The following is a 121,896-nucleotide window of genomic DNA, read 5'->3' on the forward strand; positions in this document are numbered from 1 at the left end:
TGACAATTACTGTAACGAAACTTTAGTCATTTCTTTTCAGCAAATATTCACTAAGCTCTATGGTGTCTGAGCCCCTCTCCAGCCCTGCAGCTACAGAGAAGATGAGCCCCTGAGTCCCCAGCCTCAGGTCTGGTGGAGAGGCACACCAAGTGACAGGAAGGACATGAGGCCAGCGCCTGCCCTGCAGCGGGAAGCCCTCAGGTAGGCCTCGTCTCCAGGCGGTAGGATGGCACACTGTCACCCCACCCCAGAGGGACCAGGACAAGAGGGAGGTGTCCATATCACCCTGCCTGAGTAAATGCAGGCCAAAGCCCCATGTGCAGGGTGCAGGGGCAGTGGCCGCCTACCTGAGCCGGTGTGCTCACAACCCACTGCCCCAGGTGTGGCGAGCTTGAGGTGCTGGTGAGCTGGGGTTTGGTTTCCACAGCTGCTACCGCCTGTCACACAAAGGCACAGAGTTCCACATGCCACTTTGGTTTAGATTGAATTAAGATGAAGATGAGTCCGAGGCTTTCTTTTCTCTTCCAGCCAGATGGTCTTTCTAAACAGGTGTGTTTATGTCTCAAAAACAGTCACCAATGGGAAGGGGCCAGGACCAAAAATGCTGGAAACAGTGTCCAGAGCTGCTGCTGTTGCCTTGTGCAGCAGCAGGTAACTTTAAGTTTCTGCCCAGAACCTATGTTTCTGATAGGCATGAAGGCCAGCAGGAACAGAGAGGAGGGGGTCGCAATTTTTTCACTACCGCTAGTTGGCCTTTGTGGGACTGACACCCCCACATATAAAGCACTACCCCTCCCTGCAACCCCTGGCCAGCACCACCATGTCCCCTCCCAGTTTCCCCCCGAGACCCTGCTGCTCTGCTCCCCACCTGGCCCAGCCTACCAACCCAGACCTTCCTGGGTCCAGTGATCGTGACAGTCAGGAGGTGTGAGCACTACATCTAGGTCTCCTCCTCCAGCTCAGACCCCACTTCCCACACTGTGCTGAAAGAGGCCGAGGGACTTGAGTCAGAGGCAGGAACAGCCTCAAAGAGGCAGGCTGAGACAAGCAGCCAGGTATAGAAGGGGACCCAGCCCATAGACAGACAGCAGGGCAGGAAGGGATGGAAGCATGGAGCCAGCAGGAAGCTGTCACACCCACCTTCCCTCCGCCGCTCACCTGTGGGGCTCAGCAAAGGCGGTGTCTATGCAGACCCCAGTGCTCACCCTTCTCACGTGGGCAGAAACAAGGGGTGGTCAGTCTTCCTCCCCTGCCTACTGGTTTACGTGGAACAAGTCTCACCACACACTCAGCAACGCCAAGATGAGGTGTGGGCGCTTGCAACGACAGGGCTGACCCCAGACACCTGTTGAGAAAAAGACACCAGACACAAAAGAGTTGATATGGTATGAGGCCATTCCGGTGTGCTTCCGAGTGGGAAAACCAACCCATAGTTAGAAAGCCAGATTTATAGTCATCTGAGGGGCAGTGGGGCAGGTGGGTTGCTGCAAATGAGTCTCAGGAACTTTCTGGGGTGCTGGAAATGTTCTTTGTTGTGATTATGGAGGAGGTTCCATGAGTATTGGAGTCCCTGGGAAGTGCAAACCGTTAACATACTCAGCTGCTAACCTAAAGGTTGGTGGTTTGAATCCACTCGGAGGGACAGGGAAAGAAAGGCCTGGCTATCTGCTTCTGGAAAATCAGCCGTTGAAACCCCTACGGAGCACAGTTCTACTCTGAGGTGCATGGGGCACCGGGAGTCAGGGCCGACCCCATGGCAACTGGTTTGGCTTTTTTTGTTTTTTCGTGAGCATATATACATTTCTGGAAACTCAGCAAACTGCACACTTGAACTGTGTGCATCTTATTGTGGCAAATTATAGCCTCAAGAGAGCTGATTAAAAAATAAAGACAGGAAGTACACCCGCCCGTAAAACCCGTACTCACAGGGGCAGCTCTCAGTGGGCCACAGGGGTACTTCTAACGGGCAACTGGCCGCTGCACCAGAGCCTTCCTTCAGCCAGAAACCAGCACACCCACTCCCAGGCACCCCGAGCTGCACTAACACAAACACCATAGTGGGTGGCTTCAAATGACAGAAACTCATTGCCTGACAATTCTGGAGGCTCGAAGTCCAAATTGGGGTCTTAGAGTACCGAGTCCTTCCTCGTCAGTGCCCCAGGTGCTCCTGGTCTCCTTGTCCATCCTCACGCGGTGTCTCTCTTCTCCTCTGTGTGTGTCTGTGTCTACTCTGGTCTTTGTGTAACTCAAAAGAGATTAGATTTAAGACCCACCCCATGCTGGTATGACCTCATTAATGTAATACAAAAATCCTATTTCCAATCGGGGTCGAATCCACAGGAACAAGGGCCAAGACTTCAGCATATATTTTGGGGAACACAATTCAATCCATAACACCCTGTCAGACAGGAAGCAAGCAGCTGAACCAGCAGGAAGGAGCCTGGGCCTTCAATGAGGAGCTGGCCTTCCTGTGCCTCAGTAAAAAGGTGATCGCCCTCACCAGGTGAGCTGGCAGCCTACGTTACACAATGGGTCTAAAACAACTGACTCTAGTGGGTCCCTTGCGTTGGGTGATGGGGCGCTCTGGAGCAAGGGGAAGAGTGTGACCCCAAACACATGGAAACAAGTCTTTAACACTCTTTAATCACACAGATTGAAATTAAAATAACTGTGATATACTATTTTCACTTAAATAGGCAAAAGGAATTTTTTAATGATAATATAGTGTTGGTGAAGAATAGCTGGTAGGATCGTAGACTGGCACAAATTTTCTAGAGAGAAATTTATAGACACACATTAAGAGTCTTTAAAAAGCTTATTCCCTTTGAAATAATAGTTCCACTTCTAGAGATTTATCACAGTGAAAAAATGAGAAAAAAATCACAACGATTCATGTAACTGAAAGCTGTTGCCATCGAGTCAGTTCCAACTCAAAGCGACCCTACAGGACCGAGTAGAACTGTCCCATAGAGTTTCCAAGCAGCGCCTGGTGAATTTGAACTGCCAACCTTTTGATTAGCAGCCATAGCTCTTAACCATTACACCACCAGGGTTTCCAATTCATGTACAAGGGCATTCAATAAAGTATCACTTAGGTGGGCAACACCTGAAGACAATGGAAATGCCCCAAGGTAGAGGAAATGCGGAAATATGAGGGTGGTACTGAAGACAAGAATAGAGCAGGGACCTCTGCCAGCTGCATTTCAAATCGGGGGCAGCTTTGTGTGTTCATTGGCTAGTTGGTTTGAATGGCATGTGCTTAAAGTGAAGTTCTTTCACCAGGTTCAGTCAGCCTCCAGAGACAGAGATCACAAAAGGCTTCCGGGTCTCCAAGACAGAGAGGAGGGCTGAAGAGCCTGTCCCCAATACCTTAGCGCTTCAGCCAGAAACCCACCATATTCCTTCTACTCACAGCCCACTGGCCAGAGCCGTCCTGGATCATGCTGACATCCAGGGAAGCAGTGCGGCCCCCAGTGCCCCCAGGAGAGAAGAAGGGAGAAGAGGAGAAGGCTCACTCTATACCCACCAGTGATCCATGAACCCCCAGAGGGCAGGCATTTGTCTCCATTGCCCAGACAGTGCCTGGCTCAGAGCAACTTCTCCATGAATACGTGTTAGATGATCAGTGAGCTGCACCTGAAAGAAGTACTTTTCCAGAGAATAAATAGAAGGAACACCAAGCAAAGGAAGCCCTAAGTTTCCAAGATGTTTGTTCAAAATGTCCATTTCACTTTACCTAGGGCTTTGCTGTCTAATTATCCCAATCATCAAGAGGCATTTTGTTGCCCAAACTCGTGGACTCTTCAAGGAGAAGGGAAAGAAATACTGGAGAGTAGAAATGGTACAGGGCCTGTCTAGGCACCTCCACCACCAGCACCACCAACATGCACACTCACTGATATACACACATGCTCATACTGACATACACACACATGCACTCAGCATGCTCTCACACACACACACACAGTCTCACACATGCTCTCACACAGATGCTCTCACATACACTCACACATGCTCAGACACATGCACACACACATGCTCTCACACACACTCATTTGCACACTAACACACTCATACGTGTACACACACTCACACACACTGACATACACACATGCTCACACACTAACATATGCTCACACATGCACACACTCTCACACATACACTCACATGCTCACACATGTGTGCACACACATGCTCTCACACACTCTCACACATCCACATGCATGCTCTCACACCCACATGTGCACTCACACATGCTCTCACACACTCATGCTCACACACTAAACACACTCATACATGCACACATGCTCACACTCACACTAACACACTTACACTCACACATGCACACATGTTCTCACACATGCTCACGTGCTCACACACTAACACACTCATACATGCACACATGCTCACACTCACATGCTCACACACTAACATACACTCACACATGCACACATGCTCTCACACACACTCATATGCTCACACACACTCACACATGCACACATGCTCACACTCACATGCTCACACACTAACATACACTCACACATGCACACATGTTCTCACACATGCTCACGTGCTCACACAGTAACATATGCTCACACATGTGCACACACATGCTCTCTCACACAGTCTTAAGACACCTACCCCATGTGCCACGAAACCACCAGGCATCCCCTAGAAGAACCTGGGAAAGCTCCTGTGGAGACTTAGTCCACACACTTCCTTTACAGTGCAGCCAGGTCCGGAAGCCACGCTCCTGGCCCCACGCCAGAGTCTTTCCCCTACAGCCCTTGGTTGTCCCCATTATAATCTTAATTCTACTCTTGGAATCCAAATAAGCCTTACAGAAATGGGGGAAAGAATCCCTCCTTCCACCCCACAGCTTCCAGTTTCCAAAGGGCTGTGCTCAGAGGCAGGAAGAGGCAGATGCTTCAGAGAGCCATCCTTCCAGCTTCAGAGAAGCAGACCAGCCCTTCGACCCCACTCTCACCCCATGCCCACCCAGTGGTTGAGGTCACCCTCGAGGTTGAAGCTCCTCATGCAACCCTGGACGGGAAAAAGGACAAGACTTCACACCCAGCAAATTTTGAGGCTGTTTTTCTGTGTCGAGCTCCATGCAAGCTTATTCCAAAGGGAGCTGGCATGCGTGTGGAAGGGCCCAATGGAAGCTTGCCCATGGGGTCATTTCTCAGGCTAGAGAGGGACAACGGCACAGACCAGGTGAAGCAGCAGACAAAGTAAAAATGCTGCTCTTCACTCCCCAGAAGAACTGTGTGGCAGGAAGGCAGCAAGGGGATTGCGACATAGGAACCCTCCAAATTCCGTTTGGGTCAGATTGTGCTCCTTGGGGACTAGCCAAATGGAGTGTCCAAGTGGCAGGGTTCCAGGGAAAATTCATGTTGCCATGGCTAATTCACAAAATAGCCCCCACCACCACCACCTGTGAGCACTGAGCTAAGTCCATCTCCTTTCTTCAACCACTGAGAACAGGCATGTGCTCTGCAGGATCCTTTTACAGCATTTTGAAATGGGAGGCAAGCCTATACCACTGGAATAGGGTGGGACGTCCCCAGAGGCATTCAAAAAACTGAAACCAGAGTAAACTCCCTGCCTGAGAGAGAGAAATGATCAAGAGCAGAAGAGGTCCCCGGATGACCGTTCCCATTCCCTCTCCCTTTGCTGATCAGATCCTGTCTTGTTACTGCTGTTCATTGCCGTTGAATCGGCTCTGACCCATGGCCACCTTACACCCAGGAGAAGGAAACATTGCCTGATCCTCTGCTACCCTCATGATCATTAGTATGTTTTAGTGCATTGTTGAGCCTATTGTATCAATCCGTCTCACAGAGGGTCTTCATCATTTTTGCTGACCCTTCACTTTACCACCCATGCTGTCCTTTTCTAGCCATTGGTTTTTATCATGATGCATCCAAAGTAAATTAGCTGAAGTCTCACCACCCTCACTCCTAAGGAGCATGCCGTTTATACTTCTTATAAGAGAAATTTGTTCGTTCTTCTGGCAGTCCGGGGTATATTCAATATTTTTTGCCAACACCATAATTCAAATGCATCAATTCTTCTTCGGTATTGCCTTTTCATTGTCCAACTTTCATATGCATATGAGGTGATTGAAAATACCACGGCTTGGACTGGGCACATCTTAGTCATGCACCTTTAAGATAAGTCAAATGGGTTTGTCTAAAATGGAATATTCACAAATTCAAGCAAATGAATGCAAATCAAGGTTGCTCTGAGAGAAAACATGGATACCTTGCACTAGCACATGTCGCCTTTAAAAAATTATGTGAGATGGCATCAGTGGAGAATTCTACCAAGCATTCAGAAAAGAGCTTACAGCAGTACTACTCAAACTATTTCCAAATCTCTAGCCATTAGAGAAATGTAAATCAAAACCACAGTGAGATACCATCTCACCCCCCGGCATTACTGGCATGAATCAAAAAAACAGGGAATAACAAATGTTGGAGAGGCTGCAGGAAGATCGGAACTTTCATGCACTGCTGGTGGGAATGCAAAATGATACAGCCATTTTGGAAAACAACATGGTGCTTCCTTAGAAAGCTAGAAATAGAAATACCATATGATCCAGCAATCCCACTCCTAGAAATATATCCTACAGAAATAAGAGTTGTCACACGAATAGACATATGTACACCCACACTCATTGTGGCATAGTTCATGATAACAAAAAGATGGAAACAGCTTAAATGCCCATCAATAGATGAATGGATAAAGGAACTGTGGCACATACACACAATGGAGTATTATGCAATGATGAACAACAATGAATCTGTGAGACACCTCATAACATGGATGAATTTGGAGGGCATTATGCTGAGTGAAATATGTCAATCACAAAAGGACAAATATTGTATGAGACCATTACTGTAAAAATTCCTGAAAAGGTTTACACAAAAAATGAAACAATTTTTGATGGTTAGGAGGGAGGGGAGGGGTGGGGATGGAAAAACACTAACTAGACAATACGTAAGTGGTAACTTTGGTGAAGGGTAAGACAGTACACAATACTGGAGAAGCCAGCACAACTTACAAGGCAAGGTCATGGAAGTTCCATAGATACATCCAAACTCTCTGAGGGACCGAATTGCTGGGCTGAGGGCTGTGGGGACCATCGTCCTGGGAAACATCTAGCACAAATGGCATAACATAGTTTATAAAGAAAGTGTTCTACATTCTACTTTGGTGAGTAGCATCTAGGGTCTTAAAAGCCTGTGAACAGCCATCTAGGATACTCCACTGTTCTCACCCTTTCGGGAGCAAGGAAGAATGAAGAAAACTAAAGATACAAGGGAAAGATTTATCCAAAGGACTAATGGACCACATCTACTATGGCCTCCACCAGACTGAGTCCAGTAGAACTAGATGGTGCCCAGCTACCACCACTGACTACTCTGACAGGGATCACAATAGAAGGTCCCGGATAGAGCTGGAGAAAAATGTAGAACAAAATTCTAACTCACAAAGAAAGACCAGACTTGCTGGCCTAACAGAGACTGGAGAAACCCTAAGAGTATGGTCCCTGGACACTCAGCTCAGTAACGAAGCCACCCCTGAGGTTTAACCTTCAGCCAAGAACTGGACAGCCCATAAAACAAAACGAGACTAAAGGGGCACACCAGCCCTGCGGCAAGGACTAGAAAGCAGGAGGGTACAGGAAAGCTGGTAATAGGGAACCAAAGGGTAAGAAGGGAGAATGTTGATATGTTGTGGGGTTGTTAAACAACGTCATAAAACAATATGTGTACTAACTGTTTTATGAGAAACTAGTTTGTTCTGTAAACCTTCATCTAAAGTACAATTTAAAAAAACTAAAAAACAAACAAACAAAAATTATCTGTGAATCACCTACACATGGCGAGTGCCTGAGGTTCTCAAAGTCATCTCAGATGTCTTGTGGTTGTAGCATGAGACACCACCTTCAACAACATACATTGCGCTCTTCCTGCACGCTGGCACATCACACTCATGTTTGCATTGAAATCATGACTTTTCATCTCGACTTTTCTAGACACCCAGCTGCTATTTAGAAAGCTCACAAACTCCCCATACCCTTCCTATGAAATTCATATACTGAGAAATTACTAACCGTGTCTTAGTTTGCTGGATACTACCACATACTCCCACAGTGTTCTCTGGCTATGTCTAACCAGTTGCTGTCCAGTCAACTAAGGCTCGTTGTGACCCCATGTATGTAGAGTAGAACTGCTCCAGATGGTTTTCATGGCTGTGACTTTTTGGAAGCAGATCACCAGGCCTTTCTTCCCAGGCTTGTCTGGGTGGCTTCAATCTGTCAACCTTTTGGTTAGTAGCCAAATACCTAACCTTCTGTACCACCCAGGGATACCTATGTCAAGAAACTGGTTATTAGAGTAATAACAAAATAATGTGGCCGTCCACGCAGATAATCACTACTTTGGCTTTACTCTATGGTTCAAAACTACTACTGACATCGGTAAGCGTGAGCACCAAAGTCAAACTTCTTTCACGATCAAATGTCTTTGATACTTTCAAAAGGCATTTTTTCCACTCTGTGTGTGTGTCTTCAAACTACAGCTCACACTTTTGAGAAGCATTTGGGGGTCTTGAAGCATTAAACTGGGGTCACGTTCTGCTGGGACTCACAGACATTAAGAAAATCATTGCACAAATTAATAATGCCACAAGATTAGTTGCTATACAGTATTTGACCAGGGGTAGATACCTGGTCTGGGAGGTCTGAAGAAGGCTTCCTTGATGGATGGCAGGTTAGAACCTCAAGGCAGCAGAGCACTTAGCTGGAGAAGAAGATTTCAGGTGGGTGGAAGATGAAGTAACAGGATTGGGGAGGAGCAGAGCCCACGCATTTGAAAAAGGCTGTTGGGGTTGGAGCACAGAGTAAAAGGGAGAAGTGGGCAAAAAGAACATTAAATAAGGCAAAAGGGGAGTCAGGGGGCCAGACCACAAGGCCTGAGAGACCAGGCACGGGTTTGGAGCTTGATGCTCAGAGCAGATGTGTATCAGGAAAAGCACACGCTGGTGGCAACGTAGAGAGAGAAAAATGGGGTGTCTGATGCCAAATGAGACTTCGTTCTAGTCCCTTAAAAAAAAAAAAACAAGGCTCAAAAGGCAAGTGACCTGCTCCCAGGTCACATTTTTCAGTGCCTGAGAAGACCCCATGTGCTAAGTCGCTGCGCTGCTCACAGGTCAGTTGCTGGCAGCAACGGAGCTGGTATTGCTAAATTACCTCAATGGCACCATCACAGGAAGGGTCTGAAGGGGGTACAGGAGTGAGGAACATTGTTCTTAATCAATGCAGGGAAGCCAGACAAACACTTAAAGAAGAAAAGCCAAGGTCATTTCTGCTCCTGGGGTCTCATATAAGGAGTGGACAAAGGCAGTCCCACTTAGGAGAACCAAAACCAGTTGACATTTGAGTTGACTTTGACTCATGGCGACCCCATGTGTGTCAGAGTAAAACTGTGCTCCGCCGGGTTTTCAGTGCCTGATTTTCAGAAGTAGATCGCCAGGCCTTAGTCTGGAAGCTCTGCTGAAACTTGTCCAGCATCACAGCAACATACAGGCCTCCACTGACTGACGGTGGCCAAACTTGGGGTACACTGGCCAGGAATTGAACCTTGGTCTCCCCCATGGAAGGCAAAAATTCTAACACAGGACCACCAATGCCTCAAACACCCACCCACTGCCATCGAGTCGATTCTGACTCATAGTGCCCTGTAGGACACAATAGAACTGCCCCATAGAGTTTCCAAGGGTGGCTGGTGGATTCGAAGTGCTGACCTTTTGGTTAGTAGCCATAGCACTTAATCACTAAGCCACCAGGGTTTCATTCCTCAAACAAGCAATTAAAAAAAAAAAAAAATAGTTGACTCCAACTCCTTGCGACTCCATGTGTGTTAGAGTAGCAATGCTCCATAAGGTTTTCAATGGCTGATTTTTGGGAATTACACTGCCAGGACTTTCTTCTAAGGTTCTTCTGGGTGGACTTGAACCTCCAACTATTTGGTTAAAAAAGTGAATTACAGCTCTGTTAACCATTTGCATCACCCAGGGACTCCTGAACTTGGGAGAAGGGATGAGTAAAGACATCCTTGGTTGTCATTCATAATATTTATTTTGGAAAAATATTTTTAAAAGGAATTTCTTCATTAACAAAACAGTAAAAAACTCAAATAACATTTGCACAATATTCCATAAATACATTTATATACAAAAAATATAGTCACATAGACCCGAAGTGCCTTTGTACATATTTACCAAAAAATTTAAATTATAAAAAATGAACATCACAAAATACTCAAGCTTTACAGATATCATGAAAATATTTTTACAAATTCAAAAAATAACACACATTTTTTTTCCACCTAGAAAAAACACATTTCAGTATCAAAAAAGGACAACAAAGGCAGTGTTTGTGTTTCTAATTCAAGAAAAGACTGGCTCATAATAATCCAAAATATACACTTCAGGCAGTGCGTGCTTCTATGTCGTCAGTCAGTCCATCCCTTAAATATAAATCTTTTAAAAGCAACTGTCCATAGTGCAACGGAAAGTAGGAGGCAGTGCAACAGGCGTCCATGGGTGCCCGCCTGGCGCGGGCTGTTTGCAGGCGCTTGCTAACTTCAGGAAGAGAACCAGCTCAGTCTGAATCCAGTTTCTCAGCAGCAGTCCGAGGCCTCCCTCTCCTCTTACAGCAGCATCCGTTGGGGCACATATCCTTGGAATTCTATGTATTTTAAGAGAAACGGGGATTTGCCATATCGCTTCCATTTTACACCTAGAGAGGCAGCACAACAGAAGGAAGGTGCATTAAGGATGGAGACAGATGGTTCTCTGCCTTCTCCGTCCCCCTCACCTCTGAGCATCCTAGAGAGCAGCCTCGAGTCAGACACTGTGTCCTGACGCCCCAACACTGAGCTCTGACATCCCACTGCCCCCACCGAGCCATGCACTGAGCCCTATCGCTGAGACCCACACCTCAACACCCCAGCACCGAGTCCTGTGCTGAGCCCCACACCTCGACACCCCAGCACTGAGCCCTGACACCCCAATGCCCCCACATCCAACCCCATGCTGAGCCCCACACCTTGACACCTCAGCACTGAGCCCTGACACGCCAGTGCCCCCACACCAAGCCCTACTGCTGAGCCCCACACCTCGACACCCTGGCACCAAGCCCTGACACCCCAATGCCCGCATATCGACACCTGTGTGGAGTCTCATACCAAGCCCCACTGCCAAGCCCTCGCCAAGCCCCACACCAAGCCTTGCACAGAATCCCACTGCCAAGCCCTGACACCAAGCCTTGCACAGAATCCCACTGCCAAGCCCTGACACCCTGACACTGAGCCCTGATACCCCAGTGCCCCCACATCAAGCCCCATGCTAAGCACCACAGCGAGCCCCACACCAAGCCCCAAATGAGCCCCACCACCGAGCCCCACATGAAGCCCTGATGCCCTGACACCAAATCCCAATGCCCCAGTGCAGACCCCCCAATGCCCTAACATGAGCCCCAACACTCACACCAAGCCCTGATGGCCCAACACTGAGCCATAGCACCCCAACAAGAGCCCCAAAGCTCCATACCAAGTCCTGATGCCCCCCAGCCAAGCCCCAACATCCCACATGGAGCCCTGATACCCCAACATGAGCCCTGCACTGAGCTCCAATACCCCACACTGAGTTCCAGTACCCCACACCAAGCCCCGATACCCCACACTGAGCCGTAATGGCCCACACCAAGCCCCAATGCCCCAATGCCCTGAGGCCCCAACATCCCTACAAGAGCTCCACACTGAACCCCACCCCGGGGCCCAACACCCCGAAACCAAGCCTCAATGACCGATGCCCTGACTCGCCAACACCCTGACAAGCCCCACAGCGAGCCCGATGCCCCAACAGAAGCCCCACACCAACCTCAGTAGCAATGACACACTCATCCTTCTCTGAGACGACGTACACCGACTGGTACTTGGTGTCTTTCGACAAGGAGTACGTGGAATCCGGCCTTTTCCGTTCTGATGCTTCCCCACTAAAGAGGAGACAGGAGGACCACTGTGAGCTTGGAGGAACACCCAGCCCCCTGAACCATCCGTGCCTCCATCCCACCTGCACCCCAACCCTGCCTGGTGCCCCACGCACCCCTTCAGCGTTGCAGGTCCCTTCTCCATGCCCATGCAGCTGTGGGGCTCGGGCCTGGTCTCACGCTTGCTGTGGGTATCCCTGGCAGGGTCCTCATTCTTGAGGTCCTGCACTAGGTTGTAGTCCACAGCAGGGTAGCGGGCCTTGAAGCCACCCTTGTCGGTGCCATGGTCACCGTGCACATCCGCCTTCTTGTTGGTGTTCTTGACTTGGGGGGACCCGATGACACTGACCGACACGTCCTTCTCACGATGGCAGCTGGCCAGGTTGTTCATGGTCTCCGCCTCTGCCCGGCACGCATCCCCCAGCAGCTGCCGCTTCTGTACCTTCAGCCGCACGCAGACGCCCACGGCCGCACAGCCCAGCAACAGCAGCAGCACCAGCACAACACCGGCACAGACGGCAATCCATGGGAACTGCCCACCCGGGGCCTCCAGGTAGCGCTCAGTGAGGTCCACCACCACAGGCCCCGGCTCGGGCAGCAGGAACTGACAGTTAGGGCCGCCGTAGCCACGAGCGCACTCACAGACATAGCGCCGGCCCCTCTCGTGGCAGGTGGCCCCATTGTGGCAGGGCCCGTGCTCGCACCTGCTGACCGGGGCACTGCAGTTCTTGCCCGTGTACCCTGGGGGGCAGGTGCAGGAGTAGTCGTTGACACCGTCCTGACAGGTGCCGCCGTTGACACAGGGTAGGGACGCACAGTCGTCCACGTTGCCGTTGCAGTGCTGCCCCGAGAAGCCAGCCGGGCACCGGCACAGGTAGGAGCTGCCCAGGTCCACACACTGCGCCCCTGGAACACAGCAGGGACGGCATCACTCACCTCCTCGGCACCTGCTCACACGTCTACCACGTGTCTGGCACCGGGTGGACCTCAGAGACACAAAGACAAATGAAAGACAGCCTTTGGCCTCAGTGAATTCACAGTTGAAAGCAATATGCCCTATCTCCCCAATTATTAACCCACTGGGAAGAGTCCCAAGTTCAGCTGACAAAGTGAAACTAATCGTCAGAGCTGTGTCTGGAGCAGCTGAGTGCTGACAGGTGCTGCGCAAATCACTTTACCTGCACCACTGCATTCAGCCTTTACAGAACCCAGAAAGAGGCAGAGGCTCACTAGACCCAGCATACAGATAAGGAAACTGAGGCTTCCAGAGGGCCAGGCTCCCGCCCACAGCTACACAGTCAGACAGAAGAAGAGCAGGAATTGAAATCAGAAGGGAGGATGCAAAGAGAAGGGAGGGAGGCAGGGCAGAGAGGTCTTGTCATTTCAGCCAAGTTTCCTAACCCTCCTACCCTGCCTCTAAAAATAAAGCATCTAATGCCTTAACTGGTTTAGGGAGTGAAAACAAACCAGAGACACAACTTGACCCACAGGCCCTGCCGTGTGGCACACAGAAAGCAAAGTCAAATGCTTTTTCCACTGACAGGCCCCTCTGACCACTGTGCCTAAACAGGGGGCCTCAGCAGAGTCAGGGCCAGGCCCGTCCAGCATTTCCATGCTGCGCTTGCTCTGGGGTTTTGTTCTGCTCCAGCAGTAGCAGGAGGCGCCCTGTCAGCAAACCACACTTCCTTCCGTGTTCCCACGCCCCGGCACCAGACTGCTGTGTATAGAAACGACGGGCCAGAGCCGGGCTTCCCTCCACACAAAGGGCACTGGTGCCATGTGAGCAAGGCCGAGGAGTTAGGGGCCAGTCGGGCATCAGGCACCAAAGAGCAGTGTCAGCTCAAGCGCTCACTTCAGCCCTGCTTTAGGTTTTCCCTACTTAACACGAGGGTGAAAGCCCTGCCTGCTTATCCCTGCTAGGTGTTGAGGACGCAAGGATAAGGTTTCTACAGAGTTCTTGACCACTCAGAGAAAAGCACACTGTGAAGTCTCTCAAAAGTGATGATACTCAGAAAAACAAACGAGTTGCCGTCGAGTCAACTGTGATTCATGGCAACCCCACATGTCAGAATAGAACTCTGCTCCGTGAGGTTTTCAATGGCTAATTTTCGGAAGTAGATTATCTGGCCTTTCTTCCAAGGCACCTCTGGGTAGACTTGAACCACCCACCTTCCAGTTAGTAGATGAGCGTGTTAACCATTGGTGCCACCCAACATGACAGCAGCTGGGTGAGATGGAATGTGTCTTGGCTACCTGCTGCAGCTCTCTGCAGCCTGTGAGCCGCGGGCGGCTTCTCTTACCATTGGAGCAAGGTGAAGAGCTGCAGTAGTCGATCTTCTTCTCGCAGTTAAAGCCAGAGTAGCCCACCGGGCAGTGGCAGGTGTAACCCCCATCAGGGTTGTCTGAGCACCGCCCCCCGTTGAAACAAGGGCCGTCAGCACAGGTCATTGCACTCAGCTCACAGTGCTTGCCGTAGAAGCCAGGTGGGCAGGTGCATGAGTAGCTGTTTTCAAGATCCTACGTAACAAAGATTAAAAACACTTTCTGAAGTCACTCCCAGAGATGCTCTTTCTAACAGGGATCCGAGGTCAGGCCCCCCCGCGTGCGAGCCAGCCCTGCCACTACGTACCGTGCAGCTTCCTCCATTCTTACACGGGCCAGCATCGCACTCATCGATCTCGCTCTCACAGTTGGCGCCCGTGTACCCGGGCCGGCAGGAGCAGGTGTAGCTGCCCTGGCCCGTGTTGGTGCAGGTGGCTCCGTTCTCACAGGGCTTGTGGTGGGTGCAGTAGTTCAGATCTGCGGGTGGGTGGGATGCATGTCAAGTCAGGAAGACTGGCTGCAGTGGCCACCGTGCAAGGGAGGCTCTCGGGGAGGAGGGCAGGAAGGCTCAGGCAGGATGCTCACCCTGGTTGCAGAAGAGGCCACCCCAGCCCTCCTGGCAATTGCATTGCCACGGCTGCTGGCAGGTGCCGTGGAGGCAGCCAGGGTACCGAATGCACTGGTCACAGTACCGACCCTGCCAGCCGACCCTGCACCTGGAGGACAGGAAGCACTGTCAGAGGGTGGTCCTCACAGCTTCCAGCGGCACCCACAAGGTTCTATGATGGCTTTGGAGCTTTCGCACATGCCAGGCCTACCCTCCCCTACCCCCGGGTTCTGAGTCCACTGCCACATGGCGCAGCCTGAGGGCCAGTGTTTAAACGCTCCCCACATGATCCTGGTGTGCTGCCAAGTTGGAGAACCCCAGAGCTAAACGCCCTCATTTTCTATGCCAACCTTTTTAAACAGCTACCTGTATCTCCCGTGGCCATGAGAAGCTCAGTGACCCCACGCCCACACGTTTATCCAGTACAAACACCAGACTAGGACTCCCTCCTCCTGCCCCCCAGCTGGGGACGCGTCACACACACTGGGTGGAAGGCACCCAGGAGGCAGAGAAGAGGAAAGCCTCGCAAACTCACTTGCACTCCCCTGGCCGGTCGCAGAAGCCATGCTGCTCGTCACACCCAGGCAGGCAGATCGCTGAGGGAAACAAGAGGCGGGAGGCACCCTGTGGCCGTAGGGTCTCCTCTACTTGCCCGCCCCGCCCAAGTCCCAGCCGAGTTAATCTCCACAATCTGGTGGGGTATTGATCCATCCTGCCTGCTAACTGCGGACCGCACTTAGCCCTCTCAACAGCATTCTTCCTACCACAGTTGCACACGGACAAAAGAGGGCTCAAAAGCCCCCACCCTCACCCACCCCCTTTTCTTCTCAGAGGGTCAGAAGTCCTTTCCCCCTCCAACCCCTCCCCCACTTCCCAATTCTAAGCACAAAGCTCCACCTCTTAATATCCAGAAAGTGTGTGTACAGATAAGAGTGGACAGCTGGTATGCAGGGTGCCAGGGCAGGACAGCTGCTCTATTGTCTACGCTCTCCCAGCAGCTGCCCCAGGGCAACAATACAGCCTCCCTTCCCCTGGCCCCCCTCCGTGCATCCTGCGTGCACACACGCGCACACACGCACACACGTGTGCCCATCACGGACCCGCCCGTGCTGGCCAGAGAGAGCTAATCTATGGCACGCGCAGCGGGGCAGGGAGTGGCCAAGTATCTGAATAAGAAGGAAAAGTTGAAGTTTATGGCTGCCCAGCGGGGGAGGAAGAAGGCGAGGGTGGGCGCAGCAGGTGGCCTGGGAGGGTTTGGGGCGAGCCGCTGGGCAAGACGAGCTGGTTCACTTGCCTGGTTATGAAACGCATTAAGCAACGGGCCCCAAGTGTTTAAAACGACAAAGCCAGCCCTGGACCATGCTTGGCTTAAACGGGGCTTGCAGAGCCAGGCCTGAGGCCTAGTGACTGAGGACATGAGAAAGGTGCTTGCCAAGTGGATAAGCCACCCCTCCCCAGACACAGAGACAGACCAGGCCCTGCACCTCCCAGGCTGTGGCTCCAAGCCTAAGAGCCAGCTTGAGGCTCACCTATTCCCCCTGACTGGGATTTCTGGAGAGTTCTAGGACTCACTGGCTACTGACCACAGGGAGAATCTGAGCCCTCTGGGACAGGCGGCCCAAGGGCCAAGAGAGACCTGCCCGGAATCTAACCAGCCCCACCCCCATCCCTGGCGACTTTGTTTCCTGCAAAGTTCTGCCCCGCACTGCCCAGTTGTGACGTTTCAGCACCTAGTAAGCCCGCAGAGAAAGCTGGATTCACTGCTACAGCACCATAACACCTCTTTTCAGGCTGGGTGCTGCGTGAGCCTTTGAACAAGCACAGGACACACCAAAGCCACAATGCAGATGGGGGACACTGTGCCCCCCTCCAGGCTTTGGCTGTGACTGTCCTTGTGGACAAGTGCTTCAAAACCACATTGTCCACAGATGACACCAGTAACACTGGCTCCGGGTGCCCCTGCACCTTCAACTCCAGTGTCTGTTTCTGTGTTTGCATTGAACAAGGGGAATACACACAGAGAGCGACTTGCAGAATGTGCCTAACAGACAGGGAGTGTGTGTCACCTGGGAGATTTGGAAATACAGCTATGGGGGCGGTGGGGGCACCAGCACTCGATAGAAAACGATGCAATTCCAGATGAGAGGCTGTCACAGCAGAAACTCTGGTTTAGAGCCTGCCCCTACAGTAAGTACTCTGTTCCTTCCTTCCTTCCTCTCCTCCCACCCTACTACACACCCTGGGGCAGTACAGGCTTATTTCCTGACCCCTAGCCCCATGTCGAAACCATCCCTGATTAAGAAGGGCAGCTTCCGATGGTGGCTAAGCACTCTTGGAGGCTGTGACATCCCAGAAACTGGGGAGAACGCAGGGCGCTCTGCCCTCAACTATCTCCCCACCTCAGAAGGAAGGCCCCAACACCACCGCCCCCCCCCGCGCCCCCCCGCCCCGGCTGAGAACCGTGGGAGGCCGCCAGCCCTGGGGCAGAGACTCACGCTCGGTGCAGTACTGGCCCTTCCAGCCGGGGTTGCAGACTTTCTCTCCTCTCTCCCCGCAGGTGAAGTGGCCGAACGCGTCGTCCCGGGGGCGGCAGAAGACAGAACAGCCCTCCCCGTAGTAGTGCTCGTCACACACGAAGCGGTAGGCGTACTTGAGGTCCGTGCGGCCGCTGCTGTGCAGGTCCTGGGACCACTCCTCGCCCACCGTCAGGTGCCGCTGCGTGGCCAGGCGGCTGATGAGCCGCTCCGGGTTTTCTGTGGGGTGGGAAATGGAGGTGAGGGGCAGCAGGGTGGGGCGCGGGGTCATCACCAGGAGACCAGAGACGCTGGGGAACGCGCTCTTCCGTCCTAAACTTTCTGAATGGACGTGCAGAATGAGAGGGTTTGCTTCTGGAACACCAAATGACAAAGGTGCAAAGTCCTGGAGTTTTTCTGGAATTTGTTTACCTGTTGTGAGGTCATCCGGAGAATCCGTGTGGAGAGCTTCAATGATCAGAGAGAAGGTGCCCTGGAAGAGAGAAGGAGGTGTAAGGTAAAGGACAAATATTCAAAAACACAGCCTAGCCATAGAGGCAGCCTGGTAACGGTAGCCGGAGCCTGTGCCCCGGGGAGGGAGATCCCCTGCATATCTTTTGCTTATTTTGCTTGTTTTCACTTTCCTTAAGGAAATCGAAAAACTTTTTAAAGAACGGTTTCCTGCCATGTTTTTTCAGTCTGTTATACGGGATATTATGTTTTAAAAAAAGATTGTGCGCAGGAGGGGCGGTGGGTGGGAAGGGCTGGATGGCAGTTGTCCTCAGTATCCTGGGTATAAAACCACGATGTGGGGGCGGGGGGGGAGGGAGGCCCGAAGGGAAACCCCGGGCCTGTCACCTGGGCTGTCCCTGTTCCAGCAGCCCCAGGCCAAGGAGCAGGGCCGAGGAGTCCCCGCACGAGGCTCCCTTCCGTGTGGGAGTCGGGCCGTGCGGACGTGCCCATGGTTTGCTGGGTTTGGGCCCTCAGCCTCTCCGCCTGCCCCTTCCGGCCGCCCTCGGCCCCCTCGACCTCCCAGCGTCTGGCCCATCCCGGGCGGCGTTACTCACCGGCCAGGTGAAGCCGAAGGGGAAGCGGATGGGATTGCTGAAGGCCGCGTGGCCGCCACCCGCGCCGTCAGGCAGGCTGAAGGAGTCAACGCCCAGCACGGGCGTGACGGCGCTGCCGTAGGTGCAGGGCGGCTCCGGGGACACACTGGCCTGATAATGCTTGAGGCACACGCGGAAGAAGGTCCTGCACTCGCATTGCGGTGGCCCCGCGCCCCCCGCCGCGCTGCGGCAGCAATTGCGGTTCCCCAGAGGCCCCTTCTTGTTGACGAACTCCTGCAGCTTCAGCTCGAAAACCCCTGAGCTCCAGACCTGTGCCGGGGAAGGGCAGTGAGCGCCGGGCCAAGCGCACCCATCGCCCCGGCACCCACTCGCTGGCTCTCCTCTCCCGGATTCACTTTCCCACCAACAGTTTGCTTGGCCTGTCGGGCTCCCGCCCTCTCCGCCTCTGCGCTCAGGGCCAGTCTGTGTGCGCCCGCGCCCCGGGTACCCTCGCCTGGCACAACAGGCTCTGGGGCGACCCACCTGAACTGCAGGGCTCAGGTACCCCCCCCCACCTGAAACAGCACTGCCCAGGTACCCCACCTGACACAGCATGCCCTGCGGTGACCCCCCCCCCGACGCAGCATTATCTTGGGTAACCCCGCCTGACACAGCAGGACCCAGTTATCCCCACCAGAACAGCTGGCCCCGGGTATTCCCATCTGAATACAGCCCTGGGTGACCCACCTGGCACAGTAGGGCCGAGACCACGGCGAGGGCCAGTGTGCACGGACGGCCCATGGCGTGCACGGGCTCAGCTCGCTTACTTTCCGGGTTTCCTCCCCACCCCACCACTTCCCCCCTCCCCTTCTTAAAATGTCGGGCAATTAAAAGAGGATGAAGGTGTTTCCAAAAGCGCAGACAAACGAAACGCCGGTGTTTTGCCCGAGGCAGGGGTAAGAAGGACTGGCTCTCCCCGACTCGCCCCCTGCCCTGTCCAGCTGGAGTCGCCTCCCGGCGGCCGACAGCGCAGGGTGGCCGCTCTCAGGGGGAGGGGGGCGCGCTCGCAGGGCGCAACTTTCGGTTTTCCTCCCTCTCTTCTAGCCCGCGGGAGGCTCGCCGTCCTCTTCCTGGTTTTGTCTCTGGTTTCTTCACAGGGAGAATGAACAAGGAGCGAGAAAGCACGCAGATACTGAGCTTAATTCCCAAGCGTTGCAAGCGGCCTCCCAGGCCGATTAGAACGCGGCGACCTGGAAATCCCTGCCAGTCAGGCGATAATCCCGGCGCCCGAGGAGCGGAGCGGTCGGCTGCTGGCGCCGTGGCGGGGTGCGCGGGCCGACGGAGGCGCGATCCTTTTCCGGGTGCACCGGCCGGCGGCGGCGGCGGGCGCTGTTTCGGGGTGCGCGGGCGGGTGCGCCCTGTAGATAGCAACCCCGGCGCCACTCGGCCGCGCGGCAGTCCTGGGAGCACTTGGCGCCGCCTCTCCCGGGCCGCAGTGAGGACACGAGTCTTTCCCACGAATCCACCCAAAGGCTCGCAGGGTCGGCGAGCAGCCGTGTCGCGGGGGAGGGCTGTGCTGGCGCGTCCTCCGGCGGTCCCTGCGCGGCCGGCCTGGTCTTCGAGAGCGAGCGCCGCGGAACTGCGTCCCGCCGGCGCCCGCCGCCCTTATATACAGCCGGCCCTCCGCATGGCTAATGAGATGCAAATGAGCAGCCCCCCAATCTGGCGAGAGCTGTCACAAAGGAGCCACTTTTTCCAAACCCTCCTCTCAATGGCTCGCCAAATGGTCAGTGAGCTGTAAAATGTGCAATCCCCGCCCCGCCCCCACCGCTCCCACCTCCGCCCCGCCCCCGCCCTCCCCGCACCGCGCGCTCATTTACATTCCTGCGAACCCGCGCGCTCAGGCCGCCCGGCCCCTCCGCTCCCGCCGGTCCCCCGCCGCCGGTGCTGGTCCCCACGCGCCCGCGCCGCCCCCTCCGCGCGTGCCCGGCGCAAACACGCGGACACACACACACAGGAAAGCGCGGGCGCCTTGTCTCCGCAGCCGCACAGCGTCCAACTTCTGCCAGCCGGACGCGGCGTCTCGCAAAGCGCCGGGACGCGGCGCGCTGCCGAGGGACACACTCCTTGCTCCGCCTGGGGGAGGGGGCGGGGCCGGGACCATGTCTCGGAGGCCCTGAGTCCCGGCGGCGCCGATCCCCTGCCCAGTGAGGCCTTCCCGGGAGGAGCCGCCAGCTGGCGGAAGGGCAGGGGGCACTGCCGGAGAGGTGTAGGCGGCGGGCCGGAGGCCGAGTGGGGCGCGCGCCACGGCCGGGGCTGGAAGCTCAGGAAGGCTGGCACCGACACACCTCCTGGCGGAGCAGGCGACCCTGCGTCGGGAAGGGCAGCCGGCGGGGGGGGAGCGGGGCGGGAGCGCGCGGCGCCTGGGGTCCCCGCGCCTGTCGACGGGCGCTCCGGGCTTGAGAGCTGGAGCTTGGAACGGCCCCCGCCCCTCCACACAGCCTCCCCGGCGCCGTCCCCGCACTGCCCGGCCGTCCCTCTCAGGTTTCGGCCTCCCTCTCTCCGGGCACTTTCCCCCCTCGGCCTCCGTCGGTTTGGTAAAAAGTGAGTTTGGTGTGTGTCGTTCGCGTGGCTGTCATTAGGCAGTTTGTTATTGTGCGCGGGCTGAATCAGTGGGCCTTTGTGCGCTCAGCTGTATGGTAATGCGGCCAGCACCTGCTCCCGCACAATGCGCGCGGAGAAAGAGCTCCCCTCGGCGCACGCCGCGGCCGCTGCCACAATGTGCAGCCCGCGCCCGGCCCGCCCAGCCCCCACCCACCCCAGCACCGCACGGTGTTATTTTTGTGCCTGTCTATCGGACGCTGGAAATTTTTTTTTTTTTTTAAGGGAAATGAAGTTTATTGGGAGGGCCGAGCACACACGCATCACAATGAGTTACCCATATTGCTCCTGTGCTTCCAGGGCGGCGGTGGCAGCAGGAAGGTTGGGGTAGGCACTCCTAACTCAGCAGAGGCTTGTGCTAGAGTGGGCTTGGGGGTTTCTTTCCCACCCCTCCTCCCTCAACCGCATCTCGCTCCCAACCCCCGCGGCAGCTTCACTGGGAAGCCAGGTGTGAGCGTGCGAGTACAGGTCGCTCCGATCTTAGCGGATCACTCAGCCCCGGCTAAGCCGCGAGTGCGGTGGGCCACCAGGCCTTGCTGTAGGGTGGGCCGCGCTAGACGCCGCGTCTTAGCCTCTTTAGGATGCAAACGTGCATTTCACTGAAAAAGCTATCCTGATCACAAATTGTCAGAATGCACAGAAAGGGAAGGCGATCCTCCAACGCCAAGAAAAATTGCGGGAAACGGCCACTTAAAGCGCCACTCGGTGACGTGGCGGTCCCTCGAGGCACTGGGGCAACTGGGGCCGAAATTGTATAGCTCTCCTTCAGCGGCCCCGCTGGGCCCTGCCGCCCTTCTCCAGATACCTGCGAAGTTCCAACAGGGTCAGCAGAGTCGTAAACGTCAGGTTCCCCCCAGCGGCCCCCTAGCGAGGCAGCGTGCAGGGTGCGAGGCCCGCGTCCCACTGGGAACCCCCGCTCGGCTCAGAACAGACGGAGGCTTCGAGAGGTGCCGCTGCCGCTTTAGTGCCTCTGGGATCCCCTCTAGGCCGCGCTTCGCGGCTCTGTGGGGCTTGCTACACCACCACAGCCTGGGCCGGAGCGAATCCTAATTTACTCTTGCCACCTAGTGTCAGCATCCTTTTTCACTCGCTCGATGTTTCCGCTGAAGCTAATTTCCGAGAACTCTGCTTCCTCCAGTAGGGAGGGTGTTCCGTGTGCCGGGGTGTGTGGGGGCGGGGTGGGGTCAGGAAGCCAAGGAGATGCTCGGGACGAAATGAAATATCAGGAATCTTTTAATTACAAAATGGAAGTGGGGCGCAAGCTCATTTAAATGCCTGTTTAGAAAACTGGAAATAAAAAGTTCCACGCGCAAGGGCTTAAACCTTGGAGAGAGAGAGAAAAAAAGACTTGTCCGAAATCTTTAACAAACCCCTTCAGTATCAAGTATTTGTTAAACTGACGTGGCACAGATTTCTCGATTACCGCGGCAAAGCGGAACTGAAAGGCATCGTAAAATCCATCAGAATCCTGCCCAAAGCGCTCATTCTCTTCCAACTTAATTTATGCCACGCGATTCTGTATTGGGGAAATCAAGCAGAAAGCCCTTTTCTTCTTCTTGTTCTTCTTGTCGTTCTTCTCCTCTTCTCTCTCTCTCTCTCTTTCTCTCTCCTCCCGAGTCTGTTCCTCTCCCCGTCTCTCTTTCAAAAGCTGAGCTAACCAGGAGACTGTTTAACTTCAGCGTTTCTATAGGAGCCTGTCGTAGTTTAACTCCTGCGCACCAGTAGCTGGGATGAACAAAGGAGAGACTCGAGGTCCAGCTATTCATCCTTTCTTTGCACTTTAATTTTCATTGATTGGGAAGACAAGGGGAGCCCTTAGGGACTCAAGCTGAAGGGGGATGACACGCCTTTAGACGCCATCAGCCCCCTAGCCAGCCATCTGCTCAGAACCAAATGGCGTTTTTTCACTCCCTAACTGCATGTCTCTATACTCTGAGCCCCAAATGCAGGGAGCTTGAGTTAGAGTAGGTTCAATGGACTCTCCTCCGTGCTGGCTCCAGCAGCCAGATTCCCTCCTCCCCACACACCATAAATCCTCACCTTGCTCATTAGAAAAAAGTAGGAAACTTTCTTTTAAATACTTTTTGATGTCTTGGCAAATTTACTGTACAAAGTGAGCTCATTAAGGTTTAGAAGGCTCCCAATACATCAGAGGCAGAAATGGAAGGAGGAATTTGCTGCTTGGTGGTGGCGTTTCCTTTTGCCCCAGTGACCCTGAGCGGGGTGAGCTCAGGCTGTGCGATGATCAGGCCTGTGCCCACAGCAGCACCTGCCCGTACCTGGCATCTGGGCTTCTCTGCATGCTGGCGGCCCTGACTAGTTCCTCCACCCTTTCATTAGGCCACTTGGGAATAAAAGCAGTGCTCACAGCCATTTTCTTATCACACTGAATTTTCCCATCCTCAGCAGTATCCTTGACCCAAAACTGCGGTCACCCAATCCTATTCCAACCCTCTCCATCCAAAGAAAGGTTCTGTTCTCAAGGTATGTCTGTTCGCGGTGGTGGTTGGGGCGGGGTGGGGGCAAGGGAAGGAGATCTGAGCAGATTGCGGTAAACAATACCCCCCAACAGGCTGCAGACGCTAAGCCAGCCACAGGTTCAGCTTTCTGTGTAAACAAGTCTGGAGGCTTGAGTGGGTTTTTGTGTTTTCTCAGGCCCACTGAATACTGTATACCCAACAGAGAGGTTCTCTTATTCTTAGGAAGAATTAGGGTCCTTGTTCAGAACAACAAAATAAAAAACTTCCAGGCAGCAAATCTGGTGTTGATCAAACATGCCAGCTTACTTGAGAGAAAAAAAAGAACATAAAGCATGTTTATTAATTAGTATTAGTATCACATCTCCCAAGAGCATCCTCTCTGCCCATTCTTCATTAGTCTCAGTTTTGAAATATTAAGGCGGTTAAAACCCCAGAAGAACCGGCCTGCTTGCCGTGACTATTGGAAGCATCCGTGGGTAATACCTCTCTGTGTGTAACTGTTGTGGGTACTTCCGCAGTTATTTCTAAAGGCTGCCTTTGGAGGCTTGAACTCCGGAGACATGAACATAGGACTTACTGACCTTCCTGCCCTTACCTGTCCCACCTCCCTTGGCCATCTCGGTTAACAAGCCTGTGCTGGCCTAACGCTTACACTATGGATGTGTTTCCATTGATTGCAGTTATACGTGGATGTCTCTAGTTAAAAGGACATCCTAACATAAGCCACCCCTTCAGCCACACTCGGAAAAAGGACGGGTGTCCGGCCTAACTTGTATTCGGATCCTCGTGGCTTCCATTTTGCTGGAGTCGGTGGGAAAGGTGGGTTAAGGCAGCAACCCACACCCAGCGAGGCCCCTTCGAGCCAGCGCAGCCCATTCCCCCCGCCCGTCCCTGGGCCCCGCGGTGACGGGGCCTGTGCACAAGTGTGAATGGGGACCAGCAGTGCCCCGCAGGCACCCCCAGACGCGATCTGGTGGTGCCTGACGGGTTTCTTGCGCGGGTAGAGGAGGCAGGGAGGCAGAAGCCCGAGGAAGACGGAATCAAGGCCTGATGCTTCTCCCGCTGCAAGCTGGGCCACTGGGCACCCGGGGAGCTAGACGACCGCCCTAACTACTCCTGTGGGGCAGGGTCACCGGCGTGTAACATAATCTTTTGTTTCTATTTTATTTTTTTTAATGGGACAGGAGGTCGTGGCGAGGAAAGCAATACTTCAGTCCCACGTGGTGGTTGTTTTGCTTTGTCGGGTGTTCTGGGGGAGGAGGAGTCTGAGTCATGGTGTCCAGCGTGTGAGGGACGCCGCGCACCTTTTCCTGTGCGTGGAGACGTGAAGGCGCAGCGCCGAAGGTTTGCAGAAAGTTGCAAAGGCATGTGCTGATTTGAATGAGAAAGGGCGAGTCGCGTGGCTCAGCTGGCCGGCCCGGGGCGCAGATGATGGATGCGCTGCAGCCGGGCCCTCCGCCCGTCTCCTTCCTCCGCGGCGCAGCGCCCCTCGCCAGCGCGGGTCGTCTGCTCCTGCGCCGCCGCAGCGCCTCATCTCCATGACAAAGCCCGTGTGTTTACCTGTGATCCCGAGGCCGCGCCGGCCGCCTTTGTCTGCAGATCAGATTACTGCGGCCAGCTGCTCCGCGGCCCTTTCCTGTGCAAATCTGACCGCGGCCCCTCCGCAAGTCTCCTGATGGACTGCGCAGGGCGGAGGGTGGGGGGCGCGTAGGTGCAGCCTATTGTCGCCGCGGGCGGATTGGTTTTCAGCGTGCAGGGGCGGGGCCCGGGACCCGAGTTGGTGCGGACGTTCCGGAGGGCATCCTGGCGGTGGTGGCGCCAGCGCTAGGCGGGTGGACCATCGCGGGGCCTGAGCGCAAGACAGGCGTACGCTGCGGGTCCCGCCTCCGGGCCACTCGGGGGGGTGCAGGACGAGGGGACAGCGCGAGGTCTCCCGCCCGCCACCGCTTTCCCCCGTGGATCTCGCGCGCTCTCCCGCTCCTGACCAACGTCGCGACAAGTTCCAGGCAGCCCAGAGAGGGCGGGATTCTTCGAGACAAGGGGCCCTCTTTCACCGCCCTCACGTGCAGCCGGGCAGGGGCCGGGGAGAAGTGGGATCTCACGGGTGACTCGGTAGAGTGGGGCCGAGAGACTGCCTCCCAGACGCGGGCGGGACCCGGGAGTCTCCGGCTGAAGGGAGGGTGACTGTACCGACCGTCCGCGCACCGGAGACCGGAAGGAGGGACTCCGTGGTTCTGTCTACGCGGAAGCTGGGGTTTTCTCTCTAGAAGTGAAAGCGTGAGAGAGGCACTGAGATTACTTGGGTCCTTCCCCTGGTCTGGGAGGAGGGGACTGGAGAGCTCCGCTCAGACCCCGCGTCGCCGCCGGGCCCGCGCTTAGTGCCCGCAGAGCTCAGGGACGAGTGCACCTCCGCGGCGGGAGCGAGATGCCGAGAACACTGGCTCAACAGCCCCCAAGGTGCCTAAAATCCAAGCCTGCGCCCTTGCCCTTGCCCGCAGCCCCCGACGGGGCCTGAACCGCCCCCCTTCTCCACTGGGGAGACGCTGTCGTCTGAGTGAGGGGGAACCCGCGACGTGCAGGGAGCGAGGAGTCGTGGGCTGTCTCCACGAGGGACTGCCGCGAGCCCCCTGAACCCGCTGCTTTCCGCTGGGCCGGCACACGGGTCTCACGCTCGGGTCCAAGGCACAGTCTGAGCCCCTGTCACCGTCGTGTCCAGGGAACCAGCCACTGTGGGCGCAACTGGCAGGAGCTGGTGCACGCGGAGAAGGGAGATGCCAACCCGGGGTCCCCCGGAAAAGTCTCGAAAACACTTCCAAGCCCTAAACAGCATCTTGGAGCGGCCTTTGGGTCGCTCCTCTAAAGCGTCACCGGGCATGAGCACTTAGGGTCCCCTGAGGGCCCTGGCGCGGAATCTCTCGCCAGGTCGGTGCATCCGCCCAGCGGCCCCAGGCAAGTTGAGCGAAGCTTTGGCCGTGCGGTCCGCCCCGCCCCCACTACCCCTTTCTGCGAGCATCTGCCGGGAGCACAGATGTGAGCACCTGCGGGGCAGGCTGCATGTGTTCCATCCCATTCACAGGCGCTCAGACGTGGCACAATGAGGGGCCTTTGTGTGCGCAGAGTCACTAAAGATATTAATCTGTGCTCCCCAGAGCACCGGGCTGTTTAATTTTTCACGAGCAATAACATCTGATCTAATCCTTAAATCGGCTCCCAAAAGCCTTCCCCCGCCCTCCTTTTTTCTCTCTCTCTTCCTCCCCACCCCCCTCCTGAAAAACGTGTGAAGTTATTCAACCTTCCACCTGTTGTCTGCGGCATCGGGCCTGGGTGATTGCAGTGTCTCCCGTGGGCTCGGGCAGGGGGCGGGCTGGGGGGGGGCTGTGCTCAGGATGCTGTTGGGCCACATGGGCGTAGCTGGGGTATGTTTATCGGAAGGAAAATAAACACAAGCAGCGTGCGAGTGTGGCTCCCCAAATGTTGTGCAAACAAAGCACAATAATTATTAAACAGCTTCCAAAGCAGGCCAGGATGCCCACCCTTTCTGTGCGAGTGCCTTTAAAAATGTACATAAAGTTCCCATTTATCTTTTTGTGTATTAAACTCTAGTGGTTATTATAAACACCGGTCAATAGGCCACACAGCCAAAAGGTAACATAAATCTCCCATGTAAGGCTGAGATTTTTTTTAGCAATTTTGTTGCATGACTCTTTTATCTTAGCATCTCCCATTCTATTTTGATTTGTTTTCGGCCACAATGAGCCCTTTAGTGCCATTGTGGGTGTCACAATGCGCATAGACATCAGGCTGTGAATGAAGACAGAAGCAGTTTAAACAAACCACACTCTTTCTTTCCTTTCTGTCCATTGTACTATGAATGGGCCTTCTGCATTCTGCTGCTAGGAAACGGCTTTGAAAGCCCTGCTCCAATCAATGGGTTGGAGAGAAAGGGATCCCAAAAAACAGGCCAAGTATTGGAGAAAAAAAAAAGAGGGGACAAAATTAGGCAAGTTATTTTTCACCTTCATATCAACACGCCTCTTAATCCCAGAATGTAAGACATACTTTCTAGGGTGGCATTCCTTGCTTCTCAACGTCTTCCTTCTTGTCATTATAATTCTTACTCCCTCCCCTCCACCACCTCCCACCAGGGCACACAGAATGAGGACAGTGTTGTACACGGGTCACCATCAAGGCTGGTTCACAAAATGCAATATCCTCCTTTTTTCTTCCTGGGAAGATGAGAGCTAGGGAGGGGGCATGTTTATCAACCATCAGCACCAATAGCTAAGTAGAGCGCTTTCAGAATGTACACATTAGGCCCATGCTAGACCAACAGAAGCATGACTGGCAAGTCTGGATTTTTTTTCCCTTTTTATGACCATCCATAAGGCCATAGTAGTTTAATTAGCTTCATTTTTGCCACCCAGTAGATTTTTCAGGAACAATCACGAACTGTAATTTTCTTAGTGGTGGTGGGAACGGTTCTCAGCAGATGGATCATGGCAAGAAATGGAGCTGTTTTCAGGCTGTTAAACCCCTCTCTCCCCACCCACCAGCAGAACCTCTGACCTCCACACAGCCCAGTGGCAATCTAGAGCCTCCAGAATTCACAGGTGGGTCCAGGGTTAGCCCCATCTGCCCCAAAGCCTAGGGCGGTAGGAAGAATGCTCCTGTATTCACAGGGTCGGTCGTTTACTGGTCTACTTGCTGATCACAGGGAGCCCACAGTGAAATAAAACTGAGCCTCTGCCATCCTATAAAGTATCAACAGGTTGGGAATTTTCCCTTCCTCTTACATTTTCTGAATGAGTTTGTATAGGATTAATATTAAGTCTTATCATTTGGTAGAAGTTACCAGTGAGGCCATACGGACCTGGAGTTTTCTTTGTGTGAGGTTTTTACTTACAAATTCAATTCCTTTGATACATATAAGGCTATTCAGATTTCCTCATTCTTCTTTAGTCAGGTTTGATAATTTGAGATTTCATTTCATCCGAAGGTGTTCATGATATTCTCCATTTAACCCTTTTGTGTAATAAAATGTGTTGTGAGGCCTGCCTTTTGTTGCTGATGAGGGTGGTTTGTCCTCTTTTTATCACGATCACTATAGCGACAGGTTCATCAGTTTTACTGACCTTACCAAAGAACCAGCTTTCTGTTTCACCTGTTTTCTCATTGATTGTCTATTTTCTATCTTATCAATTTCTATTCTTGTCTTCATTTCTTTCTTTCTACTTACTTGGGCTTCCTTTGCTCTAATTTTTCTAGCTTTCAAAGATTTGAATCACTGGTTTTGGACTTTTCTAAGATAAGCATTTAAGGCTCCAAATTTCACTCTAAGTACTGCTTTACTTGTATCCCACAAATTTTGGTGTGCTGTATTTTCATTACAAGTCTATCCAAAATATATTTTAAATTCCCTTGTGATTTCACCCTTGACCTATGTGTTATTTAGATGTGTGTTTCCTAATACCCAAATATTTAGGGATTTTCCTGATTTTGTTCTGTTGCTGATATCTAATTTGATTCTAATTTAACCCCATTGTGGTCAAAGAACATATTCCATGTGGTTTGGATTTTTTTAAATGTATTTAGACTTGGTTGATGGCCCAGCACATGGTTTACCCAGGTAAATGTCCCATGTGCTCTTGGAAAGGATGTATATTCTGCTGCTTCTGGGTAAATTGTTTTATACCATTTTTTATTTTCTGTCTACTTGTTCTATCAATTACTGGCAGAGTGTCAAAATCTCCTCATGGGTCTGTCAGATTTAATTTTTAAAATTAAACTTTTTATTTTGAAAAAATTACAGATTTGCATGCAGTTGTAAGAAACAATACAGAGAAACACTATGTACTCTTTACCCCATTTACTCCAGTGGTAATATCTTGCAACACTGTAGCACAATATCACAACCGAGATATTGACAGTGATACAGTCAAGATACAGACCATTCCATCACCACAAAGATCCCAATGTTGCTCCTTTATAGCAATGCCCATTTCCCCTTGTTCCCACCCCCCGCCCCCGTAACTCCTGACATTCACCAATCTGTCCTTCATTTCTACAGTTTTTTCATTGGAAGAATGTTACATAAATGAAATCATGAAGTATATAATCTTTTGAGACTGGCTTTTTTCACTCAGCATCATCCTCTGGAGATTCACCCAGGTTGTTGCTGTTATCAGTCATTCCTTTTTATTGCTGAGTAGCAGTCCATGATACGGACGTACCACAGTTTAGCCATTCACTTACTGAAGGACATCTGGGCTGTTTCCAGCTTTTGTCTATTACAAATAAAGCTTCTATAAACATTTGTGTACAGGTTTTTGAGTGGGTCACCTGGTAGTTGCATGTTCAGTTTTTAAACACACTGCCAAACTCTTGCCCAGAGAGACTGTGCCGTTTTACATTCCCACCAGGATTGCATAAATGATCCAGTTTCTCCGCATCTTCACCAGCATTTGGTGCTCTCACTATTTTTTTTAAGCCATTCTGATAGGTATGCAGTAGTATCTCACTGTGGTTTTAATTTGCATTTTATAAAGTTGAACATCTTTTCATGTGCTTATTTGCCATCTGTATATCTTTTCAGTCAGATATCCATTCATATACTTTACCTATGTTCTAATTGAATTTTTTTGTTGTTAAATTTTGAGAATTCTTTATACATTCTAGTTACTAGTTGTTGTTGTTGTTTTCAGATATGTGGTTTGCAAATATTTTCTCCCCCTTTATAGCTTGGAAACCCTGGCGGCATAGTGGTTAAGTACTACGGCTGTTAACCAAGAGGTCGGCAGTTTGAATCCACCAGGCGCTCCTTGGAAACCCTATCGGGCAGTTCTACTGTGTCCCATAGGGTTGCTATGAGTCGGAATCAACTCGACAGCAGTGGGTTTCGTTTTGGCTTTTTTATAGCTTATCTTTTCACAGAGCAACCATTTTTATTTTTGATGAAGTCCAATTTATCAAAATTTCTCTTATGAATTATGCTTTTAGTGTCAAGTCTAAGAACTCTTTGTCTAGCCCTAGATCCTGAAGATTTTCCCCTATGTTTCTTTTTAAATGCTTTGTTACAATTTACATTTAAGCTCTTGGTCCATTTTGAGTTAATTTTTGTGTAACTTGTGAGACTTGCATTGAGGTTTGTTTGCTTGTTTTTGTTTTTAATCCAATTGTTCCAGCATCATTTCTTGAAAACACACTCTTTCATCATTAAATTGTTTTTGCACTTTTGTCAAAAATCAATTGGGCATATTTGTGTGGGCCTATTACTGGGTTCTCTATTCTATTCCATTGATCTATTTGTCTGTCTCTTTGCCAATATAACACAGTCTTGAAATTGGGTAGATTAATTTCTCCCTCTGGTTTCGTCAGTTTTTGCTTCATGTGTTTTGAAGCTCTGTTATTACATGCATATGCACTTAGGATTGTTACATCCTCTTAATTGAAACGTTTATAAATGTGAAGTGTACTTTCCTGGCTCTGTTAACGTCCTTGTTCTGAGGGCTACTTTGACCGATGTTAATGTAACCACCACAGATTTCGTATGAATAGTGCTTGCATGTGTTATGGATTGAATTGAGTCTCAAAAAAAAAAAAAAGATATCTTGAAGTTCTAACCCCTGTGCTGTGAATGTGGCCCTGTTTGGAAACAGGATCTCTGAAGATGTTTTCAGTTAAGTTAACATTAGGTCATACTGGAGTAGGGTGGGGTCCTAATCCTCTATGACTGATGTCTTTATAAAAGAGAAGAAGAGACACAGAGACAAGGAGACAGAAGAAGGATGACGTGTGATGCTGAGCTTCAATATGAGGAAGGCCTGGAGCTATCAGAAGCTGGGAAAGAGGCATAAACAGATTCTCAGAGCCTCCAAAGTAAATCAACATGGCCATCAGCTTACAGAACTATAAAATAATAAATTTCTGTTCTTATAAACCATCTAGTTTGCAGTATTTTGTTACAGTAGCCCTAGGAAGCAAATACATTATGGTGTATGTATTTTCCATGCTTATGCCCTGTATGTGTCTTTATATTTAAAGTATGTTTTCTTTCTGTTGTTGTTGGTTCGTGTGTTTGTTTGCAGACAGCATATAGTTTTAGTTTGGTCTTGCTTTTTTTTTTAAAACTAATCTGCTAATCTCTGACTTTTAATTGGAAAGTTTAGACCATTTATATTTAATGTAATTATTGATATGGTTAGACTTAAATCTTCCATCCTACTCTTTGGTTTCTGCTTGTCCCTTTGTTCTTTACTCCTCTTCGCCTGTCCCCCAAGATAGGCAGAATAAAGGTCTTCCAAAGATGTACAGATCCTAATCCTCAAACCTGTGGATATGTGACCTCATATGGCAAAAGAGACTCTGGAGATGTGATTAAGCTAAGGATCTTGAGGTAGGTAGGTTATTCTGGATTATCAGAATGGACCCAATGTCCTTATATGAGGGAGGCAGGAGGGCCAGGGTCATACAGGACATGTGAGCAGAGGTTGGAGTGACATGCTTTAAGGATGGAGAAAGGGACCATGAACCAAGGAATGCAGGCAGCTTCTAGAAGCTGGAAAAGCAAGAAAACAGATTCTCCCACTAGAACTTCTAGAAGGAAGCAGTCCTACAGATATCTTAGCATTACCCCAGTGAAACTGGTTTTGGAGTTCTGAGCTCTAGAACCATGTTTTCATCACTGTTGTTAGCTGTCATTAAGTTGGCCCCCAACTCATGGCCATGCTGCCTTGTCCTGAGCCATCCCCATGAATGGTTGCAGATTGGACTGTTTTCAGAATAATAAGATATTAAATTTGCATTATTTTAAGCCACTACACTTGCAATAATTTGTTAAACATCAATAGGAAACTAATATATCTCTTTCCCTGCTTGTTTTTGCCTTGAGTGTTCTTTATGATTTCATATTTATCTCCACTATTAGCTTAACTGTTTCTTTCCATTTTGAGTCATGCCACATCAGCAAAGGAAAGTCCCAAAAACTTAACTACACTCGTGTCATTAAGATTGACTCTACCTTGAGGAGGCAGCTCTTTTCCGGTCATCTTTTGAGTGCCTTCCAACCTGAGGGGCTCATCTTCCAGCACTATATCAGACAGTGTTCTGCTGCTATTTGTAAGGTTTTAACTGGCTAATTCTTCTCAGAAGTAGACTGCCAGGTCTTTCTCCCTAGTCTGTCTTACTCTGGAGGCTCCACTGAAACTGGTCCACCAAGGGTGACCCTGTTGGTATTTGAAATACAGGTGGCAAAGCTTCCAGTGTCACAGCAAGATGCAGACCACCACAGTACAACAAACTGATGGACATATAGTAGAAAAGAAACAGCTGCAAACATCCATTAATAATAGGAATGTGGAATGTATGAAGTATGAATCTAGAAAATTGGAAGTCATCAAAAATGAAATGGAACACATAAATATCATTATCCTAGGCATTACTGAGCTGAAATGGACTAGTATCGGCCATTTTGAATCAGGCAACCATATGGTCTACTGTGCCGGAAATGACAAACAAGAGGAACGGCATAGCATTCATCCTCAAAAAGAACATTTCAAGATCTATTCCAAAGTACATCACTGTCAGTGACAGGATAATATCCATATACCTAAAGAAAGACTAGTTAGTATGAGTATTATTCAAATTTATGCACCAACCGCTAAGGCCAAATATGAATTACAAATTAAAGATTTTTACCAACTTCTGCAGTTTGAAATTGATCAAACATGCAATCAAGATGCATTAATAATTACCGGTGATTGGAATGCAAAAGTTGGAAACAAAGAAGAAGGACCGGTAATTGGAAAACATGGCCTCGGTGATGCAAAAAAAGCCAGAGGTGACATGATAGAGTTTTGCAAGACCAATGACTTACTTATTCATTACAAATACCTTTTTCAACATCATAAATGGTGACTATACACATGGACCTCACCAGATGGAATACACAGGAATCAAATCAACTACATCTGGGGAAAGAGTCAATGGAAAAAAGCTCCAAATCATCAGTAAGAACAAGCCAGGGGCGACCGTAGAATAGACTATAAATTGATCATATGCAACTATGAGTTGAGTTGAAGAAAATTAGAACCAGTCCACAAGAGTCCAAGTACAACCTTGAGTATATCCCACCTGAATTTAGAGACCATCTCAAGAATAGATTTGATGTGTTGAACATTAATGATTAAAGAGACATGAATTGTGAAATGACATTGAGGACATCATGCATGAAGAATACAAGCAGTCATTAAAAAGACAGGAAAGGAAGAAAAGACAAAAATGGATGTCAGAAAACACTCTGAAACTTGCTCTTTAACATCAAGTAGTTAAAGCAAAAGGAAGAAATAATGAAGTAAAAAAGATGAGCAGAAGATTTCAAATGGTTGCTGGAGAAGAGGAAGTAAAGTGTTAAAATGAAATGTGAAAAGAACTGGAAATAGAAAACCAAAAGGAAGAACATGCGTGGCATTTCTCAAGCTGAAAGAACTGAAGAAAAAATTAAAGTCTCGAGTTCCAGTAGTGAAGGATTCTACAGGGAAAATATTTAACAATGCAGGAAGCACCAAAAGAAAATGGAAGAAATACAGAGAGTCATTGTACCAAAAAGAATTTGTTCACATTCAACCATTTGAGGAAGTAGCATATGATCAAGAACCGATGGTACTGAACGAAGAAGTGTGAGATGAACTGAAAGATTGTTGAAAAACAAGGCTCTAGGAATTAACGAAAACCAATTGAGATGCTTCAATAAACAGATGCAGCTCTGGAAGTGCTCACTTATCTATGCCAAGAAATTTGGAAGACAGCTACCTGGCCAAACAACTGAAAGAGATCCATATCTGTACCCAATCCAAAGAAAGGTGATCCAACAGAAAGCTGAAATTACCAAACAATATCATTAATATCACACACACGCAAAATTCTGAAGATCATTCAAAGTTGGTTGCAGCAGTAGATCCATAGGGAACTGCCAGAAATTCAAGCCGGATTCAGAAGAGGACACAGAACCAGGGATATCATTGCTGATGTCAGATGGATCTTGGCTGAAAGCAGAGAATACCAGAAAGATGTTTACCTATGTTTTATTGACTATGCAAAAGCATTCGACTCTGTGTACCATAACAAACAATGGATAACATTGTGAAGAATGGGAATTCCAGAACACGGAATTGTGCTCATGAGGAACCTGTACAGAGGTCAAGACGCAGTTGTTCAAACAGAACAAGGGGATACTGAGTGGTTTAAAGTCAGAAAAGGTGTGCATCAGGGTTGTGTCCTTTCACCATATTCATTCAATCCGTACGCTGATAATCTGAGAAGCTGGACTATATGAAGAACTCGGCATCAGGACTGGAGGAAGACTCATTAACAACCTGTGATATGCAGATGACAGCCTTGATTGCTGAAAGGGAAGAGGACTTGAAGCACTTACTGATGATGATCAAAGACCACAGCCTCCAGTATGGATTATGCCTCAGCATAAAGAAAACAAAAATCCTCACAACTGGGCCAATAAGTAACATCATGATAATAAAAGATCGAAGTTGTTAAGAATTTCGTATTACTTGGATCCACAAACAACGCCCATAGAAACAACAGTCAAGAAATCAAACAATGCATTGCATCAGGCAAAACTGCTGCAAAAGATATCTTTAAAGTGTTAAAAAGCAAAGATGTTACTTTAAGGATTAAAGTGAGTCTGTTCTCTGCTGTGGTGTTTTCAATCGCCTCATATGCATGTGAAAGCTGGACAGTAAATATGCAAGACTGAAGAATTGATGCCTTTGAATTATGGTGTTGGTGAAGAATACTGAATATAACAGGGACTGCCGAAAGAACGAACAAATCTGTCTTGGAAGAAGTACAGACAGAATGCTCATTAGATGCAAGGATGGTGAGACTTCATCTTACATACTTTGGACATGTTATCAGGAGGGACCAGTCTATGGAGAAAGACATCATGCTTGGTGAAGTAGAAGGTCAGTGAAATAGAAGAAGACCCTTGATGAGATGGACCGACATAGTGGCTACAACAATGGGCCCCAGTATAACAACCATTATGAGGATGGTGCAGGACCAGGCCGTGTTTCATTCTGTTATACATGTGGTCACAATGAGTCAGAATGACTCAATGGCACCTAACAACTTTCACTTAGCTATGTCCATCTTCTAGGTCTCCATTTACTTGTTAAAACGTTTGATAGTGCTCCACAAGTTGCCGAGGTTCACAAGCATATAAATTACTTGTAGATAAGCTTAAACATTTGCGGAGCTCGATTTGTTTTTAAAAGATGGGTCTGCAGCAGTGGTTCTCCACTGAAGGCAATTTTTCCCTCCAAGGAAAATTTGGTAATGTCTGAAGACATTTTTGATTATCATGACTTGAGGGGGGAACAGTAACAGACAATAGGCATTTAGTGTGTAGAGGTCAGGAACACTGCTGAACATCCTACAATGCACAGGAAGACGCCTCACAACAAAGAATGCCTGGCCAAAAATGTCACAAGCACCAAAGCAGAGAAACTCTGTTCTAGAGTACCATTTTTCAGGACTAATTTAGCCCCACTACTAACACATGTATTTGCAATGAAGAAGTCGTTGGTCTTGCAAAATTCTATCATGTGATCTCTGGCATCATTTCTATCACCAAGGCCGTATTTTCCAACTACCAATCCTTCTTCTTTGTTTCCAACTTTTTCATTCCAATCACCAGTAATTATCAATGCATCCTGATTGCACATTGTATTTCAGGACAGATCCTGAAGTGTTCTTTTTGACAATGAATGCAAAGCCCTTCCTCTTCAAGTTGTCATTCCAGGCATAGTAGACCATATGATTGTCCAACTCAAGATACAAATACCAGTCCATTTCAGCTCTCTAATGTCTAGGATATCGATGCTTATGTGTTCCATTTCATTTTTGACATTTTCAATTTTCCTAGATTTATACTTTGCACATTCTACTTTCCAATTATTAATAGATGTTTGCAGCTGTTTCTTCTCATTTTGAGTCATGCCACATCATCAAATGAAGGTCTGAAAGCTTGAGCCCATCCACATCATTAAGGTTGACTCTACTTTGAGAAGGCAGCTCTTCCCCAGTCATCTTTTGAGTGCCTTCCAACCTGAGGGGCTCATCTTCCAACACTATATCAAACAATACTCCTCTGTTATTCATAAGGTTTTCACTAGGTAATTCTTCTCAGAAATAGACTGCCAGGTCCTTCCTAGTATGTCTTAGTCTGGAAGCTCAGCTGAAACCTTTTGCAGCAGGTGACCCTGTTGGTATTTGAATACTGGTGGCATAGCTTCCAGCATCACAGCAACATGAAAGTCCCCACACCCCCACAGTATGACAAACTGACAGGCATATAGTGGATTCTATCGTGCCAGAGATCACATGATAGAATTTTGCAAGACCAACTGCTTCTTCACTGGAAATACCTTTTTCAACAACATAAACACTGACTATAGATGTGGACCTGGCCAGATGAAATACACAGGTATCAAATTGACTATATCTGTGTAAAGAGACAATGGAAAAGCTCAATATCATCAGTCAGAACAAAGTCAGGGGCCAACTGTGAAACAGACCATCAATTTTTCATATGAAAGTTCAAGTTGAAACTGAAGAAAATTAGAACAAGTCCACGAAAGCCAAATGACATGTGCAAAGACCTGGAGATAGAAAACCAAAAGGGAAGAACATGCTCAGCATTTCTGAAGCTGAAAGAACTAAAGAAAAAATTCAAGCCTCAAGTTGCAATATTGAAAGGTTTTACTGGGAAAATATTAAATGATGCAGTGAGTATCAAAAGAAGATGGAGATAATACACAGAGTCACTATACCAAAAAGAATTGGTCAACACTGAATCATTTGAGGAGGTAGCATATGATCAGAACCGATGGTACTGAAGGAAGAAGTCCAAGCTGCACTGAAGGCATTGGTGAAAAACAAGGCTCCAAGAATTGATGAAGTACCTATTGAGATACTTCGACAAATGTGCTGGAGATGCTTACTTGTCTATGCCAGGAAATTTGGAAGATAGCTACCTGGCCAACCAACTGGACGAGATCCACATTTATGCCTATTCCTATCCAACCGAATGCAGAAATTACCAAACAATATCATTATCACACGCAAGTAAAATTTTGTTGAAGATTATTCAAAACCAGCTGCAGCAGTATATTGACATAGAACTGTCAGAAATTTGAGTCCAATTCAGAAGAGGACATGGAACCAGGGATGTCATTGCTGATGTCAGAGAGATCTTGGCTGAAAGCAGAGAATACGAGAAAGATGTTTACCTGTGTTTTATCGACTATGCAAAGGCATTTGACTGTGTGGATCATAACAAATTACGGATAACATCGAGAAGAATGGGAATCCCAGAACAATGAATTGTGCTCATGAGGAACCTGTACATAGATCGAAGGTAGTTCATTGAACAGAAGAAGGGGATACTGTGTGGTTTAAAGTCAGGAAATGTGTGCATCAGGGTTGTATCTTTTCACTGTACTCATTCAATCTGTATGCTGAGCCAATAATCTGAGAAGATGGACTATATGAAGAATGGGGCATCAGAACTGGAGAAAGACTCATTAACAAACTTCATTATGCAGATGTACAACCTTGCTTGCTGAAAGTGAAGAGGGCTTGAAGCACTTACTAGTGAAGATCAAAGACCACAGTCTTCAGTGTGGATTATACCTCAACATAAAGAAAACAAAAATCCTCACAACTGGACCAATAATCAACATCATGATAAACGAAGAAAAGATACCAAGTTGTCAAGGATTTCATTTTACTTGGCTCCTCATTCAACACCCATGTAAGCAGCAGTCAAGAAATCAGAAGATGCATTGCATTGGGAAAATCTGCTGCAAAAGACCTCTTGAAAGTATTAAAAAGCAAAGATGTCACCTTGAAGACTACGGTGTGCCATGGTATATTTTCAATTGCCTCATATGCATGCAAAAGGTGGACAATGAATAAGGAAGATGGAAGGATTGATGCCTTTCAATTGTGTTGTTGGCCAAGAATATTGAATTACCATGGACTGCCAAAAGAACAAACAAATCTGTCTTGGAAGAAGTACAACCGGAATGCTCCTTAGAAGCAAGGTTGGTGAAACAATGTCTCACATACTTTGGACATGCAATCATGAGGGATCAGTCCCTGGAAAAAGATATGCTTGGTAAAGTAGAGGGTCATCAAAAAAGAGGAAGACCCTCAATGAGATGGACTGACACAGTAGCTGCAACAGTAGGCTAAAGCATACCAAGGACTGTGAGGATACTGCAGGACGGGGCAGTGTTTTCTTCTGTTGAACATAGGGAACTATGAGTTGGAACCCACTTGACCTAACCTAACAACAACGACTAACACATGGGGTCACCATGAGTGGGAATTGACTCCATGGCAACTGATTTGGTTTTATTTATTTATTTACTAAGTCTTGACCCACCTAGTGTCTACTGACTGGCCTAAATATTCAATGAGGTCTCTTCACTTTGGTTGGTGGAGACTTGAGCAAACCCCATCCCTGTATGGGTTCTAGAAATTGTGTGGCTTATAATTTTTTTATAACTCCCAGTAACTTCTTTCCCTGGCAATTGTACTCTGCCTGGCTGCACAGAGCTTCACTCTGGAAAGTGTAGATGAATATTCAGCAAGACGGGTGGCTTGGCTTGGGTTTTCCTCCTTGTGCTCTGGTTCTGGAATGGACTCTTAGCGGAAAGTTGGGGCAGTCAATGGGCTCAGCTCTTTTATTTTCCTTCTTTCAAGAATCTCAACCCTTCTTGTTGTCTACTGTCTGAAAATAGTTGTTTCATTTATTTTGTCTAGTTTCCTAGTTTTTAAAGGGGAAGGGCTAGTTCTGTAGAAATCATGCCTTCATGGTGGAAGCTGAAATCTCATGTTAATTACATTCTAGATTATTGTAACACTACTTACTGCAAGAAGCCAAAAGAGATCTACATAAATGGAAAACATATCATGCTCATGGATACGTAGACTCAACATTGTGAAAATGACGGTTCTACCCAAAGTGATTTACAAATGCAGTGAAATACTGATCCAAATACCAAGGACATTCTTTAAAAAGATGAAAAAACTTATCAACAACTTTATATGGAAAGAGAAAAAGCCCCGGATAAGTAAAGCACTACCGAAGAAGAAGAGTAAAATAGGAGGACTCGTACTACCTGGCCTCAGAACCTACTATCCAGCTATGGTAGTCAAAACAGCCTGGTACTGGTACAATGACAGGTACACTGACCAGTGGAACAGAATTGAGAACCCAGATGTAAATCCATCCACCTATGGTCACCTGATCTTACACAAGGGCCCAAGGTCCATCAAATGGGGAAAAGACAGACTTTTTAACAAATGGTGCTGGCAAAATGGATGACCATATGCAAAATAATGAAACAGGACCCATACATCACACCATATACAAAAACTAACCCAAAATGGATAAAAGACCTAAAGATAAAGCCAAAAACTATGCAACTCATAGAAGAAAACATATGATCAATGCTAAAAACCGAAACCAAACCTAGTGCCGTTGAGTTGATTCTGACTCATAGCAACCCTATAGGACAGAGCAGATCTGCCCCATAGAGTTTCCAAAGAGCACCTGGTGGATTTGAACTGCCAACCCTTTGGTTAGCAGCCGTAGCACTTAACCACTATGCCACCGGGGTTTCCTGATCAATGCTAGAGGCCCTAAATGAGGGCATTAGCAAGATACAAACCACAACCAACAATACACAAGCTCCAGAGGATAAGCTAGATAACTGAGATCTTCCAAAAATTAAACAGTCATGCTCATCAAAAGACTTCACCAAAAGAGTAAAAAGAGAACCTACAGACTGGGAAAAACTTTTCGGCTATTACAAATCAGATAAATGTCTAATCTCTAAAATCTACAAGAAAATCCAACACCTCTACAACAAAAAGACAAATAATCCAATTAAGAAATGAGCAAAGGAAATGAACAGACACTTCACCAAAGAAGACATTCAAGCAGCCAAGAGAAGCATGAGGAAATGCTCACAATCTCTAGCCATTAAAAAAAAAAAATAAAAAAATACAAATCCAAACCACAAGGAGATACCATCTCACCCCAGCATTACTGGTACAAATCAATAAAACAGGAAATAACAAATACTGGAGAGGCTGTGGGGAGATCAGAACTGCTGGTGGGAATGCAAAATGATACAACCATTTTGGAAAATGATATGGCACTCCCTTAGAAAGCTAGAAATTTTTTAGAAAGCTAGAAATAGAAATACCATGTGGTCCAGCAATTCCACCCCAGGAATATATCCTAGAGAAATAAGAGCCGTCAGACAAATAGACATATGCAAATCCATGTTCATTGCAGCACTGTTCACAATAGCAAAAAGATGGAAACGACCTAGACGCCCTTCAACAGATGAATGGATAAACAAACTGTGGCACATACACACAATGGAGTATTACGCAATGGTAAAGAACAATGATCAATCTGTGAATCATCTCATAACGTAGATGAATCTGGAGGACATTATGCTGAGTGAAATAAGTCAATCACAAAAGGACAAATATTGTATGAGACCACTACTATAAAAACTCATGAAAAGGTTTACATACAAAAAGAAACAGTCTTTGATGGTTACGGGGAGGGGGAATGGAAAACGCTTAATAGACAATAGACAAGTGGTAACTTTGGTGAAGGGTAAGACAGTACACAATACTGGGGAAGCCAGCACAGCCTGTACAAGGAAAGGTCATGATAGCTCCATAGACACATCCAAACTCCCTGAGGGACTGAATTGTTGGGCTGAAGGCTGTGGGGACCATGGTCTCAGGGAACATCTAGCTCAATTGGCATAACATAGTTTATAAAGAATATGTTCTACATTCTACTTTGGTGAGTAGTGTCTGGGGTCTTAAAAGCCTGTGAGCAGCCATCTAGGATACTCCACTGGTCTCATCCCTTCGGGAGCAAGGAAAAATTAATCTACCACGGCCTCCACCAGACGGAGTCCAGTACAACGAGATGGTTCCTAGCTACCACTAGTGACTGCTCTGACAGGGATCACGATAGAGAGCCCCGCACAGAGCTGGAAGAAAATGTAGAACAAAATTCTAACTCAAAAAGAAAGACCAGACTTGTGGGCCTGACAGAGACTGGAGAAACCCTGAGAGTACGCCCCCGGACACCCTTTCAGTTCAGAAATGATGTCACTCCTGAGGTTCACCCTTCAGCCAAAGACTATGGAACAAAACAAGACTAAAAGGGGCACACCAGCCCTGGGGCAGGGACTGGAAGGCAGGTGGAACAGGAAAGCTGGTAATAGGGAACCCAAGGGTGAGAAGGGAGAGTGTTGACATGTCCTGGGGTTGTTAACCAATGTCATAGAACAATGTGTGTACTAACTGTTTGATGAGAAACTAGTTTGTCCTGTAAGCCTTCATCTAAAGTACAATTGAAAAAAAAAAAAGAAAAGAAAAAGAAACAAGAGCCAAGAGAATAGCAAGTCCTTTAGATTGATGGCAAGGACCTTCCCCCAGAGCTGACAGAGAGAAGAACCCTTTTCCTGGAGCTGGCACCCTGAATTCAGACATCTAGCCTCCTAGACTGTGAGAGAATGAATTTCTCTTTGTTAAAGTCATCCACTTGTGGTATTTCTGTTATGGCAGCACTAGATAACTAAGACAGTAGATAATATTTTTGAGATATTGCATATTTGAAAATATTTTTATTCCACCCTCAAACTTATCTAACATTTTGTTTGAGGATCAAATTCCATATTGGAATTACTTAGAATTTTGAAGTTAATACTCCATTATACCTAAGCTTCCTAAGGTGCTATGTAGACTTTCTATGCCTTTCTGATTTTAACCTCTTAAATGTGACCTAATTTTCTCCCCTTTCTGGCAACTTTTAGGATCTTCTCGTTATCTCTGGTGAAATTTCATGATGATGTGCCTTGGTGTGGATATTTTTAGACTTATTGTGTTGGGCACTTGGTGGGTGCTTTCAGTGTGGAAACATGTCTTTTGCATCTGGGAATTTTTCTTGCATTATTTCTTTAACAATTTCCTCCTGTTTTTGCAGTTCTCTTTGTTGTAATTCCTGTTAGTCAGATGTTAGACTTCTTAATCTTCTAATGTTCTTGCTTTCATCTTTTTCTTTTTCTTCCATCGTCTGAGAGATATCAAGTTTATCTCCTAACTTTTTTATTAGCTTTAAAATTTTTAGTTATTGCTTTTTTAATTTTCAAGAGCTCTTTCTTATTCCCTGAATGTTCTTATATATATATATATATATCTCTTCTTTCATGGATGTAATGTTATCTTCAGAGACTGCACATAATAAAGTTTTTATAACATTTTTTCTCCTTCTCGCATTTTTTTTCTTTCTTCTTAGTATCTTTATTTGTTTTTTTCCTGCCAGTCATCCTTAAATGTTTGTTGGTCTTTGGTTATCTTTGTATATTTAGGTATGACATAACAATGTTTATTGGAAGTTCTGTGGGGGCAGACAGGGGTGTCAACTAGTGGGAGTCCCTGCAAGTTCTCTTCTGGTGGAGCAGCTCCCTGAGTGTTAGCATTTGGCAGGATCTTCTCCCAGACTAGTCAAATGTACCAGACAGGAACCCTCCCACCTCCAGCTGGAGAAAAGCCTTAGAGTCCACGTGCTGCAGCTGAGGGAAAGTGGGGTGGAGGGTACCCGTTGCTGCATAAATCCTCACTTCCCCTGTTCCTGGAGCCTTATTTCAACGCTTGAACATGCTAGGTCTTACCATGTCCACAGCCTGTCCGGTTCAACGTCTTCAGGGACATGTGGGTTTTTTTAAAGGCTCCCAGCCAGTCTCCTATTTGAGCTGTCCCTACCCCCCTAGCTTTCCTCCCCATCCCCCATGGGGGCGGTGGCAGTTCAGTGGTAGACTTCTCACCTGCCATGTGGGAGACCTAGGTTCCATTCCTGTCCAATGTACCTGATGCACAGCCACCACCCGTCTGTCAGTGGAGGCTTGTATGTTACCATGATGCTGAACAGGTTTCAGCAGAGCTTCCAGGCTAAGAAGGACTAGGGGAATGACCTGGTGATCTACGTCCAAAAATCAGCCAGTGAAAACCGTGTGGCTCACCACAGTCCATCCAATCCCCAACCAATCACGGGGATGGCACAGGGCTGGGCAGTGTTTCATCCCGTTGTGCATGGGGTCTCCAGGAGTTGTGGCTGACTTGACGGTAGCTAAGAACAACAGCTGTCCCCCGACAAAACCTGTGCATTCAGGAGTGCCTGCTGCCTAATTCCTGAAATTGTCCAAAATTCTGCTACAGAATAGGTGGTGTCTTGTGGGTTTCTTGTGCATCAGGATTAGGCCTCAGCTCCTTCCACTTGGTTAACCTGGTTCCTGTTTACCCCTATTTTCCAAGTCCAAAGTGTCATCTTCTTTTATGTGCTGTCGTCTTTCCCCATTGTCTTGTTGACCTTGTGGGTTTATGCTGGCTTAATACTCTTGTTGTCATGTGACTTGTTTTAGGGGAGGGAGCAAAGGTAATATTTATGTTTAAGCAGTCTCTTTCTCTCTGTAAGTCTTAGTTCCCTCACCTCTAAAAGGTAGACACAGGATTCATAGATGAAATCTCCATCTGAAGACTGTAGCCCAGTGCCTGTCAGGTAGTATGCTCTCGATCAGTGCCAGCTGCGATGCTTCTGCCTTTACCTGACTTGTCACCACATCCACTCTTGCAAGGCCTTCCTCACCACATGTCCACACCACCCCAACAGCCCTCTTGATGACCACCTTGGATTCAAGATCAACCTGCTCCAGTCCCTGTGCATCTCCACCAGGTCAGCTCCTAGCACAACATTCAACAGGCTTCCGCTTCCTGCTTGAGAACATGCCTTATCGCCTATCAGCTCCGTGGCCTCCCCTGGTCCTCCACCGTCTGATCCCACATACCTCTTGTTCTGCTCCTAAGCGTCTGTTCTTCTCTTACACACCTCAGCATCTGCCTCCACCTCTCTCCTTGCTGTGTTCCTTCTGCCTGGAAGCCCTTCCTTTCCTCATCCAGGCCCCCATCCTTCCCCTCCTCTAGCCTGCTTACATATTGTCTACTTGAAGCCTTCTTCATCTGACACATCATAAACCATATTCTAGTTTTCATGTCTTTCCTAATAAGTAATGTATGTTATTTTGTCTCCCCAACCACACTGGGAGCTCCTTAAGACTATAAACTACTTCACACACTTCTTGGTATAACCTATACATGACACTCAGTCAGCAATAGGTGCGGTGCGTGTGTTGCAATGAGTTCCTTTATGTGGTCTTTTGCCTTGGTTCTTTGAAAAGAACAGCCTGGGAGATTTTTTTCCCCTAAGCCCTGAGGTTTTTACTGGCCAATGTTTTTAGAAGTAGATCACCAGGCCCTTCTTCCTAGTTGAAGTGGTACATCGACAGAGAATTGCCAAATATTCAAGCCAGATTCAGAAGAGGACATGAAATGAGGGATATCATTGCTGATGTCAGATGGATCTTGGCTGAAAGCAGAGAATATCAGAAAGATGCTTACCTGTGTTTTACTGACTATGCAAAGATATTCAACTGTGTGGATCATAACAAATTATGGAAAACATTGCAAAAAATGGGAATTCCAGAACACTTAACTGTATAGGTAGACAAAGAAGCAGTTGTTTGAACAGAACAAGGGGATACTGTCTGGTTTAAAATCAGGAAAGGTATGCATCAGGGTTGTATCTTTTTCACTATACTTATTCAATCTATATGTTGAGCAAATAATCTGAGAAGCTGGACTATATGAAGAACAGGACATCAGGATTGGAAGAAGACTTATTAGCAAACTGCGATATGCAGATACACAACTTCGCTTGCTGAAAGGGAAGAGGACTTGAAGCACTTACTGATGAAGATCAAGGACCACAGCCTTCAGCATGGATTACACATCAACACAAAGAAAACAAAAATCCTCACAACTGGACCTATAAGCAACATCGTGATAAAGGAAGAAAGTATTGAAGCTGTCAAGGATTTCATTTTACTTGGATCCACAATCAATGCCCACGGAAGCGGCAGTCGAGGAATCAAACAACATATTGCACTGGGAAAATCTGCCACAAAAAAACCTCTTTAAAGTGTTACAACAAATGAAAGATGTAACCTTGAGGACTAAGTGCACCTGATCCAAGTTGTATTTTCAATCACCTCATATGCATGCAAAAGCTAGACAATGAATAAGGAAGACTGAAGAAAAATTGATGCCTTTGAGTTATGGTATCGGGGAAGAATATTGAATATAGCATGGACTATCAGAAGAATGAACAATCTGTCTTGGAAGAAGCACAACCAGAATGCTCCTTAGAAGCAAGGATGGCAAGACTTCATCTCACATACTCTGCACGTTAACAAGAGGGACCAGTCCCTGGAGAAGGACATCATGCCTGGCAAAGTAGCGGGTCAGCAAAAAAGAGGAAGACCCTGGAGGAGATGGATTCACACAGTGGCTGCAACAACGGGCTCCAGCCTAACATTTGTGAGGATAGTGCAGGACCAGGCAGTGTTTCATTTTGTTGTGCATAGGGTCAGGTTGCACAGTGGTTAATGACTGGGCTGCTAACAAAAAGGTTGGTGGTTGGAACCCACCAGCCGCTCCATGGGAGAAGAGACCTGGTGGTCTGCTCCCTCAAATATTACAGCCAGGAAAACCCGATGGCTCAGTTCTACTCTGTCACGTGGGGTCAGTATGAGTAGGAATCGACTTAATGACAACTTTTTTTTTGGATGGGCCAACCACTCTGTCTTCTGTCAGCCCTTTCTTGTGTTTCATAAAGCCTCAACAATGGCAATGCCATTATTATCCGAACTTTAAAGATAAGGCGACTGAGGGTACAGCGGTACCACGACTGGCACAGCTCTTCACCACCAAGAAGCCCACGTCCCACCATCCCACTTCCCCGTTTTTATTCCCCGCCCCAAGCTTCTCATGGAAAGACGCAGCGGCTCGTTCAACTGGTCTTAAACCTTTCGTCTAGCCACGGCCTTCCACTTCCGGTTAGAAAAAGTTTTTATTTACGAGCCAGACTGCGGGTGGTCACGAGGAATTCTTTGCAAAACCGTGGTATCCCATTCATTCACCCCAAACTTCTGCCGCGGGGCACCGAGCAGTTGCTGGGGCAACGCGACCAGCGCGCCTCCGCCCATCATGCCCCCTTGCCTCTGGGGCCCTCCCGCGCCTGCGCAAGTCGGTCTTCCTGCGCCTCCGGTCTTTCCCGCGCCTGCGCACGGCGAGGCTGCCCGAGCCGCCGTTCCTTCCCGCGCCTGCGCACGGCGAGGCTGCCCGAGCGGAAGCGGAAGCGTAGGGGGCTACGCAGGCGGGGGAGACGGGGACGAGGACGAGGACGAGGACGACGACGGCTGCGGCGGCGGCGGGTCCCAGCTGTGGCTACGTCTCTAGGTAGGGCTGGCCAAGCAGACCCTCCTGTCATTGTCTCCGCGCTGCCCTTTCCATCGCATATGGCTGTCACATCACCCGCGGTGGGACCCGCTCACCTGGCTCGGTGCTGGCTCTTCGGGCCGCGCCGTCCCGGCTCACCCCTAGCCAAGGTCCCATCGCCACGTCGTTTCTGCCTTTCCCTGCAGCTGCGACGCCACATCTTCATCCTGACCGCTATCCCGGCTGTGACGTCATATCAGCTTGGAGCTGACCCCAGCTGTGACGTCACATCTCCAGCCTGACCCCAGCTGTGACGCCTCGTAATTTCCACCCTGCTTTCCATCCCTATTTCAGCTGTGATGTCACATCACTGTCCCAACCCCCTGCACTGCCGTCGCTTCTCACCAGTGTCTCCCCTGACCCCGTCAATGCCATGAACACTGGTCTAGTGTTAGTGGGTCCCACCCTTCCCGAAGAGGTGTGCTTCTTGCCTGTGTGTGTGCTTTAGACCCGTGGTCACTTAAGGGTGCCGAGCTACATGACTTCTGTGATTGTCCCCAGAGCTGTTCCTTTGGCCTCTGCGTGTGCATCTCAGAACTGGTGTGTGTGTGTCTGTCTGTGTCTCACCTTGTCTGGGCTGTCCCTGAATCAGTCCCAGCACCTAGCAAATTGTGGGCCTTCGGGATACAGAGGTGGAAGACAGGGTTCCTTGCCAGGGAAGAGCCTATAGACAGGCAAAAGGCAACTTAAGAGACAAAGCTACGTGCCAGGGCAGAGTTGTTGGCTGAGTTAGCTAGGTGTCCCCAGAGGTGGAGTGTGGGCTGTTTTGAAAGGTAGGAGTTGGAGGTAAGACCATCAAGAGCCCCTTCCTGGCAGAGGAGCAGAGAGTTTCATTCAGGAGGGCTTGAGGCAGTTGGCTAATTGGGAGCTAGGAGCCGCTGGGCGTCACTGAGACAAGATGGTTAGGGACGGGGAATGTCAGGAACCTGAAGAGGACTTGGAGCAAAGAGGTGATGGGATCCTATTGTGGTGGAATAAAAGGAGCTGGACAGGTGTGGGGTGATGTTGGTATGGTTTGACACCACAGAGGACATAGGAGGGCTCTTGGGGTAGTCCAGGCAGAAGTTTCAGAGCTGGAAACCTGGGCATAGCAATGGCGAGGAAGTTCATGGGAGTTAAGGAGGTGAGATGGTGGAGTCCAGTGACAGCCAGGGCTTGGCGTGAGCACCAGAGTAGATGGTTCAGAGAGTGAGAGACGCAGATCAGGGTAAGTGTGGTGCGCTCGACTTCTCGCCCCTCACCTCCCAGTGGATTCAGGTGTCCGGCTGTCACCTGTCATGCATTCCACCACCCACCCTGACTTGTGCCTTCTTCTGTTTGGACCACCCTGTGTCACTCCTGGGCCATGCTCTTCTCCCTGTCACTGACACTGCTGCTAGGACCCGCCCCACCCACCTTCACTCTTTCTCTGTGTGTTTCTTCAGCACCCCATCTCTGCCGTTGCAGTCTGAACTCCCTCCAGGACGAGTTTCTCAGCCCTGCCCATCTTGCAGTCTCTGAATCCTAATTCTGCCTTCCTTCTTGGTGTGCTCTTGACGAGCACTGACAGCACCATAGCTGGGCTAGGCCCTCACTATTCATCTCTGACAGATGAACTTTCCTGACTATCCTGCCTCAGCTTCCTCAGTTAATTTATAGCTGCCTTGTCTTCTGTACACACTGAGGTGTCCACTAGCCTCAGGTCCACTGTTTTCTCATCCAGACATGGAGTGGTGGCACTTGGAGGGCACTGCTGGTTTTAGCACGCCAAGATCCTTCCCGATGCCTGAACCTGAGCCCGGTACCACTTGTGGGGGCAGATTTACCTCAAAGCTCCAGGGTCCTCACTTCCATGGGCCCTTCCAAGGCCCTGGGAAGGACCTTTTTAAAAAGAGGGAGCCCACATTGTATAAGTTCCAGGGCTACAAATACTGAATCCCTACAAACCAGCCACTTGCATCCTGCTATCTTGGGGTTTGTGGTGTTCTTCAGGATGCTCCCCAACACCTTTGCCCCTTCCTCATCTGTGTGCATGGGCTCTTGAGCCTGGGGGAGAGAGTACCAACGCATGGAACTGACCAAGGCCAGCCTTTCCTTCACCTTCACTTTGCTGTAGTGTCGAGGAGGAGGGAGGCACCAGATTCCACACACTGCATGTTGGGAGACCCTCTATGACTCCTTTGTTGGAAGGTTAAATGGGGGCCGTTAGATTTACTTCACTGCCGGGTGCCACCTCCTGTAAGAAAAGGCAATGGTGAGAGGAAAGTCTGCCTAATTGAGACCATAAAAGGAACTCTTATCTCCATGGAAACCAGGGTTAGCCACTGGAAACCCCTCAGAGGAATTCACTGGACCATTTCTCTCATTACTCTGAAAATGAGGCCACTCTAATGCTGTCAATTATTTTTATATAGCCTTATAAGAAGTATAAAACAACCTTTTATTTTAATTTACTTTTAGACATCTGTTTCTTTGTGAGGTGTTCCGTTGGAAATTCAGATATTTAAAGCAGGTTATTTAAAGTTTAAACTACACAAACACGATAAGGCATTTCTAAAGGACTTTATGGTAGTTGTTTAAAACCCACCAAATTTGAGAGGTAAACCATTATCTTATTTTTACAGATAGGGAAATCTTTGACGTACAAGGAGGTTAAATGACTTGTCTTCAGTCACGCAGTAAATCCGGGCCATTGCTGGCCCAGAAAGCCAGTCCCTTAGCCTCCCTTCCTCGTAAACAAATTTTACTCAGTAAAGAAGAATATTTAGGTTAGTCTTTATGATGTTGTTGTCAGTTGCCCTTGAATCAATTCCGACTCATAGCAACCCTGTGTACAACAGAACAAAACACTGCCCGGTCCTGCCCCATCCTCGCAATTGGTGTTATGCTCGAGCCCGCTGTTGCAGCCACTGTGTTAATCCATCTCACTGAGGGTCTTCCTCTTTTTCTCTGACCTTCTGCTTTACCAAGCATGATGTTGCAGCCACTGTGTTAATCCATCTCACTGAGGGTCTTCCTCTTTTTCGCTGACCTTCTGCTTTACCAAGCATGATGTCCTTTTTCAGGGACTCATCCCTCCTGATAACATGTCCAAAGTATGTGAGACGTAGTCTGGCTATCCTTGCTTCTAAGGAGCATTCTGGCTGTACATCTTCCAAGACAGATTTGTTTGTTGTTTCGGCAGCCCGTGGTATATTCAGTATTCTTCACCAACACTATAATTCGAAGAAGTCAATTCATCTTTGGTCTTCCTTATTCATTGTCCAGCTTTCACGTGCATATGAGGCGTTTGAAAATACCATGGCTTGGGTCAGGCATACCTTAGCCCTTAAAGTGACATCTTTGCTTTTTAACACTTTGAAGAGGTCTTTTGCAGCAGATTTGCCCAATGCAGCGCGTCATTTGATTTTTTGACTGCTGCTTTCATCAGCGTTGACTGTGGATCCGAGTAAGATGAAATCCTTCCTTTACAACTTCAATATTTTATCCATTTATCATAGTATCATACAGTTAGGTGGTTTATTATAGAACACTTAATATAACACAGACTAAATTATATCCTTCAGCATACCTGGCAGCACACACCATGGGTTCATGTATGTTGTTCACAGAACCATTTATGATAAATGCAGGGTTCACCAAACAGCAGGAAAGCAGCTGAACATCCGTGTTTTCTGGATATCCTCTGGTTTTGCCCATTTAATCACCAAAACATCCCTTTTAGGGTGGGGATTTTTCTAAAATAAATTATTTTCTTGCTTTCTTAAATGGAATGTGCTGAACGTGATATAAACTTTCTCTGATGATCTTGAGTAAACATTTTAAATGTGATTTCTTACGTGGTGATGTAAACAGTGATGTTCTTCAGGCTTGTTGAGGCATATACAGCTGTTTCCCGTGTTTGGAGTTTTATTTTTCAGCTTTTTTTAGTTTTTCTGTCTCCCACTCCCCAGTGTCAGCTGTCAGCCCTCTGTACCGTGTACGCCTGCCTAAAGCTGCCCTTTATGTAATCTCTGTTGTGGGCCTGGGAGCCGACTGTCAGACTGAATAGAAAAACAGTGCATAGGCCTGGAAATCTCTTATGAACAATGTGTTTAAGCTTTAATTCGCTAACTTTATTTACACCGCATTTGTTTACTCTGAATTCTGAGTGAGTGAAGCATCACAGGCGTTTTCACAAGTATGCACATGTTTTCCTCGCTTTTCTGTCAAGTGAGGGTGGCTTCATCGTGTGCTTCATCTGTCTCTAGGGATTTCCAGAGCTGCAGTGGGCCAGGGAGAGGCCAAGAATATAGAGTCTTGGCTGCTCACAAAAGCCAGAGCACCTCTTCCATCCCAGCCGTTGTATTTGGTGCAAGCAATTAAAGTGGTCAGTTGCTAACCAAAAAATTAGAGGTTCGAGCTCACCCAGAAGAACCTCAGAAGAAAGGCCTGGTGATGTGCCTCCAAAAGATCAGCCACTGAAAACCCACAGTTCTACTCTGACACACGCAGCAGAGTCAGCTGAATGGGGAGGTTGCGGAGGGCATCATCTGTCTCCTGGTGCTCATGCCACCAGGAGCAGCGGTGGCCACTGGCTGCACCCAGCCTCAGTGGTGTCAGGTAGGGCCGGGACCTGGTGCACAGAGCCTGGAGTAGTGGCTCAGATCTGGGCCTTACCAGACTGCTGTGAACCTCTGGCAGGCTGCATCCTGTAGGTCACTTGTGGTTCCCTCCCACAGTGGAGCCTGAACAGAGCCAGTACTCACTTCCCCATTGTCTTTACACATGGACTTGGGCCAGTGATCCAGTCCCAGCCAGCAGGACCAGGGTGCAGTTGGCCATCGGGCTTCTGGAATGCAGTGTGCTATTTGATAAGTTCTGACACGTGGGAACACTAGTGAACCACCCTCCTTCATCTTCCAGTAACCACTGATCTGCTTTCTTCTTCTCTAACTGACCCTGAGCCTCTCTAACTGACCCTGAGCCTTCACCTCCCTCTCTCAAGATAAGTATCACAGTCACGGTCTTTGCCTTGGCACGAATCTGAGGACAGTGCGCAGTGGATAGACGTCTGCTGGATGGTATGCGAGCTTGGTTGGGCTTAGACCATATGCCCTTAGGGTGTTACTGGGGCCCAGCAGTGGGAGGTGGCCTCTGCATCCCTCCAGTTCTGGATTCTTCCAGGTAGGAAGGGTTTTGGATATTGGGCAGCCAGAATGACCCATGTCCACCACAGCCTCTCTTTTGTCTTCAGTATTGCTTGTCTCCATTCGACCTTCACACTGTGGCTTCTAGGATGCAAACCTGCTCATGTTACCTGTGCAGGAGCCTCAAGAGCTTTGCAGAGACCTTCACGATCTGGTCCCGTCCACTCCAGTCTCGCCTTTTCTCTTCTGACTTTACTCTGAAGTGTATGACTTGACTAATTCATGAGGGATAAGAATCAGGATCATCACAAAGCTAGACCCTGTGAAGCATGTGTCTGTCAGTTTATTGTGCTCTGGGGGCTTGCGTGTTGCTGTGATGCTGGAATCCATGCCACCAGTATTCAGGTACCAGCAGGGTCTCCCATTGCGTACAGGTTTCAGCTGAGGTTCCAGAGTCAGACAGACCAGGGAGAATGGCCCGGCAGTCTACTTCTGAAAAGCATTAGCCAGTGAAAACTTTATGAATAGCAGTGGAACATTGTCTGATATACTGCTGGAAGATGAGCCCCCCAGGTTGGAAGGCACTCAAAAGATGACTGGGGAAGAGCTGCCTCCTCAAAGTAGAGTCAACCTTAATGACTTGGAAGGAGTAAAGCTTTCGGGACGTTCATTTGCTGATGTGGCACGACTCAGAAGAAACAGCTGCAAACATCCATTAATAATTGGAAACTGGAATGTACGAAGTGTGAATCTAGGAAAATTGGAAATCGTCAAAAATGAAATGGAATGCATAAACATCAATATCCTAGGCATTAGTGAGCTGAAATGGGCTGGTGTTGGCAATTCTGAATCAGACAATCATATGGTCTACTATGCCGAGAATGACAACTTGAAGAGGAATGGTGTTGCGTTCATTGTCAAACAGAACATTTCAAGATCTGTCCTGAAATACAACGCTGTCAGTGATAGGATAGTATCCATATGCCTTCAAGGAAGGCCAGTTAATGTGACTATTATTCAAATTTACACACCAACCACTAAGGCCAAAGATGAAGACACTGAAGGTTTTTATCAGCTTCTGCAGTCTGAAATTGATCGAACATATAATCGGGATGCATTGATAATAACTGGTGGTTGGAATGCAAAACTTGGAAACGAAGATGGATCCATAGTTGGAAAATTTGGCGTTGGTGATAGAAACTATGCTGGAGATCACATGATAGAATTTTGCAAGACCAACGACTTCATTGCAACTACCTTTTTTCACCAACATAAACAGTGACTATATGCATGGACCTCGCCAGATGGAATACACAGGAATCAAATCGACTACACCTGTGGAAGGAGACGATGGAAAAGCTCAATATCAGTCAGAACGAGGCCAGGGGCCGACTGTGGAACAGACCGTCAGTTGCTCATATGCACGTTTAAGTTGAAACTGAAGAAAATTACAACAAGTCCACAAGACCCAAAGTATGACCTTGAGTATATTCCACCTGAATTTACAGGCCATCTCAAGAACAGATTTGGCGCATTGAACACTAATGACCGAAGGCCAGATGAGTTCTGGAATGACTTCAAAGGCATCATACATGAAGAAAGTTAAGAGGTCATTTAAAAGACAGGACAGAAAGAAAAGACCCAAAATGGATGTCAGAAGAGACTCTGAAACTTGTTCTTGAACATAGAGCAGCTACAGCAAAAGAAATGATGTAAAAGAGGTGAACAGAAGATTTCAAAGGGCAGCTCGAGAAGACAAAGTAAAATATTATAATGACATGCACAAAGAGCTGGAGATAGAAAACCAAAAAGGAAGAACGTGCTCGGCATTTCTCAAGCTGAAGGAACTAAAGAAAAAATTCAAGCCTTGAGCCACAATAGTGAAGGATTCTATGGGGAAAATATTAAATGATGCAGGAAGCATCAAAGAAGATACCAGAAAGAATTGGTTGGTGTTCAGCCATTTCAAGAGGTAGCGTATGATCAGGAACCGATGGTACTGAAGGAAGAAATCTAAGGTGCACTGAAGGCATTTGGTGAAAAACAAGGCTCCTGGAATTGACGGAATAGCATTGAGATGTTTCAGCAAACGGATTCAGCACTGGAAGTGCTCACTTGTCTATGCTAAAAACTTTGGAAGACAGCTGTCTGGCCAGCCAACTGGAAAAGATCCATATTTATAACTATTTCAAGAAAGTTGATCCAGTCGAACGCGGAAATTATCAAACAATATCATTAATATTACACGCAAGCATAATTTTGCTGAAGGTCATTCAAAAGCGGCTGCAGCAGTACATCAACAGGGAACTGCCAGAAATTCAGGCCGGATTCAGAAGGGGATGTGGAACCAGGGATATCATTGCTGATGTCAGATGGGTCTTGGGTGAAAGCTGAGAATGCCAGAGGGATGTTTACTTTTGTTTTATTGACTGTGCAAAGGCATTCTACTGTGTGGATCATAACAAATTATGGGTAACATTGCAAAGAATGGGAATTCCAGAACACGTAATTGTGCTTATGAGGAACCTGTAACATAGATGAAGAGGCAGTTGTTCAGACAGAAGACGGGCATACTGGATGAAGTTGGGAAAGGTGCTGTGTTAGGGTTGTATCTTTTCACCATACCTGTTCAGTGTGTATGCTGAACAAATAATCCAAGAAGCTGAACTATACGAAGACGGGGCATCAGGATTGGAGGAAGACTCATGCAGATGACACAACCTTGCTTGCTGAAAGTGAAGAGGACTTGAAGCATTTACTGGGGAAGATCAAAGACCACAGCCTTCAATATGGATTACACCTCAACCCAAAGAAAATAAAAATCCTCACAACTGGGCCAATAAGCAGCATCATGATAAATGGATAAAAGATTGAAATTGTCAAGGATTTCATTTTACTTGGATCCACAATCAGCATCCGTGGAAGCAACAGTCAAATCGAAAGACGCGTTGCTTTGGGCAGATCTGCTGCAAAAGGCTTCTTCAAAGTGTTGAAGAGCAAAGATGTCACCTTAAAGACTGAGGTGTGCCTGTCCCAAGCCATGGTATTTTCAGTCGCATCATATGCATGTGAAAGCTGGAGAATGAATAAGGAAGGCCGAAGAAGAATTAACACCTTTGAATTCTGGTGTTCGCAGAGGATATTGAATATACCATGGTGTGCCAAAAGAACGAACAAATCTGTTCTGGAACAAGTACAACCAGGGTGTTCCTTAGAAGCAGGGATGGCAAGACTGCATCATGTTGTTTTGTTGTCAGGAGGGATTAGTCTCTGGAGAAGGACATCATACTTGGTAAAGTACAGGGTCAATGCAAAAGAGGAAGACCCTCAACAAGATGGATTGACACAGTGGTTGCAACAGTGGTCTCAAGCACAGGAACAATTGTGAGCATGGCACATGACTGGGCAGTGTTTCACTCTGTGGTACATAGCGTCACTATGAGTCGGAATCTACTCGATGGCACCTAACAACAACGTAAGGCAAAGTTCACATGCATCTCTGCCCTCCCACTTTTCCATTATTTCTAACGCTGGCCACTCTCCCCGTGGCACTCTCCACTTCTCTCCTGGGTTCAGTAATTCGTTGCAATGCCCACGTGGAACTCACCATACCCACTGTTACGTGGCTTATTAGGGGATTAACAGGCTACAGCTGAGGATCAGAATCAACTTGGAAGTAACAGCATCTCGGTTCAGCATCAGGAGGCACGCGGGCGAGGTCTGGAAGGGTCTCAAAGTGAAGACTGCATTGCTTCTTCAGTGCCTTCAGACCATTCTCAGCTGGCACCACTGCCCTCAGCCAGCAGTCAGCTGGCACAGCTTGCTTCTTTCCGAGGTGGCTGCCTTCTCTGCCAGGAGGGGACCCTACTAGGCTTTTCTGCTGGGCAGACCTCTCTGTGACCGGCTTCCCTGCTGTCGAGTTTGCCACCATCAGGCTTTCTGTTGTCCGGCTCTCTATCATTGACCTCTCTAGCTGGCCCAGCTCATAGCCAGTGCAGCAGTTTTTGCTCCACCACTCTCCGCTCTGCTCTGCTCAGCTCAGCTCAGTTCCCTGAGCTGCTGCTCCCTCAGCAGGGGCTCTCAGCTAACCAGCCCAGCTCTTAGCCAGCAGCTCTCTCAGCTGTGCTTACTTTCAACTTGGTGTGGGAGGATTTTAAGCCTAAGGCCTCCATGTCTCAAAGGACTTAATCTCCTCCCAGTTTTTATCAGCAAGAGGCCCCCCCCCACCAAACCTGTGTGTTTCCACCCTTTATATAATCAGTTACAAGGTGGGGCCTCTGTCACCAGGCCAGAGCCCAGCCTATCCTTAATTACGCAGGAGATGTCAGTCAACCCAGATCTTCTACAAAAGTAACATTCTCTGCTGGCAGAGCCTGCCCCCCCACCCAAAGTAACAAATACTCTGGGGTAGAAAAAACTTGGGAGGTCCCCTAAATTGTTTTCTCAGAGAACTAGGGCAAAGCTAGCAAGTCCTTTGGGCTTGGGGGTTGGGGAGCGGAAATCTAAGTTGTTTTTCCAAAGAACCAAGGCAAAAGTCCTCTTAAAGAAACCCATTGCACCACCTCCTCCCTTAAAACAGGGAGCCCTGCTGATATCCCCCTCCCCCCATTTTTGATGTCTGATGAACAAATTTATAAACAAAATTGCAGTGTATGTTAAACTGCTTAATAACAGATGTTTTAAACATCCCAGAAGCATCCATTTAGAAAAACAAAAAGATACCTTTTGAACTTTGTGAAGTTTTGCATTTCTCATCACTCTTGCTTCCTTTTGTTTGCAGGCTGTCTGCCATTTTCACCTGGCCGTGCTGCCTTCATTAAGGCCTCAGCTTAAGGCTGCTTTCTCCAGCGCCGTCTTTGATCCTTACACTGGGTTCGGTCTCCCTGCTAAGTATTCTCCCTGCACTCTGTACTTTCACATCCTAGCACCCAGTTATGTCCAGGTGATTGTTGCTTGTTGCATGTTTTCACTGCTGAATTGTAAGCTCTTGGAGCCACCCACCCTGCTAGAGCGCTGGGACCCTACTTGCCTTGTTCATAGCATCCAGCACAGAGGTGCTTGATCAATCAGTAAACCAAGCTTATTTTCAAAAAAATTATGTCTTGTTGAGGAGAACTGAGTATTCATGACTTAAAAATAGGTCTATAAATGGTACAGCCCTACTGGAAAAGAATTACCCATAAGTGCTTATACTTTGACTCAGGAATTTCATGTCTAAGATTTATGCCAAGAAAGTAATGAGAGATGTACTCAAAGATTTGTATCCAAGGATGTGGTTCACATTCTTACTCATGGTGTGCAATATGGCAAACAGCCTACGTGTTGAACAGTCGGGTTGGATAACCTATGTCATGTTCACACTGTGCATCCGTTAGAAGCACCACTGTGGGAGAAGACTGATACAGTGACTCTGGAGTACATTCCTTATGTGTTAAGATGTAAAAGCAGACTACAGACGATATGAGCCCCGTTTGTAAAAACAATGAATAATAGAAATAGGCTAAAGTATGTGCTCTAGAACGTTTGAGGTCATTGTGTTTCGAAGATGAGATTTTAGATAGGCGTTTGTGTGTGTGTGCTTTCTTTGAATTTTCTGCAAAGAATGTGGTTCGTTTTTAATCAGTTTTTTTTTATTACAAATAAATACATTCCTGGTATTTTTTAGAAATCTAGCTTGTAAAAATCTTTAGTGAAACTAAAAAAACAAAACCCAATGCTGTCAAGTGGATTCCGCCTCATAGTGACCCTATACGATAGAATAGAACTGCCCCATAGAGTTTCCAAGGAGTGCGTGGTGAATTTGAACTGCCGACCTTTTGGTTAGCAGCTGCACCTCTTAACCACTAGCCCACCAGGGTGTCCTAAATATAGTAAAACCCACTAAAATTTGTATGGCTTTGTTTTAAATTTTGAGATAATTTCAGACTTGACTGGTGTTGGGCTGATTTTACTAAACTTTAGGCAGCTGATAAATACTTAATCAACAAATTTATAACATAGTACAAATAAAACTGCACCGCAACAACATAGGAGGTAGGTCTTACCAACCATTTTCAGGTAAGGAAAATGACGCCTATAGAACTGAGGTTTTTATTAAGTGGGCAGTGAGGACTTGATTTCTCTGTCGGTTTTACTCTGGAGCCTCTCATCAGCAGACAGCGCTGCCCATCGTTCTCTGACTTCTCCATGTGACGTGGCCACAAGGCTCCGCAGTGTGGCACCAGTGATCCTGGCCAGCCGTGTCACGGAGGGTCCTTGGGCCTCTCTGGGGGCACCAGGCCTCCCTGGGTCCAGGCAGCACTGAAGCATGTTCTGGCCTGACTGGCCTCTTGGGGGGCAGCTTTGCAGCAGTCACGGCATGACTCCTGGCTCCTCCACCTGTTGCTTGTCTGTCAGTTGCAAGCAGACACTGTGACCTGTGTGTGGCAGGCCCTGTTCTCACCCCAAAAGTGTCACCTGTTAGGCGCCATCAGTAGGAGGAGAGGAGAAAGGGCAGTCCTTAGATACTCCACACTGAGGCCAGCTGGCGTGTTCCTGTTGTTAGAAAAATGACCCGATGCGTGTCGGCATCGTACCGTGTCAGCATCGTGCTGTGGTCTGACAGTTTTCCCCAGGACGTGTCCCCTCTCCTTCGATGCTTGCTGTTGATTGGTCCCCACACACTGAATCAGGTGCCATTTTGTAGGTTTCTGCCTGTAGGGTCATGGTCTTACTGCCACCTGTGTAGGACAAGGACCAGGTCACCTCCACCTAAGGAGCTGTTTCCTGTCGCCTTTCTGATGGACTCCAAAGGCACCATTGCTGCCTCCAGGCTCCCTTGTTGATTCGTGGTACAAAGGTGTGTTCCCATGTACTCACTTTGTATTTGTATGAGAATTATGTTTTAAACTCTCAGAAGATACACTTTGGCACCACGGAAGTGTTGGGACCTCTGTAGGTGTCCACAGCTGCTCTTCCTGTTAGGCATCCCTGTGGGCACGTGGTCCGTTGTCCTGTCCGTCCACAGTGCTCTGGACGTGTCCCCTCTCACACACCAGGAGCCAAGGCGATCCCCTTTGTTTACATGTGTAAGTGTCTCAGAGTCAGAAAGCTTCTGAACCTCTTTCCTCTTGTCCCCACAGGTGGGTGAAGGCTGTAGGGGAGCTTGAGGCCATTCTCAGGTGTGGGGCGATGTCCTGGGATGGTCGCAGCTGTGCCTGCCTGCCGGGCACTGTGTGGGTTTCCTGTGTCTGTGGTTTGTCCCCAGACTAGTCTTGTCAGCATGAGGGCAGTGACTGTAACACATTTTGCTCTCAATTGGTCTGCGAATTTGATGATTCTTGATTCTCTTTATCCACTCACTCACAGATGTTTCTTGGGCACCTCCGATGCCCAGACCAGGGAAGGTATCGGGGCAATAGTGAACAGTGTCATCAGCCCTGAAGGGCAGCGATTCTGCCTAATGAAACAGAACTTCCCGGTTTCTTGCCAAAGCATCGAACATTCTCTGCATAACCTGTGGGTAGAAAAAATGAAAAACAAACCTGTTCTATATGTTATAAAAATATGTTTACTGGTAGTTCCTCGCTTACGACAGATTCCGTTCAGACAACTCTGTCATGTCGGTTCTGACATAAGTTGAATACTTGTTTATTTTTGTTAGTTTTCATTATCGGTATCGTCATAAATCTGATCTTTGAACATCTGTGAGTGAACATCTGAGAATGATAATGTCAGCAAATTATGCACTGTAGCATTGTATGTAAAAAAAAAAAAACTGAGAGCTCATTGCCGTGGAGTCGATTCTGACTCATAGCGACCCTATAGGACCAAGTAGAACTGCCACACAGGGTTTCCAAGGAGCAGTCAGTGGATTCAAACTGCCAACCTTTTGGTTAGCAGCTAAACACTTAACCACTGCGCCACCAGGGCTCCAACGTTGTGTGTATGAAATACATATTGCTGACGATAAGACGTACTAAAAGCAAACACCCCAGACAGTCCTAAGTGCGGTTCCTGGTAACTCAAATATGTCATCATTCGGGGACCACCTGTGAATGTCCTGTGCGTGGTTTTTGCTGTCATCCTGTAGTAACTACTTTTAGGGAAAGAGAGGCTGTGTATATACTCTCAGCAATAAAAGGCTTAAAACAGAAAAAAATAATCATTTAAAAGGTTTGGTAGCCACATGTGTTTCTCTGGCTTCTTAAACATTCCTTCTCAGGATGCCCCGGAGCAGGATTTGAAGATTGGGGGTTGGGGTGGGGGGGTGTGAGTATTCAGTGCTTTGAAGGTGCTGAGGTAGTGGGGGCACCCATACCACAGCCTGAGCTGCTTTGTGGATGCCGGGAGAGCTCACGGTAATGTAAGACTCCGGAGGTCATTTGTGGTTCAAGACTGAGAAATCAGCAGTGTGAAAGGCAGGAAAAACTGGTACCTGCTTAATTAAAACAGTGAGTTTTTCACCCTTGGGATGAGGAAGGAGGAAAAACATTTGAATAAAGTCAAAGCTGAATAATGCCTGACCTCTTGCAAAATAAAGAGGAGACTGTTCTGAGAAATTCAGTCCTGTCACCTGCAGCTTTAGTAGAAAAATACCTGAAACAAAAATCCGTTTTTATTGGTGAAGAAAGGCACCACCTTGAATGTGACAGGAGCTGGGAGTGGAGGCAGGTTGGGATTGGCCCTCTGCCTGCTGGATCATCTCAAGTTTGAGTGGGCTTCCTCCCCCTGGGGACTGTGGAGCTGAAGTGGGATCTTCTCTCCCAGGGTAGAAACTGAGCCCGGCTCTGCCTCTGGAAGTTTCCAGGTGCTTTTCGAACCTTTGGTCCTTTGACCATCCACAGACCTCACAAGGCCTGCTTAACTCAGCAGTAGGGCATCAGATGGTAGCCTGGGATTTGTGAAATCTAGGTGTTGGGTTTTACCCTTCTAGCCAACCTTCTTCCATGTTGGAGTGGTGTGAGAAAAATCACCATACTTCAGAAAGTAGGGTGACCTTCCTAGACAGGTCCCAGCCAGCCCAGGGTCCTAGTGCAGAACCACCTATGAGAAATAATTGGATTGCGAGCTAGTAACTCAAATACCTGACCTCTGCTTCCAAGAGACACTGTACCAGTAATTGGATTCATGTTTCCCATCATCCGTAGTAACTTCACGAACAGGATTTGCCCAAATTTTAGCATAAAATGTGTGCTCTTTGTTGTGAAGTGCCGTCTAGTCAGTTCTGACTCGTAACAACCCTATGCAGAGCAGAAAGAAATGGTGCCCTGTCCTACACCATCCTCATTATCGTTATTATGCTTGAGCCCATTGTAGTCACCCTGTCAGTCCATCTCATAGAGGGTCTTCCTCTTTTTCATTGACCCACTAGCAAGCATGATGTCCTCCTCTAGGGACGGGCCCCTCCTGATAACATGTGCTCTTTACATCTACACAATTCAGATATATTTTAACTATTAATGTTTGTTAAGCAGATAATCCCGACCTCTATCGTTTGAAGCAAGGTCTGTTAACAGTGAATTCCTGAAGATAACCCTGGGAAGGGCTGTCCCTCAGCCTGATATGTGCTCATGTGCTCTTCTCGTGCAAAGCAGAGGTGGCCTTCTTACCGTTCTTACAGTCAGAACTGGTAGTGGCAAGGGCACTGTCATACGGGGCTGCCATCGACATTGACTCTATGGCCCTGTGGACCATGAGCTGCTGCCCGTGTTCCCAGCTGAAGAGCGGTGTCTCTCTTGCCGTCTGGATGTTAAGGACTTGTTGTTTTGTTTTGATATGTATGTGTGGTGTGTGTGCCGACCATTAGCAAGCACTGTTGACCAGTAATTATCCAATGGCTATCTATTATCATCTAATGAAGTGCAGTACAGTGAATTGCTTTAATATGGCCCTTCTAGCCATGGTCTCATAACTGCCACAAAACGATTAGGTGGGACCATACAAGTAAGAGGCATGGAACCCTTATGGGGATTGGTCAGTTTTGCCATCCTGCTAGGCTTAAAGGGAGCCAATCCCAAAGGTTGGAGGGATTATGTCCCTCAAAAATGTGTGTCAACTTGGCTAGGCCATGATTCCCAGTATTGTGTGATTGTCTACCATTTTGTCATCTGATGTGATTTTCCTATATGTTGTGAATCCTACGTCTATGATGTTGTTGAAGTAGGGTTAGTGACAGTTACGTTAATGAGGCAGGACTCAATCTACAATATTAGGTTGCGTTTTAAGCCGATCTCTTTTGAGATGTAGAAGAGAGAGGCTAGCAGAGAGATATGGGGACCTCATGTCACCAAGAAACAACAGCCAGGAGAATAGCACATCCTTTGGTCCTGGGGTCCATGTGCTGAGAAGCTCCTCTACTGGGAAAGATTGATGACAAGGACTATCCCCCAGAGCTGACAAGAGAGAAAAAGCTTTCCCCTGGAGCTGGTGCCCTGAATTTGGACTTCTAGCCTCTTAGACTATGAGAGAATAAATTTCCCTTTATTAAAGCCTCCACTTGTGGTATTTCTGTTATAGCAGCACTAGATAACTAAGACAGAAGGGGACCTTACAACCGTAAAAAAGAAGAGCCAGGGGCAGAGTGTTTTTTTGGACCCGGGGTCCCTGCACTGAGAACCTCCTAGACCCAGGAGACAGAGAGCTGCAACACTAAAGATGGCACAAGATAGCAGGGACTGGGACCAGCAGGCTAGTCTTACTGACTTACAGAGGGAGAGAGCTGAGAGCCTTTGGTCAGGAGGCATCCTGGCAGAGTGAGGTGCTAAAGAGCTTCGTAACATATACCCAAGTAGAGACCCAGGCTGAGAGCAAGAGCTCAGGCCCAGGCTACGAGTGAGGGCCTGGTGGCAGCAGCCGAGAAGAAGCTGTCCTGATCAAAGAACTGTATCCAGAGTGTTCCTGATCCTGAATTGTAACCTGTTACTTCCCTGATAAACCCCATAATCGTGAGTGTGGTCTGTGAGTTTTGTGTGGCCATAGCAACAAGTTTTTGAACCCAGCAGAGAAGTAGAGAGTATTATAGGAGGGATGGCTGATGTCAGAATTGATGAAAAAGGTTGGAGAGTGGAGTTACGTCTGGCCTCTACCTCACCGGAATCAGCTTTGGGCTGAGGCTGATGGTGAGGTTGGAAAACCTCTGACGCTGTCTGAAGGGCATCCTACATGGTGGTGTACAGCGAACCTATGGGAGCCAGAACTCAAAGGGGCTGCCCTATCTTGGAGGTTGTCCACACTTGACAAGTCAATATTACCACTTTTCTGTCACTCTCTGTTAGTAGAAAATATTTGAGTTTTCCTTCTCTGACAGGTTCCGGCATTCTCAGGTTTTACTGTATAAAGTAGCCTGCTTCAGTGTTTTCCACATTTTGAGTTTCTAACTCTTTGAACTACTTTATATCTGTTTTTAAATTTTAGAATGAGCAGTTTTCCATTTAAAGTCAGCATCTCAAATGTTACAAACATTTAGCATAGTGAATTCTTATGTAGTTTTTAAAAACAATTTTATTGAGGTATACTTAAAATAAATTGCACATACTGAATTTGTGTGATTTGACGAGTTTTAATGTGTGTACACACCCATGAAACCATCACCACAATCAAGTTTCCCCTTTGTCCATCCTTTCCTTCCCCTGTCCCCATCAACCTCTGATCTGCTTTCTGTCACTACAGATCAGTGTAACTCTAGATTAGTCAAGTTTCACATAAATGGAATCATAACCCTATGTCTGCTGCTTTCACTCAGCAGAATTGTTCTGGGAATCATCCATGTTGCATGTGTCAGTTAATGTTTTAGGTTTAAAAATAACTTCTGTTGAATTCCCTAGGTGGGAGATATTCCTTCCTCGAAAACTATTAGCCTGTTTTTGAATTTGGTTGAGGAAGTGAGGATTTGTAAAGATTGCTACAGTGTACTAAAAAAAAAAAAACATTGTACTAGCCCTGTGAAAGTCTAAGCCAGGTAGTTCATCTGCACTTAGGTGAAGCATCTCGTGTTTTACGAGGCTGCAGATCAGCACAGGATGTCACCTTGGTGACAGCGTTGTTAGTTGCCGTCAGATCAGCTCCAGTTCACGGTGACCCCGTGTACAACAGAAGGAAACGTTACCTGGTCCTGTGCCATCCTCATGATTGTTGGTGTGCTCAAGTCCATTCCTGTGACTGCTCTGTATTCTTTGTGACTTCCAGCCCAGGGGCTTATCTTCCACACTGTTGGATAGCATTCTGTTGTGATCCCTAAAGTGTTTATTGGCTAATTTGGGGGTTAGATGTCCAGGCCTTTCTTCCTAGTCCTGGTCTGGAAGCTCTGCTGAAACTTGTTCATCATGGATGACCCTGTTGGTATTTGAAACACCAGTTACTCAGTTTCCAGCATCACAGCAACACACAAGCCGCTACAGCATGAAAAGCTTGACAGATGAGCAGTGCATAGATACAGAAAGTGGGCACTAGAGACCGCTGTGCGCGTGCTCTGGGAAGGGCCCTGTGTCTAGTGACAGTGCTGCCATTACAGGTCACTCATTTGTTTTCTTTGCAGATCCCCTCCATCATGGGAGTGCGAGGTCTGCAGGGATTTGTGGGGAGCACGTGTCCACACATATGCACGGTAGTAAACCTCAGAGACCTGGCAGAGTGCCACCGCAGCAAGCATCCTGGCAGCTCCCCGACTGTTGTGGTTGACGCCATGTGCTGTATCAGGTACTGGTACACACCTGAGTCCTGGGTCTGTGGTGGCCAGTGGCGAGAGTACTTCTCTGCCCTGCGGGACTTCGTCAGGGTATTCACGGAGGTCGGCATCAAGCTGGTGTTCGTTTTCGATGGCATGGTGGAGCAGGACAAGCGAGATGAGTGGGTGAAGCGCAGACACAAGAACAGCAGGGAGATTTCCAGGATCTTCCACTACATCAAGTCTCATGGCGAGCAGCCTGGCAGGCACATGTTCTTCATCCCACCTGGCCTGGCCGTGTTCACACGGCTCGCCCTGAAGGCCCTGGGCCAAGAGGCCCACTGCTCCCTTCAGGAGGCTGACTATGAGGTGGCCTCACATGGCCTCCAGGACGGCTGCCTTGGGGTCCTTGGTGAGGACACCGACTACCTGATCTACAACACCAGCCCATACCTCTCCATACAGGATCTGTGCCTGGACACCCTGGACACGGTCATGCTGTGCCGGGAGAAGCTATGTGAGAGCCTGCACCTCAGAGTAGCAGACCTGCCCCTGCTGGCATGCCTGCTTGGCAATGACATAATCCCACAAGGCATGTTCGAAAGCTTTCGGTACAAGTGCTTGTCTGCCTACACCGCTGTAAAAGAAAACCTGGATAAAAGAGGCAACGTCATCCTGGCTGTGGCAGACCACATCGCTAAAGTCCTTCGCTTGCATCAAGGTGAGAAGAAACTAGAAGAGATGCTGCCTTTGGGACCAAACAAAGCTCTTTTTTATAAAGGAGTGACATCATATCTTTTGCCAGGACAGAAATCTCCATGGTTTGTCCAAAAATCCAAAGCTGTAATAACTTTGGACAAGCAAATATTGTCTGTGAGTTCAGATGTATCCATGTGTTCAGATCCCGAGTCCCAGCAAGAAGTACCCATGGATGTAGACCCTGAATTTAAGCTAGAAGCACCCTTGTGTACAAACCCTGAAATTAAGCAGGTAACCATGAGTTCAGAACCTGAAATTGAGCAACAAGTAACTCTTTGTTCCAACCCTGAAATCAAGCAGGAAGTAACCATGGTTTCAGACCCTGAAATCTTAAAGGTATGTAGACACGCCCACCCAGACTGAACATGTTGTGATTGAAAACCTGTTGATCGATGGGTCGGTCAGTGTTTACTGACCACCTGCAGTGGTTAGCATGTGATGGGTCCCAGAGCAGGAGTCTGAGTCTCATTAGGAAGTGTGACAGAATGCACGTGGAAACTCACACTGTGTGGTAGGCTAGGTGAACATCACAGAAAAGAGCCGTGGTCATTGGAAGGAGAGAGAGCACTGTGGGCCACTGTGGTCAGGAAGACATCCTCAGAAAAGGCAGCCCTGGAGCTCGACCTCATTAGGGACAGCATTTGCTACGACAGCAAAGCCTAGGGTAGGGTACTGCATAAAAGGGTCACGAAACTCTTGAGTTTGATGCTTCTGGTCTACTCTGTATCAGAAGGGCAGGATGAGGAGCAGGTCACTTCTGATGGCCTGCACTTGGGAGAGTATAAAGTCCGTACTCTACGACACAACTTTAAGTAACTCTTTAAAAAAAAAATTTTTTTTTTTTTAATCTCGCTGACCTTGAAGCTGCTAGTAGGCCCGCCTTGCTTTGGAGACATTTTAGCAATGAAGGTGAGACTTTGGAATATGTCTAGGTCCTGAAGAGCAGCCCGCATGGTTAAATAATGGTTGACACTTAGTCATGTGGACTCTGTGCTCTCCAGTACTAGCTCGTTAACCCGTTACCACCTTATGGCAACCAGTTGGCATGTGAAGAAAGTGAGGGACAGAGAGATCAAGGCTCAGTCTGCAGCAATGAACCGCCATAACTAGAACCACTAAGTAGCTACAAAGAGATACGGATTCACAGTTTCTGGTATTCCGGGTCATCCTGACACCACGTTTTAAGTGCCTTGAGTGGTAGCTTGGGTTTACATTTTGAATAGTAATCTAGATGATTTACCCTTTGTCTTAGCTATCTAGTGTGGCCATGACAGACATACCACAAGTGGATGGCTTTAACAAAGGGGAATGTATTTTCTCACAGTCTAGTAGGTTTTTTTTAGTAGGTTAGAAGTCCAAATTAAGGGCGTTGGCTCCAGGGGAAGGTTTTTTCTCTCTGTCAGCTCTGGAGGGAGATGACTTGTCCTCAAACTTCCCCTGGTAGAGGAGCTTCTCAGGTGCAAGGACACCAGGTCCAAAGGATGTGCTCTGCTCCTGGTGCCGCTCTCTTGGTGGTATGAGGCCCCCACCTCTGCTTGCTTCCCTTTTATCTCTTGAGAGATAAAAGGTGGTACAGGCCACACCCCAGGGAAACTCCTTTTACCTTGGATCAGGGAGGTGACCTGAGTAAAGGTGGTGTTACAGTCCCACTCTAATCGTCTCAACATAAAATTACAATCACAAAATGGAGGACAACCACACATGGCCTAACCAAGTTCATACGCATATTTTGGGAGGGACATAATTCAATCCACGACACCCCTACAGTAACAAGAACCCTTCACAGGAAAATTAAACCCGTGGCGGGACCGGGGGGGTGGTCATTATAGGCCTTATGACCCTGGCTGCTTATTTAACAAGAAACTAGAATTAATTTCAGTCTTGTCTGCTCCTTGCATGCCTGCACTGTGCTGGTGTAGCAAAGAGAAGCAAGAGCGTGCCTGGCATGTGGCCTTGCTTAGTAAATGGCTGTGAACAAACGACTGAGTAAAGGCTATACAGTGTCTAATCCCCCCAAAATTTTATTTAACAGAAGAGACCGGACATGCACCATGAGCCTGTCCTTCATGAGCTCCATGAGGCCGGGGGTGGTTAGTTTGGACTAGGGGAGCAGGAAGGGTTAGGGGAGAAGGCAACATTCTGAGCGAAGGTGTGGAAGGAAAGGGCACTCAAGTGGAACTAGTGTTGACGGAGCATAGGTGAAAGGGCACTGAAGGTTCTCCAGGAGTAGATGAATGGGTACTAAGGGTGGTAGAACAGATGAGGGGTTCAGGGGCTCTCGAGAAGAGGGTGAGGGCTACTGGGGGCTCTTGAGGAGCAGATGAGTGGTACAGGGGGCTCTCAAGGAGCAAGTCAGGGGGCACTGGGGGTTCTCAGGTATCAGTGAAGGTGCCCCATCTGATGGGTGATGGTGGTGAAGCCATGAACAAGACTGAACACTGGTTGTCACCTGTGCTGGATCTGAGTGTCAGGTAAAGAACTTGTGGCTGCCCACGTGCTTTAAGGAAGGAAGTGATTGGACCTGTTCCCTAGAAGATAACGGGCAGTGGCCTGGAGGAAGTGCTGGAGTGGGGCAACTGGAAGCAGGGGTTCAGTTAGGAGCCTTTTATCACAACCGGCAAGAAGTAACAAGCCCTTGTTTGCTGGGAGGGTATAAACGTGGCCAAATCGATGAGCGACCACAGAGGAAATGTGGTAGGACTTGTATATGACTGGGGACAGGAGGAAGGGAAGAAATTAAATAGTTTTGAGCCTGGACACCCAAAGAAAAGGGGGAACATACTGTGTGATGTCATGCTGTGAATGACAGCCACCCACTTGAGACCCCTCAGGTAGCTGGCAGATGATAGATGTGTGGCTGCTTCTGATTGGAGGTTACTCGATTGTTTCCAAAGAAGCGCTGGTGGCACAATGGTTAAGCGCTTGGGTACTAACCAAAAAGTCAGTGGTTCGAACCCACCCATCAGCAAATTGGGAGAAAGACCTGGTGGGGTGCTCCCATAAAGATTACAGCGTAGCAAACCCTATGGGGCAGTTCTATTCTATGATTCAGAATTGACTCAATGGCGTACAACAACTATTTGTTTCCAAGGAAGTCATTTGTCTTTATTTAAATTTTAAACAGGTTGCTAGAGCACAGCACGTCCAGGGTGAAAGCTACCTGGTATACAATATCATGAGCAGAGGGGAGATTGAGTGTAGCAACACCCTGGAGGATGAGCTCGACCAGGCCCTGCCGAGCCAGGCCTTCGTCTACCGCCCAGTCCGCCAGCGTGTCTACGCACTCCTGTTGGGGGACGACGAAGGTGAGTACAGCCCGACAGAAGTGGGTTCCGAGAAACAGGCCAGATGGAGGAGAGCGCGTTCTTTCAGAACTGGAGACAATTAAGTGGGGTTTTGTTTCTCTGTAAAATCCGTAATTGAAAATATCACTCACATCTGTAAAACGTTAAAGATAAACACCATGTGACAGCCATATATAATTAGCAAGCAGTTGATCAGTATTCCTTGAAAGAAGAGTACATTGTTTCTATAAAATGTCATGTTTTTATACGGTGTTGACTCGATGGCACTGGGTTTGATGGGTTTTATACCTTAAAAGGATTTGTGTTTTTGAAAAATGAAAACTCTTTATTCTTTTGGAGTGTAGGGTATGTTTATTATTATCAGAAGTCTACTTAGCCTCCCCTCAAAACGTGATTCTCATAAAATAGTTTAAAAAATTTAGTATATCATATTTTAAAATATAAACAAGTATTTCCTTAAGTGTTTTGTAGTTATGTGTATGTTTTTCCCACCCATGTTTGGATTGCTCCCCATAACAGGAGTGATCCAATAATTTCTGCGTTCTGTTAAATCACCTTCCTTTGGAATGGGCACAAATATCGATGTCTTACAGTCATTTGACCAGGTAGTTGTCTTCCAAATTTCTTGGCATAGACTAATGAGCACTTCCAGCATTGCATCTGTTCATGGTAATATCTCAGTTGGTATTCCATTTATTCGGTCCTTGTTTTTCAGCAGTGCTGTCTGTGGAGCTTGGACTTCTTCCTTCAGTGCCATCAGTTACTGATCATATGCTACTGTCTGAAATGGTTGAATGTTGACCAGTTCTTTTTGGTACAGTGACTCTGTGTATTCCTTCCATCTTCTTTTGATGCTTCCTGCGTCATTCAATATTTTGCCCATAGAATTCTTCAAAATTGCAACTCAGGGCTTGAATTTTTTCTTCAGTTCTTTCAGCTTGAGAACTGTTGAGCGTGTTCTTCTTCTCTTTTGGTTTACTAACGCCAGGTCTTTGCACATTTCATTATAATATTTTATTCTCTCGAGCCACCCTCTGAAATGTTCTGGTCATCTCTTTTACTTCATCATTTTTTCCATTCACTTTAGCTGCTTTACATTCAACAGCAAGCTTCAGAGTCTCTTCTGACATCCATTTTGGTCTTTTCTTTCTTTCCTGTTTTTTTTAATGACCTTTTGCTTTCTTCATATATGATGTTCTTGATGTCATTCCACAACTTGTCTGGTCTTCGGTTATTAGTGTCCAACACGTCAAATCTGTTCTTGATATGGTCTCCAAATTCAGGTGGGATATACTCAAAGTTGTATTTTGGCTCTCTTGGACTTGTTTTAATTTTCTTCAGCTTCAACCTGAACTTGAATATGAGCAGTTGAAGGTCTGTTCCTCAGTCTCTGGCCTTTTTCTGACTAATGATATTGAGCTTTTCCATCATCTCTTTCCTCAGATATAGCCAGTTTGATTGCTGTGTATTCCATTTGGAAAGGTTCACCTTATAAATTCACTATTTATGTTGTTGAAAAAATGTATTTACAATGAAGAAGTTGTTGGTCTTGTAAAATTCCGTGATGTGATCTCCCGTGTCATTTCTGTTACTGAGGCCTTACATTCCAGCTACCGATCCTTCCTTGCTTCCAACTTTTGCGTTCCAATCACCAGTAATTATCAGTGCATCTTGGTTGCATGTTTGATTAATTGCAGATTGCAGAAGTTAGTCGAAATTTTCAATTTCTTCATATTTGGCATTAGTGGTTGGTGGGTAAATTTGAATAATATTTGCATTAACTGGTCTTCCTTATAGGCCAACCAAAAAAACCAAACCCAGTGCCGTCAAGTCGATTCTGACTCATAGCGATCCTCTGGACAGAGTGGAACTGCCCCATAGAGTTTCCAAGGAGCGCCTGGCGGAATCGAACTGCCGACCCTTTGATTAGCAGCTGTAGCACTTAACCACTACGCCACCAGGGTTTTCCTTAGAGGCATATGGGTATTATCCTGTCACTGACAGCATTGTATGTCAGGATGTATCTTGAAATGTTCTTTTTGGTGATGAATGTGATGCCATTCCTCTTCAATTTGCCATTGCTGGCATAGTAGACGATATGATTGTCTGATTCAAAATGGCTAATATCAGTACATTTCAGCTCACTAGAGTTAAGCTTTCAGGACCGTCACCTGCTTATGGGGTACGACTCAAAATGAGAAGAAACAGCTGCAAACGTCCACTAGTGATCAGAACATGGCGTGTATGCAACCTCCCGATAAAAGGAGAAAACATTGACGTTTTAACGGATTTTATTTTACTTGGATCAATTTACTTGTTTACATGGCAACGTATTGCATTAGGTGAATCTGCTGCAAAAGACCTCTTTAAAGTGTTAAAAATGCAAAGTTGTCACTTTAAGGCCTAAGGTTCACCTCACCCAAGCCAGGGTGTTTTCAGTCGCCTCATATGCATGTGAAAGCTGGACGATGAATAAGGAAGACAGAAGAAGAATTGATGCCTTTGAATTATGATGTTGGCAAAGAATAGTGAATATACCATGGACTGGCAAAAGAATGAACAAGTCTGTCTGGGAGGAGGTACTGCCGGAATGCTTCTTACAAGCAAGGATGGCAAGACTTCGTTTCACGTATCTTGGACATGTTATCAGGAGGGGCCAATCCCTGGAGAGGGACATCATGCTTGGTAAAGTAGAGGGTTATGGAAAGAAAGGAAGACCCTCAACAAGATGGATTGACACAGTGGTTATAACAATGAGACCAAGCTTAGCAAGGATTGTGAGGATGGAGTAGGACTGGGCACTGTTTCATTCTGTTGTGCATAGGGTTGCTATGAGTCGGAACCAACTCCAACACACCTAACAACAACAGGAGTGAGGCCTTTCACTTCAAGTGCACAGCTGCTGCGGGACTGTGGTCCCACATCAGGCATGGAGAGGAGCATGATGCATGTCCTCAGCTCCTAAGTGAGACCTTGCTCACCTCAGACTGATTCACCAGTATTTTAGAGTCCAATGTGTACATGCTTGGAGGAGAAACATGACCCAGCAAACTGGTACCAGGACTAGCAAGAGCAGCTACAGGATCCCAGATAAAGGATCTGTGGCCCCTTTGCCTAAACATTATCATTTCCAAACACCAATATCATTACTAGTACTATTCTGCCGTTCCAGAAAGTAAATATGTAAATAGTCTAAACCTGGTGATAGAATCATTAGATTAAAATGCTATAATTATTCTTTTTTAGGGGGGTAATGTTTTTTAATGTTTGAATCTAGATTTCATTAGATTTCTAGCACCATCCAACACATGCTGCCTGCTCCCGTATGTGATCTAAGGAGGATGTAAGAAAGATGTTTAAGCTGATTTAAAAATGGAAACAAAGGAAGCTATGAAGTAAATATCGGGGCCAAATATTGTTTAAATCATTATTTTCTCTTATGTGGTGTTCTGCCCATATTCTTTCATTGTTACCATGAATGATTGCAAATTGAACATTTTTTCACATTATAAAATCATATTTACCTGAATTGTTTTCAGAATAGTTTATGATTAAAATATTTAATTTTTTAAAGTTTCACTAACTTTTAAGTTTCATAGTTTGTGTCCTGGATTGAATCATGTCCCCCCCAAAATATGTGTCAATTTAGCTCTTCCGGGATTCTTAGCATTGTGTGATTGTCTGCCATTTTGTCATCTGATGTGATTTGCCTTTGTGTTGTAAATCCTATCTATATGATGTTAATGAGGCAGGATCAGCGGCAATCATTTTAACGAGGCAGGACTCGATGTACAAGATTAGACTGTGTCTTAAGTCAATCTCTTTTGAAATATAAAAGAGAGAAGCAAGCAGAGAGGGGGTGGACCTCATACCACAAAGAAAGAAGAGCCAGGAGAATAACATGTGTCCTTTGGATCAGGGGTCCCTGTGCTGAGAAGCTCTTTGACTGGGGAAGATTGATGACAAGGAACTTCCCCCAGACTGAGAGAGAGAGAGAGAGAAAGCCTTCCTCTGGAGCTGGCACCCTAAATTTGGACTTTAGCCTCCTGGACTGTGAGGGAATAGATTTGTCTTTGTTAAAGCCATCTGCTTGTGGTATTTCTGTGATAGCAGTACTAGATGACTAAGACAGAATTTGATACTGGGAGTGGGGTGCTGCTCTAACAGATACCTAAACTATGGAAGTAGTTTTGAAACTGTGAATGGATAGAGGCTGGAAGAGTTTTAAAGTGCCTGATGGTAAAAGTCTAGATTGCCTTGAAGGGACTTTTGGTGGGATTATGGATATCAAAGACAGTTCTGTTGAGGACTCAGAAGGAAGTGAGGAGAGCTGTTCCACTGGAAATGGTGCAGGTGGCAGGAAGCAGCAGCAGAAAAATGGCAGCAGCAGACCTAGGAGATCAGCGCAAGACAGTGTTGGAGCTGACCCACAGGAGGCTTCCTGGTGGAGTGTGGTGCCTACTGGCACTTATTAGTAGAGTTAGGCTCACCAACCCATGAAGCAAGAGAGCTGAGTACCTTCTGGCAGAAGTTTACTGCCAGAGTGGGGTGCCTCCAGGCACTCATCGGTAGGGCTAAAGAGCTTTGGAACATTTGCCTGAGTAGGGCAGAGCTGGCAGGCCCAAAGGCCCAAGGGGCTGAGAGGCCAAGGAATCAGGAAGCAGAAGCTAAAGAGACAAGGAACACAGGAAGCAGAGCTGCCTCAATGTCGCAGGCTAGGGCCACGACCTCTAGGGTCTCAAAGGGTAGAGCTATGGCCTCTGGGACTTCAAAAGGTGAGGCCACAGCCTCCTAGGTTTCAGAGAGTCGTATCTGCACCAATTCAGTCCCAGGGCATGGGGTCCCTTTCATATGTGGCCAGCGGGGTGGGGCCAGATCCGCTGCCCAAAGCTGAGGGGGCAGGGCTGCTATGCCCAAGGAGCAGAAGGAAGAGGCCTGTCAGGGCCAAGGGTGTAGGGTCACCACTCAGAGGTGCTAGAAGAATGGGGCAGCCCAAAGTTGAGGGAGCAGCACTGCTGTTCCAGAAAGCCTGGAAAGTGGAGCTGAAGCCCAGAACTAAGGGACCTCCAGTCAGAATCCGGAGAGAGTGGCCTACACCCAGAGTCTGGAGGGCAGAATCATTGTCTAAATGGTCTTGGAGCACAGAGGATTATTTTCAAGCCTTGAGAGCTAATGTAATGTGTTCCGCTGACTTGCTTGGTGCGTGTTTTCTGCCTTCTTTCCCTCCAGTTTCTCCCATTTGTAATGGAAATATCTAGCTTTTACCTGTTCCGCCATTGTAATTTGGAATCAGATAACTTGTATTCTAGATTTCACAGATGAAGAGGAATTTTTGGATTTTGGACTTGGAGTTGATTTAAGACTTTTGCTATGATACGATGGGGTGAATGTGTTTTACATGTGTCAAGGATGTGAATTTTGGGGGACCAAAGTGTGGAATGTCATGGACTGGATTGTGTCCCCCTCAAAATAATGTGTCAACTTGTCCAGGCCATGGTTCCCAGTATTGTGTGATTGTCCACCATTTTGTTGTCTGATGTAATTTTCCTATGTGTTATAAATCATATCTCTATGATGTTAATGAGGTGGGATTAGGGGCAGTTATGTTAATGAGGCAGGACTCAATCTACAAGATTGGATTGTGTCTTAGGTCAGTCTCTCTTGAGATATAGAAGAGAGAAACAGAGTGGTGGGGACCACGATGAAACAAGAGCCAGGAGAATAGCACATTCTTTCGACCTGGGGTCCCTGCAATGAGAAGCTCCTCAACTAGGGAAAATTGATGACAAATTCCTTCGCCCCAGAGCCAACAGAGAGAGAAAGCCTTTCACTGGAGCTGGCACCCTAAATTCGGACTTCTAGCTTCCTAAACTGTGAAAGAATGAATTTCTTTTTGTTAAAGTTATCCACTTGTGATATTTCTGTTATAGCAGCACTAGATAACTTAAGACATCTTAGTGCATTTTACTTGTTAGGTAGTTACTAGAAAACTACATAAGCAGAAAAATTTATTCAAATTGAACTTGTCTTCACAATTGATCTTTTCTTTTCACCTTTTTGGCTTTCTACACGAAGCTTTATATTATTAGAATGTGAAAATAAAATGCTGCTATTGATGGTTTATTTATGATGATAAAGGTGAAGCTTATTCTATGATACCTCCTTGGCCTGGCTTATTACTGTGTGCATTTGAAAGTAACGTATACTCAGCAGTTGTTGAGTTTAATGTTGTTCAAGTCTTACTGATTTTCTCTTGTAGTTCTTACTTCTTCTTAGTTCCTGAAACAAGAGTGTTGAAATCTCCAACTATTATTTTAGATTTTTCTATTTCTTCCTTCATTTCTGTCAGTTTTTGCTTCACGTATTTTGAAACGCTATTATTAGGTGCTGAGGTGAAATGAGTGCTTTTATGTGGCCTTTCGCCTTGATTCTTTGGAAAAAACATGAGAAATGTTTCCCCTAAGACCTGAGGAGTTACCTTTGCCCTAGTTTTCTACCCCGGAGGTTTTGTTACTTTTGTTCTGGTTGATATTTCCTGGGTAAGCTGTAAACAAGGATGGTTTGATACTTTTTGCCTGGCCCTGGGCTGCAGCCTGCCCTGTGATTGGTATGCGTCTTGGCAGGGATTCAGGCCTCTGTGAGTTGGAATCTACTCGATGGGAATGGGTTTGGGTTTTATTTCTTGGTTTTGCATGGATTGGTCAATATACTATGCAAATAAAGTGACTGTGGACTGTGCAAATGAAGTGTCTGTAGCCTACTATGCAAATCAAGTATCTGTGGTCTGCTGAGAGGGGATTGTTCAGTTCATGGCCCTGGCAGTATGGAAATGCCTTAAAATGGACAAGGAGTTGTAGCTATAAGCAGCCAGCCCCACAGAGGTTTTTCAGACAGAAGGAAGGAGGAAGAAATGCAGAAGGAAGAAAGGAGAGAAGCAGAGAGAGAGGAGGCAAGGAACCTCCTAGAAGAACTGTAACACAGGTCAGGGGTTATAATACCGAGGACAGCTAGAGGCCCAGAAGTGGCCCAGCAGCAGAGTCAGTGGCAACAGGCCCAGAAGGGGCCTTGCAGCAGACTTAGTGACAAACGGCAGGGCCTGTCCTCAGGGGCCTAAGAGGAGGCCTGCATGGCTGAGAGGAGCTGAGAGAGCAGTCCTGTACTGAAGAGGGAAGACTTTGCCTGCATGCTTCCTGATCCTGATACCAAATTGTGGCCCCTTGATGCTGATGCCAAGTTGTACCCTGTGAGTTCTGTGTGGCCATTGCAACAGATTATTGAACCCAGAGAAGAAGTAAAGAGTGCTGTGGGAGGGACTGCTAGTGTCAGAATTGGTAAAAAGGTTGCGGGGTAGAGGTATATTAGACCTCCACCTCGTGGGAATCAGCTTTGGTCTGATCCTGGTCATTATTCTTTCTGAAGTTAGGCCAGGTCTGAAACCATCATTTTACAGGAGAATATGTATATTGATAATTGTTATGTTTCTCAGTGAATCAATTTTTTTAACATTGTGAAATTTTCTTCTTTATCTGGTAATACTCCTTGTCCTGAAGATGGCTTTGTCCGGTATTAATGCGTATATGCACTCCACTCTTTTCATGACTAACGTTTGGGTGGATCACCTGTTTTCTTTGCTTTTAGTTTTAAATGATTTCTGTATATTTAAAGTGCACCTTTTTTTTTAAATGGCATATCCAGTCTGACAGTCAGTCTTTTAATTGTAGTATTTAGGCCATTTACATTTGATGTAATTATTGACTTGGTTGGGTTTAAGTTTTATATTTAAGCTTTGCTTTGATTTTTTTTTCTCCTTTTCTGACTTCTTTTGGATTGAGTAGTTTTAATATTTTGGTTTATTGCTTCTATTGGTTTATTAGATTTACCTATTTACTTTTTTTTGTGGTTACTCTAGGGTTTACAGTATACATCTTTAATTTACCACAGTTTGTCTTCATATATTATACCATGTTATGCATAATGTAAAAAACAGTGCTTTATTCTTCCCCTCACTTTTTAGATTGTTGTCTAATGCCTTCTACATATTTTAACTTTTTATTTTAAAAATAATTATACAGAGTCATAAAGAGTTGCAAAAATAGTACATGGAGTCCCATATACTTTTCACTCAGCTTCCCCTAAAAGTGACATCTTAGATAATTGTAGTACAATATCAAAACCAGGAAGTTGACATTGGCACAATACTGTTAATTAAACTACAGACCTTACTCATTTTTCACCATTTTTCACGTACATTCGTGTGTGTGTGCATGCAGTTCCATGCAGTCTTATCCCCTGTATAGATTTGTGTGTAACCGCCACCACAAGTGAGATATGCAACTGTCGTTGTCACCACAAAGGGGCTTCCTCAAGCTGGCCCTTTATACTCAGACTCCCTGTCCCCTGGCAACCACTAATCTGTTCTCTATTTCTATACTTTTGTCGATTTGAGAGTGTTATATAAATGCAGGCATATAGTATGTAACCTTTTGAGGTTATGTGTATGTTTTAAACCCCTGTACTCAGCTGCTAACTAGAAGGTAGGCAGTTTGAATCCACCAGCTGCACCTTGGAAACCTTATGGCGCAGTTCTTCCCTGTTGTATGGGGTCGCTGTGAGTAGAAATGGATTCACCAGCAGTAGGTTTGGTTTTGGTTTGGAATATGTTGTTATTATTTTTACTCTAAACCAGGAGTTGGCAAACTTTCTGTGAAGCACTGGATTTTAGTAACTGTTCTAGCCTTTGCCCCCTATGGTCTCTGTCACAATGACTCAATCAGTTGTAGTGCGAAGTGGCCATGAATAGTATGTAAATGAATATCACTGTGTTCCAATAAAACTGTATAATTTTCCCATGTCATGAAATTTGAATTCTATATAATTTTCCTGTGTCACAAACTGTTCTTCTTTTGATTTTTTTCAATGATTTAGATAAGTGAAAACCATTTTTAGCTTGGCAGGGTGTCTGAAAACAAGAGGTGGGCTGGATTTGGCCCACACACTCTACGTAGCTTGCTGATTCCTACTTCAAACAGGTAGTTAGTTATTTCTTAAAGAAGTTAATAAATGAGAAAAAGTCTCACATTTACACCGTTCCATTGCTTTTCAGTCCTTTGTGTGGATGCCAGTTTCTGTCCCATGTCATTTTCCTTCACCCTGAAGAACTTACTTTGACATTTCTTGTGGTGCAGGTTTTAATTTTCTGAGTTTTTGTTTGTTTATTTTGTTTTTTAATGTCTTTATTTCCCCCTTTATTTCTGAGGTATAGTTTTGCTGGATATAGGATTTCGGGTTGATAGTTTTTTGTTTTTGTTTTCTTTCAGCATCTTAAAAGTGTAATAACGTTGCCTTCTAGCTTATATTGTGTCTGACGGGATGGCAGAGGTCTTTCCTCTTGTTCCATGTGTAATGCATCTCTTTTTCCCCGGCTGCGTTTAACATTTTTCTCATCATCACTGGTTTTCAGCAATGTGATTAAGGTATGCTTTGGAGTGGTTTACTCTGTGTTTGCCCAGCTGAGATTCTGGAGCTTCTTGGACCTGTGGGCTTTTATTTTCTATGCAGTCTGATAAAACTTTGAGGATTGTTTCTTCAAGTAGCTTTTCTGCCTCAGCCTTTTCCACTGCTCCCCTGGGCCTGCCATTGCATGTACACTACTTTGTAACTCCCTCCAGTCAGTGAGGCTTTTTTAGTACTTTTCTCTCTGTGCATCGATTTGGATAGCTTCTGTTGCCCTGTTTTCAAGTTTACTGATCTTTCCTTCCAGAATGTCTAATCTTCTCTTGACCTCATCCAGTGAGGTTGTCATTTCAGATACTGTACTTTTCAGCTGTTTCTTTTTTTGGTATTTTGTTTTTCTTTTCCTGTCTCTGTAGTTTCTTTTAAATCCTTAAGCATATTCATAATACCTGTTTTGTAGTCCTGATCTGGTAGTTGCAACATCCCTGGCATGTCTGGATCTGCATCCATTGTTGAGTTTTTTTTTGATAATGGGTTCACGTATTTTTGCTTATTCTCATGTCTAGTGTTTGTTGATTGTATGCTAGAACATGTTGGCTGGCATGAATTACTACTGGTGGGTGGCTTTAAAGAACAGAAATTTATTTTCTCACAGTTTGGAGCCAGGAAGTCCGAATTCAGGATGTGGCTGTAGGGGTAGATCCTTCCTTGTCTCGTTCAGCTTCTAGTAGCTGCCAGCAATCCTGGGATTCCTGGTTTGTAGGTGGCATCTGCCTCTGACTTCACATGGAGTCTCTACTCCCACTGTGTCGTGCTTTGCCTCTTTGTGTCTGTGCTTCTCTTTATATCACTCAGAAGTGATTAGGTTTAGAATCTACCCTACACTGGTATGATCTCAACTGATGGATTACCCTACAGATTACATTGAATTGTGGAAGATGATCACATTAGATTAGATCCACAAGTATTCCAGTACATGTTCTGGGGGGGACACGATTTGATCCATAACACAAGGTGATGTACTGTTTTGAAATACACACACAAAAAAGAACGTTTGGGTAGTTTTTCTATTTTTAAGGGCAAGGCCACACACGATTATAGATTAAACCAGCAGTATAAAATGCCTTAGAAGCGAGGATGACAAGACTTCGTCTCTCATACGTTGGATATGGTATCAGGAGGGACCAGTCCCTGGAGAAGGATATCATGCTTGGTAAATAGAGGGTTAGCGAAAAAAAGGAAGACCCTCAATGAGATGGATTGACACAGTGGCTGCAACAATGAGCCCAGACATAACAAGGATTGTGAGAATGGTGCAGGTCCAGGTAGTGTTTCGTTCTGTCATTCATAGGGTCACTGTTAGTCAGAACCAACTCAATGACACTTATCAACAACAACAGAAAAATATTATAGAACCATAAGGACAAATATATTTTTTAAAGGACTGGAGGATTGTTATATTGGGAAATTCCAATAAATAGAAAGTTGCAGTCAGCATGGTTTTTTTTTTTTTTTCATTCTCTCTGTCATGGTTTGAATTGTGTCCCCCACAAATATCTGTCAACATGGCTAGGTTATGATTCCCTCGTATGACTGTCTACCATTTTATCATCTGATGTGATTTCCCTGTGTGTTGTAAATCTTATCACTGTGAAGATGGATCAGCAGCAGTTATATTAATGGGTCTGCAGAATTAAATAGTGTCTTAAGCCAATCTCTTTTGAGATATAAAAGAGAGAAGTGAGCAGAGAGACGTGGGAACCTCATACCACCAAGAAAGCAGGGCCAGGAGCAGAGCGCATCCTTTGGACCTGAGGTTATCGGACCGAGATGCCCCCAGACCAAGGGAAGACTGATGACAAGGACCTTCCTCCAGAGCCAACAGAGAGAAACCCTTCCCCCTGGAGCCGGCACCCTGAATTTGGAGTTGTAGCCTACTGGACTGGGAGAGAAAGAATTTCCCTTTGTTGAAGCCATCCACTTGTGGTGTTTTTGTTATACCAGCACTAGGTGACTAAGATACTCTGTTTCCATCCCTTAAATACTCTTGGCAAATCAACATCTTTTCCAGATTATATGAGAGTTTTCAGCACCCTGGGAAATTCGTGTATTTGTATAATCTAGTCAGAGATCTGATGAGGGAGAGGCTGGTTATATAGACAGTTGTACAACTTTGCTCACAGGGGAAAAAATCTTAGTTAAAAAGAAAAGATTTTACCAAGTGGAATGATGCGTCCTTTGCAGATAGCTAAAGAGCAAATTTGGTTATATTCTTTTTCCATTTTGCATATAGAAGTAGTCAGTAAAGCTAGCAAAGGATTTTTACTCTACTTAAAGACTTAGTTTCACTTAAGTAAATTATCTAATTATTAATTTAAAAAATATAAATTATGCTTAGTATGGATTTCAACTGTTTCCTAATTTCAGTTTTTTGAATAGTGATTCTCATGGATTGAATCGTGTGCCCAAAAATATCTGTCAGCTTGGCTAGGTCATGATTTCTTTACATGATTGTATGATTGTCTGCCATTTTATTCCCTGATGTGATTTCCCTATGTGTTGTAAATCCTATCACTGATGTAATAAGATGGTTTTAGTGGCAGTTATACTGATGAAGTCTACAAGATTAGATAGTGTCTTAAGCCAATCTCTTTTGAGATATAAAAGAGAGAAGCGAGCAGAGATGGGGGAATCTCATACCACCAAGAAAGCAGCTCTGGGTGCAGAGCGTGTCCTTTGGACCTGAGGCTCCTGCACTGAGATGCCCCCAGACCAAGGAAGACTGATGACAAGGACCTTCCTCCTGAGTCGACAGAGAGAGAAAGCTTCCTCTGGAGCTGTTGCCCTGAATTTGGACTTCTGGCCTAGTGGACTGTGAGAGAATAAACTTCTCTTTGTTAAAGCCATCCATTTGTGGTATTTCTGTTACAGCAGCACTAGATGACTAAGACAGAATTTGGTACTGGGAGTGGGGTGCTGCTCTACCAGAAACCTAAAATGTGGAAGTGGTTTTGAAACTGTGAGTAGATACAGGACTGGCAGCAGCAGAGAGCTGGCAGCAGCAGAGAACCGGCAGCAGCAGAACCAGGAGGCCAGCACCAGGCAGCACTGGAGCCAACCCACAGAGTGAAAGAGCTGAGTGCCTGTGCGCAGGAGGCGTCCTGGTGGAGTGGGGTGCCTCTGGGCACTTACCAGTAGAGCTAGGCTTGCAGACTCACAGAGTGAGAGAGCTGAGTGCTTTCTGGCCAGAGTTTACTGGTGGAGTGGGGTGGCTCCAGGCACTTATCGGTAGAGCTTCAGAGCTTTGGAACACTTGTCCCAACAGGGCAGATGTGGGTGTGAGGCTCAAGAAGCTGAGAGGCCAAGAAACCAGGAAGCAGAATCTGAAGGGACAAGTAACACAAGAAGCTGAGCTGCTTTAGTCTCAAAAGGTATGGCCACAACCTCTGGAGTTTCAAAGGGTAGAGCCATGGTCTCTGGTGTTTCTAAGGGTGGAGTCATCACTCAGGTGGACTAGGAAAATGGTGTGCCTAAAGCCGAGGAAGCAGAGGTGCTATCCCAGTGGGCCTGGAAGGCAGAGTTGAATCTCAGGGCCAAGGGGCCTCTACTCAGAATCCGGAGAGTGTGGCCAGTACCTAGAGCCTGGAGGGCAGGACAATTGTGTAAATTGTCTCAGAGAACAGAGGATTATTTTCAGAGCCTTGAGGGCTAATGTAATGTGTTCTGCTGACTTTCTTGGTGCCTGTTATTCCTTCTTTCCTTCCAGTTTCTCCCATTTCTAGTGGAAATGTCTAGCTTGTGGCTGTTCTTCCACTGTACCTTTGGAAGCAGATAACTTGTAGATTTTACAGTGAGGAAGAATTTTTGTGTTTTGGACTTGGAGTTGATTTGAAGACTTTTGCTGTAATATGACGGGGTGAATATGTTTTACGTGTCTCAAGGACATGAATTTGGGGGGGCCAAAGGGTGGAATGTCATGGATTGAATTTTGTCCCCCCAAAATATCTTTCAACTTGGCTAAGTCTTGATTCCCTTACGTGATTGTATGATTGTTTACCGTTTTATCTTCTGATGTGATTTCCCTATGTGTTGTAAATCTTATCACTATGATGTAATAAGATGGATTAGTAGCAGTTATACTGATGAAGTCTACAAGATTAGATAGTACCTGAAGCCAATCTCTTTTGAGATATAAAAGAGAGAAGCGAGCAGAGATGGGGGAATCTCATACCGCCAAGGAAGCAGCTCTGGGTGCAGAGTGTGTCCTTTGGATCTGAGGTTCCTCCACTGAGATGCTCCCAGACCAAGGGAAGACTGATGACAAGGACTTCCCTCTAGAGCCGACAGAGAGAGAGACTTCCCCTGGAGCTGGCGCCTTGAAATCCTGTGGTGCAGTTCTGCTCTGCCCCACAAGGTCACTGTGAGTCAAAATCGAACCCACAGCAACAGGTGGTGGTGTGGCGGGGTGGTGGTTAAGAGCTCGGCTGCTAACCAAAACGTCGGCAGTTTAAATCCACCAGCCGCACCTTGGAAGCCCTATGGGGCGGTTCCCTGCCCTCTAGGATTGCTATGAGTTGGAATTAACCAGACAGCGACAAGTTTGGTTTGGTTTTTTAGGCAGTATCTTATTTTTGTTTCTTTCAATCTGTTGTGCTTGCTACTGGCATAAAATTTTACTTTACTGTTTTGAACTCTAAGCCCAGCAAATTGAAAGTTTCAGTGAGAAAATTGGCCTCTTCTTCCAGGAATTGGAAGATTCAATTTCCTCTTCTCTTTTTTCTTGATATATAAGACATTTTAAAAGAAGATTGTTTCATTTTATTTCTGACAAAGCAAATTATTGCAAACATTGTTGCTGTGGTTTCAGATTAAAACTTCTCAGTCGATGTGGTGATGCCCTAGAGAAGTTACTAAGCTTTAGGATGTTCCAGTAAAAGGCAGATTTTTTCGTTTTGTTATGTTTTAAAAAGATGTCTCACATATTGCTTTGTATCTACGTCTGGTTTTTGGAAGGAACAGTGGGTTGTAACTGTGTCTGTAAGAGTGATAATCTGGGCTAAAATGAAAAACACTGTTATCTGAGTGTCTAGATTTGGAGAAAGACATCAGTCACCCAGACACCAGACGGTTTTTTGTCTATGTCGACAGTGTTTCTAGCACTTATCCTCTCCAGACAGAAGGAAATGCAGGCAGACTGAAAGTTACTGAGCTACTGAGCCAGGTGAGGTTAGAACAGGAGCGTGGGAAACTGACCACTGCTCACTGTGCAGGCTCAGGGCTCAAAGAAGCACTGACTTTTAAAAGCCCTTTTCTTTTATCACCTAGCTTTTTTCCTGTATTCTTTTGCAGAATTTGACGCAAGCCAAATGAAATTTGATTTAGGAAATGATGTGAGAGCTTGCTGCTGGTATATTTGGAGCTGACCAAGCCCCAGGCCAGTGGCTGTGCACTCACTGACCGCTCTCCTTGCAGATGGTGCCTGTGGTCTGGCCAAAGAGACCAAAGAGGTGAAGGAGTGGTTTGTGTACGCCGGGAACCCCCTGAAGCACCCAGACCTTGTCAGGCCACTGCCAATGAGCGTCCCAGGTACTCTGTTTGCATGCGTCTTGAGCTGTGCATGTGTGACAGTCCCAGGTCCGAGAAAGGCCGGGCATGGCTCCAGGTGCACCAGTTCGCCTGTCCCAGCCTCTGCTATGGCTGTAACAAGGGCTGCCTGAGGATGTCTGAGGAAGTGGAGTCAGGTGCCAGCCGCTTCTCTGGGTGCCACCCCTTGGTGCCCTCATGTACCTCCACGGGCGGTGGGGGAGGGCAGGCTGTCAGGGTAGGAGGACCCACATTCCTGGGGGCTGGCTGCGAGGGTATTCTGCACGGCCCCTGTGGCTCAGCAGACTGCTGCATGGATCAGAATTGGGTTCTGGACACCCTGCTTGAACCTATTCCAGCCCTGAAAGCATATTTTGATGAGTTCTAGAACTGGAACGGGAGGTAAAGGAGAAATTTTGACTGAAGACATAAGCTCTGTCTTCATGGATGGTGACTTTTACTTTAGGAGGAACACCTAGCTTGAAGGCACTGTGGCTGACAGAGGAGCTAGGTGTGCAGGCGCGGCGATTTGATGTGCTCCTGGCCTGCTTCAACCTTTCCTCCATGCGGGAAGATGTACAAGCCGTCGAGGGCCCGCTCAGGGCACTGTGCTGCCTCCTGATCTACCTCTTTGTGCAGGTAATGCCAGTGCTGCATGTTACAGCAACTCAGGTGCCGCTGCCTCTGTCCCTCACCTTCCACGAGCCCTGCGCTGTGAGCCGTCGTCTGTGGCATGTGTTCTGGGGCCACAGACCCTTGAGGTGCCCTTAGGGAAAAGGATTCCGTGGTGAGTTAGTGCCTGCTGTACTGACTTAGAGATTTGTAACTGAACTAAATAACTGCAGGAATAGGAATCACGAGGGATGACTGCCAGTAAGAATCAGCACAGAGCCAACTGGTTCCTGTGAGACAGAGGTCAAATATACCTCCACCAGTTCTTTGGAAAAACAACTTGGGACCTCCTACCTTGTTTCCTACCTCAGAAAGTTTACTTGTTCCCTGGGGGAGCAGCCCGTCTCTGCCATTACTTTCACAGGAGATTTGAATTGATGACATCTCCTGGGTAGTTGAGAATTGGTTGGGCTCTGGTCTGGTGATGGAGGCCCCGCTCTGTGACTGGCAGGGCCTGGCATAGATCAAGGGCCAAAGCAGGTTTTTGGGGGCCTCCTGGAGCCAAGAGGGGAGAGCATGCTTTGGCATATGAAGGCCCCACACTTAAAACCCTCTGAGACCCAGTGAAAAAAAGCTGCAGCTGAGAGAGCCGCTGGCCAGGAGCTGGACCAGTTAGCTGAGAGAGTGGTGCTGAAAGGGAGGGGTGTGCTGTCCACTTTGGGGACCCTTCCAGATCTCACTCCTCTGCCTCCTGACCTGATCCTGAGGCAAGCTGATCCCGGTTCTGAGTTGTAGCTTGCTCCTTCCCTAATAAACCGCATGGCTGTGAGTGCTCTGTGACTTCTGTATGGCCACTGCAGCAAACTGTCAAACCCAGCAGGGAGACAGTGCCACGGGACAGCTGGTGTAGAAATACAGGGAGGTCAGAAAGTGGGCGCATGTGTGATCTTCCCCATCAGAACCAGCTTTGTGCCGATTCTTACTAAGTTATTCCTCGTGATTCTTAACTCCTAAGGCTGCTCATGACTGTGCTCCAGCCCTGTCCACCCTCTGCGCTCTCTGAATCTCCCCTACCCTGCCTCACTTCCAGAATTCACTAGAGGCCGGCCATGTCAGTGGCCACTCCCTCCTGTCTCCCTTCGTTTCTCCCTCACCCTTTGCTGCACCCTTTGATCCCACAAAGGATTTTAGGAGGCTTGTGTCCTGGGATCCTTGTGTACTTTAAATCGGGATCTGAGAACGTTTTCTCACCTAGCATTGGTGAAGGTGACATTTATCCTACCCTTGTCACCCCAGCCCAGCCTCACAGTGGTGGCCTCTGCAGGCAGAGAGTCTTCATTTTATGACCAACTCTGGCAGTTTGTGCAAAAAAATGATGACTTGTATTTCTCTAAGATTCAGACTTGGCTGGCCCCCATAGTTACTCACAGACATTCTGGAGCATTCTACATAGCTAGAGAGATAGTAGAGAGGAAGCCTGTCAGAAGCCCAAGGAAAACCCCTGTGCCCCCTGACACCATGGGTTGTGGACCAAGAAAGAAGAGACTGCCCTCCTTCCACATTTCTTCCCCCACTTGTCTTTGAACTCATAGAGACCCTGTAGGGCAGCGTAGAACTGCCCCGTAGAGTTTCCAAGGAGCACCTGGTAGATTCGAACTGCTGACCTTTTGGTTAGCAGCCAAACCCTTAACCTAACCACTGCGCCACCAGGGTTTCTTGTCTTTTGTAACCTGAAGGTCCGCACGTATCCTACATGTGACTGCGTCTGGTGACTGGGATCCTTTGCACATGCATTGAGTTTTCCATCGCCTGCATTCCTGCGTTCCTCTCTCGCCCTCCCAGGTGGACACGCTTTGCCTGGAGGATCTGCAAGCTCTGATTGCACAGGCACTGTGCCTCCAAGCGAAGTCGACGGCGCAGCTGGCGGACTTGCAGGTACAGACAGTCTGGCATGGGACCCTGGCACTAGTGAGACCCTGGTGACCGTGCTCAATGCTCTTCCCACCCCTTATTCCTAGGGTGTTAGTATTTCTCAGGAAAGATCACAAGGCATCTGGGGCTGAGGTCATTTCATGGTACAGTGGCTGCTTCATCTCCTGGAGGTCACTGTGCAGCTGAGCTGGAACCCTGTTAGGCTAGAGAAGTAATGGTTTACAGTGCCCTCCCCCTTACCCCCACACAAGGCCATCCCCATCTTACAGCAGCCAGTCAGCTGCTAGCAGGACGACGGAAGGTCGCTTCTGAGAGATATGAGGTTCTTGGTGCTATCCTGATACTCTTAACAAAGTGGAGAGAATAGTTCACATGATCCTAACTTTTAGGACCCAGAACCTTTCCTGGTGTTAGCACCAGGCACGTCAACACATCCAGCCCTTTGTGTCTCTGTGCCTGCCTCAACTGCACTGCTTAACAGAAGGTGGGGCATCAGGTCTCCATGTGTCTCCTCTAGGGCTCTGCCTACAGAGGCTGCTGAACAGCTGACATCAGAGAAAGGAGGCCTACCCTCCACCTGGGGCCACGCCCTATGTTGTTTCTATTCAGACATCTACTGTCTGAAGCGGGGCCGTTTGTGGTGGTTTGTTCCCTCCCTGTCACTTGACCAGTGCCCAGCATAGCTAAACTTGCAGCCCTTCCCCTCCTTCCCTCTCAGGCCTAATAGAACATCCCAGGCAGGCTCAAGTATCAACGAATCTCAGGGCTTTGCTCTGTAAATGCCTTTCGAAGGTAGTCACAAGTTTATCCATGGCTTTAGTGACTGAATGAGGTTTTTTTTTTTCTTTAAATTTTTGTTCTGCTTTAAGTGAAAGTTTACAAACCAAGTCAGTGTCTGATACAAAGACTTACATACACCTTGCTGTATACTTCTAGTTGCTCTCTCTCTAATGAGACAGCACACTCCGTCCCTCCATTCTCTATTTTCATGTCCATTTGGCCAGCTTCTGACCCCCTCTGCCCTCTCATCTCTTTCCCAGACAAGAGCTGCCCACATAGTCTCATGTGTCTACTTGATCCAAGAAGCTCACTCTTCACCAGTATCATTTTCTATCCCATAGTCCAGTCCAATCCCTGTGTGAAGAGTTGGCTTCGGGAATGGTCTTGGGCTAACAAAAGGTCTGGGGACCATGACCTCTGGGGTCCTTCTAGTCTCAGTCAGACCACTAAGTCTGGTCTTTTATAAGAATTTGGAGTCTGCATGGCACTGCTCTCCTACTCCCTCAGGTGTTCTCTGTAGTGTTCCCTGTCAGGGCAGTCATCGATTGTAGCCAGGCACCATCTAGTTCTGGTCTCAGGCTGATGTAGTCTCTGGTTTATGTGGCCCTTTCTGTCTCTTGGGGTCATAATTACTTTGTATCTTTGGTGTTCTTCATTTTCCTTTGCTCCAACTAGGTTGAGACCAATTGATGCATCTTAGATGGCCGCTTGCTAGTGTTTTAAGACCACAGACGCCACTCTCCAAAGTGGGATGCAGGATGTTTTCTTAACAGATTTTATTATGCCAGCTGACTTAGATGTCCCCAGAAACCATGGTTCCCAAACCCCCGCCTCTGCTACGCTGGCCCTCGAAGCGTTCAGTTTGTTCAGGAAACTGCTTTTGGTTTAGTCCAGTTGTGCTGATCTCTCCTATATTGTGTGTTGTCTTTCCCTTCACCTAAAATAGTTCTTATGTACTGTCTAATTAGTGAAAACCTCTCTCCCTCCCCTCTCTCATAACCATCAAAGAATATTTTCTACTCCATTTCAACTATTTTTTGAGTTCTTGTAATAGTGGTCTCATATAATATTTGTTCTTTTGCAGCTGACTAATTTCACTCAGCATAATGCCTTCTAGATTCCTCCATGTTATGAAATGTTTCATGGATTCCTTATTGTTCTTTATCGATACGTAGTATTCCATCGTGTGAATATACCATAATTTATCCATTCATCCGTTGATGGGCACCTTGGTTGCTTCCATCTTTTCGCTATTGTAAACAGTGTTGCAGTAAACATGGGTGTACATATGTCCGTTTGTGTAAAGGCTCTTATTTCTCTAGGAGATATTCGAAGGAGTGGGATTGCTGGATCATATGGTAGTTCTGTTTCTAGCTTTTTAAGGAAATGCCAAATCGGTTTCCAAAGTGGTTGTACCATTTTACATTCCCACCAGCAGTGTCTAAGTGTTCTACTCTCTCCACAACTTCTCCAACATTTATTATTTTGTGTATTTTGGATAAATGCCAGCCTTGTTGGAGTGAGATGGAATCTCATTGTAGTTTCGATTTGCATTTCTCTAATGGCCAGTGATCGTGAGTATTCCTCATGTATCTGTTAGCTGCCTGAATATCTTCTTTAGTGAAGTGCCTGTTCATATCCTTTGCCCATTTCTTAATTGGGTTATTTGTCTTTTTGTTGTTGAGTTTTTGCAGTATCGTGTAGATTTTAGAGATCAGGCGTTGATCGGAAATGTCATAGCTAAAAACTTTTCCCAGTCTGTAGGTAATCTTTTTACTCTTTTGGTGAAGTCTTACTCTTTTGATGAAGTCTTTGGATGAGCCTAAGTGTTTGATTTTTAGGAGCTCCCAGTTATCTGGTTTCTCTTCTGCATTGTTAGTAATGTTTTGTATACTGTTTATGCCATGTATTAGGGCTCCTAGCATTGTCCCTATTTTTTTTCCATGATCTTAATCATTTTAGATTTTATGTTTAGGTCTTTGATGCATTTTGAGTTAGTTTTTGTGCATGGCGTGAGGTTTCATATTTTTGCAGATGGATCTCCAGTTATGCCAGCACTATTTGTTAAAGAGACTGTCTTTTCCCGTTTTAACTGACTTTCGGCCTTTGTCAAATATTAGCTGCTCATATGTGGATAGATTTATGTCTGGATCCTCAATTCTGATGCACGGGTATATGTATCTGTTGATGCACCAGTACCAGGCTGTTTCAACTACTGTGGTAGTATAATAGGTTCTAAAATCAGGTAGAGTGAGGACTCCCACTTTATTCTTCTTTTTCAGTAATATTTTACTTATCTGGGGCCTCTTCCCTTTCCATGTGAAGTTGGTGATTTGTTTCTTCGTCTCGTTAGAAAATGGCATTGGAATTTGGATCAGAATTGCATTGTATGTATAGATTGCTTTCGGTAGAATAAACATTTTTACAACGTTAAGTCTTCCTATCCATGATCAAGATACGTTTTTCTACTTATGTAGGTCTCTTTTGGTTTCTTGCAGTAATGTACTGTACTTTTCGATGTATAGGCCTTTGACATCTCTGGTAGGATTTATTCCTAAATATTTTATCTTCTTGGGGGCTACTGTAAATGGTATTGATTTGGTGATTTCCTCACCAGTGTTCTCTTTGTTGGTGTAGAGGAATCCAACTGATTTTGTATGCTTATCTTGTACCTCATACTCTGCTGAACTCTTCTATTAGTTTGAGTAGTTTTCTTGAGATTCTTTAGGGTTTTCTGGGTATAAGATCATGTCATCTGCATACAGAGATAATTTTACTTCTTCCTTGCCAATCTGGATGGCCTTTATTTCTTTATCTAGCCTAATTGCTCTGGCTAGGATCTCCAACACAATGCTGAATAAGACTGGTGATAAAGGGCATCCTTGTCTGGTTCCTGATCTCAAGGGGAATGCTTTGAGACTCTCTCCATTTAGGATGATGTTGGCTGTTGGCTTTGTATAAATGCCCTTTATTATGTTGAGAAATTTTCCTTCTATTCCTATTTTGCTGAGAGTTTTTATCATGAATGGGTGTTGAACTTGGTCAAATGCCTTTTCTGCATCAATTGATAAAATCATGTGGTTTTGTTCTTTTATTTATATGATGGGTTACGTTAATTGTTTTTCTCATGTTGAACCATCCCTGCATACCTGGTGTGAATCCCAGTTGGTCATGGTGAATTATTTTTTTGATACATTGTTGAATTCTCTTGGCTAGAATTTTGTTGAGGATTTTTGCATCTAAGTTCATGAGGGATATAGGTCTCTAATTTTCTTTTTTTGTGGAGTCTTTACCTGGTTTTGATATCAGGGATATTGCTGGCTTCATAGAATAAGTTTGGGAGTATTCCATCCTTTTCTGTGCTCTGAAATACCTTTAGTGGTAGTGGTGTTAACTCTTCTCTGAAAGTTTGGTAGAACTCTGCAGTGAAGCTGTCTGGGCCAGGGCTTTTTTGTTGGGAGTTTTTTGATTACCTTTTCAATCTCTTTTTTTATTATAGGTCTGTTTAGTTGTTCTACCTCTGTTTGTGTTAGTTTAGGTAGGTAGTGTGTTTCTTTGAATTCATCCATTTCTTCTAGGTTTTCAAATTTGTTAGAGGACAATTTTTCGTAGTAATCTGGTATTCTTTTAATTTCAGTTGGGTCTGTTGTAATATTACCCATCTCATTTCTTTTTCGAGTTATTTGCTTCCTCTCCTGTTTTTCTTTTTTCAGTTTGGCCAATGGTTTATCAATTTTGTTAGTTTTTTCAAAGAACCAACTTTTGGTCTTGTTAATTCTTTCAATTGTTTTTCTGTTTTCTATTTCATTTAATTCTGCTCTAATTTTTATTATTTGCCTTCTTCTGGTGCCCGAGGGTTTCTTTTGTTGCTCTATTTTTTATATGTTCGATTTGTAGGGATAGTTCTTTGGTTTTGGCCCTTTTTTCTTTTTGTATGTGTGCATTTATTGATATAAATTGACCTCTGAGCACTGCTTTTGCTGTGTCCCAAAGATTCTGATAGGAAGTGTTTTCATTCACATTGGATTCTATGAATTTCTTTATTCCATCCTTAACCCAGGGGAGGAAAAAAAAAAAAACCGTAATCCATCCTTAATGTCTTCAATAACCCAGTCATTTTCGAGCAGGGTATCATTCAGCTTCCAGGTGTTTGATTTCTTTTCCCTGCTTTTTCTGTTACTGACTTCTACGTTTATGGCCTTTTGATCAGAGAAGATGCTTTGTAATATTTCAGTGTTGTGGATTCTGCTAAGGCTTGCTTTATGACCTAACATGTCGTCTATTCTAGAGAACGTTCCATGTGCACTAGAAAAGAAAGTATACTTGGCTTGATATTGGGTGGAGTATTCCGTATATGTCTGTGAGGTCAGTTGGTTGATTGTGGCATTTAGCTCTTCCGTGTCTTTATTGAGCTTCTTTCTGGATGTCCTGTCCTTCACCGAGAGTGGTGTGTTGAAGTCTCCTACTGTAATTGTGGAGCTGTCTATCTCACTTTAGAGTTTGTTTTTTGTATCTTGCAGCCCCGTCATTGGGTGCATAAATATTTAATACGGTTTTACCCTCCTGGTACATTGTCCGTTTAATCATTATTTAGTGTCTTTCCTTGTCCTTTGTGGTGGATTTAACTTCAAAGTCAATTTTGTTGGAAATTAATACTGCCACTCCTACTCTTTTTTGATTGTTGTTTGCTTGATACATTTTTTTCCTTCCTTTGAGTTTTTATTTGTATCTCTAAGTCTAAGGTGTGTCTCTTGTAGTCAGCATAGAAAGCTCATATTTTTTAATCCATTCTGCCACTCTGTCTTTTTATTTATGCATTTAGTCCATTTACATTCAGCATAATTATAGATAGGTATGAGTTTAGTGCTGTCATTTTGATGTCTTTTTTTTCTGTGTTGCCGAGTTTCTTTTTCGACTTGTGCCGAGCAGTTTGTCTTTATATGTTGTCTTTTTCTCTTAGTCATTGTTGATTTTGTTTCTGCTGAGTCTCTATTTTTTCCTTGTATTTTATTTTGATGAGTAGGATAGTCGCCTTTGTGGTTACCTTAATATTTATCTCTAAAAAAAAAAAAAAAAAAAAAAATTTTTTTTTTTTTTTTTTTATCTTTCTAGTATAAACCTAACTTTTATTTCTTTATATCACTTTGTCCTCCTCTCCATAGGAAAACTCTATGACTACATTTCTTCGTCCCTCTTCATTGTCTTAATGTTGTCTTTACGTAATACCATCGCTGTTCCCCTGTTGTGAACGTTTTTTTATCTTGATTTATTTTTGTGATTTCTTTTTCTGGGTTGTCATCTGATTGCACTGTCCAGTGTTCTAGTTGATACCTGTTATTATTGATCTTCGAACCAGAGAATTCCTTTTGGTATTTCTTGTAGTTTTGGTGTGGTTTTTATAAATTGCCCAAACTTCCGTTTATCTGGAAATGTCCTAATGTCACGTTCGTATCTGAATCTGAGAACAGTTTTGCTGGATATATGATTCTTGGCTGGCAATTTTTTTCCTTCAATTTTCTACATAAGTCATTGCATTGCCTTCTTGCCTGCATGGTTTCTGCTGAGTAGTCCGAGCTTATTCTTACTGTGACTGTACTTTGTAGGTCACTTTTCATTTATCCCTAGCTGCTCTTAAAATTCTCTATCTTTGGTTTTGGCAAGTTTGATTATAATATGTCTTGGTGACGGTCTTTTAAAATCTACCTTATGTGGAGTTTGATGAGTATCTTGAATAGGTATCTTCTCATCTTTCACGATATCAGGGAAGTTTTCTGCCAACAAATCTTCAACAATTCTCCCTGTATTTTCTATTATTCCTCCTTGTTCTGGTACTCCAATCACTCAGAGGTTATTTCTTTTCATAGAGTCCCACATGATTCTTAAGGTTTCTTCATTTTTTTTAATTCTTTTATCTGATTTTTCTTCAAATATGTTGATACCAAGTGCCTTATCTCCAAGCTCACCAATTCTACCTTCCGCTTGCTCAATTCTGCTCCTCTGACTTTCTATTGAGTTGTTTAATTCTGTAGTTGTATTGTTAATTTTCTGAATTTCTGATTGCTGTCTCTGTGTGGATTCTTGCAGTTTATTAAATTTTTCATTATGCCCTTGAATAACCTTTTTAATTTCAACTGCTTTATCTGTGTGTTCTTTGGCTTGTTCTGCATATTGCCTGATCTCCATCCTAATCTCATTCTTAACGTCTTGAAGAGTTGCGTGTATTAATCTTTTGAATTCTGCATCTGGTAATTCCAGGAAGGCATCATCATCCTGAAGATCTGTTGATTTTGAGAGCTTTTTGAGGTGATCATGGTCAGTTTCTTTATGTGACTGGATATTGACTGCTCTCTCCGAGCCATCTATAAGTTGTTGTATTAATTTATTTTATGTTTGCTTACTGTTACCTAGCTTCTTGCTTTGTTTTGATATGCTGAAATGAGTTGCTTGATTGAGTTAGCTCGATTATTTTCCCCTTTGAAGCTCTGATGTCCTCTCACCAGATGGCTAGAGCTGTTTTCAGGTATACTAGTCTAGGAGTCCATTCAGTTTTCTTGTATGAATTCAGCTCAGGTGTCCAGGTAACTGATCACAAAGTGTATGGTACAGGCTCTGTCCTACAGTCTTAGAGGGGCAGGGGTGATTGGTGTAGGTACTGGTATCTGGTTGCAGCAGGGGGTCACACTCTGAACAAGGCAGGGGGCTGAGAACCATCCCCCAAGTGTCTGTGAGGAAAGCGTGTCCCTGTTCTAGAGCGTGCAGGTGGGTGGTTTCTGCAGACAGACCATGGGTACCCAGTGCTTTTGGTTGTAATGACTGGGAGGTACCAGTTATCCTTGGGTCCCTGTCATCGGTGGCTGGGTGATCTGAGTGGAGCCACCAGTCCTTTTGCCCCTGATGTGGGTAGGTGAGGACCCTGTTTAATGGGCAAAGCGGTGTCAAATATCAGACACCCACCTATTCACTGCACAGCTGAAATGGTTGGAGTCTGCCAACAAGGGCCTATTCTCCTGGAAGAGGCCCTCACAGGTCCATGCAGGTGGAAAAGAATTCAAGGTCCATGGACCATTCATGCCTGGATAGGAGCCGCTTCTGTCCTGAGCTCACCCAGTTAGTTGAGCTGGCAGATTATCTTTTCTCCCAGTTGCAGATTTATTCCTTCTTCAAGGCCCGGAGGATGACTCCAGGCACTCAACAGGGCCTGTCTCAGGCCCAGGGAAATCAACAGCCACTGAAACCGGCTTGGGGGTGGGGGGTGTGGTAAAAGAAACAGAAGTACTTAGCTTTTGCCGAGAGCACCGTTCTTCTCTGGTTCCAGAGGTGTGAGTAGGCTGTGTGGCTGGCTGCTTCTCCCTGAGGAAACTATGGCCTAATGCTAGTACAAGCCTGCCACAGCTGCTCTGGGAATGGTGCCTGAGGGATCTCGGCAATTCAGCTCCGGCAACTCCTCTCTGCTTCTGAACCATCTCTTCCTCCCCCTTGCTGCTCAGTCCATTTTCTAACTTTGCCTTTGATGTTCAGGGCTCCTAGCTTGTCATGAATATAATCGTTTCACTTGTTTTTTTGGGTCTCTGTTGTAAGAAGGATCGCAGGAAGTGTCTGGCTGTTGCGCCATCTTGTCCCCACCTTGAATGAGTTTTTTTACATGTCTTTCTAGTGGAAAAACTTGCCACACTGTGTCGCACTGTTCATGTTACTCCACTGCTTCTCTGGATACTTGCTGCACCATGCCGTACGTTCATGTTACTCCAAGGCTTCTCTGGATACTTGCCGCACCGTGTCGCACCATTCATGTTACTCTAATGCTTATCTGGTACTTGCCGCACCGTATTGCACGTTCATGTTACTCTAATACTTCTCTGGTACTTGCCGCACTGTGTTGCACCGTTCATGTTACTCTTACTCTTCTTTGGATACTTGCACCGTGTCACACGTTCATGTTACTATAACGCTTCTCTGGATACTTGCTGCACCGTGTCGCACTGTTCGTGTTACTCTAATGTGTTCCTGGTTACTTGCCGCACCGTGTCGCACCATTCACGTTACTGTAATGCTTCTCTGGATACTTGTTGCACTGTGTCGCACCGTTCGTGTTACTCTAATACTTCTTTTGAACACTCGCCCTAAGACCCTTGCTGTTCGTGTTGCAGCAGTCAAGAAATTAAACAATACATGTGTTGGGAAAATCTGCTACAAAAGATCTATTTAAAGTTTTATAAAGCAAAGATGCCACTTTAATGACTAATGTGTGTCTCACCTGAGCCATGGCCTTTTCAGTTGTCTCATATGCATGTGAAAACTAGTCAGTGAAAAAGGAAGATAGAAGAAAAATTGATGCATTTGGATTGTGGTGTTGGCAAAGAATATTGAATACACCATGGACTACCAGAAAAATAAATCAGTCTTGGAAGAAATACAATGAGTATGTTCCTTCGAAATGAGGATGGCAAGACTGTGACTCACTCACTTTGGACACTTCTTCGGGAAGGAACAATCACTAGAAAAGGACATCATGTTTGGTAAAGTAAGGGGTCAGTGAAAACAAGGGAAACCCTCCATGAGATGGATTGACAGGATAGTTTCAGTAAGGGACTCAAGCGTACCAACAATCGTGAGGATGACGCAGGACCAGACAGTGTTTCGTTCAGTTGTACGTTAGGTCAACATGAGTCAGAACCACCTTAATGGTGGCCCACAACAACACCGCAGCATTCTGTGGGTTTACCACTTGTTCATTCATCACTAGACGGGCATCTCAGTTGTTAACAGCTTTCGGCTGTCACGAATAGTGCTGCTGTGAACATCGTGTACAAGTTTGTGCAGATGTGCTTATGGAGTTCTCATAAATATGTGGAATGTACGTCATGCTTCAGGTGTGTAGTAACTGCATCCTTTATGTTTTTTAAAAAGTAATTTTGCCATGATAGGAAGCATCTCTATTCAGAATCATATAAAAAATACTTCGAAGACAAAATGTCCACCTCAAAATGCAGAAGGACAAAAGCAAGCTCTCCAGAAAAGACCAGCAGAGCATGAGGAAGCTTCTGGTCATCAGAAGTCACCAGATGAAGCCGAGGGCGAAGTTCACTGGGCATTCTGGAATAAACTATGGCCTAGACTCCACCAAAGATAAAAAAATCTGAGAAGAGAACATGCAAGGCTGGAGAGCGTGGACTGCTGAGAAATAGGAGATGCCACTCACTTACTGAAAGATTAATGTTAAGCTGGCAAAGCCACTGCCCACCCTGGGCTCTGCGGAGGCACAGAAGGTGCTGCCACCTCTCAAAATGTGTGTGGAAGAAAGGAGCCCCCTGGGGCGCACCCAGCACAGTGCGAGCATGCATACCTTCATCTGTCCTCAGCATGTTTCCAGCGTTGCAGTGCTCAGTTTATGAGAAACACAGAGTCCAGAGTTGGGGAATCGAGAAGTGCAGGAACAGGTGGAGGGAGGGGTGGGGGCAGTGGGTGTGTCTGCCCTGCCCATCCCCTATCCCTCTTCTCACTCACTTGCATTCAGATGGATTCTCTCCAGACAGACCCAAACCTGCCTCAGTCTGTGCTGAGACCTCCCTTGGCAGTTCTGGAGAAAGAGAGTGGTGTTCTTTGATGGCTGTGGCAAACTCCCCAGGAAAAGCCCTTCTCCCAAACTAAATTGCATGTCCACTCCTGGAGCAACTGTTACTCTGGCCACAGGGATGGTTCTCTGACCAGCCCTGGGCTATACGTCCACCCACAGAGGGGGAAAGCGTCTCCACTAGGAGTGGAATGTGGTCACAGTGGAGCAGGGCTGATGCATCCCCACAGAGAGAAGTGACTGACTGGCAGCAGAGAAGCATCCTGCACGGGTGCCAAGAACCAGCACGATGTCAGGAGAGCATCCCAGGGCCCCGGGGCTTCCAGGGAAGGGCTCCCTCAGGGGCACCATTGCTCATTTGTCCGACTGGGATTAGGAGTGGGTCTTATTTTCTTTCTGTTGCGTGCTTTTGTATTTTATTTTTCTAAAATGCACTTGCATTCGTTGTGTAACACACCAGATTAAAATGGCAAAGAAGACAGCGCGGAGCAAAAAACACAGCCTGTGTGTGGCGTGCGGTATGATGTGCATGTGTGCATGGTGTCCATGGTGTGTGCGTAGTGTGTGTGCACGTATACATGGCACGTCTGGTGTGTGCACATACTGTGTATGTGTGGTGTTACGATGCAGTGTGTGCATGGTATGTGTGCATATGTGGTATGTACATGTGTGCGTGCACGTGCATGTGTGGTGTGCCATATGGTATGTGCATGTGTGTGCACACAAGTGTATGGTATGCAGTATGGTGTGGTGTATGCACGTGCATATGTATGGTATGTGCATGGTGTGGTGTGTACATGCATGCAGTATGGTGTGTGTATGGTTCATGTGTGCGCACGTATGGTGTGTGTGCGTGTGTGGTGTGCATGTGTGCATGCACACATGCGGTATATGTATGTGCACACATGTACACGTATGGTGTGCGTGCGCACATGTACACATATGGTGTGCGTGTGCACGTGTGGTACACGTATGGTGTGCGTCTGGTGTGTGTGCACGTGTGGTATACGTATGGTGGGTGCGCACGTGTGGTATACGTATGGTGGGTGCGCATGTGTGGTATACGTATGGTGGGTGCGCATGTGTGGTATACGTATGGTGTGTGTGTGCACGTGTGGTGTATACGTATGGTGTGTGTGCACGTGGTATACGTATGGTGTGTGTGTGCATATGTGTATGTTCTGCAATGTGGTGTGTGTGTGGGTGTGTAAGTTATTAAGTACCTTATGTAGAGTCAGGCTTTTTGTTAGTATCTTAACCCTCGTTTTCAACAGCTAAACAGAAAACCTTGGTTCAGAAGTAATTTGCCTGAAGCTAGAAATGTTGGAGTCAGGATTCCAGCCTGGACTCTGAAATCCCTGTGCGTACTGCTTTTTTTATGTCACGGCCTGCTGGTTACGAAGCCTCGTCCAGGTGAGAGGCTCTTCTTTCTGAGTGAGTTCCTGGGTGGCAGTGCCTGTGCCCACACCGGGTGCTCAGGAGGAGGTGGACGGGGGCCTCGGTCCATTTCTAGAGCTGTGGTCAGGTGGGTGCCAGTGGGGGTTCGGTACATTTCTGGAGCTGTGGGTGGGTGGGTGCCAGTGGAGGTTTGGTACGTTTCTGGAGCTGTGGGTGGGTGGGGGCCGATGGGGTTCGGTCTCTTCCTGAAGCTGTGGGTGGGTGGGGGCCGGCAGGGGTTCAGCCCCTTTCTGGAGCTGTGGGTCGGTGGGGGCTGGCAGGGGTTCAGCCTCTTTCAGGAGCCATGGGCAGGTGGGGGCCGGTGGGGGGGTTTCTCTTCCTGGAGCTGTGGGTGGCTGGGGTCCGACAGGGGTTCGGTCTCTTCCTGGATCTGTGGGTGGGTGGGGACCAAGAGGGGTTTGTCTCTTTCTGGAACTGTGGGCCGGTGGGGGTTCATTCTGTTTCTGGGGTTGTGGTCTTTCTGGAGCTGTGAGCAGGTGGGGGCCGGCAGAGGTTCGGTCTCTTTCTGGAGCTGTGGGGGGTGGGGGCTGGGGGGAGTTTGGTCTCTTTCTAGAGCTGTGGCGGGTGAGGGCTGGGGGGAGTTTGGTCTCTTTTTGGAGCAGTGCCGATGGGTGCCAGGGTATTGGGTCTCTGAGCCCAGAGGAAGGTCTGGGACAGAGTCAGAGGGCAGTGGCTGATACACTGGGAGAGTACAGGATGTAAAGACAGAAGCATAAGGAAGACCAAAAAGGACTGCACAGGGAGAAGGGGACAAATAACCTGGTGCCTCACAAGGGAAGGAGAGCGGCCCTGTGTGCCATCACTGCCGGAGGTGCAGCTGGGCGCCCCAGACCCCTTGCTGGTGTGTTTTGAGCACATGGCCATCCTCCCATGCTGTGTGAGGCAGGTCTCATCTCAAGAGACAGGTCTTATCTAGAGAGTCAGGCTTGAGGCAGGAGCGACACTGAGTGCTGCCCTGTGGCTCTTCCTGTTCACGTGCACCTTCTCCACATCCACAGCTTCTCACTGAGCCCCACTTCCCTGCTCCACTCCAGGGCCCTTTTTGTCATCCTCTAAAGGGTTTGCTCCACTGTGTGTTTCCTGTCCCTCAGTCCCAAGCCCAGGCTCCTGGGATGCTGAAATCCAAGATCAGCATGGAAGGGCACCTCTGCCCCTCAGCCGCTCCTCCTCAAGAACTGTCAGCAGTGAATCAAGTCCTGGATCTGGCACAAGGTTCTCTTGTCAGGGTCACAGCACTCTGGGAGTATTGCAAGTGTGGCTCGCGTACATGGTCCTGTGCCATCCGGGGCTCTCCAGCAAATAAAAGCTCCTTTCTGGAGCAAAGAGCATCAGAACCATGAATGAGGTGATTAAGAGAATGGGTGAGGGGCTCTCCTTTACAGAGGCGCCGTCTTAGGCAGACACAGCACAGTTAGTGACGGCCAGGCTGATGGTACGTCACCTCCACCCTTTTGGGTCATTTCTAACCAACATGGACCACTTGGTGAAGGTTGAACACCACTTGGATGTCAGTGAAGCTGGGTCAACTCCTGTATTTTGTTATACAGCTGCCTCAGCGGCGTAAAGGCTAGCTGTTTCCCATGTTCTGTGTTATCAGAACCCTGCCTGCTGATGTTCAAGAAGCTTCTTTTATGGTGGTTTTATAAGCATGTACCTACCTGGAATCAGAAGATTTCTCATAAATAGAGTCTTTAAGACCAGACCAAGCTTCTTGGGCCAGAGACCCAGTTTATCTTGTCTGATAAACAGTATTTATAGTGTTCCCTCCCTGTTTGGATTCCACCTACTTAGAGGACAGGTGCCCTCTGAGTGGCATTGGAGGCTTTGTTTAGGTTGACCTAGGTTTGGGTCCTTAAAGTGTCATTTTACATAACTGCTAATAAACCAGGGTGAGGGAGCCTCTTTAGCATATAAACAGCACCCCCTGGGCTGTTTACCACTAAATATTGACTGTGGGTATTAAGGAATGCTAAAAACTGGTTCTTCCAGTTTGATGTCAGGAGCCAGTGGTACTTCTTGTCCCCCGTCTTCATCACTGCAGAGGGAGAGCCCACCTGGGCTTTCATCCAAAGCACCTTCAGGCCTGTTTCCAAAATATGGGCTGCTTGTGTTTGTGGTTTGGGCACAGCCCTCTCTCTCCCAGGGTGTCCCGAAACCCCAGGCACTTTTTGAGGAGGAAGGGGAGTTTCCGAGTTTTGCTCCTGCAGCCTGTGAAGAGGTCCAGATTTTTCCTGCAGCCCCAGGTAGCTTAGATTAGTAGTTCTGTTGGATGAGTAATTTAGAGGCTGGCCTTCCTCACCAGACCTTTCCCAAGCCCTGTTTTCACCATGCTGAGCCCTTCCTTAACAGACTAGTTGAGGGAAGTACAATTTATCTTCTCAAACCTGATGTGATTTGATAAAGCCATGAGACAAGCATGCCTGAGGAACATTTTCAAAACACATTCTGAGAAATGAAAATTTGGGGACCATGACGCTTTCAAAGTAATATATTTTGTTTCCCAGACCTGAGGAAGCAAAAGAAGACACTATTAGTGTTGCTGCTCCTGGGTATAAACTTACCAGCTGGTTGCTTTTGGCCGTCACTTACACCCGCGAAGAGCTGCAGGTCTCGGAAGCCCTAGCACCACCCCTGACGTGTTTGTCTCCACCACATTGGTTTAAAGTTGGGGAAAGACAGCCACGTTTAGGAAATGGGGTTACTGTTTATAGTTTCCTGAAATCTCACATGGGCCAATATTCTGTCTTAGCCCCTGGGTCACATTCCCTGTAGACAGCTGAGCTGGGCAGAACACCTGCCTTTCAGGCTTCCCAGCACAGAGTCGAATCCCTGTGCCAGGTGTTTCTACCTTTGTAGATGCGGTGATGTGTTTGAGTCTTTGGGGTGGAGAGATGAGAGGGAGAGTCAATGTCTCATTAAGTTGTTTGTAAGTCAAGATGAGAGCTTTACATTCAGCTCTTAAGTGAGCTGGAAGAGGCTACTGGCTGGGAAGAGAGGGTATGGGTGGGCCCCGGGTGCAGGTGGGCCCTGGATGTGACTGGGCCACAGGTGTAAGTGGGCCCCGGATGTGGCTGGGCCCCGGGCGGAGGTGGGCCCCGGATGTGGCTGGGCCCCGGGCGGAGGTGGGCCCCGGATGTGGCTGGGCCCCGGGCGGAGGTGGGCCCCGGATGTGGCTGGGCCCCGGGTGCAGGTGGGCCCTGGATGTGACTGGGCCACAGGTGTAAGTGGGCCCCGGATGTGGCTGGGCCCCGGGCGGAGGTGGGCCCCGGATGTGGCTGGGCCCCGGATGTGGCTGGGCCCCGGGCGGAGGTGGGCCCCGGATGTGGCTGGGCCCCGGGCGGAGGTGGGCCCCGGATGTGGCTGGGCCCCGGGTGCAGGTGGGCCCTGGATGTGACTGGGCCACAGGTGTAAGTGGGCCCCGGATGTGGCTGGGCCCCGGGCGGAGGTGGGCCCCGGATGTGGCTGGGCCCCGGGTGCAGGTGGGCCCTGGATGTGACTGGGCCACAGGTGTAAGTGGGCCCCGGATGTGGCTGGGCCCCGGATGTGGCTGGGCCCCGGGTGCAGGTGGGCCCTGGATGTGACTGGGCCACAGGTGTAAGTGGGCCCCGGATGTGGCTGGGCCCCGGGCGGAGGTGGGCCCCGGATGTGGCTGGGCCCCGGGCGGAGGTGGGCCCCGGATGTGGCTGGGCCCCGGATGTGGCTGGGCCCCGGGCGGAGGTGGGCCCCGGATGTGGCTGGGCCCCGGGCGGAGGTGGGCCCCGGATGTGGCTGGGCCCCGGGTGCAGGTGGGCCCCGGATGTGACTGGGCCACAGGTGTAAGTGGGCCCCGGATGTGGCTGGGCCCCGGGCGGAGGTGGGCCCCGGATGTGGCTGGGCCCCGGGCGGAGGTGGGCCCCGGATGTGGCTGGGCCCCGGGCGGAGGTGGGCCCCGGATGTGGCTGGGCCCCGGGCGGAGGTGGGCCCCGGATGTGGCTGGGCCCCGGGCGGAGGTGGGCCCCGGATGTGGCTGGGCCCCGGGCGGAGGTGGGCCCCGGATGTGGCTGGGCCCCGGGCGGAGGTGGGCCCCGGATGTGGCTGGGCCCCGGGCGGAGGTGGGCCCCGGATGTGGCTGGGCCCCGGGCGGAGGTGGGCCCCGGATGTGGCTGGGCCCCGGGCGGAGGTGGCCCCGGATGTGGCTGGGCCCCGGATGTGGCTGGGCCCCGGGCGGAGGTGGGCCCCGGATGTGGCTGGGCCCTGGGTGCAGGTGGGGTCCCAGCAGACTCAGTTCCGGCCTTGCGGTTGAGGCCCCGTTTCTTCCTGTTGCTGCTCCTGCCAGACCGATCCCATTAGAACCAGCAAGTTCTGATGGGGCGGCAGAGTCTGAGGTTTCGTCTTCACTGAGAACAGGTAACAGGTAACTGCATTCAGAGCGTGTTCTAACGTCCAGGAACGTGGACAGTCTTATCTTTTAGGTGCAGTTTTCACAAGAGCGGGCTTTCTGGTTTCCAGTTTAAAACATAATTTAGCTTTTCTCTTCCTGCACGTAGGACTTACGGTATACAGCTTCTCTAAAAGGCCTCTGTCATCAATGCCTCCCTGGGGGATTTTACCCTTCCCTACGGCAGCCCGTGTTGTCCTGGTGTCTCAGACAGAGCTCTCAGAAAGCAGAGTTAGTGTCTTTCTGTCTCTGCACACTATGCCTGAGGCCCTGCTGTACCTGAGGGTTGGAATTGCACCTTCACACCTGCACAGCGACGGTGCCTCGGGGATCGGGTGGTTCACACACCAGGCCTTCATACAGGTGAGGTGACCAGACGCTGAGGAGCCATGTCTGGGGCTCTCCTACAACGGCGTGCGGCAGTGCTCCAGGGTCTTGGTGCACACAGACCTGCTCGTGGAAGTGCACACTCGGCGGCAGGACCCATCCAGCAAAGCCACACATTCCATTTCCTCTGGGCTGTCCCTGCAACCTGCTCTTCATCCCCATAAGCTCCCAGGTGGAATGTGTGGGGTCCACGTGGACCGTGTCACTTGTAGGGAGAGCTCACAGACGAATGGTGAGTCGGCCTTGGTCTAGGTTCCATGGATGTCAGTGGCAGGCATGCCCAGTGGTTGTGTCCTTGTCAGTGAGTATTGGTTATAAGGCAGAGTTGGTAAGGGTTTTTTGAAGACTCTCCTGCCCGTTCTTTTATTTGGTAGCATCGTTGATAGAGAATAAGCATAAATACTTGTCACGTTCTGGCATGAATTCAGTAGGCACATGCATCTGGAGAAATTCGGTTGCCCGCTGCGTGCAGACTTGTACTGGGTACAGGGAAGGCACATGGGTGCGGCCTTCAGAGAGCACGCGGCTCCTGGGGAGAGCGTACAGCAGATAACGTGCAACATCAGGCCCTGTAGCTCAGGGGACGCCCCTCCTGGAAAAGGGGAAGACGCCTGGGTTGCACTGTGGACGGTAGGCACGTTTATGGGTCAGGGAGGAGCGTGGTGAGCATGGGTGCGCTTGGAAGAGGGGGCTGTGTCTGTGAAGGCACCAAAGTGAGTCACCCTGTGGGACTCTGGGAACAAACTATAATCAGCTTAGAAAGTGATGGATAGACAGGTGCCGTTGAGTCAACTCTGACTCGTGGTGACTTTATATATAATAAAACAAAATGTCTCCTAGTTCTCCATCATTCTCGCAATCTCCAGCATGTTCACGTCCATCGTTGCAGCTGTTGCGCTAATCCACCCCACTCAGGGTCTCCATTGCCCTCACTGGCCCTCTGCGTCCCCCAAGCGTGATGTCCTTCTCCAGCGGTTGGTCCCTCCTGATGACATGTCCAAAGCAAGCAAGTCGGACAGTGATTCGTTGTGATCCATAGGGTTTACACTCTCTTATTTTCAGACGTGGATCACCAGGCCTTTCTTCCATGTCTTAGCCTGGGAATTCTGCTGAAAGCTGTCCACCATGGGTGACCCTGCTGGTATTTGGAATACCAGTAGCATAGCTTCCTGCATCACAGCAACATGCAAGCCACCACAGTATAACAGACTGACAGATGGGTAGTGGTAAAAAGTGATAGATGGCATGAAAATAAACATAACTTGAAATTCTAAAGCAAACTTCAGTGTACCAGAAACCGCACCCGTATGGAACCACACAGGCTGATGTATTCTCCTTTGGCATGTCTGTGGCCACCCACTGGTACCTGGGCATCCAGCAGGTAGGGTCCTGACCAGGCGTCCATGAGCCGGCCAGCGGCACCCCTTAGCAAGCTGTCATGTGCGTGAACAGGACCGAGAGGCCGAAGGGTTGCGGGACTGCTGTGCTGACGGGCCATGTGTCTGCCCAGTGCACTGCATGGGGTAGCACCAGGTGTGGGGCCCTGGGTCTGAGCCATCCCTGGTTCTCTGCTTAGTCCTTGGAGGGTCCTCTCCTTGCTCACTAACCCCATCCTGCACGTACCTCTGACTCACTGATTTTTTTTTTTTTTTATTTTGTTGTTGTTGAGAATATACACAGCAAAATATACACTAATTCAGCCGTTCCTTCATATACAATTCAGTGACACTGATCACCGACCCTGTGGTGTGAAGGCAGCGGCCCACTCTGAGCGCGTGAGCGTGCCCTCTCAGGCATTTTTTCACAACTCTCTCATGTGTCTGTGTGTGTATGTTTGCTTTCTCAGCTTGACCACATCAACCCCAGGGCTGTGCAGCTGGGCTCCCTCTTCGTCCGCGGACTTACCACACTAGTGTTCGTCAACAGTGCCTGTGGATTCCCTCTGGACATGAGTGACTTCATGCCCTGGAATGTCTTCGATGGGAAGCTCTTCCATCAGAAGTACCTGCAATCCGAGAAGGGGCACACTGTGGAGGCACTTCTAGAGGAGGACGTGAGTCCGCGTTGTGCGTGTGGCAAGTCAGACACTATCACAGCCTTCAGAAATGGTAAAGACAGACACAGTCAGGCACGGTCACAATGACCACACACGATCAGACATGGTCAGACAGTCAGGCGTAGTCAAAACAGCCAAATACAGTCATAACAGCCAGCACAGTGACAACAGTCAGGCACACTCACAACGACCAGACACAATCACGATAGACACAACCACACATGGTCGCAACAGTCAGACCTGGTCACAACAGCCAGATATAGTCATAACAGTGGTCACAGTCACAACAGCCAGACATGGCCTCACGCGGTCACAACAGTTGGATGCAGTCACAGCAGTCAGACACAGGCGTGGTCACAGGTTTGAAGCTGGTGCCTCAGGTGCACACGAGCACAGACACCAGCAGGCACCTAGCCAGCCACGCCGTGTCTTCATGACGGACACACCTGCTTACCAGGCCTTCGACATCTCCATGGACGACGCCAGGACTGCGGCTGCACTTTGTCAGCCACCACTTTCTAGTGAAGGGCCTCATAAGCCAGACCACATCAGTGACCTGTCCTGTCAGCCTGCAGCAGGGCTCCAAATCCTACAACTTTTGCCAGGGAGACAGCTCCTACCCAGCCTCACACAGCTCTATAATTTCTCAAATTTTTTAATTCTTTTCCCCTTTTAAAAACTAATGCTCCTTCCAGAGGTGCACCCACAGACGTCAGACTAGACATGAGTAGTTAGGGCTTAAAAAAAAAGGGCTTACTGCTTGAAAATACTCCCTAAAGGTGGCCAGTTTAGGGGACATTGGCTGCTGATCCTGCTATAAGAGGATAATCACTGCATGATTCCGGGAACCAGCCCCTGCGGATGTGTCTCGTGTCCACAGGCAAGAGCCAGGCACCCATGGCCTGGCAGAGAGCACACGTGTTTCACACACGTCAGGGAAGGCACTCAGTGGTGCGCCCTGTCCCACTCTCACCAACTCCGGCCTGTCTGGAGTCTGAGTGTTCAGAACCCGGAAGCAGCCGCCGTCACATGTAAACAGAAAGCAAGGACGTGAGGGGCAGCTGTGGGGTGACAAAGGCCAGAGTGGGCCAGCCCTTTTGGCCACACTCAAACCACAGGCCTGGATCTCCATTTCCTTCCACATCTCATCCTGACCAGCTACAGGGCTGTGGGCTCACACTTTCCAGTTAGTAAGAGTCAGGACATGTAGAGTGGGATAGTCAGTAGGAAAACAGGAGCCAGAAGGAAAGAGGCATTTTCACCCTGGATGCCACCACGGTTCCCACCTGATGAAGGTGGAGATAGGAGACGTTCAGCGCTTAGATGTTTCAGATACATGTCACAGTGGAAGTTGATAGTTCTCGTGCAGGAGTGATTGGCCTGCAGAGGACAGAGGGGTTGTGACTGTTCCGTGGTGCTTTTCCGGGGGCTCGGTTTTCTGTGACCCTCTGAAGTCGTAACGCTAACAGGAACCCATTCCCAAGAGTTCTCCTCACTCCTAAGGTCAGGGTCTCCCCTGCCCAGCACTGCTCACGGGGCCCAGCCTGCACTCAGGGTCTCCTCTGCCCAGCATTGCCCACAGGGTTCAGCCTGCACTCAGGGCCTCCCCTGCCCAGCACTGCCCACAGGGCTCAGCCTGCACTGAGGGCCACCCGTGCCCAGCACTGCCCATGGGGCCCAGCCTGCACTCAGGGTCTCCTCTGCCCAGCACTGGCCACGGGGCCTAGCCTGCAGCCAGGGTCTCCCGTGCCCGGCACTGCCCACAGAGCCCAGCCTATGGTCAGGGTCTCCCACGCCCAGCACTGCCTTTGGGGCCCAGTCTGTAGTCAGGATCTCCCAACACCCAGCACTGCCCATAGGGTTCAGACTGCGGTCAGGGTCTCCCATGCCCAGCACTGCCCTTGGGGTCCAGCCTGTCATCAGGGTCTCCCATGCCTGGTGCTGCCTATGGGATCCAGCCCGTGGTCAGGGTCTCCTATGCCCTGCAGTGCCCCTGGGGTCTGATTTGCGTTGCATGTGGCACAGCTTGACACCATTATCTGTTTGCAGAGGTTCTTGCTGACGCAGTTCCACAGCCTCAAGTCAGTGGTGGTGAAGGCCTGCCTGAGAGAAAACAGGCATATCGGGAGTCGACAGTACTGGGGTTCACACCACACAGGTGGGTGCGGCACTCTGGGTTGCCAGGAAGAGACTCTGCAGCTAGGAGAAAAAGTGAACTTGGTGTGACCGGCCCTGCCCAGTGATGTAGACGTGCAGGATAAGCCGCCTGCTGGTGAGCTAACCAGAAGTCCAGTCTTGGTCGATCCTCCCCGTGGGGATAGAGCACAAGACTGCTTATTGGAGAAGAGTAAATTGAGAAATGTAGGAACAAAGAAGATGTAAATGACCATTAGTTCTGTCACCGAGGTGACGAATGTCAGCATGGCAGTCTATCTGCAGCGTCCTGTGCCTGTCTGCTGCCGTCCCTGGTGCACAGCTGACAGCACAGTCATCGCGTTAATGAGATCTTCAACGTGGTTGCAGCGTCTTCCGCCACTGCACCTCCCTGTTTGCATAGCTGTCCCCCGTTCTGAGCTCTTGGGTGTTTCCAGTTTTTCCCTATTAGTAATCACGCTTCATTCGCATCTAGTGCACAAAACTTCCTTTGTTTCCTATTATTTCATTAGGGTAGAGTACCATCATTTCCAGAATCACGGATCAGAACGTGGTAGAGTTTTAGACGTATGTTGTGCCTTCCCAAGTCACCATGATAAGTCTTTCTCGGCACCTCTCTAGCATTTAAAAAGTTGTCGTTTACCGCTTGGATAGGTGAAAATTATCTCTATTGACTTGATGCTTCTTTGATTATCTGTGAAGTCGGACAACTTGTTTATTAGCTTGTTTATTTGACAGTCTTTGTATCTTTCAGTTATTAATTCACGTGCTCATTTGGTTAGTATCTTTACCTATAACTGTGGCGGCCCCATTTTTTTATGGAATAACAGAAATGATCCCAAACCCCTGCCCACCAAGCATCTTTGGAACGTACTGGCATCAGCCCCACAGCTCATTCCCAGCGAGTTTCTGTGTGAGATCAGCAGTCCTGGGTCTGCCTTGAATGCCGTCCAAGTGAGGGAGAGTGGTGGGGACAGGAAGGCTCTCTTTCCAAGTCCCAAGGGCATCAGCTCCCTCCATCCCCTCCTTTCTCCATCCCCTATTGTCTCCTACCAACTGCGGTCAGGATTGGAGACCCCACAGCAGGTGTTTAGTAATTGCAGAGTCAACGTACAATACACCTGGCTCTGGCATCCGTACCTGGGAGAACACAGGTCTCCATCAGATGTCACGATGTTCTCTTGGAACATTGTCAGGCCTGCATTCTGAGGAGGTGTGCCTAGGCTCATTCGCCCGCCCTTACCACCTCCCTCACCACTGCCTGGCCCTTTCTGGCCAGGAAGTCTTGTTAGGTGGGGCAGGCAGGCCCCAGTGGTCATGTGGGAGGCCAAGCAGCTCTGCCGCCTGCCCCCAGGGCGAGATCACATGACAGGTAATGGTAGACAGAGCTAATTAGACCCTGTCCTCATCCATATCAGCTTGAAGTGCAGGCCTGGCTCCACCACTGACCCATCTCGGGTGGCTGTGTCTGCGTTGGTGGGGAGCCCCAATTCCACTGCCGTCCCCCTCTCAGGCAGCCCTGTCTGCACTACTGGGGAGCCTGGCCCATTCCCCCTACTGCCCTGATAGGCTCTTAAGGCCTACTGATGTGCTGATTGTATCTCACAGGATGGTGGTCAAGACAGGGCTCCGGCTCCCAGCAGATGAGTTCTGGGTATGGCCGCCCAGGCCAAGGACAGCCATGGAGGGACCAGGGACCAGGTAAGGTGGTAACAGCGGCACAGCCCCCACCAGTAGCACTGCCGGCTGCGTCTTCCATATGAAGTGCTGCTGTCTCTCTGTTTTATGGAAGTTGCCAGCATCTTTGTAGAGACAGGTGGCATATTTAGAGCAGGAGAGCAGACAGTGCCCGCTTCTCCGTGTTCGCTGCTCCCACCACTCCAACCAGGCCCTAAGTGTCTGCCTGTGCCAGGGGGCTGGGACCTTTGCAGGTGCATTCCAGGCTGTTTTTCACACGGAACGCACTGCAGCTTGTCAGAGTCAACACCCACAGGGAACCAGGCGTGCATGTGAGCATAGCCTGTCCACTCTGCCAGCACTGCCACATCACTGAAGGCGTGGATGTGTCAGCAGGCAGTCCTTCCAGGCCCACATGTGCCGAGAGCCTGGTGTGTACACACTAATCTATGTGTGCTCACAGAGGTGCTCGGCAGATCCACAGAATTCCACCTGCTAAATCTGGGAGCGGAGGGCAGGGTCGATTGGCGCAGCCAGAAGGGGCCATACTGGGAGACACAGGAACCTTGACAGGAGCTGGTGAGGGTGGTTGGGGCACGCAGGGCAGTTGTGGAAGACCGTGCCTGCCATCCCCAGGGTTGGAATCTTACCCTTTATGGGCAGTAGAGCCATTGAAGGTTTTCAAGCAGGCGATTGGGTTTTGGGTTATTACAAACAGTCAAGCCAATTGAAGCAGCTAAGTAAAAGATTAGGACTTGACAAAGGGCTTCTTTGGGATTCTAAGCCTTGCCAAGCAAAACCCAGATACAAAAACTTCAGACCGAGACTGTTTTCGTGAATTTATTCATGTATCTATTCAGCAGGTACTGGGTGTTGTTCTAGTGACACAGCCTCATAGAAAGGCAGGCCAAGCCTCATCCTCACCAGCCTTAGACTTCCTCTGTCTCTGTCTCTCTCTTCGTCTCTTCCTCTCCTTCTGCCATCTTAAACAAGGTGTCTGGTGAGATCTGTCTAAGATCTGTGGTGATATTTAAGCACAGACCCGGTGATGATAGCAGAGCAGCCCCCCCCCCCCCCCCCCCCGCCGCCCTCATCTGAGAGAGGCTGTTTCAGGCCAAGAGAAGCTGCAGTGAAGGCCTGAGCGAGGGCTCCTGGTGTCCCAGGAATGAGTGAGGGGCTGAGCAGAGGGCCAGCAGCCTCAGAGGCTTCAGTGAGAACTCAGGTCTACACTAGCGAGATGTGTCATGGTGATGGGGCAGGCCTGGTGGGAGAGGTAGCTGCCCTGCGCCTATGTTCCTTGGGTCCCCAGACTGCCCCCATGTGCATAATGCCCTCAGATCTCAGTGGGAAGCTGGGTGGTGGGGTTGACCTTGTCTGGCTGGCTCAGAACTGAGTGGGCACTGTGGCCCCTCTTCATCTGAGTGCCTTGCCTAGACCCCCAATGCCTGGTCCCCTTGATGTTACGTGTGCCCCCTAGAAATCCGGCCCCAGGTGAGAGTTGGACGGTACCCAGCCAGTCAGAGCAGGCAGGTGACTTGATGGCATGCTGTTTACCTTTCACTTTGTGGAGTCTTCTGCTCATTCCCCTGAGCAGGTAAGAACAGCCTCACATTCCTAGAACTAAACCATGCCATAGCCAACCCTTTCCCAGCCTTTCCCCGCTGTCATGTGTCCCATCTGGGCCTGTTACTTGCCTTCTCTGGCTCAGGGTTTCCCTTTCCTCCCCTCTGGATCCAGGAGGTGGGGGCAGGGACTGAGTGGAGATCATTAGAGGGCAGACCAGTGAGGGCACAAGTGAAGAGTGCCAGAGGAGGTGGGCAGAAGAGGGGCTTCTGAGGTGGTCTGTAGCTGTATGGCTCTGATCAGTATATTTACCTGTCTTGTCTGTATCGTGTTACTCCTGTAGTAAACAGGTGGTATATAGTATACATAGCAGATATGTGTGTTAAAGTTAGATTTTTCCACTAGTGGGTGTGTTACCTTAGGCAACTCGCTTAACCTAGTTCCTTGGTTTCTACATCAGGCATCAGGCTTGGATAACCGTCAGTGTCCTCTCTAGCTCTGGAATTCTGTGAATAATGACACCTCAGGATTAGTAAGAAAGGTGTGAGTGCATTTGTTACTTACAGGATCGTGCCTGATGTGGCCCTATCTTAGATGTTGAGTTGCATCGAACCTGTTTGGTACTCGGATGTGCCTGTGAAACCTCTTGGAGTATGAACAGTTAGCAGGTTCCTTGTACGTCTTTAATTTCCCAGAGGCAGTTGTTGCAGTGGCTTCAGACAGGCTGTGTCTCTGAGTCTCGTTCCACTCCTCACCATGGTCTGACCTCAACAGAGTCCTTTCTTCGGCACCCATTCTCCTAGTCTGGAGGTGATGGGCCAGCATCTCCATGCGTGAAGGCCAGGTGCACATGGTCTTGTGTGCTGTACTTCACGGTTCACATCTTTTAGACTCAGAATGCTTCTAGAGCTGGTCCACAGTGCCTGTCCGCTACAGCATCCGCCACGGCAGATGTGGGATGGTTCTGGTTCACAGCCCTCCCCACCTATGGCAGACACAGAGTGGTTCTGGTTCTGGTCCTGGCCCTCAGCACCTGCCATGACAGACCAGGATGGTTTTGGTCCTGAGCACCTGCCGTGGCAGACTTGGGATGGTTCTGGTTCTGGTCCATAGCACCCCCCATAGCAGACCAAGATGGTTCTGGCTCTGGTCCCCAGTGCCTACCATAGCAGACCAGGGTGGTTCTGGTTCTGGTCCACAGCGCCCACCATGGCAGACCAGCCTGGTTCTGGCTCTGTTCCTCAGCCCCCACCGTGGTAGACACAAGATGGTTCTGGTTCTGTTCCTTAGCCCCTGCCATGGCAGACCAAGATGGTTCTGGTTCTGTTCCTTAGCCCCTGCCATGGCAGACCAAGATGGTTCTGGTTCTGGTCCTCAGTGCCTGCTGTGGCAGACCGAGATGGTTCCGGCTCTGGATCTAGTCCTCAGCGCCCACCGTGGCAAACCAGGATGGTTCTGGTCCTCAGCACCCACCGTGGTAGACCGAGATGGTTCTGGTCCAGGCTAACTGGAGCATCAGCTTTCATTGTGCTTAGCGTGTTCCTCCACACTTACCACACTTGCCCAGGATTTCCTGAAACTCGGTGCATACATCTATAACTGCAGATTATGGCACATCGCATTTCTGACATACATTCTTTTCAGACACCACTTAGGCGTGTGAATAAAAAGCGGCAACCAAGGTTAATTTGCAGTTCTTTAGATCAGAGGGGAGTGAGAATGCCCACGTGGCTATAGCAGAAGTCAGCTGTAGAGAATGAGCATTCAGGACAGTAGCGAGGGGCTTACAGCCTTCTTCTGAGTAGCGCTAAAACGTACATGTTCCAGGCAGTGAGTCCTGGCTAGTGAGTGAAATGGGAGGCAAAGAGCAGTTCAGACATCTGCTTTCTCACCTCATTATCAGGTCATAATTAAGTGAAGGGTTTCTCCATGGCTGCGTGCTAGCAGGGGTAGAGAAACTGTCCTGGGGGAACTGAGAAGTGGAAAACCCAGATCTCCTCCTCTTGCATGCCAAAAAGCTTCAGGCAGAAAGTCATTCTCTTCTCAGTTGTAGGGTCCCCTGCATGACCACTTTAAATATTCTGAACTCTAAGAATGTCTGTCAGACTTGGGAGCAAGACCTAGACAAGTTTGTTTTGCCTCTTCTGTTCCGGTCACCTCGAAGCAATAAAACATGAAAGGCTTCAACAGCTGGAGCTGAAAAGGCTGCCTGACAGGACCTGCTCCATTTGATAAGTAGGTCTTTGAGCTGAAAGGAAGTGTTAAGCAGGTAACCTGAGTCACATGAAGGGTTCCATGTGGGAGTCCAGGTAAACTGAGGCATTAGGGCTGGGTCGGTGTCAACGTGGGAGTTTCAGAATGGAGGTAGGATGTCCTAAGCAAGAAGTGTAGGTCTATTTGCATTTTACGTACGTGGAGGGCCGTTCAGGAGTCCCATGGTGGTGTGCAGACGGGTTTCCAGCCTCGGGTGTTCCTGTGAAGTGCATGGGTTGTGGTCTCTTCAGCTGTGGTGCTGTGGTTGGATTAGCTGTCCTGACTCAGCAGCATGGTCTTGCTGGGCGTTGCCTGCCTTGAGCTACTATTGCCCTGTTTATTGGAGATGCGAAAGTCGTCTAAGTAGAAAGCTGTTGTTACTCAGAACAGTTAACAGGGAGAATTTTTCATGCCAGAAAAAAAATCCGTAATTGCCCAAAAGCTGGAATCCCCAGGCTGATCCTGCCTGGCCAGAGGGGGAGAGTCAGGTGTGGGGGTCCCAGAAGCTGCAGGCCTCCCTGGCCCAGGGTTCCCCTTCAGCCATGTTTTTCTCACTGCTGGCGTAAAGGGGTAGAAGACTCCCTGTGTCCAGGGGAGGTGTGGCCTCACCTGGCCGAGGTAGCAAACCTCAAAGCCTTGGAAGCTTGCAAGGTGCTGCAGGTGACCAGAGCCACCTCCTAAGAACAAAGGGCAGCTAGTGAGAAAGGCTGCTGCCTCCTAGCTGTGGCCTCTGCTCGGCAGCTGGTGAGGATGGATGTGTGAAATTCCACAGTCGGTAGCTACAGTGCCTGTGACGTCCTCAGATTCTCACTCCCCAGGCGGGCGCTAGGAGGGAAGCAGTTGTAAAACCCCTTCTGATGGCCGTGGCATCTGGAGCGCATTTGGCGCCCGCCCGGTTTACACAAATGCCTCCTTTTGCCCACCTTGCACCTCTTCTGGTGGAGGTGTGAGGGCTGGGGGCTGCAGCTTGATGCAGGGGAGGGGCAGGGGCAGGTGGGATGAAGGGCAAGGGGGAGCTTTCAAGGCGCAGCCTTCAAAACGCCAGAGAAAACTAGAACTGGGAAAGCTTTGTAGGGAAGATTTTATTTTCAAAGCGTGGAAAACCATCGCCCTGTTTGCGTGTGGGATGTTCTGTTCTCTACCCACATTCCCCACCCCCAAGAAGGCACAAAGTGGCCAGCTGCACTGTGGTGGAGACACTCTGGGCTCAGCTGAGAGAAGCCACACATGTTGCTGTCTTGCATGCATGTGAAATGCCGGCCTAGGGAGTCAGCGTGAGTCCCTGTGTCCCTGCACCCCTGGTGGTCCCTGGTGTCCAGATGTAGCACAGGAGCTTGGGGCTGTGGAGAGAGCAGCTCTGACCTGAGGGGACATGCCCCGAGTCAGGTACTTCCCGCCTTGATGAAAGAATTAGGGGATAAAATCTTAACGACAGGTGGCCACACTGAAAACAGAATAAAGTTCTGTCCCCAAAGATAGCTCGGCACGTTGCTTTCAGAAGACTTAGGAATGCACAGTGTTTTCCTGTTTGAATATTCAGGGTTTAACGTTGGCTTTTGTTTCTCATCTGGCCCAGGAGGCCAACAATATGAGCATGACCAGTGGACAAGATACTCATCTTCTGGGTAAGTGCTTCCCTTATGCCTTCAGCTTTACCAGAGACCCCACGGAGCCGAGCCGAGTGAGCGTGGTTTCAGGGCTGGTTTGCTCCCGCTAGGAGAGGCGTGAGAAAAAAGCCAGAGTCAGGAGTGGGGAGAGCTCTGGCCCGTCTACCCCTGCGATGTGTGGTGCTTCGCAGATACAGGCTGGTGGTGGTGTTCGTGGAGCACCCCAGCCTTTTCTGGGTTTATTTTGCTAGATGTGCCTTGTTAGAATGTTCCTAAGTGTGAGGAGACTACAAGTATTTTTAGGCTGTTTTTAGAACAAATTTTAACTTGATTAGTTAGACGATAGCCTTGTCATTTGTTAAGATCTAACAAAATGATTTGAGAGAACTGACATCAGCAAGGTAAGTAAAGTTCACTCAATTCCCCAGACTCACTGCCAGCAGAGGAGGGTCAGGAGGACAGCGGTGAGTGGCATCTGCTTTGTGCCACCCTGAGTCCTGGAAAAAGGATCTACAGACAGTGGGAGGGGCAGGCATGCTTCATCCCGGGAACTTCGCATTAGTGGTAGGAGTCTTCCCATAGCCTAGATGCCCTGGGATTAGGTAGAGGAGACGCTGACCTCTCCAGCCTCTTAGATTTAACGGTGGACTTCTGAGTTGTGGTTCTCAGTTTTATGGTAGTGTTATAAGGGAAGTAAAGATGGCTTAAATGTTTCAGTAGGTTTACACTTAGCTGGGACATGTGTACCTGTCTTTTTGTAGCCTCTTATTCTTCCTTAATATTGTAAATAACTTTGTAAACCCAAAGCAGCTGGTTGGTTTAAGGTGGAGAGGAGCTAGAACTAATTCCTGATCTCTTGTCAACAAACTGGCTTTCCAGACTTCCTTAGCTGTAAACCAGAGTGAGAGTATATTTTATATCTCAACCCAGGACACCCATGTGTAGAGCATGTGCGTTGACGTATGAGCGTTCGTGCGTGCGTATGCGTAAGCATGTCTGTGTGGGTGAGCACGTCAGTGGATGAGCGCATCTGTGCGTGTGAGCGTGAGTGTGCGTAAGCATGTGTGTGCGAGCACATGTGGGTGAGCACGTCTGCATGAGCGCATCTGTGTGAGCATGAGCATGTACGTATGCGTGAGTGCATGTGTGCACGTAAGCATGTGTGAGCACGTGTGGGTGAGCGCATGTGTGTGAGTGTGAGCATGTATGTGTGAGTGCGTGTGCGTGCATAAGCATGTCTGAGCACGTGTGGGTGAGTGCATCTGTGTGTGAGCATATACGTATGCCTGAGTGCTTGTGTGTGTGTAAGCATGTCTGTGAGCACGTGTGTGGGTGAGTGCATCTGTGTGTGAGCGTGTATGTATGCGTGAGTGCGTGTGTGTGCGTAAGCATGTCTGTGTAAGCACGTGTGTGGGTGAGCACATCTGCATGAGCACATCTCTGCATGTGTGAGCATGAGTGTGTACGTGTGCATGAGTGCGTGTGTGACTGAAGCAGGTGTTTCCTGGAACCGTCCCGTCCTCACCATGAGTGATACACCCTGGTCTTCTCTGTAGTTAAGAGAGTAAGTGCTGATGCTGATGGCTCTTCAGTGGACTCATCTCCTGGCCTGCTTGGGGTCGGGACAGTTGGAAGAGCACTGCACTGGACACTGAATCTTAAGGGGGCACCAGAGGCCAGCCCACACCCAGGTGAAGGTGAAGGCGACACTTCCTTTGGAGGCAGGGGGCAAGGTCCTGGAGAGCCCGAGAGACCGGAAGTGTTGCTGTGGCCGTTTTGGGGACTGCAGTCTCCCGCACAGGCCCCCTTCCCTCCACATGGATCTTGCATCACTGCCTTCCATGGTCCTGGTTCTCCAGGGTTTCGTGCCTGCCCAATGCCACGTTTCCCAGCATGCTGTTGTCAAAATTCTCCGTGGCCTGGGTGGGAATGCCAGGTGAGGCACAGGGGTAGGAGACACAGACAGCAGCTGTGGGTGTCTGTCTACCCCCAGCACTCTGCTCCCCATGCAGACAGCAGCTCAGCACGTCTCCAGAATTAGCACTATGCCAGGGCCACAGCCGTTGGAGGCATCAGCCGTTGGGGCTGGACAGGCTGTGGGAGTGATGGCTTCACTCAGTGACACAGAGACTAGGGGTCGGGCTGGCAAACCAGCACCCTGCTCGTGGGAAAGGGCAGGCCTTACGCAGGCCAGTGGGGAGGGGCCGCAGGCTCACAGTCACTGGGGCCCAGAGCCTGCCAGGCACGGGCGCAGTGCCTCAAGCACTGGGGTGAGTCAGTACGTGATCGCCCGTGGTGACATTCGCAGGAGATCGGAGTGGAGGCCTGAAACGTGGCCCTAGGTTCTAGTGGTCAGGGGGTTGGTAGTGACAGTGCCCATACTGGAAGGGGGTGCCAGGGGCACATGCTAGAATTGGTCATAACACGGTGAAAAACAGGGTAAAGTTCTTCCAATAAACCTTCAAATTTCCACTATAAATTCACTATGAATGCATTCTCACCCCCCCCACCCCACACTGGCCCCACATAACCCACCCCTCTGCAACCCTGCCTTCCCTCATGCACCAGCCCCCTTACACCTCTGCATCCCGGCCCCTCCCGTGTCCCAGCCCCACCACCACCTAATACACACGCTACCCCCACCCCATGCCCAGCACCCCCCTTACGCTTCCCACACCCCAGTCCTGCCACCACCTGGCCCCACCATCATCTGGCCCCCCATACCCTAGCCCCCCTTACCCCAGTCCCCCCACACCTCCACACCCTGGTACCCCATGCCCCAACCCCCTGCACCCTGGCTCCCCCTCACATCCTGGTCCCCCTCACACCCACCCACCACCTCTGCACCCCAGTGCAAGACCTCCCTGTCAGCAGGAAGGGGAGAGGCTGACTGTAGTCACCTGTCCACAGTCCCAGAGACGTGGGAGTGGTCCCTGCTTGGGTGCCTCACGAGCCTGTTCTGTTCCAGGTGGTCCAGGTGACTCTCGGAGGCCTCACAAGCTTGTTCTGTTCCAGGTGGTCCAGGTGACCTGCAGCGGCCTCACAAGCTTGTTCTGTTCCAGGTGGTCCAGGTGACCAGGATAAGCAGAGCCCTTTGCAGAGGAGAGCACCTTCTGGATATGGAGCTGACGTGGCGTCGGACATCGTGAGCACACGCTATGTGTCACGTGGGGCAGCAGGCAGAGGGACAGCTACAGATGGTGTGAACAGCCGGAACGCCTATGCAGACTCCGTAAATGCAGGCTAGCGCTGCTGTTGCCATAGAGAACACACCGAGACCTTCCCTCCCACCCAGGGCACGTGTCGTTGGACAGTTGTACATGTACAGACCTGTGTCTGGAAATGGAACGTATGCTAAGGGAAGGACAAAGGAGGAAAGTGCTTTGTCTTCTGTGCAGCCCTCCCCTGGTTTGGTGACCGTGACCACTGCCCTTGAGTGCATCACGCGTGTGTAAACACTGCATCACACGTGTTAACAGTGCATTGTGCGTGTCAGCAGTACATTACACATGAATGAATTTTGCGCATGGGCGAATGCTGTTTTCTCGCAAGGCCTCTGGTGAACACGGTCCCCCCCTAAAGTTTGTGGGTGCTCGCATTCACGTCCTCCTTGTTCTGGTGTACTGCTCCATGTTTTGATTCCTTCTAAGAGTCTCACAAAAGATGGCAGTTTGTCATTATTTCAGTTTCCCATGGGTGAGAGGGTGTGAGTGGCGTGATTTCGCTGCCTGCCCTCAGCAGCCAGTCTGGTGCAGACGAGGAATGTGCTTATTCTTCACTCTCGTTGATGGTGGTTCCTTCAGACCTCAGCGCTGTGTGGTGGGCAGCCCGAGGCTTGAGGCCCATGTGGCCCGTGGCCCAGTGTCAGTGCTGGGCCCCTGACATCGCCTGAATGCGTGTACATCTGAGTTGGTTCCTTATGCTTAGAGCTCCTTCGGGATGCCACTTCATCCAAGATGTCCTTTAAACTGAATGAGACCAAAGTTGTAGGCCTCTAGGAGCTGGGAGCTCTCAGGGCCTAGACACTGGGCAGATGGGCAGGGAGGAGGGTAAAGGAGAGGGCAACCCCACAGGGTAGGGACAAGTAGGGGTGAAGAAGGCTGGAACTTCCCCTCTTCCCCCTCCCCCTTTTCCTCTCCCTCTTTCTCTCATGGGCCCTGTAGGCTCGGAAGCTTCCCACCCACCCATCCCCAGGAAGAAAAGTAAGTAGGCATCGCATTTCCTGTCACAGAAAAGTGTGAGGAAGAAGGTGACCCATTTTCGGGGGCCTCTTTTGGCATCAGAGGGGATCCAACCAGAAGCCAATCTGTGCACTAAGGCACTGTGACGTGACTCTGTGGGGAGAGTCAGGGCTCTGAGCAACCGCAGTGGAGAGAGATGGGCATATCCACACATACCCCCTGGGGAGAGCTGGGGCATATCCCCTGTGGTGAGAACCAGGTCATATTCCCCCCGCCGGGGAGAGAAATCAGGGGTGCACCCCCCCCCCGCCCCGCGGTGGGTAGAGGCAGGGCGCACCCCTCCAGAGGAGAGCCACGGTGCATCCCCCCTGCCAGGGGAGAGTCAGGGCACATCCCTCCCCCTCTCTGTGGGTAGAGACAGGGCACATCCCCCTCAAGGGGGAGGCGGCCATGCCACTGGGCAGGGACTTAGACCCGGAGCTGGGACTCCCACACTCCCCTAAAGCAGGAGAGTATCTGGCCCCAGTGAGTTCGCTGCTGTCCTCGTGGGGATGCCCAGTGGTGGGACCTACTCTCTCTCTCACCGCCTCTAAGCTTCCATAGCCTCAAGACTGTCCGGAATGCTGTTGGGACTTATTGATGCATGTTTGCAGTTTCAGTTTTTTTTGCCGTTTTTGCTGGGCCCAGACCAGGATGTCAGAATATAAATTGCGAGTAGCTTTTTTCAAACAAGTTTGTCCCAGACTGTGGTATCTGGAAATAAGTGGGCTTGTGGGGTAACTGTAAATCCACGCGTGATTACATCTCCATACGACGGTCACACATACAGCCGTGCCATCTCGTTAATCAGGTAACCGGGTTTCTGGCATAAATCAGCTGTTACCCAGACAAGTCATACATAATCAGTTCTGTGCCCATAAAAAATGTAAAATATTTTTCTTTATAGTATTTAAGAAACCACTTTGATGTCTTCAACAAAAAATGGAGATGTGTGAGGAGGGGATGTCTGTGCCCTCAAGGGGCTGGGGGGCTCTGCTCCCTCAAGCAGGACAGGGTGGGGTCTGTGCCCTGAGGAGGGATCTTCATGTTGTGGGACACTTACCCTACACAAACGTTCACCAACGGCATATAGACACCCTCCTCCCCCGTCCCAGGGTTTCAAAATAATAGCCTGGGACAGACTGGGGACCACTTGCTGGAGGCTGGGATGGATAAGGGGTGGCTGCCATGGGCAGGCTCTGAGGAGGAAGGGACAGCTGAGGGGTAGATGGAGCTCGAGATTGTAATATGATGGAGGTTAGTTGTGACTCAGCCATCCTCTTCCCAGTGCCCCCACCCCAGCACAAAAATCAAATCATCTTCCCACTTGAGAAGGGAGAGACACCAGTGGTGTGTTGTTTTTATTTTAAAATCAACTTCATTGTGTTATAATTTATATCCTGTAAAGTGGTCAGTTTTAACAAATGTAGATGCCTGTTTAACCTCCAATCAACACAACAGCACTTCTGTGGCCCCAGAACGTTCCCTTGGGCTCTCCAGTCAGTCCTGCCCCAGCTGGCCCAGGCCAGCCCATCTGCACCCTGCTGTCCGTTCTTGGACCCCATGTGGGTAGGGGTCATAACTTTGCTGATCTCAGAGAACCCACCTTGTTTCTGCTGGTTTCCCTGCTGCCTGCTCTCTGCTCCTTGTCTCCTGCCTCTGTGTGCCTTTCCCTGTTCTTCAGATTTATTTTGCTTTTCTAACATAGGCACTTTCCCATGAAGCAAGTAGCATGTTTAAATCAGGAACTGTGAGGAGTTTCGTAAAGTGTTGCTGCCTCAGATACCTGAGACGTTTACTTGGTGCAGGCATTGTTCCCTGGAGCAGTGTTCTCAAGTGTCTGGGTGGTCCTGTACAGTGGTGCGAGCGTGACAGAGGTCACTGTCCTCGAGCCCCGCTGGAGAGCCAAGACACAAGTGGGGTGGTGGTGGTCAGGGCCTCAGTCTCACCGCCCTGGGCCATGAACCTGTTTGTCCAGGAGCGCCACTGGGGCCAGCATGGAGAGCTGTAAGGACTGTAAACAAATCACTTGTCCGTCTGGCCATCCAGGCCAGGCCTCAGGTTTTAGCCTGAGCTGCTCTAGAAGGAGAGTCGTGGAATCACTTGCAGATGATTGCAGGGGTTTGGCCCGGAGCAGTGTTCCTGAAGGCCTTTTCCGCATGTCCCGACAGCGCTAGTGGGGGTGGAGAGGGGATGGATTCTAGCTCCAAAAGAGGTCTGCCCAGCATTGGGGGAGCAGTGGGGCCTGCAGGGTGAGCTGCAGGCACTGCTGAGCTGGGCAGGCCCACACCTGGGCAGGGAACTCAGAGGAGGGGGCATCTGAGAGCGGACCAGCTAACCAGCCAGATTCTGCTCGAGTGGCAGGGGCTGTGTGGAACACCGCCCGCTGGCTGCACCCTCACCACCACCCAGCCAGCCTTCCCGCCGGCCCTTCTGTGAAATGGGTTTCACTGGCCTCAGAAGGCGGGAGCGTCCCTAGAACACTGGGGCAATGGCGTCTTAGCCCTGGCCGTTTCTGCCGGCACAAGAGGCTCCTGGCAGGCGGGGTCCTTGTGCTGGGCGAACTGGAGGTGTTTTAAGTCCACCTCGAGGGGCTCTGAGTACACATCCCAGGTGAAACCAATTATCGCGCCCACCCTGGCCGCGACCAGCCGAGTAAAACTGGCGTGTCCTGAAGGCGGCCTGGTGACCGCCACCCCCGCCCCGCCCATCCGCGATGCCCCTCGCCGCCTCCCACGTGTTTATGGGGGAGACTGACTGCCCTCTGGCCCGCGAGGGGACGTCTGGAATGGGGACATTTCGCGCAGACTCAGCCCTGCGCGGGGGCCGTCCGCTCCGGAGCCAGGTCTGCGCGGCCGCTGATCGCCGCCGCGACAACGCGCCCCAACGGGAAGGAAATGTCGGCGTGTTGTGAGCCAACCCCCTGCCCTCCCTCCATCTGTGCTCGCGTCGGCGCGGGGACAGATGCTGCCTGTTGCTCACTCGCCATCTGTTCCCGGCCAGCCCAGAGTCCCTGTCGCCGTGGCAACGGGCCCGCGGGTGCGCACCATGCGCCCGGCTTCCGCTCCCCGCTCCGGAGTGGGCGCCGCGCCCGCCCTTCCGCGTCCCCGGTGCTCTCTCCACCGCACCCCCCTCCCGCGCCCCCTCTTTCTGG

General features: G+C 48.4%; 3 protein-coding genes across 28 annotated transcripts; 2 read left to right on the forward strand and 1 right to left on the reverse strand.

Annotated features, from left to right (window-relative positions):
* Window positions 1-10,248: 10,248 nt before the first annotated feature.
* Window positions 10,249-20,337, reverse strand: DLL1 (delta like canonical Notch ligand 1). Of its 2 annotated transcripts, XM_049905992.1 has the most exons (11): window positions 19,300-20,337; window positions 18,574-18,882; window positions 17,939-17,999; window positions 17,489-17,746; window positions 15,529-15,589; window positions 14,972-15,102; window positions 14,694-14,863; window positions 14,365-14,581; window positions 12,181-12,970; window positions 11,956-12,070; window positions 10,254-10,813 (listed from the first exon to the last, which is right to left on the reverse strand). In XM_049905992.1, exons 1-11 carry the CDS (start codon window positions 19,351-19,353, stop codon window positions 10,808-10,810), a joined length of 2,172 nt encoding a protein of 723 aa, XP_049761949.1. In that variant the 5' UTR covers window positions 19,354-20,337; the 3' UTR covers window positions 10,254-10,807. The 2 variants fall into 2 exon arrangements, with proteins under 2 accessions (XP_049761940.1, XP_049761949.1); XM_049905983.1 differs by lacking the exon at window positions 19,300-20,337 and having other exon boundaries at window positions 10,249-10,813; window positions 18,574-19,273.
* A 26,722-nt stretch (window positions 20,338-47,059) lies between these two features.
* Window positions 47,060-121,060, forward strand: FAM120B (family with sequence similarity 120B). 3 transcript variants are annotated; one of them, XM_049906015.1, is made up of 11 exons: window positions 47,060-47,165; window positions 64,827-66,050; window positions 68,839-69,019; window positions 83,945-84,058; window positions 84,522-84,694; window positions 86,510-86,602; window positions 105,059-105,265; window positions 107,318-107,426; window positions 109,031-109,123; window positions 114,492-114,540; window positions 117,585-117,696. In XM_049906015.1, exons 2-11 carry the CDS (start codon window positions 64,839-64,841, stop codon window positions 117,595-117,597), a joined length of 2,244 nt encoding a protein of 747 aa, XP_049761972.1. In that variant the 5' UTR covers window positions 47,060-47,165; window positions 64,827-64,838; the 3' UTR covers window positions 117,598-117,696. The 3 variants fall into 3 exon arrangements, with proteins under 3 accessions (XP_049761972.1, XP_049761981.1, XP_049761962.1); XM_049906024.1 differs by having other exon boundaries at window positions 117,538-117,675; XM_049906005.1 differs by lacking the exon at window positions 114,492-114,540 and having other exon boundaries at window positions 117,585-121,060.
* Window positions 99,006-105,048, forward strand: LOC126088013 (collagen alpha-1(III) chain-like). 23 transcript variants are annotated; one of them, XM_049906071.1, is made up of 5 exons: window positions 99,006-101,564; window positions 101,718-101,921; window positions 102,041-102,159; window positions 102,262-102,567; window positions 102,618-105,048. In XM_049906071.1, the coding sequence occupies exons 1-5, from the start codon at window positions 101,408-101,410 to the stop codon at window positions 102,735-102,737; spliced, it is 906 nt and encodes a 301-aa protein (XP_049762028.1). In that variant the 5' UTR covers window positions 99,006-101,407; the 3' UTR covers window positions 102,738-105,048. The 23 variants fall into 23 exon arrangements, with proteins under 23 accessions (XP_049762028.1, XP_049762095.1, XP_049762035.1 ...); XM_049906138.1 differs by having other exon boundaries at window positions 102,262-102,533; XM_049906078.1 differs by having other exon boundaries at window positions 102,262-102,499.
* Window positions 121,061-121,896: the final 836 nt, after the last annotated feature.

The sequence above is a fragment of the Elephas maximus genome, chromosome 1 (assembly GCF_024166365.1).
Source record: "Elephas maximus indicus isolate mEleMax1 chromosome 1, mEleMax1 primary haplotype, whole genome shotgun sequence".
Lineage (NCBI taxonomy): Eukaryota > Metazoa > Chordata > Mammalia > Proboscidea > Elephantidae > Elephas > Elephas maximus.

Bases quoted from the DNA above. Each gene is read 5' to 3' on its own strand.
- FAM120B (XM_049906005.1), top strand. From the start codon at position 64,839: ATGGGAGTGCGAGGTCTGCAGGGATTTGTGGGGAGCACGTGTCCACAC. The intron at 66,051-68,838 runs GTATGTAGACAC...AATTTTAAACAG, and splicing joins CAGACCCTGAAATCTTAAAG to GTTGCTAGAGCACAGCACGT. The intron at 109,124-117,584 runs GTAAGGTGGTAA...GTTCTGTTCCAG, and splicing joins ATGGAGGGACCAGGGACCAG to GTGGTCCAGGTGACCAGGAT.
- LOC126088013 (XM_049906037.1), top strand. From the start codon at position 101,408: ATGGGTGGGCCCCGGGTGCAGGTGGGCCCTGGATGTGACTGGGCCACA. The intron at 101,565-101,717 runs GTGGGCCCCGGA...CCCCGGGCGGAG, and splicing joins TGGCTGGGCCCCGGGCGGAG to GTGGGCCCCGGATGTGGCTG. The intron at 101,916-102,221 runs GTGTAAGTGGGC...ACTGGGCCACAG, and splicing joins TGGATGTGACTGGGCCACAG to GTGTAAGTGGGCCCCGGATG.
- DLL1 (XM_049905983.1), bottom strand. From the start codon at position 19,167: ATGCTGTGTCAGGTGGGGTACCTGGGCAGTGCTGTTTCAGGTGGGGGG. The intron at 18,000-18,573 runs GTGAGTAACGCC...TCTCTCTTCCAG, and splicing joins CCTTCGGCTTCACCTGGCCG to GGCACCTTCTCTCTGATCAT. The intron at 12,971-14,364 runs GTAAGAGAAGCC...GCTGTGTTCCAG, and splicing joins CTCTTCACCTTGCTCCAATG to GGGCGCAGTGTGTGGACCTG.